This window comes from Thamnophis sirtalis, unplaced genomic scaffold, assembly GCF_051295495.1.
Source record: "Thamnophis sirtalis isolate CommonGarterSnake01/CBP01778 unplaced genomic scaffold, rThaSir2_p1.2 scaffold_4, whole genome shotgun sequence".
NCBI lineage: Eukaryota > Metazoa > Chordata > Lepidosauria > Squamata > Natricidae > Thamnophis > Thamnophis sirtalis.
The window spans coordinates 126,663,764-126,806,917 of record NW_028261384.1 but is presented as its reverse complement, the minus strand read 5'-3'; the positions used below and the strand labels follow the sequence as shown (position 1 = coordinate 126,806,917).

The 143,154-nt window shown below is 40.0% G+C and overlaps 11 protein-coding genes across 13 annotated transcripts; 10 read left to right on the top strand and 1 right to left on the bottom strand.

The window, feature by feature from the left end:
* The first annotated feature begins 7,031 nt into the window (after positions 1 to 7,031).
* LOC106549376 (ubiquitin carboxyl-terminal hydrolase CYLD) lies at positions 7,032 to 47,738 on the top strand. 3 transcript variants are annotated; one of them, XM_087714150.1, is made up of 16 exons: positions 7,032 to 7,244; positions 7,707 to 7,859; positions 9,661 to 10,133; positions 12,416 to 12,745; positions 15,634 to 15,739; positions 16,753 to 17,129; positions 18,181 to 18,349; positions 21,396 to 21,540; positions 22,613 to 22,735; positions 26,087 to 26,178; positions 28,052 to 28,115; positions 29,221 to 29,353; positions 30,362 to 30,470; positions 32,867 to 32,985; positions 34,669 to 34,885; positions 47,592 to 47,738. In XM_087714150.1, the coding sequence occupies exons 3-16, from the start codon at positions 9,705 to 9,707 to the stop codon at positions 47,597 to 47,599; spliced, it is 2,421 nt and encodes an 806-aa protein (XP_087570276.1). In that variant the 5' UTR covers positions 7,032 to 7,244; positions 7,707 to 7,859; positions 9,661 to 9,704; the 3' UTR covers positions 47,600 to 47,738. The 3 variants fall into 3 exon arrangements, with proteins under 3 accessions (XP_087570276.1, XP_087570275.1, XP_013922484.2); XM_087714149.1 differs by lacking the exon at positions 47,592 to 47,738 and adding an exon at positions 36,835 to 39,223; XM_014067009.2 differs by lacking the exons at positions 7,707 to 7,859; positions 47,592 to 47,738 and adding an exon at positions 36,835 to 39,223.
* On the bottom strand, positions 41,356 to 42,304 carry LOC106549263 (olfactory receptor 5AP2-like). Its single transcript, XM_014066864.2, has one exon. It carries the CDS (start codon positions 42,283 to 42,285, stop codon positions 41,356 to 41,358), a length of 930 nt encoding a protein of 309 aa, XP_013922339.2. The 5' UTR covers positions 42,286 to 42,304.
* LOC148046448 (vomeronasal type-2 receptor 26-like) lies at positions 47,713 to 53,747 on the top strand. Its single transcript, XM_087714748.1, has 5 exons — positions 47,713 to 47,883; positions 49,193 to 50,056; positions 51,291 to 51,380; positions 51,968 to 52,094; positions 53,551 to 53,747. Exons 1-5 carry the CDS (start codon positions 47,713 to 47,715, stop codon positions 53,745 to 53,747), a joined length of 1,449 nt encoding a protein of 482 aa, XP_087570874.1.
* A 37-nt stretch (positions 53,748 to 53,784) lies between these two features.
* Positions 53,785 to 54,794, top strand: LOC148046447 (vomeronasal type-2 receptor 26-like). The gene has a single exon (XM_087714151.1). The coding sequence runs from the start codon at positions 53,898 to 53,900 to the stop codon at positions 54,792 to 54,794; it is 897 nt and encodes a 298-aa protein (XP_087570277.1). The 5' UTR covers positions 53,785 to 53,897.
* Positions 54,795 to 64,566: 9,772 nt separating this feature from the next.
* Positions 64,567 to 72,726, top strand: LOC148046446 (vomeronasal type-2 receptor 26-like). The gene is made up of 4 exons (XM_087712034.1): positions 64,567 to 65,025; positions 66,332 to 67,195; positions 69,422 to 69,548; positions 71,561 to 72,726. Exons 1-4 carry the CDS (start codon positions 64,717 to 64,719, stop codon positions 72,457 to 72,459), a joined length of 2,199 nt encoding a protein of 732 aa, XP_087568160.1. The 5' UTR covers positions 64,567 to 64,716; the 3' UTR covers positions 72,460 to 72,726.
* A 9,050-nt stretch (positions 72,727 to 81,776) lies between these two features.
* Positions 81,777 to 92,361, top strand: LOC148046445 (vomeronasal type-2 receptor 26-like). Its single transcript, XM_087714747.1, has 5 exons — positions 81,777 to 81,985; positions 84,789 to 85,080; positions 85,996 to 86,859; positions 90,553 to 90,679; positions 91,451 to 92,361. The coding sequence occupies exons 1-5, from the start codon at positions 81,777 to 81,779 to the stop codon at positions 92,359 to 92,361; spliced, it is 2,403 nt and encodes an 800-aa protein (XP_087570873.1).
* Positions 92,362 to 94,117: 1,756 nt separating this feature from the next.
* LOC148046444 (vomeronasal type-2 receptor 26-like) lies at positions 94,118 to 100,160 on the top strand. Its single transcript, XM_087714746.1, has 4 exons — positions 94,118 to 94,335; positions 95,898 to 96,189; positions 97,974 to 98,060; positions 99,285 to 100,160. Exons 1-4 carry the CDS (start codon positions 94,118 to 94,120, stop codon positions 100,158 to 100,160), a joined length of 1,473 nt encoding a protein of 490 aa, XP_087570872.1.
* Positions 100,161 to 102,705: 2,545 nt separating this feature from the next.
* Positions 102,706 to 103,614, top strand: LOC148046443 (vomeronasal type-2 receptor 26-like). The gene has a single exon (XM_087714745.1). The coding sequence runs from the start codon at positions 102,706 to 102,708 to the stop codon at positions 103,612 to 103,614; it is 909 nt and encodes a 302-aa protein (XP_087570871.1).
* Positions 103,615 to 113,989: 10,375 nt separating this feature from the next.
* LOC106548418 (vomeronasal type-2 receptor 26-like) lies at positions 113,990 to 120,036 on the top strand. The gene is made up of 3 exons (XM_087714744.1): positions 113,990 to 114,162; positions 117,550 to 117,841; positions 119,125 to 120,036. The coding sequence occupies exons 1-3, from the start codon at positions 113,990 to 113,992 to the stop codon at positions 120,034 to 120,036; spliced, it is 1,377 nt and encodes a 458-aa protein (XP_087570870.1).
* Positions 120,037 to 121,841: 1,805 nt separating this feature from the next.
* LOC148046442 (vomeronasal type-2 receptor 26-like) lies at positions 121,842 to 122,768 on the top strand. The gene has a single exon (XM_087714743.1). The coding sequence runs from the start codon at positions 121,860 to 121,862 to the stop codon at positions 122,766 to 122,768; it is 909 nt and encodes a 302-aa protein (XP_087570869.1). The 5' UTR covers positions 121,842 to 121,859.
* Positions 122,769 to 127,523: 4,755 nt separating this feature from the next.
* On the top strand, positions 127,524 to 138,042 carry LOC106548419 (vomeronasal type-2 receptor 26-like). Its single transcript, XM_087714742.1, has 5 exons — positions 127,524 to 127,798; positions 129,825 to 130,116; positions 131,491 to 132,345; positions 135,728 to 135,854; positions 137,132 to 138,042. The coding sequence occupies exons 1-5, from the start codon at positions 127,524 to 127,526 to the stop codon at positions 138,040 to 138,042; spliced, it is 2,460 nt and encodes an 819-aa protein (XP_087570868.1).
* Positions 138,043 to 143,154: the final 5,112 nt, after the last annotated feature.

Below are 143,154 nucleotides of genomic sequence, written 5' to 3'. Positions count from 1 at the left end.
TAATGAAATCCAGGTGCATCAGGTGAACCCATAAAACCCATCACTCATAAAAACAACCTCCACCACTCACTATGGTGTTGGTCAATCAGACCTTCACACAAAGTTGTTCAGATAACTACAGATAGAGAAGGTACTATAGACTGATTACCAGTCTTAATCATTCCATGGTAATCCTACTAGTTGGTTATTTTGGGCACATTTTGGGCCAAAGGCCACAGTTGTAGCCAAATCCTAATTTTGCCCAAGGAATGCCCAGTGTGCACTATTTTATGCAGGCAAGGACTTCTAAAATGAAAACTATCATACATACCAACATTATGTTGTTGGCATTCTACTATTTTTTAGATACCTGCAGAACATTACCAGGATACAACTAAATGTTCCTTGTTCTGATATCCACTTGTTATCATTGGATATTCTTTTACTTCCTTTAATCTATCTTCTTCTAGTCAACCCACCTCCTTGCACCTGGTGGGAAAGTCCTTGGTTCTCAGAGGAAAGAATTTTATTTTGGATACAATCCCCCAGCTATCTCTATCTCCCACCTCCTTTTCCCACAGCTGGACTCACCTCCATTGTGGCAGCCCTGAAGACGCTGAAGGGGGTTGGATGGGGTGGGAATGGCTCCAGGGCTGACCGTCAGTGGGACTAGTCAGCTGCTTGACCATGCTTCATTGAACAAACCACAACTGATTGGGCTTGCACAATCAATTGTGTTTTTTTTCTGGAGGCCACAAAGCCTGGTTTTCAGCACCCAATAACTTAAGTAAGTGACAAATAAACAAATCCTATTTGGGAGGAGTTAGCATTTTGTGTGACAAAATGGATTTGGAGTAGTGTACCAATCTTGTACCCTTCATATGGATGCTTATCAAAATTCAGCCGGTTTACTATTAAAGGAAGTTACCACCCACCCCTTTACTAGAAAAATGAAATATCTTAGGAAATATCAAAAAGGCAGACTATTATATTTCCCTGGATAAGAAACAGAGAAACATGTTAGGCAGGAAACAGACTCGCTTAATACCCCCAAACACACACCTTTATCAATGGGCCATTAAGGCCTGAACCAGTCTTTCTACCTAACCAAGATCTATCCCCTTCAGGCAGAGCCATTTCATTGCCCTTAATTGCATCGCTCATCAAGTTTCAACCAAACCTGGCACACAGACAACCTACAAAGCTAGCTATGACCTCTGGCAGCAACCAATCATGATACTCTTCCTATGCCCCAGGAAGTTCAAAGCCCAGAGAGAGCATAAAACCCAGGGACTCTCAGCATCTCTTTCCTTTTCACCCAGGAACTCCAAGGCATATGATCCTATCCACCATTAAACCACCATCTTTCCAAACAGCCTCCATATTTCCAGTGTCTTTTTCCCCACTCGGAACTGAACCCATCTGGACATTTCTTCCAACTAAGTACTTTCTTGTGCACTATTCTTTTACAATTGAGCTCCTATTGCAACTCACAAAAACAGCCTGCAAATTCCATTCCTAACTCACTGTCATCCATCCATTCATCCATCTATCTACCCGAGTTTCAGCATTCCAAGGGAAAGACGCAGCCTTCCACTAAGCAGCAGTGAGGGATGCCACAACATCATCCTCTTTGCTGGATTTAAGAGATTTGGAAAGTTTTTTAAAAATAATGGCAAGCCCCTGGGGCAACCAAAGAAGAGCTAAATCCAATAAACCGGAGTTTCCAGGAAGAAGAAATTCCCAGTTAACAATTCGAACAGAGGTAATATTTTGTTTCAAAGGATCATACATTCCCTATAGGAATGGGAAAACATTTGGATAAGAACTGTGCTGGTTTTATTTTTTAATAAGGATATATGAAAACCAATTGTTGTAATTTCAGCTGTTTTTTAAAACTCTCATCTTAGATGAGGTATTTTTTTACACATAATAATCCTGTGTTATCAGCTATCAGCCTGGGACTTATTTATAGGTGTGTGTGTGGGGGGGGGGGGGGGAATATCCGGACCAAACATAATTTCTAATGTTGGATTTTCCCCCTTACCAGAGGGAGACCCCTTGTGGAGTACTATGAAGTTATTACCATGGCAACTCCACTGCACTGTACAGTAGAAGCCATTTGAAGGTACAACAGGCTGTATCTTAACAGAACACACCCCAAAGGAGTTTTAGGGATGTCTTACCACCACAGTATTTGTTTCCAGAGAGTAAGTCTTCTGTGTACCAAGTTTGACTAAAATTGCTGGAGTTATGCTGGAACGAATGAACACACACACGCACGCACGCACACACACACACACACACACACACACACACACACACCATTAAAATGTAAGCAAAGAAGGAAAAATAATTTAAAAAGACAAGAAAAAGAAAAAATAGAGAAAAAGGTGAGAAAAATAGAAAAAGAATGGCTTCCAATTATCTTAGGTAGAGATATAAACCAAAAGGAGACATCAAATTCTTACTCTAGAATTATAATCCCTTATCATTCTAATCCTCAAATTCCAAAATTAACGTTTCATTTCTTTCAGCCTTTCACCCCCCAAAAAATTGAAAACTGATTTCCAAGAAGACATAACGGTAATCAAGTCTTTTCTTTAATCAAAGCTGTCAATGTTTCCATCTCTTCTGACTCCATCAGCGTCCTCACCCATTCTCCCATTGAAGGTTTTGGTGAGTCCTTCTATCTTTGTCCCTATAAAAGACTTGATACTGTTATGATACATGAAAACAAACTTGCATAAAATTAAGCCTTATCGTCTGAGCTGAAATATAGTTTGGAAGTAGGAATTAGAAAAAAAAGGGGGGCTTGCTAATTGTAACATATGAGCGCCATCTTGTGGTCAATTGGTTGCATCGTTTTTTGATGTTTGTATCTTTGCTGTCCCTAATTGGTGCATTTCTAGCTTCTATCTTTATCTACTTTGACTTTTGTAAGAATATTTCAAGTTAGGATAAAAACTTCACCGTTTATCTTTCTTTCTTAATAAAGCTTGATTTTGCTGATCATTGTCAGATTGGGCATAGTGGAAGTAGTGACAGATTTTATTTTCCTGGGGTTCCAAGATCACCTCAAATGGGGACTGCAGCCAAGAAATGAAAAGACGCTTGCTCCTGGGGCGGAAAGCTATGAAAAATCTAGACAGCATACTAAAACGCAGAGACATCACCCTGCCAACAAAAGTGTGTATAGTCAAGGCTATGATTTTCCCAGTTGCAATGTATGGCTATGAAAGTTGGACCATAAGGAAGGCTGAGCGCCAAAGAATGGAGGCCTTTGAACTCTGGTGCTGGAGAAGACTCCTGTGAGTCCCTTGGACTGCAAGGTGATCAAACCAGTCAGTCCTAGAGGAGATCAACCCTGACTGCTCTTTGGAAGGCCAGATCCTGAAGATGAAACTTAAATACTTTGGCCCCTAAATGAGAAGGAAGGACTCACTGGAGAAGAGCCTAATGCTGGGAAAGATGGAGGGCAAAAGAAGAATGGGATGACAGAAAATGAGGTGGCTGGATGGAGTCACCAAAGCAGTAGGCATGAACTTAAGTGGACTCCAGGGATGGTGGCGGACAGGAAGGCCTGGAGGAATGTTGTCCCTGGGGTCACGATGGGTCGGACATGATTTTGCAACTAAAAACAACAACTGGTCTTAGTTAACTGCAGCCCAGCAACACATATAAATGACCATCGGGATGAAGCTGGAGAGAGGCTGAATTGTTCCGAATATACTATACTCACGAAATGAACGCTATGGTAAACGACACAGCTCAATTCCAACCCAATGTCACACAAAATAATTAAATCAAAATGAAAATAAATCAAAATCTATGAACATTCAATATAACAATGCAATCGGAAACATTGATATGGAATCGTAAAATATTTAGTATAGCGTGTGTTGCTTTTATGTCCAACAGATGGTGCTGGTTTTCAAAAAAGGATGTTTTTACCTGTCACAGGTGTGACATCTATGTAATATAGGTATATAAAAACACATGTGTATTCAAATGCAATGTTGTGTCAAAATTTCAAAGCAATCTGTGAAGAACTTTCAGAGATTTAAGATTTTGAACAAACGAACGTTTACATTTTTATTTATGTAGATTTGTTTATTTATTTAGCACTAGGTGGATGCTCGTGTTTCGCGATAAAACTGTGATGGACTATGCAGGAAAAATTCAGTGTACAATCCGTTGTCTCAGTGGTGGCCGATGACTGAAACACATTAGGGAATATCGCTTTCGCACAGGGGTAGGTTCCAGTTTCTATTACTGCTGGTTCGTTCAGGGAAGTGTTTTGTGTCTGCTCATGCGCAGTAGTAAAAAAACATGGTGGCTCCTATGGCGCCGCCGATAGAACCAGTTCAGGGACATAGCTGGCCGAGTTACTATCTACTCAGCCGAACCGGTCTTAATCAGTAGGAACCCACCCGCTGCCTTGAATTCAGAAGCAGTTCCATATGTGGAAGGCATAGACATTTTGGTGAGGTAGTGACGTTTAGTACTGTAAGGAGCCTCAGATTGCTCCTGAGTGAAGGAGTAGAACATCTGCCAATTTGATCTGAGGTATAACGGAATGTGAGGCAACTGGCAGTTGGAACAGAGTATTTTTAAGGTGGGGAGGTGGAGTAGAATGTCTAATTTCTTAGCATCAGAGCGTGTTAATATAATACAACTGGCAATTTGAACAGTTCTTTTCAGGTGAGGAAAAGGAGTAGAATTCCTTAGCATCAGAGTGTGTTAATTACCATATAAGGATTACTAATGATCTGATGGTCATTTTGAAAAATCCTTTCTTAGCGAGCACCTAGAAGCCAAGAAGAACATACCAGTAATCCTAGACTTACAAGTGTTCATTTAATGACCAAAGTTACAATGCCACTGAAAAAAACGTATGACCATTTTTCACACTTACGACCTTTGCAGCATCTCCACTTGATCCAAATTGGGATGTTTGGCAACTGGTTCATATTTATAATGGTTGCAATGTCCTGGGGTCCTGTGATCCTCTTTTGCGACTTTCTGACAAACAAAGTCAACGGGGAACCAGATTAATTTAACAACTAGCTTACTAACTTAATAACTGCAGTGATTTTTTTTAATAGCAATAGCAATAGCAGTTAGACTTATATACCGCTTCATAGGGCTTTCAGCCCTTTCTAAGCGGTTTACAGAGTCACATATTGCCCCCGCAGTCTGGGTCCTCATTTTACCCACCTCAGAAGGATGGAAGGCTGAGTCAACCTTGAGACTTATATTTGTGGTTGCTGTAAATCACAAAGGTGCTTTTTCAGGAGGCAACTGGACTTTCTTGTTTTTTTCTTTGAAGATGTTTCACTTTTTGTCCAAGAAGCTTCTTCAGCTCTAACAGGATTGTAGGGGATGGAAGGATTTATATTCCTTGCAGCCAGCTGCTCCTCAGGACACAGATAAACCTCCAAGTGCTTCAACAACTCTCTAAAAGGATGCAAATTACCAGCTGTCTGCAAGGAATATATATTTTTATATTTATATATTTTACATTATAAATATATTTATTTATATTTGCAAAAATATTTACAGACCCTTTGCATCCTGGACATAAACTGTCTCAACTCCTACCCTCAAAATGACGCTATAGAGCACTGCACACCAGAACAACTAGACACAAGAACAGTTTTTCCCCAAATGCCATCACTCTGCTAAACAAATAATTCCTTCAACACTGTCAAACTATCCATTAAGTCTACGCTACTATTAATCTTCTCATTGTTCCTATCACCCATCTCCTCCCACTTATGACTGTAACTTTGTTGCTTGTATCCTTATGGTTTATAGTAATATTTTTTCCTAATATGATCTGATTGCTTATTTGTACCCCGTGACTATCATTAAGTGCTGTACCTTATGATTCTTGACGAATGTATCTTGTGCTTTTATGTACACGGAGAGCTTATGCACCAAAGACAAATTCCTTGTGTGTCCAATCACACTTGGCCAATAAAGAATTATATTCTATTCATTCTAATTCTCTATTCTATTCTGTTCTGTTCAAAACAACAGTCCAGTTGCCTCCTGAAAAAGCATCTTTGGGAAAACTATGACCTGGTTGACTTAGAATCGTTATAAATTGTTCGCTGTAAATGCGCTTCTATCTCTGCCCTCTTTGTGGACGCTATCCATTTGCCTTGCCCCTTTTACCCGGCTATTGGATGGGGGGTTTCCCTGACACTTTCCCCCCTCTCTATGACAAACGGCGGTATCCTCCCTCCCCGCCCCCGAGGTTGCTGCAACTTCCCTTTCATGCACGTGGGGATGGTGCTCCGCTGGCTCCACAACGCCAAAGTCTTTTTTATCCGGACGCTTAAAAATAAGAGAATTAAGGGAAGGAAACACAACGTGCATATTATGGGCAAGGAGGGAGGCTAGACCGTAGCCAAATGCATTTTTTTCCTTGTCTCTTCGGAGATTTGAGCTAAGATCAAGCCTTCGCCTTGCATCCCAGGACAAAGCCGGACACTCCTTATGAGCTCTGGGCGATTCAGCCTGGCCGTGCCCTAAATTGAGAAGGACGGGCAAACGTGTCGTGGGAACCCAACCACACTCAAGTCCTTATGGCTGCAGATCGCTGGGCGGGATCGCAGCGCCGAGACCAGGAAGAAAGTTGGCATCTAAAGTGTTCGGTGGTGCATCTAAGCCGAATTAAAACTAATGTTTAATTATTCTAAATATATATGTTTAATTCCTAATGTTTCTTTTCATTCGTATCCATTTCATGTATCCAAAATCATGTTTATACTTACATGTATTATCTAATATATGCTTGACGAAATAAATACAATAAAAATAAATAATTAAAACTTTTCCATCCCCGTTCTTGCCTCCCCCCCACTTGGCCAGGTCGCTATTTAAGGGCCCCGCATACACCCCCCATAAATTTACCTCTGATTCATCCCCCTCCGCCCCCCCCACAGCATAAATGCGTTTTCCCCCAAAATGATTCAACAAGGGAAAAAAAAGAAAACGCTAAGAAAAGCCGGGGAACTCCTGCTGTTTAGACCTCTTTCCCCCACAAGGCACACCTACGCCCGGTTTCTCTGTGTTTATTGGCTCTCTTTCCCCTTCACCTGCCTTCTCATTGGTTCCCGATTTCCGCCCCTTTAAAAAAAAACTTTCAGCAAACTTCCTCAACTTTATTTCTCTCTCCCTCTTGTCGCGGCGGCTTTGAAGGGGGTAGTTCAAGAAAGAGGGCGAAAAAGTTTCGTCTGCTGGGCTTCTTCCAGGTGAGTTTTCCAGGGTGTCGTATGGCGGAGTTTATCACTTATGCATCTTCGCTTGGTTGCACGCATTCTCACGATCTCTCGCCCGCGGGTCGTGGTCTAGCTGCACAACCAGGGGAAGGATGAGGAGATTTGAGGTTCGATGCTAGCCAAGAAAGGCCTTCTTCGTTCTGCCATGTTTTGAAAATCAAACAGGCATGGGCCGTCAACTTCCAAGGTTCTCCTGTTTTCCTTCTTTTAAAAGCAGTTTGACCCGGAATGAAAAGCGTAACCAGGGGACGCTTTAGGGAGATGGTTTAAATAAGCAGCTCTTAAAAGGCAGAATTACAAGGCCCGGTTTCGAAATTGGCATATTCAAAAAGAAAGGAAGGAGAAACTAAACGATTAGACTTAATTCTTTAGAGATTCTTTTCTTTTTTTTAATAATAATCTGTTCTTCCTTTTTTTAATTGAATAATATAATAGGATAACAGAACAGGATAACAGAGTTGGAAGGGACCTTGGAGGTCTTCTAGTCCAATCCCCTGCTCAGGCAGGGTACCCTACACCATTTCAGACAACCAGTTATCAGTCTCTTCTTAAAAACTTCCAGTGTTGAAGCATTCACAACTTCTGGAGGCAAGTTGTTCCACTGATTAATTGTTCTAACTGTCAGGGAATTTCTCCTTAGTTCTAGATTGCTTATCTCCTTGATTAGTTTCCACCCATTGCTTCTTGTCCTGCCTTCATATGCTTTGGAGAATAGCTTGATTCCCTCTTCTTTATGGCAGCCCCTTCGATGTTGGAAGAGTGCTATCATGTCATCCCCTAGTCCTTCTTTTCATCAAACTATTGATATCCAATTCCAGCAACAATTATTTATATGTTTTAGCCCCACTGGCCCTCTAATCATCCTTGAAAATGATATAATAAAACTAATAGATAAGAGACAAATGTACACACTGTTTTTCTAATCAGATTGAACAAATAGTTTTCAAAATTCGTCATCTGTTTCCTAATAATACAAACTCTGAAACAAAAATTGGCCGCCTTTAGAGTGACATTATTCTTATGATCTATGAGAAGAAGTGAAATCTAAGATTTCATCACTTAGAAGTGGTGTGAAATGTGAGCAACAGGTTTTATCATAAAATTGGCAATGCGGTAGCATATTAATGAGATCAGAGGTGAATCCTACATTAAGCTAGTTGAGATAATTCCCTCAACACTGTCAAACTATTTACTAAGTCTGCAGTATTAATCTTCTCATCGTTCCTATCACCCATCTCCTCCCTCTTATGACTTTTGGACTGTAACTTTGTTGCTTGTATCCTTATGATTTATACTGATAGTTTCCTAAGACAATTCAATTGCTTATTTGTACCTTATGACTATCATTAAGTGTTGTACCTTGTGGTTCTTGACAAATGTATTTTTTCTCTTATGTGCACTGAGAGCATATGCACCAAAGACGAATTCCTTGTGTGTCCAATCACACTTGGCCAATAAAGAATTCTATTCTATTCAATTCTAAAATATGTGTCAATGGCTCCCTAATCAGTAGCCGTTAATCTTCATATGGATTGCGAAGCTCATTGTGGGCACTTGGGGGGAGGGCTTTTGGGATGACAGTGTTTCAGTGTTGCCAAGAAAATAGACTGAGAGAGGGAGCTTTTTAAAGTACAGATGCAAATAAATAAGATCCCTAGATTAAAGGATCCTTGGTGCTTTCTGAGTTTCATTGTTTTTTTGCAGATATTTAATTATGCAATTAAATAACATCATTGGTGTTAGACAGCACGTCTAGTACTGATGATATTACCTAGTTGGGTTGTGAAATGTCTGCAAGAAAACAACCAAGCTCAGAGTGGACCAAGGACCCCACCTCAAACTACAGTTATTCTCATGAATCAAGGCAAATACAGATAGAATAGAATAACAGAGTTGGAAGGGACCTTGGAGGTCTTCTAGTCCAACCGCCAAGTCAGGCAGGAAATATACCTATACCTTTTCAGACAAATAGTTGTCCAATCTCTTCTTAAAAACTTTCCGGAGGCAAGTTGTTCCACTGTTTCACAACATCTGGAGGCAAGTTTTCCACTGTTCTAAACTATCAGGAAATTTCTTCTAAGTTCTAGGTTGCTTTTCTCCTTGATTATAGTTTATTATAGTTTATTATAGTTTATTTAGGGCCATGGTGGTACAGTGACTAGAATGCTGCCGATCGCCAGCAGTTCGAATCTCACCAGGCTGAAGGTTGACTCAAGCCTTCCATCCTTCTGAGTTTGGTAAAAGGAGGACCCAGATTGTTGGGGGCAATAGGCTGATATTGTAAACACTTACAGAGGGCTATAAAAGCACTGTGAAGTCTAAGTACTATTTCTGTTCTTTTCCATCGATACCTAAACTGCTTCATTCCTCCCCCCCCCCCCCTCGGCAGGTGATTGGGGTGAATCTCTTTTGTCAGTATCACTACCCAAGACAATGAAGCCGCGGAAACTCTATATAGCTGTGAAAGATTTCATGGGGGAAGCCAAAACAGGCGGAGAAGTCAAGGTATCCAAGGGTAGCTTACTAAGCCAGGAAGATGCCCGCGGGATCTCTCCTGGTGGAACATTTTGGGCCAGGGTCTTGGATGCAGAAAAGGTGGTCCGGATACCACCCTCGATGGCCAGGGAACTGAGCGGAGCCCAGTCTGGGTTGCTAGAAGCCGTGACCAATGGAGATGAACGCCTGGCACTCTTCAAGCAGGAGCGGTGGATGCAGAAACTCAGCGCCCTGGGGAAGGGTGACCGAGTGAGAGTCCAGATCACCTCTTCTTCTGGGCAGAAAGTCCCAGGAATCATCCGATACCGAGGATCCATAGACAAGAACAAGCAAGATACCAGCATCATCTTTGGGGTCGAGCTAGTGGTGAGTAATAACCACTGGCATATCGCTACGAGGGTTGTGTGAAAGCATCCGAATGGAAATCCCAAGGCATTTTTAATATTTTAATCACATGAGCCATGCAGTGGTCAGAGTGCAGTGCTACAGCCTACTTCTGCTGACTGCCGGCTGCCTGCAATTTAGCAGTTTGAATCTCACCAGGCTCAAAGTTGACACAGCCTCCCATCCTTTCAAGGTTGTTAAAATGTGGACCAAGATTGTTGGAGGCAATATGCTGACTGTGTAAACTGCTTAGGGAGGGCTGTAAAAGCACTGTAAAGCAATATATAAATCTAAGTGCTATTGCTATTCCAAGCTTGGAACCAAAACGCATCGCATTGCTAAGTTTTGTTTCATATACAGGCAGGGGTGAAATCCAGCAGGTTGTGACAGGTTCTAGAGAACCGGTAGTGGAAATTTTGAGTAGTCTGGAGAACCGGTAGCGGAAATTTTGAGTACCATATTTTTCGGAGTATAAAATGCACTGGAGTATAAGACATACCAAGGTTTTGAAGAGGCAAAGTAAAAAAAAAAGTTTTTGCACTCTGCAAATCTCCCAAAAATGGCTTGTTTTTTGTGAAAATGTGCCCTTTTTAAAAAAAAAAAATGGGGCATGAATAGCCCTTGGGAGGCTTGTAGAGTGCTCCTGGGGGTGGGTGGCGCCAAAAACGAACAAAAAACGTCCCTTTTTGCCAAAAAAGGGGGCATGGATAGTCTTTAGGAAGCTTATAGAGTACTCCTGGAGACTGTAGGGGGGGGCAAAATTGAGGGGAAAACAGCCCATTTTTTCACTCATTTCTGCCCTCCCCAGCCCCCAGGAGCTCTCTCAAAGCTTCCTACAAGCTATGCACGGCTATTTTGGTGAAGGGGCAAGGGTTTCAGGAGGCAAAAAATGCTGTATTTAGTATATATTTTCAGCCTCTTTTTTGAGGGAAAAGGGTGTGCCTTATACTCTGAAAATACGATAGTTTGGAGAACTGGCAAATGCCACCTCTGGCTGGCCCCAGAGTGGGGTTAGAATGGAGATTTTGCAGAATCATTCTCCTGCCATGCCCACCAAGCCACACCATGCCCACCAAGCCACGCCCACAGAACCGGTAGTAAAAAAAATTGAATTTCACCACAGCATACAGGTTGTGCTCAACATACAACAGTTCCTTTAGTAACTATTCAAAGTTACAGAACGGCACTGAAAACAGCTGACTTATGATCTCTTTTCATATTTGAGACCATTGTAACATCCCCACAGTCATGTGATCAACATTCAGATGCTTGGCAACTGATTCATATTTATGACGGTCGCAGTGTCCTGGGGTCATGTGGCCCCCTTTTGCAACCTCCTGGCCAGCAACGCCAATGGGGAAGCCAGATTCCCTTAACAACTGTTTTACCGACTTCACAACTGCACTGGTTCATTTAACAACTGTGGCAAGAAAGGTCGTAAAAGGAGGCCAACTCACTTAACAAATGTCTCATTTAGCAAACAGAAATTTGGGGCTCAGTTGTGATAACAAATCAAGGATTACCTGTAATGTAATTTAGAATGGGAAGGCACAACAACTTTCATTTTTTATATCCTGGCTGCAAAAATAGCTGATATACCATATTTTTGGAGTATAAGACGCACCAAGGTTTTGAAGAGGCAATTTTTAAAAAAAAAAAGTATTTGCACTCTGCAAACTTCCCAAAAACGGCCCCCTTTTTTTTAAATTAAAAAATAGTTTGAACTCCTTCTTATCACAAAAATATGGCAACGATTGCATGCATCTTTGGAATTTTATTCAAGAACCAGCGGGAAACTAGAATTTGGGAAAGAAGTCACGAATTGCATGCCCAACATTTGAAAATTATTTGAATATTAAAATCATAAAATACAATAAGATTTCCCCAGCCCCTTCACCAAAATGGCCATGCATAACTTGTAGGAGGCTTTTGAGAGAGCTTCTAGGTGCTGGGGAGGGCAGAAATGAGCAAAAAATGTGCTAGTTTTCGCTCCTTCCCCCCCCCCCCCGGAACACTCTATAAGCCTCCTAAGGGCTATTCATGCCCTTTTTCTTTTTTGGAAAAAAAGGGGGGGCTGTTTTCACAAAAAAATGGGCCGTTTTTGGGAGGTTGCAGAGTGCTTTTTTTTTACATTTTTAAACCTTAGTGCATCTTATACTCCGAAAAATATGGTAAATAAATCTAGGGTTGCTGAGTTTAGAGGGATGGAGAGTGAGATGAGGAATAAATTATCTTTCTGGAAGAGCCATTGTCCTCTTTTGTAGGGCTCGGCAGCCGGCAAGGGTTTTACAGATGGCTCCTTCAAAGGACAGAAGTTCTTCTCCTGCCGTGAGAACTGTGGCGTCTTTGTACCCGTCAGCCGGATTGAACCTGACAAAGCGGCTGAGGGTAGCCCAGCAGCACCTAGAAGAGGAGTGATCCGGGAGTGTACAAGAGTCAAGCTTACCACGGGAGATCCCTTGTCGTCCCCAGGGCTAACGTTTGGAGACCGGGTCTTTTTCAAGATGGAAAACAGCACCCCTACTGGCAGTGTGGTATACTGCAACTATCTTCCAGGGAAATATGAAGCCGGAGTATTTGTGGGAATTTTTCTAGTAAGTATTTGTTCAAAGAAAGCAGGATACCAGTTGAGAGAATCTCCTGAACGTTAATTTGACACCCCCTTTTCAATACTCATTTTTCCATGTCAAGTTTTTTATTTTATTTTTTTATTTTATTTTATACGTATCAAAGAAGGGTCACTGTGGCTCAGTGGGTAAGATGCTGAGCTTGTCGACCAGAAATGTCGGTGGTTCGAATCTCTAGTAATGCATAATGGAGTGAACTCCCATTACTTGCCCCAGCTTCTGCCAACCTAGCAGTTCGAAAATTCGAAAAAATGCAAGTAGAAAAATAGCAACCACCTTTGGTGGGAAAGTTACAGTGCTCTGTGCGCCTTCGGCGTTTAGTCATGCTGGCCACATGACCACATACTGATAAAACCTATTTTATTTAGGTTAAAGGGAATTCCTTTCCAGCAAAATCCCAGCAAACAGTCTTTCATGAGATTTTACAACTGCGTGCAAATCTTTATCAGGCTTTGAGAGTTGCCAGGCCGATATCTTCCAAATGCCGTGCAATTACTTGGCAAGAAGTCAGGAACAGATCTTCACCCTAATGAAGTGAACTAATTGCCTCCTGCAAACTCCCCTCTCTTTTCGCTCCTCTTTATTCCTTATGGGAGGGGCCATTCACTGTTCACCTGTGCCTTTACTCCTGAGTTGGTCCTTTTTCCTTAACTGTTCCCTTTTCCTGTCAGCTCTGTGTGTGTGCACATTGGGAACAGGCTCCAGCTGCTCTTCTGCCTCACTGATATCTGACTCCGAAGGCAGCTATTAACTGGCGGATGGCCCTGGACCCATCTCTGCCTCCGATGCAGAGAACTCATCAGAGCCTTCCCCGGACTCCAGGACTGGCCCATGTTCCTCCCCAATTTCCTCACTGTCTGAGTATGCCACCAGCTCCGCTGGCTGCTGGCAGGCCACAACATTGTGTTGTGAGGGCATGTTTGTATAACTAATTGAAATATATTGTTGATTTGGGCAATTATTGATTTTAGAATAGATATTGGTTACTGTATTTATTGATTAGATTTTTAAGCCGCTCAAGCACTGTTAGTTCTTGGCTCTTTAAATAATAGATCTACTTTAAGCACTTTATATAGCATAGAAAGGAACCCATTTAAAAAAAAATTGTTGTAGATAGAGCTACAATCTGAAACTGAAATGTAATAACATTGGAACCTTTTCTTCCTGTTTAAGAGAAACAAGCAGGAAAAAAAGGTCAGCATTGAGAGGTTATCATTTTTGGATTTCCCTCTACATCAGGGTATCAAACTCAAGGCATACTTACATCTGGCCTGTGGGGCCACCCTGGGAACAACCAGGGACCAGCCTGTGGTGCTTCTGCCAGTGGAAACGGAGCTCAGGAGAGCTGTGTGCAGCCCTCTCGAGCTCCGTTTTTGCTGGCAGAAGGTTGCATGAGGTTGTTGCAGCCGAAAACAAAGCTCGGGAGCCCGTTTTCGCCAACAGAGCACTCCTCCCACTACAGACGCCCCTGACATGAGGGCCATCAAGCGGGCCACGCCCACCCTGGCCTCCCAAGGTGAAACACAACCCCGATGTGGCCCTTAATGAAATCGAGTTTGACACCCCTGCTCTACACCAAAATAAGTTTTTCAGCAAAAAAAAAAAAGTTGAGAAAAAATGGAAAGAGGGAAATGAAATTAGGGATCTGAAACCCAAAAGTTGGTTTAATGTGAGCACACAAGACTTACCTGCCAGCGTCTTAGCTGTGCCTTTTCCTGGACTTGCTTCTTGTGCAGAGGTGGGTTCCTACCAGTTCGGACCGGTTCTCCTGAAACAGTAGTGCTGCCCTCAAACAGAGAACGAACCGGTTCTCTGTTGTTGTTGTTTTTTAAAAAATAGACCAGCCCTCCTGCCCCTGCACTTCATTTACTCTTATTCCAGCTTCTGAAGCCCAGCTGATCCAGAGCAGCAGTTTGAATTGTCACTCCTCCTTTTTTTTTCCTTGTGTTTAATTGCACATATGCAGCTCAGCGCACACTCAGAAAACTGATAGAAAACCAGTTAGGAACCCACCACTGTTCTTGTGGCTCACCAGCAGCCAGAAGTCCTGGCAGCAGATTCGGACAGGGAAGAGCTTTGGGAGGAACATGGGCCAGTCCTGGAGTCTGGGGAAGGCTCTGATGAGGGCTCTGGTCGGAGGTAGAGAGAGCCGTCTGACAGTTATCAGCTGCCTTCAGAGTCAGAGATCAGTGAGGCAGAGGAACAGACGGAGCCTGTTCTCAGTGTGCGCATGCGCAGAGTTGCCAGAGGAAGGGAACAGCTAAAGAACAGGGGTCGACTTGGGAGGAAGGCCACAGGTGGACGGTGAATGGCTCTCCTAGAGGAAATAAAAGAGGAGCAAAAAGGGAGTGGAGTTTGCAGGAGACAACTAGTTCACTTAATTGGTTTGTGACTCTCCGAGGCTCCTTGCCAAGTTTTGCAGATATCGGTCTGCCAGCTCTCCAAGCCAGATAAAGTCTGTGACTTTAAATCCTCCCTTGAAAGATTTTACTGGATGTGAATGAGCAGAATTCACAGCAAATTAATAAAAGGAGTTTTTGTCGGGACCAGGAGTTTGCTTCATGCTCTTGGGAAGCCTTGGTCAGAACATTGCTTGGTGAGGCTTCCTTAACTGAAATGTCTCTTCATTCATAATTCTGGAACTATCATATGAACCCAAGAAAAAATGCCACATCTTTACAAAGGTGCCAACAAGTTTGGTCTGCTCTAAATCATCTGGATTTTACATCCAAAGTCTTTTAAGGGCTGAGGAATTCTGGGAGTTGAAGTCCACATTTTTCAAGTTGTCAAGGTTGAGATAAATAAAGTATTGTTATTCCATCCATCATCTTGACTACTTTTAAATCTTGCTATAGGATCAGCCCGTGGGATCCTGGGATGGTTGCTTCAAAGGCAAACCTCTCTGTCATTTCCCGTCACCCAAATATGGGATCTTGCTCCCCCTTTCCAAGGTCTATAAAGGTAAGATTTATACCAATCAAGGTTTGGGAATATTTTTGCACTTTTCACATTTTGCTAAAAAAAAAACCAATCCTTTGTGTATGTTTGTTTTTTGAATGAACTTTGATTGTGGTAACGTTGCCTGGGCATTTCCTTATCCCAATCTTGCATTAGACAGGAATGGCAATATCAAGTGGCAATATAAGTGCGGAATGTGCTGTCCCACCTCTTCCCATTAATGTCACTGCAATTCCTGAAGAGGTGATGGCAAGAGCAACTTCTCCCTGAGCCTTGATTTCGGCGACAATTAAATTAGTTAAAAATGTTTTCCCTGTGCTCTCAGAAGCATAATTTCTAATGTTGGATTTTCCCACTTACCAGAGGAGGATCCCTTGTGGAGTACTGTAAAGCCATTACCATGGCAACTCCACTGCACTGTACAATAGAAACCATTTTAAGGCAGTAAAATGGCAGTACACTAGAAGCCATTTTAAGGCACAACGGGCTGTAAGTTTTTCCTTATTTCTAGGTTAAATCTCTCCTTGATCAGTTTCCATCCATTATTCCTTGTCCGGCCTTCAGGTGCTTTGGAAAATAGCTTGACCCCTTCTCTGTGGCAGCCCCTCAAATATTGGAACCCTGCTATCACGTCTCCCCTGGTCCTTCTCTTCACTAAACTAGCCATGCCCAGTTCATGCAGCCATTCTTCGTATGTTTTAGTGTCCAGTTCTGTAGTCATCCTGGTTGATCTCATCTGCACTTTTTCTAGTGTCTCAACATCTTTTTACAGTGTGGTAACCAAAACTGGATGCAGTACTCTAGGTGTGGTCTTACTAGGGCTTTATAGAGTGGTGTTAGTGGCTCACTTGATCTTGATTGTATCCCTCTATTAATGCAATTTAGGATTGCATTGGCTTTTTTGCTGTCACTGCACACTGCTGGCTCATATTTCATATCTCGAGGACTACCTGTATGTTGGCATGAGATTATGGTTAAAATATCTAATGTTCTCTCTTCCCCCCCTCTCATTCAAGAACATGTTGATAAAGGTCAAGAGATCCTAAACAGCAACTCCTCCACCCCTACCTCAGATGAATATGAAGATTGTCCATCCCCTTCCTCCATCAAATATCCTCCACCAATGAAGGAGTGTTTATCCCAGAACTCTCCTCCTTTAGCCCCTTCAGCAAATTTGGAGGACATCAAGGAAGAATTAGAACACATTTTTGAGAGGAAGAAGAAAAAAAGTGAGGCAGAAGAATCTGAGGAGGACCAGGATAGCAGACAATATGACTACCATCTCTTAGAGATCAATTCCATGGTGGAGGTTTATAATCCACCCATCTACGGTGTGATACGTTGGATTGGAGACCTACCAGATGCAGATGAGACAGTTGCTGGCTTGGAGCTGGTGAGAGGAAAACATGGGAGAAGAGGCACACTCTAAGGTCCATTCCCTGGCTTTTTTTCCTGAAGACATTTCACTTCTCATCCAAGAAGCTTCTTCAGTTCAGAATTGAAAAAGCTTCTTGGATGAGAAGTGAAATGTTTTCGGGGGGGGGGAGCCAGGAAAGTCCAGGTGTGTTTTGGAAATGCACCTTTGGGACTACCATGACCAGGATGATTGAGAATCTCCATAGATAAGAAGAGGCACATTTGCATATTTTATTCTTACTAGTCTAGGTTGCCATAGATATGCAATGATTCCACATCATCTTCAGAAGGTTATTTCCCAGATAAGTTAGTTGTCTACTAATTCCTTGATTCTAATAAAAATGTATCACTAAATCAAATTCAGTCCTATTATGGCCATTCCACTAGAGAATAGTAATGTAGTGTTTCTCAACACCGTGGGTTGAAAAGTTGAAGTCCATACATCTTCAAACTGACAAGTTTGAGAAACACTGGCACATTTTAACATATTATGGACATAAGGTCATTGGAATCCTCCTTTTCACTTTAGGCCAACAAGATGTCTTCACAAGTAATTCTCCCCTTACGATCACAATTGGGACCAGAATTCCTGTTGCTAAACTTTATAGAATTTCTAGGCTGTTGGTTTGAGCTTGGAGCTTGGTAATTTGGTTGCAAAAATTTCATCACTATTCAAGGAGACATCGTCAGTGTGTTTTGAGTTGTGCTCGTCTGTCAGAACACGGGTCTTTAAACACCTTTTAATGAGATGTGTTCTGACAGATGAGCACAACTCAAAATGCACTGACAATGTCTCCTTGAATAGCGATGAAACATTTGCAACCAAATTGCCAAGCTTAGGAGCTCAAACTAACAGCCTAACTACCAACTCGAGCTACTAATATTAAAACACATTTCAGAACTTCCGTTTACTAACCGTAAAGTATGCTAATAAACAGAATTGAAAGATGTTATGAATTGTATGACAGAGGGAAAAGGTTGAGGGCAATTGGGGAATTACAAGCTCACCTCTTTTTTATTTTTTCTAGGAGGAACCACTGCCAACAGGCTGCACAGATGGACAATACAGAGGGAACCGCTATTTCTACTGCCAACCAAACAAAGCCCTGTTTGTCAAGCTGAGTCATTGCCATCCTGACTCACGTTTTGATACCTTGCAGACTCCTGAAAATCCTGTTTTGCGATGCAACTCCCTGGGTATGGCTTACAGCAGTGTTGCTCAAGCTTGACTACAATAAGATATGAGTTCAACTCCTGGAATTTCCTAATCACTATGCCAGGAGATGGAATTCTAGGAATTGGTTCCAGATTTCCTGGCTACCATATGGTTTAAAACAGCATTTCTCAAACTTGGCAACAGTAAGATATGTAGTTTCAATGCTCAGAATTTCCCAGCCCACATGCTGGGATATGGAATTCTGGGAGTTGAAGTCCATAGATCTTAAAGTTGTCAAGCTTGGCTTAGAGAGACAAGCAAAGCAGTCTGAAGATTGGAAATTGACTAGCTTCTTCTTATCCTCAGTAAGCAACAAAGGGGTCTTGCAAAAGTCTTTCAACTAACGCAGGGGTCTCCATGCTTGGGAACTTTAAAGCTTGGGAACTCTCAACTCCCAGAATTCTGCAACCAGTATGGCTTGAACCACCAGTCTTAAAGTTGCCAAGTTTGATGATCCCTGGATTAAAGCATCCACCCTCAGTAGCTATTGGATAGACTGGCTGGGACTATAGGATGTAGAATTGTAGCAACTTCCAAAGTGCCATCAATTCTCCTCTGGAACTACTGATTAAACTTTGGGTTTAATCAATCATTCTCAAAGTAGGTCATAAAAGGGAATAAGCATAGGTTGGAGAATTAAGTTATTATATTCAGTCTCCTTCAGGGATTGGGGTATAAAACCTTTTGAATCCCCACCTCCTCCCTGTTTCTTTTTTCCTCCATTGAAGAGAATAATCTGGTAAATGGAATTTAGGAAAAACTAAATCACTGAAATGATTACCATATTTTTCAGCCTATAAAACACACCTAGATTTAGAGGAAAAAAACAAGAAATAGTTTTTGGCCTTTGCACGTCCCGTTTTTGCTCTCCCCAGCCCTCAGAAGCACTTTGCAGGCCAAAAACGGGCCCATTTTTGGACCACAGAGTGTTTCTGGGGGCCAGGGAGAGTGAAAATGGGATGGACAGACGGTTTGGGAGGCCAAATATAGGCCCATATCCAGTATAAAATGCACAGACATTTCTACCCACTTTTTTTTGGGGGGGGGAGTTCATTTTATAGTCTGAAAAATATGGTATTTGCTTATATTTTAATACATAACTTTTGGTTGGTTGATATTTTTGATCTATTTTTAAGTGGAAAGTCCCATCTGATTGTTTCCAATACTGAATTTTGCCTTGGAGGAAAACCCAGTCTCTATTATACATCTCTGTGTTGGAGAGAGAAGTTTCTTTTTTTGTTTTTTTATTTTTAATTTAAAACAAACACAATCCTTCTTTACATGCTGTATAAAAGTATATTAGTTGGTTACAGAAAGACTTTTGTGCACCTCTTCCAGTCAACAAACATAATTCAAATTAACTCAAGCATTTTAACTCATATTTAAACATGTCACAATCATCATATCTCCATTTTGATTTGACTATAATTGTTTAAGCATTCTTCATCATAAAATATATCAAAGTTTAATACATAACCACATACTATCCTTTCAATTACTATTTCTAAGATCCTCCACTAACACTAAATCCTTATGTCCTATTCTAGCTAAACATCCATAATATTTAATAACAATATTTTCTAATCCTCCTTTCCAAATCACTGTTTAAAATTTACATCCAGTTTCTATATTATACCCATTTCTATATATACGTTGTTATTTTTATCCCTCCTTTATTTGACTATATCCTGTATTAGAACATTTCCCCCCCCTAATAATCAAAACTTTAACTGTATCTAAGTTGGTTCTCTTTTTTAATTAACTTTTATGTATAATCCAAAGGGATTTCTAATCTTCCTTACATGGGTACCATTCCATATTCATATCCAATTATACTCATCATAACACTGCACATTGTATACATTAGTAACATTATCAGTTATTTATTTAAACTATATCTATTGTCAATAAATTTCACTAAGTTTAACTAGTTTTAAATTATATTTTTCCATCTATCAACCTGTATCTTTCCAATAACAAAACAGTCTCATATCTTCTGCCATTTGTGGTGCCAGTCCTCTAATCATCTCTTGATCAACTTTGTATGGACTCCCTTTAGCAACCCCTTCCTTATAAGATCTCTCATGTAATCTTGATGCTCTTCTGTTTCCTTAATCATCTTATCTTTGATTGTCAGTAGTGTTATCTATGCTATTGCTAATGAAATTTCTCTCTTTAAATCCATAGATTCTTTGTTTTTCTTTCTTCTTCTGTATCTTGCCCTCTAGGATAAATTTCCCCTCCCTTTAATTCCTCTTTCAGTATTCCACTTTATTGATTTTCAGAGATCAGCCAATCACCATAAATATCAGCAAATTTAATCTCTTTATGTTCATTTCCCACTTTGATTTTTTGAGTTTTAACCACCACATTTTGCATTTGATAAACATCTTCAACTTCTTCATCATATTTTGCTGTTATGTGCTCTAAGTCCTCTAACTTTAAACTTCCAAATTTAAATTAATTTTAAGTTTTTTACAGGCAGTCTCTTTTTAAAACAGTAAAAGTTCATCACCAGCTGGAAACACTTTCTCTTTCCGTATCGTTTCATTTTGGAGCTGCCCTGACTTCGTCAGCCTTGGCTGGATTTTTTGTGGCTGGCTTGAAGAACTTCTCTTGCATCGATCAGGGACTTTGTGATGTCCCTGAGGTCATTAAGACATATTCTTCCTGTTCACCATTTCTGCAGGATGGTTTAGGTCCAATTGGACCACCCAGCAGCAAAAGTATTGGCTGCTGTCTCGGAGCATTTGAGACCGCACGTTCATAGTGTTGCGATGTTGGCTCCTCCTCCCCAGAGAGAAGTTTTCTGACGCTCTTGATTATTTCATCCACTAGTCCCAGTGTAAGGCTGTTGATTTTATCATAATGGAGAGATGGGAGATGATTTACAGGATTCCTGTTTCAGCCTATGTTAGCTCCAAAGGGGAATCTTGGGAATCTTGTTTCTAGAAAGGATGAAGGAGCAACTATGCAAGAAGAGTGTTTGCAAGGCTGCTAGTTCCATCCTTTGCTCTTTTCTCCTAGACTTCCGGGTCTATGCCAGTGCCAAGGTAGAAGAAGATACTCCACCACCACCGTTGGGCAATCAAGGTTTGGAACTTCTCTCAGGATGGAAGAAGGGGATCCAAGGTCATTGCAACTCTTGCTACCTCGATGCTACTTTGTTCTGGTAAGGCCGGTGTATTGTTTGAAACTGGCAAGACCCTGCTTTGATTTCCTCTTTGGGCCTGAAATGTCTGTGACCTACAATTAGTTGAATCCAGGAAAGCCTACCAATATTTGGGGAATTGGAGAAAATATTGGCAGATTGCATTCCTTTTCATGCTAAATAGGATTAAGGATGAATGATGTGAAGAGCCATAAACATACGGTGATCAAGGTCTTGGATTTGGATGAGGGAAGCTCAATTTCAACTTTTCATTTGACTATGGAGGGTATCAGAATGGTGTGTATGCTTTCCACTTTCCCTAAAACCAGGGGTCGACAACCTGCGGCTATAGAGCACATGTGGTTCTTTCATCCCTCTTCCTGTCACCAGTCGGCTCCACAATTGATAGAACTTTCGGTTAGGACAGGTAGAGGAAAAAGGATGCCATGCTAGGAAGAGACTCTATGCTGGGAGAATTGGACTTCCAGTCGGTAAAGGAAAAAAGGATGTGTGCTAGGAGGAAACACTATGGTGGGGGAACCGGACTACTGTTCGGCAGAGGAAAAAGGACACCATGCTAGGAGGAGACTCTATGGTTGGGGAACTGGATTTCCCATCAGCTCCAGAATTGAATGGGGGGAGGCTTCTGGTTAGGACCCTTGTGGCTCTTTGAGTGTTTAAGTTGCCGACTCCTGCCTTAAGCTCTCAGAGCGCAAAGATACACATGTTGCATTATGTCAACTTCCATGTTTAGGGCTTTACATGACTTCTCCATAGTGCCTCCTGCTGACCAATGTAACATGTCTGTGGAACTCTCTAGGTAAATAAGTAAGGAATCCAGTCAATCAGTCCAGTATGAACTATTAGGAGTCTTATTTAGACAAGATTTCCCCTACTAATATGTATAACCAGATGAATGCAATATCAATATCATATCTGTTTCTTTCATTGTTCAATGAATTCTGGCTAGTTTATTTGCAAAATACCTCACTGAAAGAGAATGCAGGTAGTCCTCCCCAATACTAGACCTTCCGTTCCTCTTCCAAGCTGGGGGAAAACTTCTGAAGATGCCATTTTTCTCTTCTGCTCACAGTATGTTCTCCTTTACTTCTGTATTGGATTCCTTGCTTCTACGCCCAGCAGACAAGAACGATGGGGAATCTTACACCGAGACCCGAGATCTCTTAAGAACGGAGATTGTCAACCCTTTGCGCAAGTGAGTTTGGGTTTATCCTCAGTAAAAGACCCCAGTCTATGTGGTCTGCCAGCAGCCTGTGGAGCTGGCAGCAGAGTCAGAAAGTGAGGAGGTTGGGGAAGAACATGGGCCAGCCCTGGAGTCTGGGAAAGGCTCGATAAAGGGCTCTGTGTCGGAGGCAGAGATGGGACCGACCAAGGCCATCTGGTAGTTATTTGCTCCTCCGGAGTCTAACATCAGCGAGGCCAAAGAACAACAGGAGCCTGTTCCCAATGTGTGATGCACAGAGCTGCCAGAAGGCAAGAACAATTAAGAAAACAGGATCGACTTGGGAGTAAGGCTTGGAGATGATTGGCCCCTGCCATAAGACATAAAAGAGGAGCAAACAGATGTGAGCCTTTGCAGGAAGCAATTAGTTCATTCTGGTCGGTTCAAACTCTGAGAAGCTCTGTTTGACTCTGTGCTATGTTTGGCCGTGCAAAATTAATTGGCAGTTAGGTCTCTGGCAGCCTTTCCAGGGAGATAAAGGTGGGTGCTTATCAACATTACCCTGAAAGATTTTGGCAACTTGAGCAGACATCTGTTGGACTCTTCACAGCCCCTTTTGTGAATCATTACGGGCTGTGAATGGCCATAATCCAGAGCCGTTTAAATAAAAAGAGTGTGTTTGGGACTAAGAGTGTGATTTATGCTTTCTCAGGAAGCCTAGGTCAGAACATAGTTGCTCTCTTTGATTTATACATATTCAACAAGCCAGAGAACAGCTGGGAACTTCTAAGATTGCCAAACATTGTGATGGGAGAATGTAGTTGTGGGTTAGTGCAGGACGGGGTGGTTTCCCAAATGGGTTGAGTCATCTTGAGTCTGTCACTTTCACTCTCCCCGAAATAGACATGTAAATTTTGGAAGTCCAGCTCATAATGATGCTTAGTACCTATTATTATTGGTAATTGTGGCCTCGTGGGAACTTTTGGAAACATTTGAGCTCACCTCGGGCTTTATCGGTGAAGAAAAGGTTTTGGGAGATCTTTCACAAATTTTGATAATTGGGCAAGCCAGGACACACAGTTGTGTATTTAATAAAAAGCAGGACATGATAGCAGTATTCCAATATCTCTAAGAGGCTGCCCTAAAGAAGAAGAGGGGGTCAACTTATTCTCCAAAGCACCCGAAGGCAGGACAAGAAGCAATGGGTGGAAACTAATCAAGGAGAAAATTTCCTTATAATTGGAACAATTAAGCGGGGGAACAGCTTGCCTCCAGAAGTTGTGGGAGTGGCACTGGAGGTTTTTAAGAAGAAATTGGACAAGGATTTGTATGAAATGGAATAGGGTTCCATACCTGAGCAGGGGGTTGGACTAGAACAGGGATCACCAACCCATTGGAACCCAGAGACCACTAAATTCATAATTTTAAATCCCGCAGACCACTAATAGGATCTGACTAATGACCGTCTGGATGGACATGGCAAGGTGGCATCTGACTTGGGCGTGGGCCACTCACATTGAGGGCCCCCCTCACCAGTCTCTACGCACACTCCTCACCTGCCCACCCAGGCTCTTTAGGGGCCCCAAAGGAAGCAGTTGTTGGAGCTAAGCAGCCACCATGAGAAAGAGTTGGCAAAACATCTGGCTCAATTCAAATGGGATCTGAAGGAGGCTCAGCAGAAGCACCTCACTGAGCACTATGAGCATAAGCTTTCCAAGCAGAGGGAAGACCTGCTGGAATGCACGGTCAGGTACTGGCACCTGGAGGCTCAGCAGGCTGAGATGATCAACCAGTTCCAGGCCATGATGCAGTCCCACTGGAACAAGGCCCTCTGGCATTTCTCTCCAGTCTTTGCCCAAAGCCCCAAACCAGGAGTCTGAAGCAGACCCCAAGTGAGAATTTCTGCCCCCTCTGACCCACACAAAAAGACCCAGAAGGTGGAGACTCTCAGCAGCAACACAAGCGTTTATTGCATGTATCCGTAGTTTGAGGACCTCTGATTTAGTGCAATATAAAAAATGCAAATAATTTTTCTGCGGACCTCCAAAATTTTCTAGTGGACCACCAGTTGGTGACTGCTGGACTTGAAGATCTCCAAGGTCCCTTCCAACTCTGTTGAACAAATTGCTTTGTTTAACGGTATTTTAATCCCTTTGGGATAATAGGAAAAACATCACCACTCCCTGCTCCCTTATTTCATGTGTCTTAAAATGGTGGAGTTGAATCCAGTTAATAGTGAGCTGGATGCCTTTAAGAATTCTCAGGGTTGGTCTGGGAGAATGGGGGAAAGGAGAATGAATGAGGTGATTTTTCCAGGAGGAAGTTTTGGCTCATCGATCCACCAGTCTTTTAATTGGTAAACCACAGGAACATTCAGAAGGCTGGTAGTTTTCAGAAATAAAGGCCTGTCTGAGGAACTGAATCCTCTGGTTGAGGTTATGAAACACTCAGGCTCTTTTCACAGACTGGAATATTGTGCTTCATTATCCCATAATAAGATTTAGATACAAGTACAGATTAACTGAGTTGGAAGGGACCTTATAGGTCATCTAGTCCAACTCCCTGCCCGAACAGCCTACACCATTTTTGACAGATGGCAGTCCAGCCTCTTCTTGAAAGCTTCCAATGATGAAGCCCCCACAACTTCTGAAGGAAACTTCTGTTCCACTGGTTGATTGTTCTCTCTGTCAGAAAATTTATCCCTATTTCCAGGTTGAATCTCTCCTTGTTCAATTTCCATCCATTATTCCTTGTCTGGCTTTTGGGTGTCTTGGAAAATAGCTTGACCCCCTCCTCTCTGTGGCAGCCCCTCAAATATTGAAACGCTGCTATCATGTCTCCCCTAGTCCGTCTCTTCACTACAGTACTTCATCCAGTTTTGGTCACCACACTATAAAAAAGATGTTGAGACTCTAGAAAAAGGGCAGAGAAGAGCAGCCAGGATGATAAGGGGCCTGGAGATTAAAACATATGAAAAAAGGTTGCAGGAACTAGGCATGGCTAGTCTAGTAAAGAGAAGGACCAAGGGAGAGATGATAGCAGCGTGCCAATATTTGAGGGCTTGCCACTGAGATGAGGGAGTCAGACTATTTTCCAAGGCCCGACAAGGAATAATGGATGGAACTGATCAAGGAGAGATTCAACCTGGAAATAAGACATTTTCTAATAGTGAGAACAATCAACCAATGGAAGTTGCCTTCAGAAGTTGTGGGAGCTTCATCCCTAGAAGACTTCAAGAAGGGACGTGACTATCATCTGTCAAAAATGGTGTAAGGTCTCCTGCTTGGGTAGGAGTTGGACTAGAGGACCTACAAGATTCCTTTAAACTTGGTTAATCTGTAATCTGACTTTGTTTGTGTGGTTGTGTTTTTTTTCACCTGATAGGAACGGCTACGTGTGTGCTACCAAAATCATGGCCTTGCGGAAAGTTTTGGAAACAGCTGGGCACTCCTCTGGTTTCACCAGTGAAGAAAAAGGTTTGGGCCTGTGCACGTCTGAGTGTGTGTGTGAGAGAGAGGGGATGGTTGAATAGTAAAGTGAAGGAGCCATCTTGGCAATTGTGAAAGATAGAGAAGGGGAGGGGAAGGGAGGGAAGGGGTGGAGAGCAAAGAGATCTGTATAATGTTAATGTAAAACTAGTTCAGTCTAGCATATTATTAATATTGGACCATAAAGAAACACATTGACACTTTTTTCATTTTGTGGAATATTATGCTCTGCCATAAACTGATAATGAACATATATCTGGGATCCTCTCTTGAACATCAGTAGTGTCTACCTCTTTCCATCTACCTATCTGTTGTGGTCTACAAGAGGCCTGCAGAGCTGGCAGCAGTGTCGGAGAGTAAGGAGGTTGAGGAGGAACATGGGCCAGTTCTGAAGTCTGGGGAAGACTCGGACAAGGGCTCTGCATCGGAGGCAGAGTAGGGGCCAGGGCCATCTGGTAGCTTTGTGCTGCCTCTGGAGTCTGACATCAGCGAGGTAGAGGAACAGAGAGAGCCTGTTCCCAGTGCGTGCATGCGCAGAGCTGCCAGAAGACAAGAACAGTTAAGTCAAAAGGGGTGACTCAAAAGTAAGGCTTGGAGATGATTGGCCCCTTCCATGGGACATAAAGAAGGAGCAAACAGATGTGAGCTTTTGCAGGAAGCAGCTTTGTTCGTTCTGGTCGGTTTAAATTCTGAAGCTCCATTTGACTCTGTGCTCCATTTGGCCTTGCAAAACTAATTGGCAATTAGGTCTCTGGCAGCATTTCAAGGGAGATAAAGGTGGGTACTTATCAGCCTTACCCTGAAAGACTATGGCAGACTTCTGATGGACTCTTCACAAACTGTGAATCATTACTGATTGTGAATGAGTTTAATTCACAGTCGGTTAAATTTTTAAAAAAGGGTTTTGGGGACTAAGCATGTGATTTTTACTGTTTCAGGAAGCCAAGGTCCATACTATAATCATTAAATGATCTTTTTTATAAAGTTTTTTTTATTTTTTTCATTTTCATAACATATAATCACATGTATACTATTATATAACCAACATCACATTGCATTATTAAATGTTTACATCAATTCATCTTATCAACAATTCCCCAAAACAATTATTGGCTCTTCTGCTCTCCATACACCATATTTGTACCTTATCCATCACTTTCTTCTCCCTCTCTCTCCTCCCCCTCCCTACTTCCTTTCTTCCTGCTGTCAACCTTCCCTTCTCTACTGCCCCTTCCTCTCTCCCCTTTCCACTTCTTCTTTCTCTCCTCCTCTTCCCTCCCCTGTCCTCTCTCCTATCCTTCTCTTCTTACCTTATCTCTCTCCTCTACTTCTTACTCTTCATCTCGTTTACTTGGTTTATTTCAGCTTCTGAGCAAGCTCCATTTTATGTTGATGGTATTTATAATTCCTTTTCAATGAACATATTTAATTTTAACCTGTATGCTCCTCCTTTTCTAAAAAAAATAGAACAAAAAATTATACATATATAGTCTTTGTGCTTTTAACCACCCCCAGCTAATTTTGGCTGAGATGTAAATCTGGTTACAATTCCACGCTATTCTCATCATTATCTTTATATAATTATACACCCTTACATGCCCCCAATTTGTGATTCTGTCTTTTAATCTCAATGATCTTCTGAAAGTTGGGGCAATTCAGCAATAGGAAGAGGTCATCTTGCTACCTGAGATGGTCCCCACTGTTGTTGAGATTCAAAGGAAAAATGGGGACACAATTGGGGTGGTGTTACTTTATTTATATTCTTTCTTTGCTCAAGGGAAGGCAGGTTTTTCTGAATTGGGCGTACAAGGTGGGTGGGGGAAAGATTGCCTCTCCATTTTTGCCTTCTTTCTCTTGGCAGACCCAGAAGAGTTCCTCACGCTGCTCTTCCGAGTGCTAAAGATGGAGCCCCTCTTTCAGATCCGGTGAGAAGGATGAGCTGCTTCCTATTTCGTAGTCCCATGCTCTATATTTGTGGTGTGCAGAACACTTCAAATTCAGACCGTCACAGATTTAAGACGTTCCATTGGGGGCCCAAAACATTTAGTCGGAGGCAAAGAGGTCTGTTTTGTATTCAAAATGAGGTGGTTTCAATTACTCGGAATTCACAAAGCACCCATTGCATGAGTTAAACAACTGTTTCAGCTGAGGGAGAGAAGGAGATACAATTGCCCCACAGAATCCTCCCCTATCCTATCACCATGTCTCCCTCAGGCTTGCCACACAGAAGCCTCCCCTGTCCTATCCCCTTCTCTCCCTCAGGCTTGCCCCACAGAATCCTCCCCTATCCTATCCCCTTCTCTACCTCAGGCTTACCCCACAGAAGCATCTTCTACCCTATCCCCTTCTCTCCCTCAGGCTTGCCTTACAGAATCCTCCCCTGTCCTATCCCCTTCTCTACCTCAGCCTTGCCTCACAGAATCCTCCCCTTTCTTATCCTCTTCTCTACCTCAGGCTTGCTTCACAGAATCCTCCCCTATCCTATCCCCTTCTCTACCTCAGGCTTACCCCACAGAAGCATCTTCTACCCTATCCCCTTCTCTCCCTCAGGCTTGCCTTACAGAATCCTCCCCTGTCCTATCCCCTTCTCTACCTCAGCCTTGCCCCACAGAACATCTTCTACCCTATCCCCCTCTCTCCCTCAGACTTACTTCACAGAAGCCTCCTTTATCCTATCCCCCTCTCTCCCTCAGCCTTGCCCCACAGAAACCTCTCCTATATATATTCTCTGATTAGCTGGGATAGGTACAGAATAACAATATTTTTAGTTATAGAGCAGTGAAGTTACTGTGACCACAAAGCACCCCTGAATTTCTATTTGACCTTATTTTGATTGTTCTGTTTTGCTCCTCAGTGTACTCCTTAGAATGGTTTTGCAACCCTGAGGGATAGAAACTTTAATAAAGAAAATAATCCATGGTAGACTCTGTTGCTTACATTTTCCCTACATTTACAAATTTTCTCCCAGTTTATTCCAGACCGACTAGTATCCCCTAATCTAATTCTCTTTTTTCTCCCCTTTGAATCCAGCTCAGCTGGCCAGGACCCTCATGGCTGCATATTCTACCAGATATTTACTGAGGACCACCCTACTCATGTGGTCCCAACGGTTCAAGAGCTTCTGGAGGGATCACTGGTGATTGGGGATCTCAAATTCACAGAGGTGAGATGCAGGACCAGGAAGATAGGTAGATGTGACCTTCCTATCACTTCAGATATTGTTTTCAGCAAGACAACATGTATCACATTTGAAGGACCGTAGGGTACAGAAGGTTGATCTAAGGTAGCAATGTCAAGCTCAATTTCATTAAGGGATTTGTTTGGTGGGGGGGGCAGAGTGGGTGTGGCCAGGGTAAGAGTGGCCAGCTCAACATCACCCATGTCAAGGGCGCCTGTGGTGGCCTGGGCACTCTGCCAGAGAAAACGGGCTCCCGAACTCTGTTTTCAGCTGTGATGGCCTCCTGCATCCCTCTGCCAGTGAAAACAGAGTTCGGGAGGGCTGCCTGTGGCCCTCCTGAGCTCCGTTTTCACTGGCAGAGGCACCATGAGCCAATCTTTCACTGTTTACAGGGTGGCCCCATGGGCCAGATCTAAACACCCCACGGGCCAGCTCTAGCTCCCTAAGTTTGACACACCTCATCAAAGGTCAGAAACATCGACCAGATGGTGGCTGTGCAATCAGAGTGATTTAGTTCCATTATTGTAGCCACCACCTTGACAACAGGTAGTCCTCAACTTACAACAGTTCATTTAGTGACCGTTCAAAGCTACAACATCACTGGAAAAACTAACTTATGACTGTTTTCCACACTTACGACCGTTGCTGCATCATCGTGGTCACATGATCAAAATTTGGATGCTTGGCAGCTGATTGATATTTATGCGGGTTGCAGTATCCCGAGGTCATGTTTTGTGACCTTCTGAACAAGTAAAGTCAATGGGGAAGCCAGATTCATTTAACAACCATGTCCCCAACTTAACAATTCCAGTGATTCACTTAACAACTGTGGCAAGAAAAGTTGGGAAATGGGACAAAATTAACTTAACTACTGTCTGACTTAGGAATAGAAATTTGGGCCCAGTTATGATGTTATGTCGAGGCCCACCTGTATTAGATATTCATCTATTCTTCCCCTCAATCTCATCCGGGTGCTTCCGTTCTTCTTGGCAGGCCCCTTCATGCCTTATCCTTCAGATGCCTCGGAATGGGAAGAACTTCAAAGCTTTCCGAACCATCCAACCCAGCCTGGAACTTGACCTCACGGATCTTCTGGAAGAAAGTAAGGGATGAGAGAGAAAAAGCATATGCCTCTGTCATAGGACTTCTCATCTGACAATCTAGGACTGTGATGGCAGTGGAGCCCTCTCTGTGGGCACATGAGCTGTTCAGCTTCACCGCATATGAGGGCACACCTCCTGCCAGCCAGCTGATTTTCGAATCTGCTGTGTTTGCGGGAGATGCCTGTGCATGTGCAGGGGGAGTGCAGAGGGATGGAGCGCTTCCTCCTCCCCTGTGTTCCATTTTGGGTACCAGGAGACTTCAGGGAGGGCCTCTGGAGCCCAAGGGTGGTCGTTTTCACCCTCCTGGAGGCTCGAAGAAAGCCTCCAGGGCCTGAGGAGGACAAATAATGCCTCCTCTCCACCATGGGGGGATTCACGCATGCATATGCAGGAGGCCATGTGTGCATGTGTGGGGTGGGTCGCGGGTGCATGCACTAGGGGCATATTGCATTGTGGGTGTGAGCACGCACATGTGTACTGTCTCACATACACACATACACACACATGATTTTGGCAAGCAAGGACAAAAAAGTTACCCATCACTGATCTAGGACAGGGTTAAGGGCGAAAAGTGGTTCAGTTTAGCATCTTATTCCTTTATGTCACTCCCACAAGATAGACAACAGCAGGAAATCACAGGAAAGCTAATAAAACTACTTTGCATTGAGATTGGCTATGATAATAATTATAACAGAACCTTGGAAATATGCGTTATATCCTGCTCCTTTTAGTAGTTCAGTAAATTGGGAGGGTGTTTGCCATTTCCATATCTTATCTTCTACTTCTGGACTTCAACTTCTTTTGCCTAGGTAAAAGTTGCTGTATTCCATGTGACGGTTATCTTCCTTAATGGTTTTGTCTACTATGCCAACTGCCGTAGATACTTTGTAGAATCTCTCAAATGGAAGTAACTATCTTCCTCTACTCTTTACACATAGCAGTTGGTTTGTGTTGTGGCCTGCCAGTGGCCAGCAGAGCTGGCAGTAGATTTAGACAGTGAGGAGGTTGGGAAGGAAAATGGCCCAGTCCTGGTGCCTGGGGAAGGCTTGGACGAGGGCTCTGTATTGGAGGCAGAGAGGGGACCAAGGCCATCTGGTAGTTATTTCCTGCCTCCGGAGTCTGACATCAGCAAGGCAGAAGACCAACGGGAGCCTGTTCCTAGTGTGCGCATGCGCAGAGCTGCCAGAAGGCAAGAACAATTAAGAAAACAGGTCAAGTTAGGAGTAAGGTTTGGAGATGACCTCCCATAAAACATAAAATAGGACCTCCCATAAGACATAAAAGAGGAGCGAATGGGATGTGAGCTTTTGCAGGAAGCAATTAGTTCAAGCTTTGAAAAGTTCTGTTTGATCCTTTGCTAAATTTGGCCTTACTCTGCATTTGGCAATTAGATCTCTGGCAGCATTCCCAGGGAGATAAGGTGAGTGTTTATCAACATTCCACTGAAAGATTGTGGCAACTTGAGCAGACATCTGTTGGAATCTTCACAGTCTGTTTCTGAAGCCTTATGGACTGTTAATGACCATAATTTACAGACTTATAAGTAAAAGAGGGTTTTTGGGACTAAGATTGTGATTTATGCTTTCTCAGGAAGTCTAGGTAAGAACAGTTTGAAGTAGTGGTGGTGGTTAAAATGGTGAACAATGGCCAGAGAGGCCCAAGCTAAAATATCCTTTGTTATGAAAATTATTTGGGTCGCTTTGGGTCAATTATGATTTGTTAGTTCAATCTAGTGAGGTGATTGTGGGGAGAAAAGGAAGAATGAATGCTATGCATGCTGCCTTGAGATCCTAGAAGAAAGGTGGATTGTAAGCCTAATGACCAAACAAGTACGGAATGATGGAGAAGTTGCATGTTCCTTTTGACCTTCTTCTCCTTCACTGAGCTTTCGTCTTTCACAATTTGCTAGTTTGCCTTTTTTAATATCTACCTAAACTTATGACTTTCACTACATCTTGGAACAATGGAGATCCCTAAATTAACTGAAAGTTGACGCAGCCTTCCATCCTTCCGAGATTGGTAAAATGAGGACCTAGATTGTTGGGGACAATAGGCTGACTCTGTAAGCTGCTTAGAGAGGGCTGTGAAGCACTGTGAAGCAGTATATAAGTCTAAGTGTTATCGCTATTCCTATTCCTACTGTGCTCCTTTTGTCTGTGGATAAGTTTTAAGTCATCAACTCATCCTTCCCACCGTCCCAGGTTTCTAGGCCTGAGGGAAGAAATATTTGTGCTAAATGCCTCCCCCTTCGTGGCGCAAATGAAATTTGTACCCTGTTTTTATCCCAACTTGGCAGTCAATTACAGAGTACTGGATGTCATTTCTCATAATCCACAGCCAACGGGTTGCTTTTAACTTCTAACTTAGCCCAACATTTCTGATTTCACCACTGCAGCTCCCCGAGAGTGTTCTGTATGCCAAGGACTGGCTGTGATGGAGTGTCTAGATTGCTACCAGGATCCTAGTTTTGGCATGCGACACATCAAACAGTTCTGCAAGATTTGCAATCAGCAGGTATCTTTGCGCCACTTTTCCATCCCAGGATACTCCCTTAAGCTAGGTTTGTCCGACAAAGAACATATAGCCAAAGTTCAGAATTTTTCTGGTTAAGATTCTCCTCTACTAGATGCAGAAAAGTTGGAATGTATTTGACAGATGTAATTTTGTTGACGCTCTTGTGAGGGGGAAACCCTCATTGTTAAACTGCCCTTTCCAGTGTCAGTTGCATCTACTAAAATTAGCAATTCAAGGTTTGAGCCCAACACACCAAAACCATGTTAAATAAGATTCCTGTGCTTGCCTTGCCTTATTTTTTGTATTTATGTCAGCGTTCCAGAAAGGCCCAACTCCAGTGGAAAACTCTTGAGACAGGCATTTTCTCAAAGCTCCCATTTATTAGAATAAGCATACAGGCATCTCTGGCAAATCTGAGATTTCCGGGCTTTCCCTCAATAAGTTAAAAGCCCAAACCTAGCCCCCCAGCACCCATCAATCCATCACATGATCCAATCCCAATCCATCCCATCTCGAGATATCACTTCAACCACTCCTCCTTCAGCTGCAGGAATACCATGACCTTGACAGAAAAGAAGAATGCTATTATGTCTAACTACATCCCCTCTACTAAATCCCCACTCCTAATTTCTCAAGCATGAAAATGTGGCAGTGTGGTTTCCGGTCTTAATATGGCTTCCAAAGTTGATAATGTATTCATTTGATAAATTTATTTTCCATCTATCATGCCAGCGGGCTATTCTATGTGGCTTATTCTGGAGATGTATATTCTTTAAAAAGCTACAATTCTCTTCTTTTAATATCTCACAACTCATTGAATAGAATATCTGTGTTCTGACCCAGCTCCCAAACAGGACAAGCCTTCTATAGTTAAATAAATGTTTCTTTTATTAGGAGCGCCATGAGGCCTGGCAAAAAGTCTCTCTGTTTCTATCTCTCTCTCAACCAGTCTGTCCTACACGGAGAACAATAGTTGTCTGCCACACTTATTCATCTCCTTCCCCTGCTTTTTATACCCAGAACTAGGGTAGGGTTTCACTAGCAGCAGTGGTCCTTCTGTCCCAAGGATCGGCCCATATATTTCCACTGCTCTCCTCTCCTCTGCCTTCTGCACGTCCGCCTGTCAGGCATTGTATCCACCTGTTCCTGTCTCTTCAAGGCAACCTGAGAGCTCTGAGGGGGAAGAGGGAATGGAGCTGGCAGAGAGAGGGCGGGGGGTGGAACCTGGGCCATCCATCAGCCCTCAGGTGGAGAGTCAACAGCCACCAGATCTGGAGAGGGCTGAGAAGGAGGAGGAACAGCTGGGTCCAGTGCCTGACATGCGGATGCGCAGAAGGCAGAGGAGAGCAGTGGAAATCTATGGACCGATCCTTGGGAAGGAAGAGCCATCACTACTAACAAAGCCGCACCCTAGCTCCGAGGATAAAAGGCAGGGGGCAGAGATGAATAGATGTGGCAGAAAACTATTTATCTTCCGGCCAGCCAGACTTGTTAGCTTGTGTTGAAAGAAGAACTTTTTGAGGGCACTGCCGGCAGTGCTAATAAAGGAATCTTTGAGTTCACTTCAGAGGGATGTTTTTCATGTTGGAGGAGCTGGGTCAGAACAAGATGGTTGCTGAACTGGAAAGACTCAAGGCAGATTTATTTCAGATCTCTTGGTGTTCTTTGGCCACTGCTCTACAGGTTCACAAGCACCGGGCCCGACGGTACCACCAACCCCGTCCGCTGCATCTTCCTGAGGAGCTTTCTCACTTTAGCTCTTTGCCAGAGAACATCCCCCGCCAGACAATGCAGCTCTTCGCAGTTCTCTGCATTGAAACAAGTCATTACGTGGGCTTTACCCGCTACGGCCCAGATGTCCACCAGTGGCTTTTCTTTGATAGTATGGCTGACCGTGAGGGTGAGTTGTTGCAAAATGTCTTTTCCAAAGAAAACCAAGGTTTGCTTTTATCAATGCAATGTTCAGTTTGTGGAGTGGTACAGTGACCTAAAGGTGGAGCTTCGCCTCACAACCAGGAGGTTGTGGGTTCGATCCTAAGTAGAGACTGATATTTCTCTCTCTGGGCACAATGAGAATATACCTGCTGCAAAATTCGTCATTGGTGGTATTAGGTAAGCTCTCCGTTGGGAGAGCGAGTACGTTCAAAGAAGCGTTGTGAGAGTTGTGTTGGAGAACACTCAAACCAGCATACAGAGACAATGCAGTTTAAATAGGCTTTTACTTTTGTGGAAATAGAGGTATCAGAGTCCATCAAACAGTCCAAGTCATACACGGATAAGACAGTCAGTCATCAACGTCTTTCAGTTAAAGGATAATCCAAATAACATAGTCCAATATCATATAATCAGTTCAGTAATCAGTTTGTTAGCAGTTGCAAAACTTACAATAGCTCATAGCACTTTCTAACAGCCAGCGTCCAAAACACTCAGATCAGACCAGACCAGACCAACATCTAACAAACAGAGAGCTAACAGTCATTCTGGCTCCCTCTTATGGCCATTGAGGAAAACAGCAACCAATCACATTTTACAGTTATTATTTAAAGAAACAGGCACAGCATTGTTACATGATTTATATATTGCCAACCCAACCGTTAGATTATATTCCTAACAGGTGACATGAAGGGCATCTGGCAAGTAAATACTCAGCTCCATTCAGTTGCCCCGACTCTACCCCACAAGGGAATATGGGGTCATTAAACAATGAAAAAAAATGCTATAGCTTGTAAAATCGGACTAATCTAGTGAATTGGTTGGATTCCAGTAGTGAATTGACTTGGAATTCTCCCTCTGTCTGAATATTGAAACTGAATCCTTAGATTAGTTTGATTTGGATTGTTTGAAGGAATTCATTGGGGGAGGGGGGGAATCCACCCTGCTTTGCATGTGGATTAAAGTATTAAATGTTGTCCAAATTGACAATGTTTGGAATTGGAAAGTACAGGGAGTTCTCAACATACGACCACAATGGAGTCCAAAACCTATGTTGCTATGTGAGAAATGAGCTCTGCCCATTTTACAACTTCTCTCACATTTGTTAAGTGAATCACTGCAGTTCTTAAATTAGTAACATTGTTGTTAAGCTACCCCATTGATTTTGCTTGTCAGAAGGTCGTAAAGGGGGATCGCATGACCCCCCAGGAGACTGCAACCATCATAAATGTGAGTCAGCTGTCAAGCGACCAAATTTAAATCATGTGACCATGGAGATGCTGCAATGGTCTTAAGCGTGAAAAATGATTGTGTCACTTTTTTCAATGCTGTTGTATGGTCATTAAATGAACTGTTGTAAGTAGAGGACTTACCTCTATCCCATTCCACAAATTAATCAATTGTTCAGTTTGCGATTTGGTTGGTTGAATCATTCTCATACCCTCTACATTATTGTTTATAGGCAAGGTTATTTGCACACCTTGACTGTGTGGGAAGCTTTAATTAACCAACTACCATAAATCAGAAGTTGCAAGAGCAGGAGGCAAAAGAGATACATACCCGAATCTAGATCTTTATAAATGGGATTTAAAAAGTAAACAGAAGCCATTTTATCAGTTGCCTGAAGTCTAAACCAGATGTTTAGTTGCTTGAATAAATATCTTATAATGGTCTTATAAGCAAACATGGGGACTCAATGGGAATTTTTGCTTGGCCTTGGGGTAAAAAAATATCTTCCAAATTTCAGAAAAGTTAGTAATGGAAGACATCTTCAAAGATGCTATTGTTATTGTTTCTCAATGCTGAAATCTCACTGATCAAAGGTTGGAATTCCAACAGTAAGTTGATTTACTTTCCCCTCTGTTTCTTTCCATGCATACCCTCCATCCTTATGCCTGTCTTCTTTTTTCCCCCAAGGTGGATTGAATGGCTTTAATATCCCCCATGTCACACCCTGTTCAGAGGTAGCAGATTACTTGGAAATGCCCATTGAAGCTCTGCAAACTTTGGATCCCAAATCTTTGCCCTCTTATGCCCGCCGCTTGCTCTGTGATGCTTACATGTGCTTCTACCACAGCCCTTCCCTCAGCCTCTACAAATAAAGCTTTGGATGAGAGACAGGAGATTGTAGGAGAGAAAGAAGCTATGTGGCTGTACGTATCCCAAGCCAGATGTGGCTGCAAATCTGAGACCTCCAAAGATGCTTTTTTCAAGAGGCAACTAGACTTCCTGGTTTTTCTTTGACGACGTTTCATTTCTCATTCAAGATGGTGCTTCAGAAGAAGCTCTGAAGAGCTGAAGAAACTTCTTGGATGAGAAGCTTCTTCTTCAGCTTTTTCAGTTCTAGTTGCCTCTTGAAAAAAAGCACCTTTGGGACAGCCATGACTTGGATGATTGCAAATCTCCATAGACATTTAAACCAGATCCTTTGGGAGTGACAACCTGAGAGAGCACTGAATAATTCGGAAGCAAAGGCTATATACAATTACCTATAACTTTTTCAGATGGAATCCATATTGGAATCTGCCCTTCCTTTCGGGCTAATCTAGATAAAATGTTTAAAAAATATTATATGAGATTTCCCCTGACCACTCTTCACCATTTTAAACATTTTAGGGATGGTGGACACAATTAAACTAACTCCATCCACTTGGAGCAACTTACCAAAGGATGTTTGATTAAGTAAAGGTAAAGGTTCCCCTCGTACCTGGGTGCTAGTCGATCCCGACTCTAGGGGGCAGTGCTCATCTCTGTTTCAAAGCTGAAGAGTCAGCGCTGTCCAAAGACGTCTTGTGGCTGGCATGACTAAATGCCAAAGGCTCACGGAACACTGTTGCCTTCCCACCAAAGTGGTCCCTGTTTTTCTGCTTACATTTTTACATGCTTTCGGACTGCTAGAACTGGCAGAAGCTGGGATAAGTAATGGGAGCTCACTCCGTTATGCAGCGCTAGGGATTTGAACCACCAAATTGCCAACCTTTCTGATCGACAAACTCAATGTCTGAGCCACCACGTCCCTTCTGATGTTTGACTATTGTATGTGAATACAAAAAAAAAAATGAAGTCTATCATGCCTCTAAGCCCATCCTCTGCTTGGGTACTTCTAAACCAATCCTGAAGAGACTTTTTCTAAATTTTGGGACAGTTCCAGTCACTCATCACACTCTCAGGTTAAAGAAATGGTGGCCCAAAAACAGGGTCTTCTCAGTAGTGATACCTTGTCTCCAGACACACAGACTTGATGGCAGTTCTGAAGTCCTTTGAAAATTACAAGGAGATTAGAATATGAATTGAAGACTTTTTTTCAAGAGAGATTGAAACGATGGTGTGATATGGAAAAATTGGATGGAAAGTAGGCTACTGAATTTGGACCAACCAATAGAGGATGATGAAATTTTTCACATAGTCTGTGTTAGGACACAAAAACTATCCACCTTATGTATCCTAATGGTTATATTTATAGTTACATTATTTGTTAACAACATTGGACCGGCAATATTTTTTAGCTTTGAGACACTTGAGCTACTACAACAACTTGTTAAATCCTTTACGTTAAACAAAAACCTATTCATTTTTAAACTTATTTGTTATCAATAATTCAATATGATATGAAGATCCTAAGAAATTAATGTGATAAATAATTTTAGGTTTTATTATGCCTAGACCAGGGGTGTCAAACTCGATTTCACTGAGGGCCACCTCAGGGTCGTGTTTGATCTCGGAGGACTGGGGGGTGGGCGTGGCTGGGGCGGCATGGCCAGCATCACTCATGTCGGGGGCGCTTGTGGCAGCTCGAGCACTCTGCCAGAGAAAATGGGCTCCCAAGCTCCATTTTTGGCTGAAATGGCCTCCTGCAATCCTCTGCCAGCAAAAATGGAGCTCAGGAAGGTCGGGTTTTTCGCTGGCAGAGGCCCCGCAGGCCTCCTGTTTCCAGGGCAACCCTGCGGGTCAGAGCTAAGCATCCCCCGGGTTGGATCTGACCCTGGCCCTTGAGTTGGACACCCCTGGCCTACACAATGAGAGATTGTTTGAACTTCTGTGGCAAGAATGTCACCTACCTAAAATTATGACTTATAGAAAAAAAAATATTTAGAATATATTGCACTCTGTTGTGTATGTATATAAAAGGATTTTCAAAAACAACATTTTGTTGGAGATATAGTAAGGATATTGGTTCTTTAAAACACATGTTTTTATACTGTCTTGCACTCACCAAGTTTTGGGAAAAAGTACTAGAGTACATAAATATAATTTTGTAAGAAAAAAAACCTAAAATTTTCAGACAATAAAATTCTTTTGAACTACATTCCTTGTATTTGGAATTTGACAACTGGGCAACAGAAATGGATTCTCTGCATCCTTATTATGGCCAAATAACTGACATTATAGCATTGGTAAGATAAATATATGGCTCTCCACTCAATGCAGTCAGCAGACTGCCTATAGATGTAAAATGTATATGGACAAATATAATGAAATATAATGTGGCTCGTTTAAACAAAATATAGTAAGTTAAAATTATAACTATATAAGTCAATTTCATATATGTATATGTACTTGAATAATAATTACATTAGATAATATTGTCTAATAGAATTTTAAATACCGTATTTACTGCTAAAATGATACATTTTTTTTTTCTTTTTCGTTCTCCCCCTCCCCACTTTTTAGAAGAACTTTCTGTGAGAGTGTATTTTCCCCCCCCTTTTGGCAAAGTATATTATCAAAATATTTTTTATCTTTCCCAATGTTGCCTTGTTTTTCCAATAGTTGCCTTTATTTTACAAAAGCTATAAAAAGAGTTTTTTTAAAGAGATTTAACGGTTTTTCTATATTGGGAAAAGCAGGAGTTGCAATGTTGAAACTATGGCTTGGTTACTGCTTGATTTTTATTGCTTTAAAGGCTGCTCAATCTTTTAAAAATAAGGTGTATTTGTAAAATTTAGCTATCTTCAAGCATTGAGTATCACATTGCACAATATTGAATTATGGCATAGACAGTAAAAACTTTTTAAAAAATTTAAAATAATGAAAATCTGGAAAAATTAGCATTTCTCTTAAGGAATCAACCATCTCACCATGTGCTCTCATGTGGGAAAAAAATTATACATGCTGTTGTGTAAGTCCAGTCATGAATAAGCAAGAACCTCTAATATTTTAACCTGTATACAAAGAAAAATAAGCCATCAATAAGTAAAATGGCTTGTTTTTGTGGTATTTTGATTCATAATTCGAGGTTCTGCTTATCTTATTTATATGTAAGTATATATGGGAAATATAAACATTTTAGAAAAGCATCAGCACATATTCTCATGGATAATCCCATCTGTGGATAAACTGAATTTTTGGTGTGATTTTGGCCCCTAGAATTTTGGGCTTATCTGCCAATAGACATGTTAGGTCTGTCTTTGAATTTAACTTAAAACAATATTATACACTACAATGTGTTTAAAATGCAAATTATATTAAGGCTCTGTTTACAGGTCAGTGAAAGGGTAGAGTGTTGTGAGAACATTAAAAAGGGGATATTTAAATCAGTTAGTGAATTTAACTCAGAATACTGAGTCATGCATTGCATTAAAATGGCTTTACTTAATTATGTTGTGAGAATCTTTGAAAGCAGATGTGTGAAAATTTTTACTACCTAGTTGTCTAGAAGAAGAAAAAAGCACCTGGAAAAGCAACTCATTGATTACAAAACTCACAGCTTAGACTTCACAGCGCATGGCACACTTTCTAAACCTGGCTGATGCATTTGCTCACTCACACTTATTGCCTACTCATTAGAGAAGACGCCATGAATTATGCTCATACAAGGGCTAATGGGATTCCAGCTACCAGAAAGCAATAGAAGGTTCTAAATTCCTTAATATCTATTTATCCAGTTCCTATGACTCTGCTTCCAGAAGCACAAGCCACCAGATCCAGCATGATGAGAAACACTATTAAGCCTGTTAATAGGAACAAGGACATTAAATATTGCAAAATACTATACCTAGGTTCTCCTGTTACTTAGAGTCAGAGGTGGTATTCAGCCAGTTTGGACACACACACCCCAGCTCCAAAACTTCCTATGTAGCCTCATTTTCAATGCCCCTTGCGTGAACAAAGTGCATGCATAGAAGGTCGCATGCATACGTACTCACAGTTGCAAATCAGTGGTAAACCTAACTGAATCCCACCACTGTGTAGAGGACTATGATATATTAAGGTAGAAGCCTTTCTTCAGAATGATCCAACCCGAGAAGACCACAGGAAGAGAATATGTATCCTTATGTGAAGGACATGGAGTTATGCCCAGGTTGGGGAAATCTCACCCTTTTTGAGAGTTTCTGGAAGTTGAAGTTTTGAACCATCTGAAAAATACCCAGTTAAACAAAATAATTGAACTGGATCAGTTAAAGGCATTAGGGAATCTCTCCTTGTGTTATTTTGCCTTTAGGGCCTCCGTTTTAGAATTTTGGCCACTGCCTTGTGGATATCCTTGTTCCGCAGGGTGTAAATGATAGGGTTGATTAAGGGAGTCACCACAGTATAAAAGACAGCAATTTGTTTGTTAAGATTGGAAGCCGACTCAGACTTTTGTTTCAGGTACATAGAGATGAGGGTGCCATAGAACAAGGTGACCACTGCCAAATGGGAGGCACAGGTGGAGAAAGCCTTGTGCCAACTAGCTGTTGACCTCATCTGGAACACCATGATCAGGATACGTGCGTAGGAGGTCAAAACAACTATAAGTGGACTAACGATTACCAGGACCGATGTCCAAAACAGAATAATTTCTGTTATATTGGTGTCGCCGCATGCAAGCTTAACTACTAAGGGTAGCTCGCAGAAAAAGTGGTTGATATGGTTGGAGCCACAGAAAGTGTGCTGAAAAGTCACAGCGATGTTGATAGCTGAAGTTAGGAAACAAATTGCCCAGCAAACCGTGGTTAGCATCCATCGATGCCTCTTGTCCATAGTTATAGCATAGGTCAAGGGATGACAGATGGCCAAATAGCGGTCATAGGCCATGACAGCCAGCAGAAAGCATTCCGTGCCACCGAAAGTTGTGCTTATATACCCCTGAATTGCACAACGGATAAAGGAGATGGTTCCGTTACCTGACAGGAGGTGAGCCAACATTTGGGGAATGGTGCTAGTGGTGTAACAGATCTCCAGGAAGGAGAAATGGCTCAGAAAGAAGTACATAGGAGTGTGGAGGTTGGGGTTGAGCTGAACCAACATGATAACTGCCAGATTCCCCAGAAGGGTAAGAGAATAGATGAGGAGAATTGTGGAGAAGAGTATCATCCGGATTTTGTGATGAGCAGAAAGTCCCAACAAGAGAAACTCCCTAATAGAGGTGAGATTCTCAACCTCCATTCTGTTTCCTACCTACACAAAAAAATACAAGAAGAAACAGTGACCACGAGACAAAACTTACCAAAATATCAACCATAGGTACAAGAAAAGCTATTTCGAGGGAGAGAGACAGAGGCAGAGGGGAGAGAGAGAGAGAAGGGGGAGAGAGGGAGGAGAGACACAGAAGGAACTGGAGGGAAAGATACACAGAGGGAGAAGGGGGGAGAGGCAGAGGGGAGAGAGAGAGAGAAGGGAGAGAAAGAGGGAGAAGGGAGAAAGAGAGAAGGGGGAGAGGGAGGAGAGAGAAGGGGGAAAGACACAGAGGGAACTGGAGGGAAAGATACACAGAGGGAGAAGGGGGAGAGACAGAGGCAGAGGGGAGAGAGAGAGAAGGGGAGAGGGAAGGGGGAAAGAGAGGGAGGGAGAAGGGGGAGAGAAACAAGCAGAGGGGAGAGAGAGAGAAGCGGGGAGACGGAGGGAGAGAGAAGGGAGAGACACAGAGACAGGGGGAGAGGGAGAAGGGGGAAGAGAGAGAGAGGGGGAGACGGAGGGAGAGAGAGAAGGGGAGAAAGACGGAGAGGGAGGGAGAGACAGAGACAGAGAAAAAAGAAACCCTGAAGATTTCTAATAGATCAGAAAACTAGATGGTTTGTCCCCCTCCGTTGGATGGTTAAATTAGTGGATTTTGATGGCACTTACGTGGACTGATGACTGACTTGGATCTTCTCGGTTATTTCCCCTTTTGTGGAGAAGCAAGTTTTTTTTCTCGCGCGCGGAGAAGCCGTTGCCGATGGACTCGCCGTCTGCGTCCTCCCGCGTTTATCAAGCCCATAGATCCGGTGCCAACCTCGACTGGCGCCTGGAGGTCGGAGGAGTGAGCCGGGGGATGAGCTCAGGTACCCCTTTCTCTCGCAGGCTGGATGGGACGGAAAAAGCCGCAAGTCAGGCTGACTTTGCTGCCGTGAATTAGTGCGCTCATCGCGCCCATACACCTCTCCGCGAACTGCTACAGGAGCGGACAGGAGGACGGATCGGAAGAGAAGGCGGCGGCTTAGGTTATAATCCTGGGCTACCCGTTTCTGTTTCCCGCTCCGATCACTTCTAGCGCCGTGACGCCAGTTTGTCACTCTTTTCTTACCTATGGGCTGGTAGATGGGCTCTACTTATACCTGGCCGCGCGAAGAGTCGAACTATTTTCCAAAGCAACCAGTTCTAGAGGAGAACCTCTCTGCCTTACAAACCTGATTATGTGGGTTTTCCCACTGAGTAATAATTCTCTCTTCTGGGGGAGAGTTGAACGGGGATTAGTTAAGCTGGGTGTTTGGAAGGGAACCCCCGAAGTGAGGCTGTCCCCCATCCTTTTTAACTTTCCTGAAATCCCCCCAGACTCAGTTATCTCCTCAGGCTTGGGGACCTGAGGAGATAACTAAGAAGTATTGACATGGCTCAAGGGTAATTAACAGCTATCTCGTCAGCCTAATATGTTTTTTCTATCGTTTTTAAACTGTTGTGCCTTTTGTAATGTAAAAGTTTTTAATCATAATCATTGTTTGTCTAATATTTTTAGCCTTAGTTCCACAGCACCGACAGTCCGAGATGAAGAAATATGACAAATGTTTGTATTTATGTTCAGGGATAGGGGGCGTGGTGGCTCAGTGGCTAAGATGCTGAGCTTATCAATCAGAAAGGTTGGCAGTTCAAATCCCTAGGGCCGCATAATGGAGCGAGCTCCCATTACTTGTCCCAGCTTCTGCCAACCTAGCAGTTCGAAAGCACGTAAAAATACAAGTAGAAAAATAGGGACCACCTTTGATGGGAAGGTAACAGCGTTCCATGCACCTTTGGCATTTAGTTATGTCAGCCACATGACCATGGAGATGTATTCAGACAGCACTGGCTCTTTGGTTTTGAAATGGAGATGAGCACCACCCCCTAGAGTTGGGAACGACTAGCACATATGTGCAAAAGGAACCTTTACCTTTATGTTCAGGGATATCTGCCACAATGCAAATTTCGTGCCTTTTCTACCTGCATTGTGATGTTCCACAGACTTAAACAATTCCATCTTGTTTACATACATCTACTCTTTTACACTTTTTTTCTACCTTTTTACAGTTTTCCTGGGAATTGGATGAGTTTGGCTAAAAGTACTGCCCAGAGTCGCTTGGTAGAGAGATGGACATCATACACATTTCATAAACATATAAATAAGTAAACAAGCTCTTGGTCAGGGGTGTGTCATAAACAATGCCTGAACTTTTGGAAAAACAAAGTCTAAAAGTGAATCTAGCCAAATCCAGATATATGCTCATGTTTCTTTAACTTGTTTATTTATTAAATTTATATGCCGCTCACCTCCCCAATAAAGTGATTCTGTTCAATGTTATTGTAGCATTAAGACATGTGAAGAAAACTTACTTCTCCAGCCCTCTCAATTCCTGGCAAATAGATGGGAAGAAAATGGAGATAATAACAGACTTTATTTTCCTGGGCTCCAAGATCACCACAGATGGGGACTGCAGCCAAGAAATTAAAAGACGCTTGCTCTTGGGGAGGAAAGCTATGGCAAATCTAGATAGCATACTAAAAAGCAGAGACATCACTCTGCCAACAAAAGTGTGTATAGTCAAGGCTATGGTTTTCCCAGTTGCAATGCTTGGCTATGAAAATTGGACCATAACAAAGTCTAAGCTCCAAAGAATTGACGGTGCTCAGCTCACCCTCAATTGAACTATGGTGTTGGACAAGACTTCTGCAAGTCCATTGGACTGCAAGGCGATCGAACTGGTCAGTCCTAGGAGAGATCAACCATGACTGCTCTTTAGAAGGCCAGATCCTGTAGAGGAAACTCATATATTTTGGGCACCTAAGGAGAAGGAAGGACTCACTGGAGGAGAGCCTCATGCTGGGAAAGATGGAGGGCAAAAGAAGAAAGAGACGACAGAATGAGGTGGCTGGATGGAGTCACCGAAGCAGTAGGTGTGAGCTTAAATGGACTCCAGAGGATGGTAGAGGACAGGAAGGTCTGGAGGAATGTTGTCCATGGGGTCTTGATGGGTCAGACACAACTTCTCAACTAATAACAACAAATATTAGTTAAGATTTTTTTCTTGCTCTCAGTCATCAGAAACATCTGTATGTTTTACTACTACACTATGAGATGCTAAAAGTAATCTTAGCTAAATTGGCAATGTTTTCTTGTTCAAAGTTTCCCAGAGCTTTGCTTTTGAAATTGGGGACTTTTCTATTGCAATTATGAATCCCTGTGTAATTACTTCAAATTCACCTCTAAATCCTGGGGGATGGCTGAGCTATTAGCTCAAGTAGAATTATATTTAATGAAAGAGAATGATGGAGCGGTGAAATTGGCTTACAGAGGAAATGCTATTGTCGAAGGTGATGATATTTGCAGCTTTGGTTAGTCTGATTTTACCTCCAATGATGTGCAAGATTCGTAGAGCTCAATGCAGCATAAGTGACCCTCTGCCTTTTCTTCACAAGCAGTATCAGTCAGGAAATGTCATTGTTGTGAATTTGCTCTCTCAACTCTACGTCTTCCAGACAATGATAGACTTCAGCAAACAACCCTCTAAGGAGCTCTTTGAGGACACTGTGTAAGATTTTATACAGAGAACACAAATTAAATTGAACTCTGAAGATTTTTTTCATGTTTATGTTAGCCTTACTTGTGATCATTGACGTATTTTTTTTGCTGGATCTTTGTCCTCCTACTCTTCCTCCTTTTCCATCAACATTTCAGTTTCATAAGCTTTATCCATGACCCATTATCCATTATGCGAGGATTAGAAAATTTAGAGTTTGTATTTGTACTTGTTACGCATGCATTGATTGAGGTTCGTTAGAGGAATCACGCTGTATAATATTTTACTAACAGAAAATAAATTAATTACACCTCAAACACCTTTTCATATTTATCGCTTCCAGTGATTGCCAACATATCTTCTTTGGTGGATGTCACTCTAGTCATCTACCCTCTACTCCTCGTCCTTCTTTCCAGAATCACCATATTTCTTTTCATTAACCTCATCCATAACCCATGAACAGAACAGAATAACAGAGTTGAAAGGGATCTTGGAGGTCTTCTAGTCCAACCCCCTGCTTCAAGCAGGAAAACTTATGCCATAGGAAAGTTGTGGGGACGCAGTCGTTAAAATGCAGTATTGCAGGCTAACTTTGCCTTCCCACTGTCAGGAGTTCGATCCTGACCTGCAAAAGGTTGACTCAGCCTTCCATCCTTCCGAGGTGGGTAAAATGAGGACCCAGATTGTTGGGAGGTATTAGGCTGACTCTGTAAACTTCTTAAACAGGTTTGTAAAGCACTGTGAAGCAGTATATAAGCGCTATTGCTATTGCTTTAATTCCTTGCGTGGTTGGTCTTGGGCAACTGAATGGAGCTAGTGTTTACTGCCTGGGTGCCATTCATGTCGCCAATGTGGAGTTTTCTTCAGCAGATATATTCTCAATATGCCCAGAGAGAGAAATATCTGCCTCTACTTAGGATTTAACTCACATCCTCCGTATTGTGATTGATTATATCCTGAGGGGAAAAATATTTCTTTTTTTCCCCTTCATTTTTTTCCATGATTATGTGAAAATCATCAAGCATTTCACAAAAATAGAATTTTGTATTCAGGAAAAGGATATATAACACCAAATATGAGAAAAGGAGGAAGAACAGCTAAGCTCCAGCTCTATGATGGGAAAGCATTCCTAGAGTAGAAGGAACCTCAGATAAAATTCTTTTTGATGGAATGATTGGAATATTTATATACTGCTAAAGCTGAAAGATGTGATTTGCAGTAGTGAGTGGATCCCCCTGCTCAGTGAGTAAATCTCATCTCTTGCAGTGAGTATCCCAAAATGCTTTCCTGGGCAATGGATTGGCTATGTCTTATAGAATAGAACATAATTCTTTATTGGCCAAGTGTGATTGGATACACAAGGAATTTGTCTATGGTGTATATGCTCTCAGTGTACATAAGGAGAATAATACATTCATCAAGAATAAAGATACAACACAGTGATAGTCAAGGTTGCCGATAAGCTATCAAATCACACTAGGAAACAATATAAATAGAAAGATACAAGCAACATGGTTATAGTCATAACTGGTAAGAGATAGATAATAGTAAGGAAGAGAAGAATCATTTTCATAACTGGTATTTTTCAAAGGCAAAACAGTCAGTTATGACACTTCTCATTCATTTCAAAATAATTGCAATACTAATTTAGTAAGTTCAGCTGTATGTTATGTCCTTTCATTTTAATTGAATGCATAGTTAAAAAAATATGTATTTCCTTTTCAGGATCATGACTTCAATCTACCAGCACATCTTGGCCCTAGAATTTGCCATCAAAGAAATCAACAGAAACCCTCATCTTTTACCCAATCACACTCTTGGTTTTCAGATCTATAACACCTACTTCATGACAAGTTGGACGTATCGTGCCTCACTGGAACTTTTCTCTACAAAGGGCCAGTTCATCTCTAACTACAACTGTGATACACAGCACCAACCAATAGCAGTCATTGGAGGACCTACTGCTGATGTGTGTCTACACATGGCTACCATCCTGTCCCTTTACAAGATGCCACAGGTATCAGCTTTGATGGAGCCCAGATCAAATAGATAACCATCCATGTACTGTTCCCTTATTGTAATGGATATGTTTATGCTATATTTTTGATATAAAGAGAATCATTTTCACAAAAATTGATGACTTCTATATACTGCAAGAGAATTCTGCTGTGGCATACTAAAGACTTTAAGGTTATGACCTTAAGCCTTTAGATCTTGTATTGTTCGAAAGATCTAAAAATCAACAAGTATGCTGTGCCTTCCCAAGGATTAATTAACTATTAATGTTTGATTGAAGAAAAACAATTACAAAAAATATACAGATAAATACAGAATAAATACAAAATACTGAATAACAGAGTTGGAAAGACCTTGTAGGTCATCTACTCCAACCCACTGTTCAAGCAGAAGACCCTACACAATTTCTGTCAAATCACAGCCCAGTCTCTTCTTGAAAGCTTTCAGTGATGAAGCTACCACAACTTTTGAAGGCAAGCTGTAACATTGCTTGATTGTTCTCACGGTCAGAAAAATTATCATTATTTCTAGGTTGACCAGCCATTTCTAGGCTTAACCAGTTTCAATCCATTATTCCTTGCCTGACCTTCAAGTGACTTAGAAAATAACTTGATCCCCTCCTCTCTGTGGCAGCCCCTCAAATATTGGAAAACTGCCATCATGTCTCCCCTGGTCCTTCTCTTCACTAGTCTAGCCATGTCCAGTTCCTGCAACCGTTCATCATATGTTTTAGCCATCAGTCCCCTAATCATCCTGGTTGCTCTTCTCTGCACTTTTTCTAGAGTCTCAACATCTTTTAATACTGTGGTGACTAAAACTGGATGCATTATTCTAGGTGTGGTCTTACTAAGGCTTTATAGAGTGGTATTAGTACTGTATGTGACCTTGATTGAATCCTTCTGTTAATGCAAGTTAGGATTGCATCTAGAACATTCTAAGAACAGTAAAAATATAAAAAGTATTTTATGGGACTATCTATCAGTTCCTTTTAATATTATTGAAGGAAGAGAAAGAAATGTGGGGTGAATTTAGGAAATATGCTGTATGCTGTAGAAAATGACAGCAATTGAGACAACAGAATTGAAGAAACTGGATGGATTCTAACAGGAATTTTACATTCAGAGCATCTAATGTACTATAAGATAATTTTTTCTATTGTCTGTTGCACTATAAAATTTGAAAATCAAACAGGAATGTGTATTAATATCTATCATCATTTAAATGGCTGAATAATATCTTTTTTTTTTAAAAAAAAAGAGAGAGAATAAGTGTCCTGTTGCCTATTTCCTGTTTTGTTTTGTTTTTTGAAGTTAATGTATGGTTCCTCCACTGAAAGTAGTACAGAAAAAGAAGCTATTCTGTATCAACAAATGTTCCCGATTATGGACCATCAATATAAAGGAATCTTTCAATTACTGTTGCATTTTCAATGGACGTGGATTGGCATATTGACTGGGGATAGTGATAATGGTGAGAAGTTCATACAAGATCTGGTTCCTAGGTTATCCCAGAAGGGGATCTGTCTAGACTTCATTGAAAGATTTCCCATTGTTGATTATTCGAATAACATTGCTGAGGTGGTGGACATGGGACTTGTAATGTACATGGTGGTTATGAAAAGCACTGTTAATGTACTACTGGTCCATGGTGAAATTTCTGGAATTTTAATTTTGAGGCTTCTTTCCACTAATTTGAAAGAGGAAGATGCACCATTATGGAGACAGGGTAAAATCTGGGTTATGACAGCTGAGATGGACTTCACTTCGCTTTCCTTTCTGAGGAATAGTGACCTAGTCTTCCTCCATGGTTCTCTGTCTTTTGCAATTCATTCAGAGAAGGTGTCAGGATTCCAAGAATTTGTTCAGATGAAGAACCCCATCTTAGAAAAAGAAAATAGCTTTATCAAGATCTTCTGGGAAAGTGCCTTTGAATGTTCCTTCTCCATCTCTGTTATGAATGAAGATAAAAATGAGGTTCCCTGCACTGGGAAGGAGAAACTGGAAACTCTTCCTACATCTGTGTTTGAAATGGACATGACTAGCCATAGCTACTGCATCTACAATGCCATCCATGTGGTGGCACATGCTTTGCATGACTTCCATTCATTGATGGTGGAATACAGAGCTAGAGGACATGAAGCCAAACTGGACCATCTGGATCAAAAGCTCTGGAAAGTAAATACTCAAGCCAGGTCAATTACTGGATGCTCATCATGTTTGCCATCCTAATCATCATCTTCTTTTACCGGCCCCATAATCTATTGTGTCTGGTGAACTGAATGGAGCAAATAGAGTGTTTTAATGGCTGGATGTCATTCACGTCGCCAATGTGGAGTTTTCTTCAGCAGATATATTCTCAGTATGCCCAGAGAGAGAAATATCTGCCTCTACCTAGGATTGAACTCACAGCCTCCTGATTGTGAGGCAAGAGCTCTACCTGTTGGCCATCACACCACATATTTATTATCCTTATTCCAAACCTAAATTAATCCATTCTTCCATGTTCTTAGCAAAACATGTAGTTTTGCTAAATGTCACCTTCTGGCTAACTATAATCCAAATAATGTATAAAAAGATATCTGCATATACAATATTATAATACCTGCACATTCATTAAGACAAGTGTTTAAAATGTCTTATGCCATTTACTTTATTTGGTTTTGCAATATATACTTTATATTGTAAAACATGAATATACATGTTCCAAAGGTTATCAAAAACATTTATTATTATTGCATTGCCTACTCATCTCTCTTAAACATTGAAAAAATATTGGTACCTTTGAAATGTGATATGAATCTTATCATCTTGAATTACCTTATGTCAACCCTGAAGCTGATCTGGCCGAAGCCATTTTGGAGTTTCAGTGTTGCCACACTGGAGCTGAGGGAGGGGAGGGATTAGAGATTAGCAAGGCTTGTATAGTCAAAATAAGATACTTTCCCCAGGGAACCAAGGACATTCTCGCACCTGGCTGAAGGAAGGAGGAGTGATGTCACCAGACCTGCGGATGCTGCCATGATTGGGCCATGTGAATTTTTGTGTGATTGAGAGAAAAAAACTTTTAATTGTGTGAAAAACAAGTGGTCCCTCAGAGTTGGTTTTCACCAGATATGTGCCAATATGATATTTCCAATAAAGTTATTCTTTGAGGAATTCATCTGCGTCCGAGTTTTTGCTTGCAACGGATCTATTACTTGAAACCTTGACACCCCATCTCTGTCTGTCTGTCTGTCTGTCTGTCTGTCTGTCTGTCTCTCTCTCTTTTCCCATTTAGCTTAACCAATTAATGAGACGAGTCTCATTTAATAACACTGTTGGACAAAAGATTGCTTTCAATCAAAATGGAAAATTGGATACTGGATTTGATATTATGAATTGGATCATATTCCCAAATCTCTCTTTTCAGAGAGTCAGAGTTGGAAGGATGGAACCCATGGATTCCCAATGGTTCACTATTAATGAGGATGATATTATATGGCCAAAGAGGTTTAATCAGGTATGTCCAGTTCAATTTTGACTTGTAGACAAATATCTTTTTTTTTAATCCCTTAGGGTCTGCTAATACCAAATCCTACAAAGAAATTCAGGTGGAGAATATTTCAAATTCTCCAAGAGTCCTAAATGTTCTCCACACAAATCTGGAAGCTACCTGCTGAGCCCTTTCGTGTCTTCTAAATTGGATGTGTGAATGGAGTTATGGGGGCATTTAAGAACTGGTGTTTCTTGTCATATTGAAAGAGTCTGTTTTCCCATTCAGCAAGAGTCATACAGATGTTAAAAAATATGGATATTGCAAAATTTTTGGATGTTGTAGAAAAATCAAATGCAATAATGGTCTATCTAGCTTTCAAACATACCTAACTACCTTAACCTAATTAAGCTACTTAACTTATTTAATGCTCTGTAGTGCTGGATGGTTGTATGGCTGAACACTTTCTCCAACTGAATTAATTCTTTCCTAAAACAGAAGTTTAACCACAAATGGGAAAGAGAATGACTGTTCAAGGACCATCCTTAGCATTGTATTACAATTTACTAGAAATTTGACAGAGAAAACCATTCTCTCCTTTCCTTTGTGAACAGGTCCAACCTCTGTCTTTATGCAATAAGAAGTGCCATTCAGGTTATACTAGGAGCAAGATAGAAGGGAAGCCATTTTGTTGTTATGATTGTCTGAAATGTCCACATGGGAAGATTTCAAACCACGTAGGTGAGTTCTTACCTTATGGTATCCTGGAAATATACCTAATTAAACTGTGAGTCAAAACAGCAAAAAAAGGTTTAATTCAGCACTGTAGATTAATGTTGACAAATGGATGATATAAAATGTAGGAAATATATATGCACATATAGCTATACCTACAGGATATGTGTGTGTGTGTTTGTAGATGGATGGATGGATGGATAGATAGGTAGGTAGATATAGAGATATAGAGATAGATAGATGATAGATAGATACTGGAGAGAGACAGAGAGAGAGATACTGTATAGAGATAGATAGATAGATAGATAGATAGATAGATAGATAGATAGATAGATAGATAGATAGATAGATAGATAGATAGACTGTAAGATAGACTGTAAGATAGACTGTAAGATAGATAGATAGATAGATAGATAGATAGATAGATAGATAGATAGATAGATAGATAGATAGATAGATAGATAGATAGATAGATAGATAGATACCATATTTTTTGTAGTATAAGATGTACTTCTCCCCCCCCCCCAAAAGGTTAATAGTTTGGGTGCAATTTATATGCCAAATATAGTTTTTTTGAAGCTTTTTTTCAGCCCTAATGAGGCGCTAGTGAGTGAAGTGATCTTTTGGGTTTCCCCTGCTTTTCTCATTACTCAGATGATCAGCTGTACTTTAGAAGCTGTTTTTATACCCAACCAGGGGATAAAAAGCGTGCATATGCATGCACACTCAAAATCAGCAAATTTATATGCTGAATCTGACCAGATTAAGGATGGTAGCAGTGATGGGTTATGACCGGTACGCCCCAGTACGGGCGTACCTGTGCCTGCTGGGAGCACTAGGTACAGTTCTGGTATGGTGCTCCAGAGGGCCCACCCACCCACCCACGCTCATTACCAGTATTGGAGGTTTTCAGGGCTTCTGCACACATGCACGGAGCATACAGTGCCTTTGCAATGCTCAGCTGGAGCGTCATGGGTGGTAAGTACGTATGTACATGCTGTGCATGTGAGTGTGTGTATACTGCGTGCATTCATGTGGTGGATGCCTGGCCCTGTTGCACTGTACCGGTTGCAACGGGATGCAGAACCCACCTCTGGACAATAGCCAGATGAATACTTGGTAGGCAGAATCCTCTCTTTCTTTCACTTCCCCTGGCGGCACCCTGGCAGTAGCAGTTGAGCAAGGGGAGGAGAGGGGCTGGAGTAAGAAAGGAGGCATGCGATAAAGCAGACCCTGCCACAAATGGTGGAGGGGAGCGCCCCTCTGGGTGTCATCGTGTCTCTGCTTAAACCTCCACTGTCATTTCTTCAGCTCTTGTGACCAGGCAATGCAGGAGAAGAGTAGGAGAAAAGAGCAGGAGGTGGGTGAAGAGAGAGAGAGGGAGGGAGGGAGGGAGGGAGGGATGGAGGGAGAGGGAGAAAGAGAAGAAAAACTCTCCCGCCCACATATTGTCTTCACCTAGGTAGATGGCACTGGCATGGCTACGACATGTGTCTTGTTGTGCCTGCTCCAATGAGTGAAGGAGATACCGGCCACAAACTGCCCATCTGCATCCAAACTGCCCAGCAAGGTCGATCTGGAGCTCTGTTATCACCTACAGTAGCCTCCAGGAAATCCTTGCTAGCCTTGCTGTATGAAGAAGTTCCTGAAGGCCTCTGATAGTGAAAAAATGGCTGGTGGTTATATGCGAAAGTGAGATGAGCCAGTGGACAACATCCCCGCCTTTTTCGGTGGCAGAAAATTATAAAAAACACACTGTTTAGTTTGGATTTCCATGCAATTTGTAAGTTGCTGATTTATTTTCTAGATATGGACGATTGCTTTCAGTGTCCAGAAGATCAATATGCAAATGCTAACCAGGATTTGTGTCTTCCAAAGATTGCAACGTTTTTGATGTATGAAGAACCTCTGGGGATCATTTTGGTCAGTTCTGCTCTTTTCTTTTCTTTGGTCACAGTTGGAGTCCTTTGGATCTTTATTAAACATCAGGACACTCCCATAGTCAAAGCCAACAACCGGAATCTCACCTATGCTCTCCTTATTGCTCTCTTCTTGTCTTTTCTTTGTTCATTGTTATTCCTTGGAAAACCAGGCACGGTGACGTGCCTCCTTCGCCAAACTGCCTTCGGGGTCATCTTCTCTGTGGCCATTTCTTGTGTCTTGGCCAAAACCATCATTGTTGTTCTGGCTTTCATGGCCACCAAGCCTGGGTCTAAGATGACCAAATGGGTGGGGAGAAGATTGGCCATGTCCATTGTGTTAAGCTGCAGCTTAATTCAAGGAATTATTTGCACTATATGGGTGACGACTTCTCCCCCATTCCAAGATGCTGACACAAATTCAGGGGCAAAAGAAATCTTTCTGCAGTGTAATGAAGGTTCAGTCTTCATGTTCTACTGTGTTTTGGGTTATATGGGCTTCCTTGCCTTTATCAGTTTCACAGTGGCTTTTCTAGCTAGAAAATTGCCTGATGCTTTCAATGAAGCCAAGTTTATCACCTTCAGCATGTTGGTCTTCTGCAGTGTCTGGCTGTCCTTTGTTCCATCATATCTGAGCACCAAAGGAAAATACATGGTTGCAGTAGAGGTCTTCTCCATTATAGCGTCTAGTGTTGGGTTATTGATTTGCATTTTTTTCTCTAAATGCTACATCATTCTCTTGAAGCCTGCACTAAACAATAGAGAACAGTTAAGAAGGAAAACATAAAATTATTTGTACTATTATTTCTTTTTTTATTAGGAAACGTGTAAAATACACAAAACTTAGAAGTACACCACATTTACACAATACAATACGAACAGGAGCTTCCTGTTCTTTCTAATAGCAATTATCAATCGATACCGCTCACCTTATATTATTTCCCCTTCTATTGTATTTCATTTGGATTTCACCATTCTTAACCCTCTTATTTTACTCATAACTATTATTTTTTGAGTTTTGTTACATTCCTTCATTGATTCTTGTTTCTTTCCTCCATCCACCTATACCATTTATTCCATATCTGGTAGAATTCTGATTCTTCTTTTCCCTGGATTTCTTTAGTTAGTTTGTCCATTTCAGCCCAATCCATAATCTTTCTTATTATTTTATCTTCGCTTGGAGTTAGTTTTTTTTCCCATTTCTGGGCAAAGGCAATCCTTGCCGCCGTAATTATATGTAGTATTAAATACTGGATTTCTTTTTTGTATTTCGCAGACATTATTCCTAATTAAAAAAAACTTCAGGTTTCCATTCTATTTTAACCCCTGTTATTGCCTCCAGCCAATTTTTAATCCTGTACTATTATTTCTAATTATCTGTAGTAAAATTGAATCATTTAATATTCCAATCCAATATTACTATCCTAGAATTATACCCTTTCAAATTATCAGGTTTAGTTCAGAATTTATAAGAAAAATAAACTATTATCATATACAATGTCTATTTGTCTATTTCATTTCTCTTGTTCAATCTTTTTTTTTTAAAAAAATATTGCAATCTATGGTACGATTCCTTTATTTATTGCTTGCTAACATAGTTATGTTTCAAGAAAAGAGGCATGTATTCTAAGTGTGACATTTTTCAGAGACCATACTTGGATGTCCAAAACAGGCAACTTGGGTATTGATCTAGGTTAGATATGGCAGGACATGTACTACTAGTCTGAATTAATCTCATTTTCCAAGACTCCAAAGAATAGTTTAGTTTAGTTTAGTTTATTAACATTTATAGGCCGCCCTTTTCCCTGAGGGGACTCAGGGCGGCTCACATAAAATCAGGAAGGGGAATACAAACAATAACGTAGACACACATAAGTAAAAATAATAGGCAACATTCATTCATCATTCGGGAGGGGCGGCTATCTTTGTCCCCAGGCCTGACGGGCTAGCCAGGTCTTAAGGGCTATGCGGAAGGCCTGGACGGTGGTGAGAGTACGAATCTCCACGGGGAGCTCGTTCCAAAGGGTCGGAGCTACTACTGAAAAGGCCCTCCTCCTTGTAGTTGCCAGCCGGCACTGGCTGGCAGATGGAATTCGGAGGAGGCCTAATCTATGAGATCTAATTGGTCGCAGGGAGGTAATTGGCAGGAGGCGGTCTCTCAAGTATGCAGATCCACTACCATGAAGGGCTTTATGGGTGACTAATAGCACCTTGAAGCGCACCCGGAGATCGACAGGTAGCCAGCGCAGCTCGCGGAGGATAGGTGTTATGTGGGTGAACCGAGGTGCACCCACAATCACTCGCGCGGCCGTGTTCTGGACTAGCTGAAGTCGCCGGATGCTCTTCAAGGGCAGCCCCATGTAGAGCACATTGCAGTATTCCAGCCTAGAGGTCACAAGGGCCCGAGTGACTGTTGTGAGAGCCTCCCGATTCAGGTAGGGAATCTCAAGTCATGGTGCAAGACATCACCTGAATCATCTCACGTGCCATTTTGCCCAGTGTGAAATTCATTTTTTTTACTACTAGTTCTGTGGGCTAATTCCATTCCCATTCCACTAGTTCCATTCCCATCCCACTCCAGGGGAAAGGATACTGCAAAATCTCCATTCCCACACACTCTGGAGCCAGCCAGAGGTTGTGTTTGTGACTTCTCTGAAATACTAAAAATTTACCCTACCAGAACCTGCTAAATTTCACCCTTGATTTTGCTCCATTGACATCTGGAATGGAAAGACAAGATTGGAAAGGAATTTATTCAAAGTGTGAACTGTGACTTTTTCTCTGAAAGTCTGGGTGATACTCAAGGAGACCACTGATACCAGAATGGTGGCCGATTCTGGAAGCGAGGAAATAATAGATTAAAATAAGAACCTGGTTGCAAGAAATAACAGGCCTTCAAATTCAATTTAAACCGGACATGTTTTTGTTCTGGATGATTAGAGGGACGTTTGCAAAGGTAATCAATTTTATTATAATACATATACGGACAGCAGCAATAATAATATAGGTCTTGGAGATTGAATGAAAACTTATTTAGATATGAAAAGTATATTAATGATTGTAAAAAATTGTTATCTGAATACTTTGTTTTTAATATGAATAAGGGTACACCTATGGAATTCGTATGGGATGCAAGCAAAGCGTATATGAGAGGAGTGCTGATGAATATAAATAAAACACATAGATATAAACAAGGGTTAAAACGAACAGAATTGGAAGAGGAAATTAAGAGGAAAGAGCTGGAGTTAACAATGAATCCAGGCGATACAAAGGTTAAGGAAGCAATCACCATATTAAAATCTCAATTTGACATGTTGATCTCTGACCAGGTAGCCACTAGTTTGTTATATGCGAAACACAATACTTTTTGTAACGCAAACAAACCTGGCAGATGGTTAGCTTATCAGATTAGGAAAAAAAGGAAAACTCGAAATATATCTAAACTGACTTACAGAGGGAAGGAGGTGTTTCAACAGGATGAGATTCAAAAGGTATTTCGGGAATTTTTTACAGAGTTGTATAAAGAGGATAAAATTAACGGTTTAGATATAGACAGATATTTAGATAAAGAGAAAATACCCTCAGTTAAAGAAGAGCACAGGGAAAAATTGAACCAACCAATAACCTCGGGGGAAATTTTGCAGGTAATTAAGCAACTAAAGTTAGGGAAAGCACCAGGTACAGATGGTTTGACAGTGGTTTACTATAAAAATTTACAGTTAGAAATGATAGAACCTCTTAGAGAATTATTTAATAAGATTCAAACGGAAGGCAAGGTGCCTCCATCTTGGAAGACAGCGTTTATATCTTTGATACCCAAAGAAGATCAAGATACTACCCAACCAAAAAATTATAGACCTATCTCATTACTTAATGTAGATTATAAATTTTTTACTAAAATACTTGCAAATAGGTTAATGCTGGTTATTCAACAATTGATACACACCGACCAAACAGGTTTTATACAGGGGAGACAGATGAAAAGTAATGTTAGATTAATTATCAATGCATTAGAATATTTGGGAAAGAACAACCAAATTCCTGCTGCGCTCATATTTTTGGATGCTGAGAAGGCCTTTGATTGAGTTAACTGGCAATTTTTGTTGAAGATATTGCAAAAAATGCAGATAGGAGATAGGTTTTTACAGTCAATTAAAGCAATATACCAACAGCAAACGGCACAAATCATAGTCAATGGAAGTTTAACAGACTCTTTTCAAATTGGAAAAGGTACAAGACAGGGCTGTCCTTTGTCCCCACTATTGTTTATTATAACTCTGGAAGTATTGTTGAATAAAATATGGGGCTTGGATGGTCTAAAAGGGATCAAGATTAGGCAGCAAGAATACAGAGTGCGCGCTTTTGCGGATGATTTGGTCATAATATTGGAACAACCGCAGGAATCCAGTATGGTTTTAATGAATACGATTAATCAATATGATCAAGTGTCTGGTTTTAAAATAAATTTAGGGAAAACAAAAATATTAGCTATAAATATGAATACTAAACAAAAGGAAGAACTAGGAGGGATGTTAGGATGTGAGGTAGTCAAAAAAGTCAAATATCTTGGAGTTAATATTTTAACCTCAAACGGGAAATTATATAAGCATAATTATGAACCACTTTGGCATAGTATACAGATAGAGATGAAAAAATGGGAGAAATTGCACTTATCTTTGCTGGGTAGGATAGCGGCAGTGAAAATGAACATCTTACCAAAATTTTTATTTCTCTTCCAAATGTTACCTATACCTATATGGTATATGGTTGGCATGCTTACCTGTTATTTAACAAAAAATTGGATAACAATTTTAAAAGTCATATTTTAAGAAATGCTTTACTGCGGGTCTGGAAAAAAATACCAATATAAATTAAATGACAAGATACTCATGTGGGCAATTCCTAGACATGCAATTGAAAATATGAATATAGCACAAAAACAGGATAGAACTACCTACAGACAGCTTCTCATTTTGGAAAGGGGGGTACTACAACTAAAATCTTTAGAGGTATTAAAAGAGGAGAAGATAGTCCAAACATGGTTCAGTATGGGCAATTACAAGCCAGGTGGAAAATAGATCAAAAAATTGGTTTTATCCAAGTTGAGGATAATTTGTTTAAACAAATAAGAGATCAAAGTTTAATGCATATAAAGAGGATGTATAATGTATTAATACAGATGGATTCGGAAACAGAATTAGTTAAAGATTGTATGATAAAGTGGGCTCAAAATATTGAAGAACCAATAATGTTGGATACATGGGAAAGAATATGGGTAAGAAATGTGAAATTTACACAAGCTCAAAACCTGAGAGAAAATTTTTATAAGATGTTCTATAGATGGCATTTAGATCCTAAAAAGTTGGCTTCTATGCAATGTTCCCTCTAATTTTTTTTCAGTGTGAGAGGAAAAGTATAGTGTTTGAGCTGCACAGTTTCATGCCTGAGCACCTAAGAGAGCAACTGTCCTATGGTGGTTCTCCTCTTACCTCTCGGACAGGTCGCAGTCGGTGTTGGTCGGAGGGCAAAGATCAACCCCTAGGCCCCTGAATTATGGGGTGCCGCAGGGTTCGGTCCTGTCCCCCCTCCTGTTTAATATCTACATGAAGCCGCTGGGTGAGATCATTCGACGGCACGGGATAAAATACCATCAGTATGCGGACGATACGCAGCTGTATCTGTCCGCCCCGTGCCAACTCAGTGAAGCGGTTGACGTGATGTGTCAGTGCCTCGAGGCTGTTAGGGACTGGATGGGGCTTAACAAGCTTGTACTCAATCCAGATAAGACCGAGTGGCTGGTGTGTTTCCCTCCTACTAATTGGCCAAGTATTCCATCTCTCAGGCTGGGGGGTCAAACAGTACGCCCCTCAGACAGGGTTCGTAATTTGGGAGTCCTCCTGGACCCACAGCTGACTTTTGAACACCACTTGTCGACTGTGACCAGGGGGGCATTTGCCCAGGTTCGCCTGGTGCACCAGTTGCGTCCCTACCTGAACCGGGAGGCCCTCACAGCAGTCACTCGCGCCCTTGTGACCTCTAGACTGGACTACTGCAATGTGCTCTACATGGGGCAGCCCTTGAAGAGTATTCGGAGACTTCAGCTTGTCCAGAATGCAGCCGCGCGAGCAATCGTGGGTGTATCTCGGTTCACCCACATAACACCTATCCTCTGCGAGCTGCACTGGCTGCCTATTGGTCTCCGGATACACTTCAAGGCGCTAGTTGTCACTTATAAAGCCCTTCATGGTATTGGACCTTGGTACTTGAGAGACCGCCTGCTGCCAATTACCTCCACTAGACCGATTAGATCCCACAGATTAGGCCTCCTTCGAATTCCATCCGCCGGCCAGTGCCAACTGGCGACTACCTGGAGGAGAGCCTCCTCTATGGCTCCTCCGACCCTTTGGAGTGAACTCCCCGTGGAGATTCGAACCCTCACCACCCTCCAGGCCTTCCGCACAGCCCTTAAAACCTGGCTGTTCCGACAGGCCTGGGGCTAAAGAGCTGTTGCCCTGTCTCGAATGGTATGACTGTTGTGTGTTTTAAATTATGCATTGTTATGCTTTGTTTTTTTAAAAAACTTGTTGTCTGTATCCCCCTTCCCTGGTTTGAGTTGTGAGCCGCCCTGAGTCCCCTTCAGGGGAAAGGGGCAGCATATAAATACAATAAACTGAACTGAACTGAACTGCCACGTCTGCTGGACATTTGTGCAACATTCCAAGCGTCAAGTGCCGATTGCGAGCGAGGTTTCAGCCTAATGAATGCCAGGCATGAAAAGTGCCACTCAAACACTATACTTTTCCGCTCACCCTGAAAAAAAAAGGCTCTTTGCTCAGCTTTTACATTGTTAGACTGGCTAGAGAGAGACATGGCACCAACAGCCTGGCTCCTGGCATTTTGCAGGCAACCTGTCCTCTCACATTCCTTTGGAATGCAACCCATCACATTTGAATTAGATTTTGCCAATTATCCTATTAAAAGATAATGCTATTATTCTAAAATATGACTAACTCAATATTAAAAACTGTAAATATTTAATGCTGATAAATAATAGCAGTAATTGTTATTTAGTATGATTAAAATCAGTATTGATATATCAATATAATATCTATCAAAATTGACAATAAACACTAAAATAACAATACAAATATATAATGTGGAATATAAAAATAATAAATATAATATATAAATGCAACATAAATGTAATAAAATAATTTATCATGAAACTCTCCCCCTTTAAAGTAGTAAGATCAATTAAATAGTCTAGCAAGTTTGGACAATATGCTATATGTTATGTTACTTAAGAATATATATACCTCAGAATCAGATACAACATCCACATCATTTCCAACTGAGTCAATAAAATCATATGCCATGCCAAAACTATTTTAAATAAAGATATGAAATTAATCAAGTATTGCATTTATTTTTCAAAATGAATGTACAATTTTTTTATTATTTTAGTTTTGTACCCTATCTTTTCTAACTAACATTAACTTTAAAAAGATGTTACATCAGACTACAATACAAGTAATTAAATGAAGACTAAAATAAGAGTTTTGGCATATTGAGCTTTTTATATTTCTTTCTTATATTTCTTCCTTAGTTGAGAACTTGCTCCTCAGCTTACTTACGCATTAACTGTTTGTTGCTTTTATGGTTTATTCATTCACTGCTCCATCTTCAGTTTTTTTCACAGGGGGCAGGGCTTCCTTCCTTCCTTCCTTCCTTCCTTCCTTCCTTCCTTCCTTCCTTCCCTCCACTCCTTTGGCCACCAATTTTGATCCAATTCTCTCTCTCTCTCTCTCTCTCTCACACACACACACACACACACACGTTCTTTGGGGGGTGTTGAATTACTCCGCCTCACTGCGCAAAGTTGGCGCAGCATGTGTTCAGATCACCACAGATGGGGACTGCAGCCAAGAAATTAAAAGACGCTTGCTCTTGGGGAGGAAAGCTATGGCAAATCTAGATAGCATACTAAAAAGCAGTGACATCACTCTGCCAACAAAAGTGTGTATAGTCAAGGCTATGGTTTTCCCAGTTGCAATGCTTGGCTATGAAAATTGGACCATAACAAAGTCTAAGCTCCAAAGAATTGACGGTGCTCAGCTCACCCTCAATTGAACTATGGTGTTGGACAAGACTTCTGCAAGTCCATTGGACTGCAAGGCGATCGAACTGGTCAGTCCTAGGAGAGATCAACCATGACTGCTCTTTAGAAGGCCAGATCCTGTAGAGGAAACTCATATATTTTGGGCACCTAAGGAGAAGGAAGGACTCACTGGAGGAGAGCCTCATGCTGGGAAAGATGGAGGGCAAAAGAAGAAAGAGACGACAGAATGAGGTGGCTGAATAGAGTCACCGAAGCAGTAGGTGTGAGCTTAAATGGACTCCAGAGGATGGTAGAGGACAGGAAGGTCTGGAGGAATGTTGTCCATGAGGTCTTGATGGGTCAGACACAACTTCTCAACTAATAACAACAAATATTAGTTAAGATTCTTTTCTTGCTCTCAGTCATCAGAAACATCTGTATGTTTTACTACTACACTATGAGATGCTAAAAGTAATCTTAGCTAAATTGGCAATGTTTTCTTGTTCAAAGTTTCCCAGAGCTTTGCTTCTGAAATTGGGGACTTTTCTATTGCAATTATGAATCCCTGTGTAATTACTTCAAATTCACCTCTAAATCCTGGGGGATGGCTGAGCTATAAGCTCAAGTAGAATTATATTTAATGAAAGAGAATGATGGAGCGGTGAAATTGGCTTACAGAGGAAATGCTATTGTCGAAGGTGATGATATTTGCAGCTTTGGTTAGTCTGATTTTACCTCCAATGATGTGCAAGATTCGTAGAGCTCAATGCAGCATAAGTGACCCTCTGCCTTTTCTTCACAAGCAGTATCAGTCAGGAAATGTCATCGTTGTGAATTTGCTCTCTCAGCTCTACGTCTTCCAGACAATGATAGACTTCAGCAAACAACCCTCTAAGGAGCTCTTTGAGGACACTGTGTAAGATTTTATACAGAGAACACAAATTAAATTGAACTCTGAAGATTTTTTTCATGTTTATGTTAGCCTTACTTGTGATCATTGACATATTTTCTTTGCTGGATCTTCGTCCTCCTACTCTTCCTCCTTTTCCATCAACATTTCAGTTTCATAAGCTTTATCCATGACCCATTATCCATTATGAGAGGATTAGAAAATTTAGAGTTTGTATTTGTACTTGTTACGCATGCATTGATTGAGGTTCGTTAGAGGAATCACGCTGTATAATATTTTACTAACAGAAAATAAATTAATTACACCTCAAACACCTTTTCATATTTATCGCTTCCAGTGATTGCCAACATATCTTCTTTGGTGGATGTCACTCTAGTCATCTACCTTCTACTCCTCGTCCTTCTTTCCAGAATCACCATATTTCTTTTCATTAACCTCATCCATAACCCATGAACAGAACAGAATAACAGAGTTGAAAGGGATCTTGGAGGTCTTCTAGTCCAACCCCCTGCTTCAAGCAGGAAAACTTATGCCATAAGAAAGTTGTGGGGACGCAGTCGTTAAAATGCAGTATTGCAGGCTAACTTTGCCTTCCCACTGTCAGGAGTTCGATCCTGACCTGCAAAAAGTTGACTCAGCCTTCCATCCTTCCGAGGTGGGTAAAATGAGGACCCAGATTGTTGGGAGGTAATAGGCTGACTCTGTAAACTTCTTAAACAGGTCTGTAAAGCACTGTGAAGCAGTATATAAGCGCTATTGCTATTGCTTTAATTCCTTGCGTGGTTGGTCTTGGGCAACTGAATGGAGCTAGTGTTTACTGCCTGGGTGCCATTCATGTCGCCAATGTGGAGTTTTCTTCAGCAGATATATTCTCAATATGCCCAGAGAGAGAAATATCTGCCTCTACTTAGGATTGAACTCACATCCTCCGTATTGTGATTGATTATATCCTGAGGAAAAAATATTTCTTTTTCCCCCCTTCATTTTTTTCCATGATTATGTGAAAATCATCAAGCATTTCACAAAAATAGAATTTTGTATTCAGGAAAAGGATATATAACACCAAATATGAGAAAAGAAGGAAGAACAGCTAAGCTCCAGCTCTATGATGGGAAAGCATTCCTAGAGTAGAAGGAAGCTCAGATAAAATTCTTTTTGATGGAATGATTGGAATATTTATATACTGCTAAAGCTGAAAGATGTGATTTGCAGTAGTGAGTGGATCTCCGTGCTCAGTGAGTAAATCTCATCTCTTACAGTGAGTATCCCAAAATGCTTTCCTGGGCAATGGATTGGCTATGTCTTATAGAATAGAACATAATTCTTTATTGGCCAAGTGTGATTGGATACACAAGGAATTTGTCTATGGTGTATATGCTCTCAGTGTACATAAGGAGAATAATACATTCATCAAGAATAAAGATACAACACAGTGATAGTCAAGGTTGCCGATAAGCTATCAAATCACACTAGGAAACAATATAAATAGAAAGATACAAGCAACATGGTTATAGTCATAACTGGTAAGAGATAGATAATAGTAAGGAAGAGAAGAATCATTTTCATAACTGGTATTTTTCAAAGGCAAAACAGTCAGTTATGACACTTCTCATTCATTTCAAAATAATTGCAATACTAATTTAGTAAGTTCAGCTGTATGTTATGTCCTTTCATTTTAATTGAATGCATAGTTAAAAAAATATGTATTTCCTTTTCAGGATCATGACTTCAATCTACCAGCACATCTTGGCCCTAGAATTTGCCATCAAAGAAATCAACAGAAACCCTCATCTTTTACCCAATCACACTCTTGGTTTTCAGATCTATAACACCTACTTCATGACAAGTTGGACGTATCGTGCCTCACTGGAACTTTTCTCTACAAAGGGCCAGTTCATCTCTAACTACAACTGTGATACACAGCACCGACCAATAGCAGTCATTGGAGGACCTACTGCTGATGTGTGTCTACACATGGCTACCATCCTGTCCCTTTACAAGATGCCACAGGTATCAGCTTTGATGGAGCCCAGATCAAATAGATAACCATCCATGTACTGTTCCCTTATTGTAATGGATATGTTTATGCTATATTTTTTATATAAAGAGAATCATTTTCACAAAAAATGATGACTTCTATATACTGCAAGAGAATTCTGCTGTGGCATATTAAAGACTTTAAGGTTATGACCTTAAGCCTTTAGATCTTGTATTGTTCGAAAGACCTAAAAATCAACAAGTATGCTGTGCCTTTCCAAGGATTAATTAATGTTTGATTGAAGAAAAACAATTACGAAAAATATACAGATAAATACAGAATAAATACAAAATACCGAATAACAGAGTTGGAAAGACCTTGTAGGTCATCTACTCCATCCCACTGTTCAAGCAGAAGACCCTACACAATTTCTGTCAAATCACAGCCCAGTCTCTTCTTGAAAGCTTTCAGTGATGAAGCTACCACAACTTTTGAAGGCAAGCTGTAACATTGCTTGATTGTCCTCACGGTCAGAAAAATTCTCATTATTTCTAGGTTGACCAGCCATTTCTAGGCTTAACCAGTTTCAATCCATTATTCCTTGCCTGACCTTCAAGTGACTTAGAAAATAACTTGATCCCCTCCTCTCTGTGGCAGCCCCTCAAATATTGGAAAACTGCCATCATGTCTCCCCTGGTCCTTCTCTTCACTAGTCTAGCCATGTCCAGTTCCTGCAACCGTTCATCATATGTTTTAGCCATCAGTTCCCTAATCATCCTGGTTGCTCTTCTCTGCACTTTTTCTAGAGTCTCAACATCTTTTAATACTGTGGTGACTAAAACTGGATGCATTATTCTAGGTGTGGTCTTACTAAGGCTTTATAGAGGGGTATTAGTACTGTGTGTGACCTTGATTGAATCTTTCTGTTAATGCAAGTTAGGATTGCATCTAGAACATTCTAAGAACAGTAAAAAGATAAAAAGTATTTTATGGGATTATCTATCAGTTCCTTTTAATATTATTGAAGGAAGAGAAAGAAATGTGGGGTGAATTTAGGAAATATGCTGTATGTTGTAGAAAATGACAGCAATTGAGACAACAGAATTGAAGAAACTGGATGGATTCTAACAGGAATTTTACATTCAGAGCATCTAATGTATTATAAGACAAATTTTTCTATTGTCTGTTGCATTATAAAATTGGAAAATCAAATATGAATGTGTATTAATATCTCTATCATCATTTAAATGGCTGAATAATATCTTTTTTTTTTAAAAAAGAGAGAGAATAAGTGTCCTGTTGCCTATTTCCTCTTTTGTTTTGTTTTGTTTTTTGAAGTTAATGTATGGTTCCTCCACTGAAAGTAGTACAGAAAAAGAAGCTATTCTGTATCAACAAATGTTCCCGATTATGGACCATCAATATAAAGGAATCTCTCAATTACTGTTGCATTTCCAATGGACGTGGATTGGCATATTGACTGGGGATAGTGATAGTGGTGAGAAGTTCATACAAGATCTGGTTCCCATGTTATCCCAGAAGGGGATCTGTCTAGACTTCATTGAAAGATTTCCCATTGTTGATTATTCAAATAACATTGCTGAGGTGGTGGACGTGGGACTTGTAATGTACATGGTGGTTATGAAAAGCACTGTTAATGTACTACTGGTCCATGGTGAAATTTATGGAATTTTAATTCTGAGACTTCTTTCCACTAATTTGAAAGAGGAAGATGCTCCATTGTGGAGACAGGGTAAAATCTGGGTTATGACAGCTGAGATGGACTTCACTTCGCCTTCCTTTCTGCGGAATAGTGACCTAGTCTTCCTCCATGGTGCTCTGTCTTTTGCAATTCATTCAGAGAAGGTGTCAGGATTCCAAGAATTTGTTCAGATGAAGAACCCCATCTTAGAAAAAGAAAATAGCTTTATCAAGCTCTTCTGGGAAAATGCCTTTGAATGTTCCTTCTCCATCTCTGTTATGAATGAAGATAAAAATGAGGTTCCCTGCACTGGGAAGGAAAAACTGGAAACTCTTCCTACATCTGTGTTTGAAATGGACATGACTAGCCATAGCTACTGCATCTACAATGCCATCCATGTGGTGGCACATGCTTTGCATGACTTCCATTCATTGATGGTGGAATACAGAGCTAGAGGACATGAAGCCAAACTGGAACATCTGGATCAAAAGCTCTGGAAAGTAAATACTCAAGCCAGGTTAATTACTGGCTGTTCATCATATTTATCATCCTAATCATTATCTTCTTTTACCGGCCCCATAATCTATTGTGTCTGGTGAATTGAATGGAGCAAGTCGAGTGTTTTAATGGCCGGATGCCATTCATGTCGCCAATGTGGAGTTTTCTTCAGCAGATATATTCTCAGTATGCCCAGAGAGAGAAATATCTGCCTCTACCTAGGATTGAACTTACAGCCTCCTGATTGTGAGGCAAGAGCTCTACCTCTTGTCCACCGCACCACATATTTATTATCCTTGTTCCAAACCTAAATTAATCCATTCTTCCAATAGGTTGTATCAAAACATGTAGTTTTGCTAAACGTCACATTCTGGCTAACTATAATCCAAATAATGTATAAAAAGATATCTGCATATACAATATTATAATACCTGCACATTCATTAAGACAAGGATTTAAAATGTCTTATGCCATTTACTTTATTTGGTTTTGCAATATATATTTTATATTGTAAAACATGAATACATGTGTTCCAAAGGTTACCAAAATCATTTATTATTATTGCGTTGCCTACTCATCTCTCTTAAACATTGATAAAATATTGGTACCTTAACCAAACGACATGCTGCATGTGATGATGGGGTTTTTTGGGGGCTTTTTTGGCTTTTTTGGCTTTCCCCTCCTTCCCCCCCCTTTTTTTTAAACCCTAGCTTATTGTGGTGTTTATTAAATATACAACAGAGAGATATGGGATGTATAAACTTAGTAGGGATGCACCTGTGATCAAATGACATATTGTATGTGATGATGGAGGGTTTCCCCCCCCTTTTTTTTTCTTCTCCTTTTCCCATTGTTTTTTTTTTCTATTGTCATGTGACGTTGTCTATGTAATAAAAAAATAAAATTAAAAGTTTCCGAAAAAATATTGGTACCTTTGAAATGTGATATGAATCTTATCACCTTGAATTACCTTATGTCAACCCTGAAGCTGATCTGGCTGAAGCCATTTTGGAGTTTCAGTGTTGCCACACTGAGGGAGGGGAGGGATTAGAGATTAGCTAGGGTTGTATAGTCAGAATAAGATACTTTCCCCAGGGAACCAAGGACATTCTCGCACCTGGCTGAAGGAAGGAGTGATGTTACCACTTGTGGATGCTGCCATGATTGGGTCATGTGAATTTTTGTGTGATTGAGAGAAAAAAACTTTTAATTGTGTGAAAAACAAGTGGCCCTTCAGAGTTGGTTTTTACCAGATATGTGCAATATGATATTTCCAATAAAACTATTCTTTGAGGAATTCATCTGCGCCCGAGTTTTTGCTTGCAATGGATCTATTACTTGGAACCTTGACACCTCATCTCTGTCTGCCTGTCTGTCTCTATCTGTCTCTCTCTCTCTCTTTCCCTCTCTTCCCATTTAGCTTAACCAATTAATGAGACGAGTCTCATTCAATAACACCGTTGGACAAAAAATTGCTTTCAACCAAAATGGAAAATTGGATACTGGATTTGATATTATGAATTGGATCACATTCCCAAATCTCTCTTTTCAGAGAGTCAGAGTTGGAAGGATGGAACCCATGGATTCCCAATGGTTCACTATTAATGAGGATGATATTATATGGCCAAAGAGGTTTAATCAGGTATGTCCAGTTCAATTTTGACTTGTAGACAAATATCTTTTTTTTAATCCCTTAGGGTCTGCTAATACCAAATTCTACAAAGAAATTCAGGTGGAGAATATTTCAAATTCTCCAAGAGTCCTAAATGTTCTCCACACAAATCTGGAAGCTACCTGGTGAGCCCTTTCGTGTCTTCTAAATTGGATGTGTGAATGGAGTTATGGGGGCATTTAAGAACTGGTGTTTCTTGTCATATTGAAAGAGTCTGTTTTCCCATTCAGCAAGAGTCATACAGATGTTAAAAAATATGGATATTGCAAAATTTTTGGATGTTGTAGAAAAATCAAATGCAATAATGGTCTATCTAGCTTTCAAACATACCTAACTACCTTAACCTAATTAAGCTACTTAACTTATTTAATGCTCTGTAGTGCTGGATGGTTGTATAGCTGAGCACTTTCTCCAACTGAATTAATTCTTTCCTAAAACAGAAGTTTAACCACAAATGGGAAAGAGAATGACTGTTCAAGGACCGTCCTTAGCACTGTATTACAATTTACTAGAAATTTGACAGAGAAAACCATTCTCTCCTTTCCTTTGTGAACAGGTCCAACCTCTGTCTTTATGCAATAAGAAGTGCCATTCAGGTTATACGAGGAGCAAGATAGAAGGGAAGCCATTTTGTTGTTATGATTGTCTGAAATGTCCACATGGGAAGATTTCAAACCACGTAGGTAAGTTCTTACTTTTGGTGTCCTGGAAATATACCTAATTAAACTGTGAGTCAAAACAGCAAAAAAGGTTTAATTCAGCACTGTAGATTAATGTTGACAAATGGATGATATAAAATGTAGGAAATGTATATGCACATATAGCTATACCTACAGGATATGTGTGTGTGTGTTTGTAGATGGATGGATGGATGGATAGATAGGTAGGTAGATATAGAGATATAGAGATAGATAGATGATAGATAGATACTGGAGAGAGACAGAGAGAGAGATACTGTATAGAGATAGATAGATAGATAGATAGATAGATAGATAGATAGATAGATAGATAGATAGATGATAGATAGATAGATAGATAGATAGATAGATAGATAGATAGATAGATAGATAGATACTGTAGATAGATAGATAGATAGATAGATAGATAGATAGATAGATAGATAGATAGATAGATAGATGGATGATAGATAGATATACTATTAGATAGATAGATAGATAGATAGATAGATAGATAGATAGACTGTAAGATAGATAGATAGATAGATAGATAGATAGATAGATAGATAGATAGATAGATAGATAGATAGATAGACTGTAAGATAGATAGATAGATAGATGATAGATAGATAGATAGATAGATAGATAGATAGATAGATAGATAGATAGATAGATGATAGATAGATACCGTATTTTTTGTAGTATAAGATGTACTTCTCCCCCCCCCCCAAAAGGTTAATAGTTTGGGTGCAATTTATATGCCAAATATAGTTTTTTTGAAGCTTTTTTTCAGCCCTAATGAGGCGCTAGTGAGTGAAGTGATCTTTTGGGTTTCCCCTGCTTTTCTCATTACTCAGATGATCAGCTGTACTTTAGAAGCTGTTTTTTATACCCAACCAGGGGATAAAAAGCGTGCATATGCACGCACACTCAAAATCAGCAAATTTATATGCTGAATCTGACCAGATTAAGGACGGTAGCAGTGATGGGTTATGACCGGTACGCCCCAGTACGGGAGTACCTGTGCCTGCTGGGAGCACTAGGTACAGTTCCGGTATGGTGCTCCAGAGGGCCCACCCACCTGCCCACGCTCATTACCAGTATTGGAGGTTTTCAGGGCTTCTGCACACATGCACAGAGCATACAGTGCCTTTGCAATGCTCCGCTGAGCAGCTGGAGCGTCATGGGTGGTAAGTACGTATGTACATGCTGTGCATGTGTGTGTGTGTATACTGCGTGCATTCATGTGGTGGATGCCTGGCCCTGTTGCACTGTACCGGTTGCAACGGGATGCAGAACCCACCTCTGGACAATAGCCAGATGAATACTTGGTAGGCAGAATCCTCTCTTTCTTTCACTTCCCCTGGCAGCAACCTGGCAGTAGCAGTTGAGCAAGGGGAGGAGAGGGGCTGGAGTAAGAAAGGAGGCATGCGATAAAGCAGACCCTGCCACCAATGGTGGAGGGGAGCGCCCCTCTGGGTGTCATCGTGTCTCTGCTTAAACCTCCACTGTCATTTCTTCAGCTCTTGTGACCAGGCAACGCAGGAGAAGAGTGGGAGAAAAGAGCAGGAGGTGGGTGGGTGAAGAGAGAGAGAGGGGGGAGGGAGGGAGGGAGGGAGGGAGAGGGAGAGAGAGAAGAAAAACTCTCCCACCCACATATTGTCTTCACCTAGGTAGATGGCACGGGCATGGCTATGACATGTGTCTTGCTGTGCCTGCTCCAATGAGTGAAGGAGATACCGGCCACAAACTGACCATCTGCATCCAAACTGCCCAGCAAGGTCGATCTGGAGCTCTGTTATCACCTACAGAAGCCTCCAGGAAAGCCTTGCTAGCCTTGCTGTATGAAGACGTTCCTGAAGGCCTCTGATAGTGAAAAAATGGCTGGTGGTTATATGCGGAAGTGAGATGAGCCAGTGGACAACATCCCCGCCTTTTTCGGTGGCAGAAAATTATAAAACACACACTGTTTAGTTTGGATTTCAATGCAATTTGTAAGTTGCTGATTTATTTTCTAGATATGGACGATTGCTTTCAGTGTCCAGAAGATCAATATGCAAATGCTAACCAGGATTTGTGTCTTCCAAAGATTGCAACGTTTTTGATGTATGAAGAACCTCTGGGGATCATTTTGGTCAGTTCTGCTCTTTTCTTTTCTTTGGTCACAGTTGGAGTCCTTTGGATCTTTATTAAACATCAGGACACTCCCATAGTCAAAGCCAACAACCGGAATCTCACCTATGCTCTCCTTATTGCTCTCTTCTTGTCTTTTCTTTGTTCATTGTTATTTCTTGGAAAACCAGGCACAGTGACATGCCTCCTTCGCCAAACTGCCTTCGGGGTCATCTTCTCTGTGGCCATTTCTTGTGTCTTGGCCAAAACCATCATTGTTGTTCTGGCTTTCATGGCCACCAAGCCTGGGTCTAAGATGACCAAATGGGTGGGGAGAAGATTGGCCATGTCCATTGTGTTGGGCTGCAGCTTAATTCAAGGAATTATTTGCACTATATGGGTGACGGCTTCTCCCCCATTCCCAGATGCTGACACAAATTCAGGGGCAAAAGAAATCTTTCTGCAGTGTAATGAAGGTTCAGTCTTCATGTTCTACTGTGTTTTGGGTTATATGGGCTTCCTTGCCTTTATCAGTTTCACAGTGGCTTTTCTAGCTAGAAAATTGCCTGATGCTTTCAATGAAGCCAAATTTATCACCTTCAGTATGTTGGTCTTCTGCAGTGTCTGGCTATCCTTTGTTCCATCATATCTGAGCACCAAAGGAAAATACATGGTTGCAGTAGAGGTCTTCTCCATTATAGCGTCTAGTGTTGGGTTATTGATTTGCATTTTTTTCTCTAAATGCTACATCATTCTCTTGAAGCCTGCACTAAACAATAGAGAACAGTTAAGAAGGAAAACATAAAATTATTTGTACTATTATTTCTTTTCTTTTTTTATTAGGAAACGTGTAAAATACACAAAACTTAGAAGTACACCACATTTACACAATACAATACAAAGAGGAGCTTCCTGTTCTTTCTAATAGCAATTATCAATCGATACCACTCACCTTATATTATTTCCCCTTCTATTGTATTTCATTTGGATTTCACCATTCTTAACCCTCTTATTTTACTCATAACTATTATTTTTTGAGTTTTGTTACATTCCTTCATTGATTCTTGTTTCTTTCCTCCATCCACCTATACCATTTATTCCATATCTGGTAGAATTCTGATTCTTTTCCCTGGATTTCTTTAGTTAGTTTGTCCATTTCAGCACAATCCATAATCTTTCTTATTATTTTATCTTCGCTTGGAGTTAGTTTTTTTTCCCATTTCTGGGCAAAGGCAATCCTTGCCGCCGTAATTATATGTAGTATTAAATACTGGATTTCTTTTTTGTATTTCGCAGACATTATTCCTAATTAAAAAAAACTTCAGGTTTCCATTCTATTTTAACCCCTGTTATTGCCTCCAGCCAATTTTTAATCCTGTACTATTATTTCTAATTATCTGTAGTAAAATTGAATCATTTAATATTCTAATCCAATATTACTATCCTAGAATTATACCCTTTCAAATTATCAGGTTTAGTTCAGAATTTATAAGAAAAATAAACTATTATCATATACAATGTCTATTTGTCTATTTCATTTCTCTTGTTCAATCTTTTTTTTAAAAAAATATTGCAATCTATGGTACGATTCCTTTATTTATTGCTTGCTAACATAGTTATGTTTCAAGAAAAGAGGCATGTATTCTAAGTGTGACATTTTTCAGAGACCATACTTGGATGTCCAAAACAGGCAACTTGGGTATTGATCTAGGTTAGATATGGCAGGACATGTACTACTAGTCTGAATTAATCTCATTTTCCAAGACTCCAAAGAATCTCAAGTCATGGTGCAAGACATCACCTGAATCATCTCACGTGCCATTTTGCCCAGTGTGAAATTCATTTTTTTTACTACTAGTTCTGTGGGCTAATTCCATTCCCATTCCACTAGTTCCATTCCCATCCCACTCCAGGGGAAAGGATACTGCAAAATCTCCATTCCCACACACTCTGGAGCCAGCCAGAGGTTGTATTTGTGACTTCTCTGAAATACTAAAAATTTACCCTACCAGAACCTGCTAAATTTCACCCTTGATTTTGCTCCATTGACATCTGGAATGGAAAGACAAGATTGGAAAGGAATTTATTCAAAGTGTTAACTGTGACTTTTTCTCTGAAAGTCTGGGTGATACTCAAGGAGACCACTGATACCAGAATGGTGGCCCATTCTGGAAGCGAGGAAATAATAGATTAAAATAAGAACCTGGTTGCAAGAAATAACAGGCCTTCAAATTCAATTTAAACCGGACATGTTTTTGTTCTGGATGATTAGAGGGACGTTTGCAAAGGTAATCAATTTTGTTATAATACATATACGGACAGCAGCAAGAATAATATAGGTCTTGGAGATTGAATGAAAACTTATTTAGATATGAAAAGTATATTAATGATTGTAAAAAATTGTTATCTGAACACTTTGTTTTTAATATGAATAAGGGTACACCAATGGAATTCGTATGGGATGCAAGCAAAGCGTATATGAGAGGAGTGCTGATGAATATAAATAAAACACATAGATATAAACAAGGGTTAAAACGAACATAATTGGAAGAGGAAATTAAGAGGAAAGAGCTGGAGTTAACAATGAATCCAGGCGATACAAAGGTTAAGGAAGCAATCACCATATTAAAATCTCAATTTGACATGTTGATCTCTGACCAGGTAGCCACTAGTTTGTTATATGCGAAACACAATACTTTTTGTAATGCAAACAAACCTGGCAGATGGTTAGCTTATCAGATTAGGAAAAAAAGGAAAACTCAAAATATATCTAAACTGACTTACAGAGGGAAGGAGGTGTTTCAACAGGATGAGATTCAAAAGGTATTTCGGGAATTTTTTACAGAGTTGTATAAAGAGGATAAAATTAACGGTTTAGATATAGACAGATATTTAGATAAAGAGAAAATACCCTCAGTTAAAGAAGAGCACAGGGAAAAATTGAACCAACCAATAACCTCGGGGGAAATTTTGCAGGTAATTAAGCAACTAAAGTTAGGGAAAGCACCAGGTACAGATGGTTTGACAGTGGTTTACTATAAAAATTTACAGTTAGAAATGATAGAACCTCTTAGAGAATTATTTAATAAGATTCAAACGGAAGGCAAGGTGCCTCCATCTTGGAAGACAGCGTTTATATCTTTGATACCCAAAGAAGATCAAGATACTACCCAACCAAAAAATTATAGACCTATCTCATTACTTAATGTAGATTATAAATTTTTTACTAAAATACTTGCAAATAGGTTAATGCTGGTTATTCAACAATTGATACACACTGACCAAACAGGTTTTATACAGGGGAGACAGATGAAAAGTAATGTTAGATTAATTATCAATGCATTAGAATATTTGGGAAAGAACAACCAAATTCCTGCTGCGTTCATATTTTTGGATGCTGAGAAGGCCTTTGATTGAGTTAACTGGCAATTTCTGTTGAAGATATTGCAAAAAATGCAGATAGGAGATAGGTTTTTACAGTCAATTAAAGCAATATACCAACAGCAAACGGCACAAATCATAGTCAATGGAAGTTTAACAGACTCTTTTCAAATTGGAAAAGGTACAAGACAGGGCTGTCCTTTGTCCCCACTATTGTTTATTATAACTCTGGAAGTATTGTTGAATAAAATATGGGGCTTGGATGGTCTAAAAGGGATCAAGATTAGGCAGCAAGAATACAGAGTGCACGCTTTTGCGGATGATTTGGTCATAATATTGGAACAACCGCAGGAATCCAGTATGGTTTTAATGAATACGATTAATCAATATGATCAAGTGTCTGGTTTTAAAATAAATTTAGGGAAAACAAAAATATTAGCTATAAATATGAATACTAAACAAAAGGAAGAACTAGGAGGGATGTTAGGATGTGAGGTAGTCAAAAAAGTCAAATACCTTGGAGTTAATATTTTAAGCTCAAACGGGAAATTATATAAGCATAATTATGAACCACTTTGGCATAGTATACAGATAGAGATGAAAAAATGGGAGAAATTGCACTTATCTTTGCTGGGTAGGATAGCGGCAGTGAAAATGAACATCTTACCAAAATTTTTATTTCTCTTCCAAATGTTACCTATACTTAAAAAAGATGTGAATCTTTTAGAATGGCAGAAGGGTATCAACAAATTTGTATGGGCAGGAAAGAAGCCAAGGGTAAAGATGAAAATAATGCAAGATGTACGCGAGAGAGGAGGCTTGAAATTACCTAACCTAAAACTATATTATGATGCAGTGGCGCTATCTGTAATTAGTGATTGGACTCATTTAACTAATGATAGAATACTGAATATCGAGGGACACAATCTGGTATATGGTTGGCATGCTTACCTGTTATTTAACAAAAAATTGGATAACAATTTTAAAAGTCATATTTTAAGAAATGCTTTACTGCGGGTCTGGAAAAAATACCAATATAAATTAAATGACAAGATACCCATGTGGGCAATTCCTAGACATGCAATTGAAAATATGAATATAGCACAAAAACAGGATAGAACTACCTACAGACAGCTTCTCATTTTGGAAAGGGGGGTACTACAACTAAAATCTTTAGAGGTATTAAAAGAGGAGAAGATAGTCCAAACATGGTTCAGTATGGGCAATTACAAGCCAGGTGGAAAATAGATCAAAAAATTGGTTTTATCCAAGTTGAGGATAATTTGTTTAAACAAATAAGAGATCAAAGTTTAATGCATATAAAGAGGATGTATAATGTATTAATACAGATGGATTCGGAAACAGAATTAGTTAAAGATTGTATGATAAAGTGGGCTCAAAATATTGAAGAACCAATAATGTTGGATACATGGGAAAGAATATGGGTAAGAAATGTGAAATTTACACAAGCTCAAAACCTGAGAGAAAAATTTTATAAGATGTTCTATAGATGGCATTTAGATCCTAAAAAGTTGGCTTCTATGCAATGTTCCCTCTAATTTTTTTTCAGTGTGAGAGGAAAAGTATAGTGTTTGAGCTGCACAGTTTCATGCCTGAGCACCTAAGAGAGCAACTGTCCTATGGTGGTTCTCCTCTTACCTCTCGGACAGGTCACAGTCGGTGTTGGTCGGAGGGCAAAGATCAACCCCTAGGCCCCTGAATTATGGGGTGCCGCAGGGTTCGGTCCTGTCCCCCCTCCTGTTTAATATCTACATGAAGCCGCTGGGTGAGATCATTTGACGGCACGGGATAAAATACCATCAGTATGCGGACGATACGCAGCTGTATCTGTCCGCCCCATGCCAACTCAGTGAAACGGTTGACGTGATGTGTCAGTGCCTCGAGGCTGTTAGGGACTGGATGGGGCTTAACAAGCTTGTACTCAATCCAGATAAGACCGAGTGGCTGGTGTGTTTCCCTCCTACTAATTGGCCAAGTATTCCATCTCTCAGGCTGGGGGGTCAAACAGTACGCCCCTCAGACAGGGTTCGTAATTTGGGAGTCCTCCTGGACCCACAGCTGACTTTTGAACACTACTTGTCGACTGTGACCAGGGGGGCATTTGCCCAGGTTCGCCTGGTGCACCAGTTGCGTCCCTACCTGAACCGGGAGGCCCTCACAACAGTCACTCGCGCCCTTGTGACCTCTAGACTGGACTACTGCAATGTGCTCTACATGGGGCAGCCCTTGAAGAGTATTTGGAGACTTCAGCTTGTCCAGAATGCAGCCGCGCGAGCGATCGTGGGTGTATCTCGGTTCACCCACATAACACCTATCCTCTGCGAGCTGCACTGGCTGCCTATTGGTCTCCGGATACACTTCAAGGCGCTAGTCGTCACTTATAAAGCCCTTCATGGTATTGGACCTGGGTACTTGAGAGACCGCCTGCTGCCAATTACCTCCACTAGACCGATTAGATCCCACAGATTAGGCCTCCTCCGAATTCCATCCGCTGGCCAGTGCCGACTGGCGACTACCTGGAGGAGAGCCTCCTCTGTGGCTGCTCCGAACCTCTGGAATGAACTCCCCGTGGAGATTCGAACCCTCACCACCCTCCAGGCCTTCCGCACAGCCCTTAAAACCTGGCTGTTCCGACAGGCCTGGGGCTAAAGAGCTGTTGCCCTGTCTCGAATGGTATGACTGTTGTGTGTTTTAAATTATGCATTGTTATGCTTTGTTTTTTTAAAAAACTTGTTGTCTGTATCCCCCTTCCCTGGTTTGAGTTGTGAGCCGCCCTGAGTCCCCTTCAGGGGAAAGGGGCAGCATATAAATACAATAAACTGAACTGAACTGAACTGCCACGTCTGCTGGACATTTGTGCAACATTCCAAGCGTCAAGTGCCGATTGCGAGCGAGGTTTCAGCCTAATGAATGCCAGGCATGAAAAGTGCCACTCAAACACTATACTTTTCCGCTCACCCTGAAAAAAAAAGGCTCTTTGCTCAGCTTTTACATTGTTAGACTGGCTAGAGAGAGACATGGCACCAACAGCCTGGCTCCTGGCATTTTGCAGGCAACCTGTCCTCTCACATTCCTTTGGAATGCAACCCATCACATTTGAATTAGATTTTGCCAATTATCCTATTAAAAGATAATGCTATTATTCTAAAATATGACTAACTCAATATTAAAAACTGTAAATATTTAATGCTGATAAATAATAGCAGTAATTGTTATTTAGTATGATTAAAATCAGTATTGATATATCAATATAATATCTATCAAAATTGACAATAAACACTAAAATAACAATACAAATATATAATGTGGAATATAAAAGTAATAAATATAATATATAAATGCAACATAAATGTAATAAAATAATTTATCATGAAACTCTCCCCCTTTAAAGTAGTAAGATCAATTAAATAGTCTAGCAAGTTTGGACAATATGCTATATGTTATGTTACTTAAGAATATATATACCTCAGAATCAGATACAACATCCACATAATTTCCAACTGAGTCAATAAAATCATATGCCATGCCAAAACTATTTTAAATAAAGATATGAAATTAATCAAGTCTTGCATTTATTTTTCAAAATGAATGTACAATTTTTTTATTATTTTAGTTTTGTACCCTATCTTTTCTAACTAACATTAACTTTTAAAAGATGTTACATCAGACTACAATACAAGTAATTAAATGAAGACTAAAATAAGAGTTTTGGCATATTGAGCTTTTTATATTTCTTTCTTATATTGCTTCCTTAGTTGAGAACTTGCTCCTCAGCTTACTTACGCATTAACTGTTTGTTGCTTTTATGGTTTATTCATTCACTGCTCCATCTTCAGTTTTTTTCACAGGGGGCAGGGCTTCCTTCCTCCCTCCCTTCCTTCCTTCCTTCCTTCCTTCCCTCCACTCCTTTGGCCACCAATTTTGATCCAATTCTCTCTCTCTCTCTCTCTCTCTCTCTCTCTCTCTCTCTCTCTCTCTCTCTCTCTCTCTCTCTCTCTCTCTCTCTCTCTCTCTCTCTCTCTCTCTCTCTCTCTCACACACACACACACACACACACACACACACACACACATTCTTTGGGGGGGTGTTGAATTACTCCGCCTCACTGCGCAAAGTTGGCGCAGCATGTGTTCAGCCCCCGCTTATGACGAATCAAATCCGCGGCCGGTGGGACCAGGGGGTTGCATTGCAAAGCCGCCAGTCCTCTTGCTTCTTCTTCTTTCCCGGTGAAGCCGGCAAAGCTCCCACTGGAGCCCCCGCCCATGGCGGTGGTGCCTCCCCCTCCGCTCGGAGTACCTCAGCTGGGCTCTGGGTTACCCCTGCCACCACCTCCACCTCTGCCGCTTTCCTACTAGCTCCCACGGCCTCATGGCTCCTCAAGCAGGGCAGAGGAAGGGGGAGGGATAACGCGGGGGTCAGCTCAGGTGCTCCGCGTGGAGGGAGAGGCACCACTGCCACGGGCAGCTCATCAAAACAAGTCTGGGGAGGTCCTTTGCGGGCGGCCAGTTCTAGCCAGTTCCTGCAAAGGACTTTCCCATGTTTGCTTTGGTAGAAATCTCTGTGCGGCAGTTAGAAACTGCTGCGCGGGGGTTTCTTGCCACGTGCGCAGCCACACAGCTGCGCACCTTAGAGGGAACAGTGCTTCTATGTATCCGAATGTACAGCCTAAATGTTGGAGATGTGGTTCTCTCGATGCTACATATTTTCATATATGGTGGACCTGCCAAAAGGTTAAGGCATTTTGGATAAAAATATGGTGGATTATGCAAAATATCTTTAAAAGAAGGATAAAGTTTACTCCTCAGTTATTTTTACTAGGTATATGTACTGACTTTACAGTGGTAGAGAGTAACTTGATTCTGCACCTAATAATGGCGGCAAGACTGTTGGTGGTGCAATACTGGAAGAAGGAAGACTTGCCTACAACTCAAGAATGGACATTGAAAGTTACAAATTTAGCTGAGATGGCTAAAATATCGGCATATCTTAAAGATCATTCAAATGAGAGATATAAACGAGACTGGAAAAAATGGGTTGACTATATACAAAACAAATACGGGACTAAGAAATTCCAGATAGTCTATGCTTAAGATTAGGAATCATTTAAACTGTTCAAAGTTAGTGTAGCAGGAAGAAGCTAAGATCAATGTAGAGATGTTATTAACCTGTTTTTTTATTTCTTTTTTTCTCAATATATTTTAGACTGTGTTTGTTAAAAATCTATACCATGTACGGGCTCTGGGAAGTCGGGGGGGAGGGAAGTGGGGTGTTGGGGGGAGGGGGATATATACTATGTGTTAGATTTCAATGTAATGCGACTTCACATGTATACTGTTACTCTTTAATTTCTCTGTAAAAATAGGACAAGTTGAGTACATTGACATATAGTAGAAATACACCAAGGGGAGGAGGAGTGGGATAGAAGAAAGATGGGTAGAGAGAGCGGGAGAGAGGATGGGAGGGAGGGTGAGAAGGAAGGGAGGGAGTGGATCGGGAGAGAGGAGTGGTAGAGGGGGAGGGGAAGTAGGGTAGAGGGGAATGATGGAGGGAAGATAGAAAGTTGGAGGGGGGCGGAAGAAAGAGGTGTATGGAGAGTGGAAGAGGTATATTGAGTTTCTATTTTGGGGGGTATTGTTGACAAGAGGAATTGCTGTGATTATTGTTTAATGGTGTATGGCCCCGGCTATGCACAATATATATGTGAGTGTATAAAAATGAAAAATGGAAAATAAAAATATTTTAATAAGAAAAAAGAATAATATATTCTCAAAATTGGAAATTAGACAGCATACCTTCCGAAAACATGATAATTAAAAAAATAATGGACTGCGCGGAAATGATCAAATTAACTTTTAAAGTGCAAGAAAAAGAAGTTAAAGAATACCATTCAGTATAGGATAAATGGTATGATTAGTTAGAGAACAGGAATAATGAATGAAAGTAGTGTGTGTGTGTGTGTGTGTGTGTGTGTGTGTGTGTGTGTGTGTATCTGTGTGTGTATGTGTATACTATTAGGTTATAGAAATTATAAATATAAAGAGGAAATAGCAAATGGACAATGAATGGAAAGTATGTATGATGATAAACAAAATGGGATATACTGATGTCTTGGAATGGGAAGAATGGATGTAGAAAGTGGTTTTTATGTTTTGCTTTGTAAAAAGCCTAATAAAAATTATAAAATAAATAAAATAAACATTTAGGAGAGGTCTGTCAAACTCCTGGCCCACAGGTTGGATGTGTTATGTTCTCGCCACACCGACACCCGGTTTAGCGAAGGGGAAAAAAGTCATGTGTTGCTGCCATGATGACATAAATTTGACATTCCTGATTTAGGATGCCTAAACACTCTTCTTATGCTTCTACAAATGAAGGGAAAGTTTAGGAAGTTATCATTAGAATCAGGATCTCTAATGCTCTCATTCATTACAAACATCTGTATTGCTTGCCACCACACTGCAGAATTCTAAAAGAGATCTCTACTGACATAGTAAAAACATGTTTTCTTGTTCAAGGTTCCCCAGGATTTTGTTTCCAAAATTGGGAATTATTCTCCTGCAATTAACAGTCCCTATGTAATTATTTCAACTTCAGCTCTAAATCCATGGGGGGCTGGGGGGTGGGAGGAAGGTGAGTTATTAACTCAAGCAGAATTATACTTCATGAAAGAGATTGTTGATTCACAAAAATTGACCTAAAGAAAACATGCTGTTGTCAAAGATGGTGATATTTGCAGTATTGGTTATTGTGCCTTTACCGCAAGTAGTATGCAGGGCTAAATGCAGTGTCAGTGACCCTCTGCCATTTCTTCACAAGCAATACCAGTCAGGAGACCTCATTGTTGTGAACATGCTCTCTCAGATCTATGTCTTTCACAAAATGATGGACTTCAGCAAACGTCCCTCTGAGGAGCTATTTGAGGACACTGTGTAAGATTTTACTCACATAGAATGTTAGGAACATAGTCTAACAGTTGGGTTAGCAATATATAAGCCATGATAGTAGTACTGTATCTTTAAGTACTGCTATAAATGTGATTGGTTGCTGTTACCTCAAGCGGCCATAAGATGGAGCCAGAATGACTGTTAGCTCTCTGATTGTTAGATGCTGATCATTGAATACTGCTTGTAGATGCGTCGTGTATTGCTCAGCATGAATTACTGTGAGTTTTGCTACTGTTAGCGACTTTGTGTGCTGAACTGATTATGTGATACTGGAGTGTGTTTGATGGACCACCCCTTAACTGAGAACGTTGATGATTGACTGTCTTAACCATGTATGAATTGGACTCTGCATACCTCTATTTTCCACAGAAGTAAAACACTATCTGTTTTTACAATTCAGTGTCTCCGTATGCTGGTTTATGCGTTCTTCTGGACCACTCTCACTACGGTTCTCTGCACGCACTCGTTCTCCTAACGAGGGAGCTGACCTAACAGAGAACGTTAATTTGAACTTGGAAGTCTGTTCATATTAGCCTCCCTTCCAATGATTGACTTGACCTTTTCTTTGTTGGTTAGCCCTATCTCCATCGTCCTACTCTTCCTCCTTTTTCCATTATCCTCTTACTCTCCATTTCCTTTTCATAAGCCTCATCCATGCTATGTGATGATTGCATCCTACAATCCTAAAAAATTTCTCCTTTATTTCTCAGATTTTCCCACCATTATATGAAAACAATGAAATGTATTATATTATTATTTTTTAATTATCTTGTGGATCCTCATTACTAGCTATCCAGGCTCACATGTTGCCTGTAGGCTGCAGGTTGGAAATCTGTGCTTTCGAGCTTCTCTAACAGTTTCTAGGCTTAGTTTTTAGGCATGAGTCAGTGAGGTTCTTTAGAGAAATTTCCTGGTAATAATAGTAATAATGTAACAGAATTGGCTAAATTTGGCTAAATTTATCTTTATATTAGCTTATTTATAATTCTGTTTATTATATTGGCAGATTTATAATTATAAACCATCTTTATATTTAATTCATACATAGCAATAATCTTTCTTCATCTGATTTCTACCTCTTATCTCTAACCACTTGTAAAATCTATTCCATGTCAAGTAATATTCTGTGTCTTCTTTGTCTTTTATTTTTAAAGTCAATCTGTCCATCTCTGCACAGTCTTAACATTTTCCAAATTACTTTGTCATCTGATGGAGTGTTCTCATTTTTCCAATATTGTGCAAATACAATCCCTGCTTCTGTCAGTACATACAAAACTAAATATATAGTCCCTTTATCATAATCCTCTGGCATTATACCCAACAAAAATATTTCTGGTTTCAGATCTATATGTTGCTTAATCATCTTTTTCCAATCAAGTATGTATTTTCTTCCAATATTTTCTTCCTTTCATACAAGTCCATCACATATAATAATAAGTACCTGGAGTAAATGTGCTCATATTTCTTTTTGTTCTCTCTTTGTTTTTCTTTTGTAAATGATGTACCCTGACAATACACTATATGCAAAATGTTTATGAAATAAGAAAAAGAACTAGAAAAAATAATGAAATATCGTGACCTGGTCATCAAAACTACATGGCTATGGATGAAGCATTTAACAGTGATACCCATTGTCATCAGGGCACTTGGCACCATGTCCAAGAATTTCACAAGATACATCAACAAATTGCAGCTTCCTGCAATAACACCAGCGGAACTGCAAAAAATTGTGCTACTCGGAACATCTTATATTTTAAGAAGGTACTTGGTTGATACATAGGACGCTGGCAGCAAACTGTATTAACCATTAGCACCAGTCACTGGTATTTGTAATGCATTTTTGAATGTTCAGTTGGCTGGATTTCATGTTTAATGAATAAAGTATATATAATAATAATAATAATCAGCAAGAAAAAAATCACAAAGTACCAGGACTTGGAAATTGAAGTTGAGCAACTGTGGAAAAAGAAATTGGGTGTTGTCAAGATTGTAATTTGAGCCCTTGGAGCAATACCTAAAGGACTACCTCACTATTTGGAAATTCTAAATTTATCGGACTTGAAAATTCTGACTCTACGAAAAACCACCCTACTTAGAACAGCTTATATCCTCCAATGTTACCTTAAGAGTTCCTAAGTCCTTGGTTAGGACTTGAGCTGTTGAGCTACCAACCAGCTCTAAAGGCTGTGAATCTCACCAAAGATTAACCACATAACAACAACAACAACAACAACAACAATAATAATAATAAACAACCAATTGTCATTGGGGCACTGGGTACCATATCCAAAAATTTTACAAAACACATCAAGAAATTGCAGCTTCCTGCAATAACACCAGGGGAACTGCAAAAAAAAAACCCTGCACTACTCAGAACATTGTATATTTTAAGAAGATCCTTGGATGCTGGCAGCAATTCATATCAACCATTAGCACCAGTCAATAGTATTTGTGATGCATTTTTGAATGTTCAGTTGACTGAGTTTCCTGTTTAATGAATAAAAGAGATAATAATAAATAGAGACCAATAGTACCTCAGAAATTACTGTCAATGATGGAATGGAGGTTTTGGAAATTTTAAAGAAAATGGAGTGATTCTACTCCTCCAAAAAGCATCAAGACTCTTTTGAAAAATCAACCAGTGACAGCATTTTCTGAAAGTATTACTCAAAAGAATGATTATTGGAAGATTGTCACCAAAATCAAAACAATTGCAATGCTGTTTTATCACAATCAAAGTATGTTATATGCTTTCATTTCAATTAAAAATATGTCTTTCCCTTTCTAGAGTCATGACTCCAATCTACCAGCATATCTTGGCCTTAGAATTTGCCATCAAAGAAATTAACAGAAATCCTCATATTTTACCCAATCATACTCTTGGATTTCAGATCTATAATACCTACTTCATGACAAGTTGGACATACCGTGCCTCATTGGAACTTTTTTCTAAAAAGGGCCAGTTCATCCCTAACTATAACTGTGATACACAGCAAAGACCAATAGCAGTTCTTGGAGGACCTACCACTGAGGTGTGTCTGCACATGGCTACCATCCTGTCCCTCTACAAGATGCCACAGGTATGAGCTTTGATGGACTCCAGACCAAATAGATAGCCATCAATGCCCTTCTAGCCTTCTTTTTATGTAAATTGTTTATGGCAGTAGTTCCCAAACTTTTCTTTACCATTTAAGTACATTTTGTGGCCATGGAACATGGATTCTTCCCAAAATAACAAGATTATTCTTAAAACTGATGGCTTCTGATGACTACAAGGGAATTGTGCTGTAGCTTATTAATGTCCGCAGTTGTGGCCATAACTCTTCTGACATTTTGTGGTTTAAAGATTTAATTATCAATGTTTGTGCTATGCTTTCACAAAGATTAATTTTCCACTAAAGCAATTTTTAAGAGAAACAGTGACTAAAACTACAGATTTTCAGAAGCATTCTCAGAAATACCTTAAATAAAGATATATATATTGAAGAGAAAATATAACTAAGCATATAGAGTATTCAAATGTAACAAACATAATGTTAAAGAGTTATGATATGTAGTTACTTACCAAGTAACTTACCAAGCACATCTAAATTATATTAAAGTAACCACAATATCTTTACAATCCCCAAGATATATCACAACTTTTGAGCACCCCTAATATTTGGAAATTGAAACTTGAAAAGTTTGACACACCATAAACTATTCTCAGCGAGGGATTTTAAGGGATAATCTACCATCTTACAAATACAAACAATTAGGAAATTTTGGTACAACAGGTTTGATCAATTTCTCTGATAGAGATCAGCCTTTCAACTGATGACATAAAAATCTCCATGTAGGATTCTCTAAATATGTATGTGAAATATCACTTTAGTCAAAATATGAATATATTTTGACCATTGATGTCTATATTGTAGCTTAAGAGGGTAAATAAATGTTTTAAAGAAAAACAAATGTCCTGTTGTCTATTTCCCAGTATTTTTGTTTTTCTGAAGATAATGTATGGTTCCACTTCCGAAAGTAACTTGAAAAAAGAGATGGTTTTATATCAACAAATGTTTCCAAGAATGGACCATCAGTATAAGGGAATTTTTCTATTATTGCTGCATTTCAGTTGGACATGGATTGGGATCTTGTCTGTGAAAAATGACAGTGGTGAGAAGTTTATACAAGATCTGGTTCCCATGTTAGCCCAGAAGGGGATCTGTTCAGACTTCATTGAAACATTTCCAATCATTGATGACTCAAGCAGCATTGTTGAGTTGGTGGAAATGGGACTTGAAATGTACATGGTGGTTATGAAAAGCACAGCTAATGTAGTATTAGTTCATGGTGAAATTTACGGAATCATAGTTCTGAGACTTCTTTCCACCAATTTGAAAATTGAAGATGCACCATTATGGAGACAAGGTAAAATCTGGGTTATGACAGCTGAGATGGATTTCACTTCCCTTCCCTTTCTGAGGAATAGTGACCTAGTCTTCCTCCATGGTGCTCTGTCTTTTGCAATTCACACAGAGAAAGTGTTAGGATTCCAGCACTTTGTTCAGACGAAGAAACCAAACTTAGAGGGAAAAGTTAGCTTTGTCAAGCTCTTCTGGGAAAGCGCCTTTCAATGTTCCTTCTCCATCTCTGTTATGAATGAAGATGAAAGTGAGGTTCCTTGCACTGGAAAAGAGAAACTGGAAACTCTTCCTACATCTGTGTTTGAAATGGACATGACTGCCCATAGCTACAGCATCTACAATGCCATCTATGTTATGGCATATGCTTTCCATGACTTCCATTCATCAGTGCTGGAATACAGAGCGAGAGGGCACGAAGTCCAACTGGAACATCTGGATCAAAAACTGTGGAAGGTAAAAACCGTAAGCAAACCAAGGTACTCACTGTATCTGCCACCCTGATCCTAAACAGAGGTACTATTCACTTACTTTCCTTACAGGTTCACAAATGTGAGCACCCGTCCACACATGCGCTCAACCCTCCATGCTTTGATCACACATGCGGCTTGCACACATGCGCAGCTTGAAAATGTGCTTAAAGAGGACGGCATAGAGCCAGGGTGGATAAGAAAGCCACCCACGATTTTCACTTCCCGTTCCAGCAAACCGGTCCAAACCGGTCTGAATACCACCTCTGATTCCTAAACCTATATGAAATCCATTCTTCCAAGGAGAATGTACTGTATCTCAGGATGTAGTTTTACTCAATGTCATCATCTCTCTAGCTCTATTCCAAATAATGTCATTATAAATTATTATATCTGCACGTGTATAAGGAATGGGAGCATGCAGTTTTTCATTTTATGTTAACAGTGCTTCTTTATTTGGCCTTACAATATCTAGATTTTTCATGCCTTCCTGAATTTCCCCATTTCAAGGACTTTCTTGGATTACAGTATTTTCCGAAACAATTTGTTTCAAAGGAAGTCCATGAAGACTATTTCTGTAACTGGTGTCTTTAGACTTCTTATAATATTTTGCTCTTTCCTTTTTAATAGTTTTATTAATTTTTGTATCAAACACATAAAACAAATAGTATATAAAAAGTAACAGTAAGAAATTGAATCTTAATTAACAATTGAACATTGCGATAATTAAAATAATTAAATATTTCCAGATATGGTAATCCTTCATTTATGAAACAAAAGCACTAATATAGATATTATAAACTAAACCCCCAATATTAAAATTCCAAAGCAAAACCTATCAAAATAATCATTAAAGATTACTACAGACAGGAAGCTACTATAATAATAATAATTTATTTACCAAAAATAATAATATAAATATTACAGACTAAACCATTACCTCCAACCAGAGATGAGTTTCACATAATTTTACCACCTGTTTGCCGCACACCGGCAACTAACTCACAAAATGTAAGTGTGCACTATCCTATCTTATCTTATCTTATCTTATCTTATCTTATCTTATCGTATCGTATCGTATCGTATCGTATCGTATCGTATCGTATCTTATCTTATCTTATCTTATCTTATCTTATCTTATCTTATCTTATCTTACCCTACCCTACCCTTGTCTGTCTGTCTGTCTGTCTGTCTGTCTGTCTGTCTGTCTGTCTGTCTGTCTGTCTGTCTGTCTGTCTATCTATCTATCTATCTATCTATCTATCTATCTATCTATCTATCTATCTATCTATCTATCTATCTATCTATCTAATCTATCATCTACCTATCTACCTATCTCATCTATCTATCTATCTATCTATCTATCTATCTATCTATCTATCTATCTATCTATCTATCTATCTAATCTATCATCTATCTCACCTATCGCACCTATCGCACCTATCTATCTATCTATCTATCTATCTATCTATCTATCTATCTATCTATCTATCTCTATCTATCTATCTATCTATCTATCTATCTATCTATCTATCTATCTATCTATCTATCTATCATCTACCTATCTCATCTATCATCTGTCTGTCTGTCTGTCTATCATCTATCTATCTATCATCTATCTATCCATCCATCCATCCATCCATCAACTATCTATCAATCAATCAATCAATCTATCTATCTATCTATCATCTATCATCTATCTATCTATCTATCTATCTATCTATCTATCTATCTATCTATCTATCTATCTATCTATCTATCTATCTAATCTAATCTAATCTATCAGCTATCACCTACCTATATCATCTATCTCAGCTATCATCTATCATGTACCTATCTCATCTATTATCTATCTATCTATCTATCTATCTATCTATCTATCTATCTATCTATCTATCATCTGTCTGTCATTCGTTCTTTCTTTCTTTCTTTCTTTCTTTCTTTCTATCATCTATCTATCTATCCATCCATCCTCTATCATCTATCTATCTCATCTATCTCATCTATCTCATCTATCATCTACCTATCACATCTATCATCTATCTATCTATCTATCTATCTATCTATCTATCTATATATCTATCTATCTATCTATCTATCTATCTATCTATCTATCTATCTAATCTAATCTAATCTATCAGCTATCACCTACCTATATCATCTATCTCAGCTATCATCTATCATGTACCTATCTCATCTATTATCTATCTATCTATCTATCTATCTATCTATCTATCTATCTATCTATCTATCTATCATCTGTCTGTCATTCGTTCTTTCTTTCTTTCTTTCTTTCTTTCTTTCTATCATCTATCTATCTATCCATCCATCCTCTATCATCTATCTATCTCATCTATCTCATCTATCTCATCTATCATCTACCTATCACATCTATCATCTATCTATCTATCTATCTATCTATCTATCTATCTATCTATCTATCTATCTATCTATCTATCATCTGTCTGTCATTCTTTCTATCTATTTATCTAATCTATCATCTATCATCTATCTATCCAATCTATGCATTTATCTATCCAATCTATGCATCTATCCATCCATCCATCCATCCATCCATCCATCCATCTATCTATCCCTCCATCCCTCCATCCTCCCTCCCTCCCTCCATCTAACCTTGTCTTGTCTTTTTTTTCAAATGTAGCTCAACCAATTTATGAGAAGGGTCTCATTCAATAATAGTGCTGAACAAAAGGTTTCTTTCAACCAAAATGGAGAATTGGAAACTGGATTTGATATTATGAATTGGATCACATTTCCCAATCTATCTTTTATGAGAATCATGGTTGGAAGGATGGACCCCAAGGACCCCCAAAGGGCATTGTTCACCATTGCTGAGGATGATATTGTATGGCCAGAGAGGTTTAACCAGGTATGGTGAGTTTCATCTTACCTTTAAGACCAATGTCTTTCTGTTGCTCCTTAAATTGTCATAGATTCAAAATCCTAGATGGAAAGTAAATTAAGCTACAGAATATTTCAAGTAGTCCAAGATTCCTAAATGTTCCCCCCCAGACAAATCTCTGAACTAGCTAGTGAGCCCTTGGTTGCAGTGGTGGGTTTCCAATTTTTTTTATTATCAATTTGCTCATCAAGCAGAAGTATCTGGGCAGGTGGTGGAGCCTCCTGCCACCGTCACTACCAGTTCACCTGATCCGGGCCCCCTGCCTCCACCACTACCTCTTTGCCCGATCCAGGCAAAACCAGCAGAAACCCACCTCTGCTTGGTTGTCTTCTAAATTACAGTATGTGGCTACAGGAACTAGGATATTAAAGAGCTGATGTTTCTTATCATATTGACATTAAAGTATATGTTTTCCCATTGATACCAAGAGCTGCAAAAGAAAGAATGTGCTAAAAATGTAGCACACATTTTGGATTTTGTAGAACACAGAAGTAAATGTAGTTTATCAAACATGCATACCTAGATACCTAGATACCTACATACTCGCCTGAAAACCTTCATGAGTGCTGAAGTGCTGAATGGTTATAGGACCGAACATTTTCTCCTACAGAAACAAGCCTCTTGTGCAAATAAAGTAAAAGAGAAGCTAACTATCTATTAAGGCACAAAAGAAAAGCATTATGACACTCCAGTACTGGATTACGATTTTAAAAAAATGGTCAAAGCAAATCATTTTCTTCTTTCCTTCTTAAACAGGTCCAACCTCTATCTTGGTGTAATAGTAAATGCCATTCAGGTTCTAGTAGAAACAAGATAGAAGGGAAACCATTTTGTTGCTATGATTGTCTACGGTGTCCCCATGGAAAGATTTCCACCCAAGTAGGTGAGTGGTTGCATTTGGTATCCTAAAAAATATAAAGTACCTAAATAAAATGGTGGGTCAAAAGAGCAATGAAAAGTTTAGACTAATGTTATTGTTCTCCCTGACAAATGGATGGAGTAAAACATGAAAACTAACCAGCATTCAGTTTATGGAATGGATTTCTACAGTGATACCCAGTAATGTTTTGGACCAAAGATGTTTTCAAATGTAACTTTACTAGCTGGATACCCATGCTTCGCTACTAAATTGTAAGGAGCCCCAGACTGCTTCCGAGTAAAGGAGTGGAATGTCTGCCAGTTTGAACTGAGGTAACAGAATGTGAGGCAACTGGCAATTGGAACAGAGATTTTTTCAGATGAGGAGGGGGAGTAGAATGTCTAAACTCCCAACCTGCAGGCCAAATGAGTCACGCACTGGCCACGCTCATGCCCGGTTTAGCAAAGGAGGAGCATCAGAGAATGTTACCATAAGGGATTTGCAGTTTTACAAAATGCTGATGATATGATAGTCATTTCAAAAAATCCTTTCTTAGTGAGCACCTAGAAGCCAAGAGGAACATATGTGTTGAATTTCAGGTTTTCAGGCTTTGCGATTCTGGAGATTTCATGATAAGTGAGTGGTATTTGGCTTTTATATAGAGAGAGATAAAATGTCTACCAGTATAATTGCTTTTCAAACATTAACAAAAACTTATCTTTTTTGTTAAGAAGTATCCTTTTTTGATTTTTGATTCTTCCCATGCAATTCCTAAGTTGTTAATTTATTTTCTAGATATGGATGATTGCTTTCAGTGTCCAGAAGATCAGTACGCAAATGTGAACCAGGATTTGTGTCTTCCAAAGATTGCAACATTTTTGATGTATGAAGAAACTTTGGGGATCACTTTGGCCAGTTCTGCTCTTTTCTTTTGTCTGATGACAATTGGAATCTTTTGGATTTTTATTAAGCATCAGGACACTCCCATAGTCAAAGCCAACAACCGGAATCTCACCTATGTTCTCCTTATTGCTCTCTTCTTGTCTTTTCTCTGTTGTTTCTTATTCCTTGGGAAACCTGATAAGGTCACGTGTCTCCTTCGTCAAACTACTTTTGGGGTCATCTTCTCTGTGGCCATTTCTTGTGTCTTGGCCAAAACCATCATTGTGATTTTGGCATTCATGGCCACCAAGCCTGGGTCTAAGATGACTAGATGGGTGGGAAATAGATTAGCAGTATCCATCCTATTGTGCTGCACCTCGCTTCAAGGATTTATTTGCATTATATGGCTGGCAACCTCTCCCCCATTCCCAGATGCTGACATGAGTTCAGGGGCAGAAGAAATCTTTCTGGAGTGTAATGAAGGATCAGTCTTCATGTTCTACTGTGTCTTGAGCTACATGGGTTTCCTTGCCATTATTAGCTTTACAGTGGCATTCCTAGCAAGAAAACTGCCTGATGTTTTCAATGAAGCTAAGTTTATTACCTTCAGCATGTTGGTCTTCTGCAGTGTCTGGTTGTCCTTTGTTCCAACATACCTGAGCACCAAGGGGAAATACATGGTTGCAGTGGAGATTTTCTCCATTATAGCTTCTAGTGTTGGGTTACTAGTTTGCATTTTTTTCCCTAAGTGCTACATCATTGTCCTAAGGCCTTCCCTCAATAGCAAGGAACAGCTAAGAAGACAAACCCACAGAAAAATGTAAATTATATGTCTCGTTATTTTAGATTGTTTGTAAGAAAACCGAATCATTTGATGTTCTGATCCAATTCCACTTAATTTGAATAAAGGTTTCAAATCTTCAGGTTTAATTCTCACTTGATAGAAAAAATAAAATATTACCATTTACATACTATCTATTTCATCTGTTATTGTCACTGGTTATTTTTTTAAAATTATGCTACTGTTGTATTCCATTATTTATTGCTTGCTAACATAGGGAGGTGGTGGCTCAGTGGCTAAGATGCTGAGCTTGTTGATCAGAAAGGTCGGCAGTTCAGCAGTTCAAATTTCTGGCACATGTAATGTCTGAGCTCCCATTACTTGTCCCAGAAAATTCCATCAGAAAATGACTGATGGAAATGACTGATAATCTCCTTATATGGAGTGGATGGAAACTAATGAAGGATAGAAGCAACCTAGAACTAAGGAGACATTTCTTGACATTTGAATCAATTAATCCATGGAACATCTTGCCTCCAGAATTTCTGAATGCTCCAACACTGGAGGTTTTTAAGAAGAGATTGGACAATCACTTATCTGAAATGATATAGGGTTTCCTGCCTGAGCAAGGGGTTGGATTAGGAGACCTGCAAGGTCCCTTCCAACTTTGTTGTTCTGTTCTGTTATTCATCCAAGAAGTTTCTTCAGCTCTGAAAAAAAAAAGCTTCCTGGAATAAGAAATGAAACATTTTCAAAGAAAAACAAGAAAGCCTATATGCCTCTTGAAAAAAGCACCATTGGGACAACCATGACGTGAATGACTGAGAATCTCCATAGACATCTCTCCATATTGTTCTCATATGTATTTGAAATGCCTTTACACATTGTGAGTTATTTTGGAGACATCATATAATCAAAGTTATTTTTCAGACATCATATGATTGAAGTTATTTTTCAGACATCATATGCCAATGATGCAAGTGTGTTTAGGTGGAGGGCAAACTTGCTTTTAAGTCTGTTTAACAATTCTTTAGGTCTTTTGTCAAATATGTAATTGCAGGCATTCAAAGAGCATTATTTCAAAAGGGGCCAAAGGGCTTCCAAAATGGGTTTTGAGAGACAAGAAGCCATTTAGCATTTGGCCCATGATATAACTCTTCTGTGAATTAATATTAAGCTCCTTTTCTGTTAATATTAAACTCTCTTCCTGTCCTTCTACAAATGCAAGAAAAGTTACCTTTTGAGTTAGGATTATTTTCTTGCTCTCGGTAACTGAAAACATCTATATCTCTTGCCACCACACTGCAGAATTCCAAAACAAATCTCTGCTAAGATGACAAAAACATGATTTCCTTTTCAAAATTTCCCAGAGTTTTGCTTCTGACACTTTTGGTTTTTTTACTGCAATTATCAAATAGCACTTAGACTTATGTATCACTTTACATTGCTTTATATCCCTTTCTAAGCGGTTTTACAGAGTCAGCCTATTGCTCCCAACAATTTGGCTCCTCATTTTACCAAACTCAGAAGAATGGAAGGTGAGTCAAGTTTGAGCTGGTGAGATTCAAACTGCCAAATTTCAGGCAGCCAGCAGTCAGCAGAAGTAGCCTAAAGTACTGCACTCTAACCACTATGCCACCGAGGCTCAATTCCTATATAATTATTTCAAATTCAGCTCTAAGTCCTGAAGGACAGGGGCGGGGTAACTGAGCCATTAGCTGAAGTAAAATTATACTTAATGAAGGAGAGTGTTGGTTCATAGACATTAGCTTACCGAAGAAGAAATGCTACTGTCAAAGATGGTGTTATTTGCAATGTTGGTTATTCTGCCTTTACCTCAAGTGGTATGCAAGAATCACAGAGCTGAATGTAAGACCAGTGATCCTCTGCCTTTTCTTCACAAGCAATATCAATCAGGAGACCTCATAGTTGTGAACATGTTCTCTCAGCTCTATGTCTTCCAGACAGTGATGGACTTCAGCAAACGTCCCTCCAAGGAGCTCTTTGAGGACACTGTGTAAGATTGTAGTCACAGAAAAGATTAATTTGAACTAGGAGGTCTGTTCACATTAATATTAGTCTCAGTTCACAATGATTAGCATGATATTTCCTTTGCTGGATGTCCCTATCTCCATTCTTGGACTCTTCCTCCTTTTCCATCATCATCCTATCCTCCTGCTCCTTTTCATAAATATCTTCATAATCCATAATCAGGATGTGATTATGATATCCTGCAGGGGGAAAAGATTTAACCTTCCCATTGTTTCCCCCCTCCCAATAAGGTAAAAAGAATAAATCATTCCACAGAAATAAAAATTAAGGGAAAGAAATATATAATACCAAATATGGAAAATGGAAGAGAAGAAGCTAAGATAAGCTGTATGATAGCTAGATATTCCTAGGGTAATAGGAACCTGAAGTAGGATTCCTTCCCAAGGAAAAGTTGGAATATACCCAAATTTCTGAAGTTGGAAGAGGTGTTCTTCCCACTGAGTGGAGCTTAGTGGGGGATCTAAAGTCTTGCAATGGGTAGCTAAATATTCTTTCCTTGGAAATTTAATTTAATTTAATTTAATCTTTATTTTTATTTATTTCATCAAGCATGTATTAGATAACATATATAAGTATAAACATGATTATGAATACATGAAATAGATATGAATAAATGGGGTTGTTAGGACAGGGATGGTAGGCACATTGGTGCACTTAGGCACATCCCTTACAAACCTCTTAGGAATGGGGTGAGGTCAACAGTAGACAGTCTAAGGTTAAAGTTTTGGGGGTTTGGGAAAGAAACCACAGAACCAGGTAGCACATTCAAGGCATTGACCACTCTGTTGCAGAAGTCATATTTTCTGCAGTCGAGTTTGGAGTTGTTTACCTTGAGTTTGAATCTATTGTTTGCCTGTGTATTATTGTGGTTGAAGCTGAAGTAGTCATTGACAGGTAGGACATTGAGCAGATAATTTTATGTACGACGCTTATGTCAGACTGAAGGTGGCCTCTGTCTAAGCCCCAAATTCCAAGCCTGGTGGTATAAGGTATTCTGTTGCGAGCAGCGGAGTGGAGGACTCTTCTTGTGAAATATCTCTGGACTTGCTTAATTTTATTAATGTCCGATATGAAGTGTAGGTTCCAGACAGATGAGCTGTATTCGAGAATTGGTCTAGCAAATGTTTTGTATGCTCTGGTTAGCAGTACAATATTATCAGAGAAGAAGCTATAGAAGATTAAGTTGGATGGATAGATCACAATCTATATGTTCTTGCTAAGGTATGAATCATTTTCTTTAAGGGGATATTTTACCAAACTACACATTCAGTTATCTTATGTTGTCCAGTAAGACCTAAAGCATTTCCAATAGTTTGTGTTTTAAATTTATACATGCACTGATTCAGGTTCTTTATAGGAATCTTCCTAAGAGTTCTCATCTTAAAACTGCCAAACTGCCAACCTTTCTAATTGACAAGCTCAGTGTCTTAGCCACAGAGCCACTGCATCCCTTGCTAATTTTTAGAGTATAATAAAATAAGAAATATTATCAATGCATGGTGACGAGTTATGTGTTTCCATTACCAGGATCATGACTCCAATCTATCAGCACATCTTGGCCTTAGAATTTGCCATCACAGAGATCAACAGAAATCCCCTTATTTTACGCAATCACACCCTTGGTTTTCAGATCTTTAACACCTACTTCATGACAAGTTGGACATATCGGGCCTCTCTGGAACTTTTCTCTACAAAGGGCCAGTTTCTTCCTAACTACAATTGTGATACACAACACAGACCAATAGCAGTCCTTGGAGGACCTACATCTGATGTGTGTGTACACATGGCTATCATCCTGTCCCTCTACAAGATGCCACAGGTATGAGGTTTGGTAGAACTCAGACCAAGCATCGTAGATAATCATCGATACCCTGTTCTTTGTTTTAAATGGGAGAATTTAGGATATAGGAAGGAAAGGGTTGTTCTTGAAATAAAAAGATTATTCTTAACAAAGCTTCCTGGGTAGTACAAAGGAATTCAGGTATGATGGACTAATTCCCCAGACTTGTGGCTATAAATCTTCTAATATTTTCTTTTGAGAGATCTAAGAATATTAAGGTGTGTGCTCTGCCTCTCTAAGGTTTGATTCTCTATTAAAGTCATATTTAAGAAAAAAATAGCATCTACTATCAGAACTAGGGACAGAGAAACAGTGTTTTTCATGATAATTTATCAGTCTATCAATTCCAGTTCCCTTTAATGGTATTGACTGAAAATAAAAGAATGTAAAAGCAAGAAGTTGAGACTGGAGTGTGTTTATCTTGTATACTGTGTTAGGAAGAGTTGGAAGTCACTGCTCCCTTTTATTTCTTTTTCTCTTCACCTTTGTATTTCACACACACCCTCCCTTTTCCCTTCCCCATTTCCCACTCTTAATTTCCCATTTTCTTTATTTTTTGCATTTTATATTTTATATAATAAAATAAAAAATGATATTTAATGAAAACAGAAGAATGCAGGATTAATTGGGGAAAAGTTAGTTACAGGATATGACACAGTGGTGGGATTCAAATAATTTAACAACCAGTTCTTTGCCTTAATGACCAGTTGAGTATGTGGGGCACAGTGGTCATGTGACTGGGTGGGCGTGGTCAACTCAATGTCACTCATGTTGATGGGCGCTTCGCCTAACCTGTTACAAAGGGTTAAACGGAGAGGCAGTTTCTGTAAGCAGGGCAAACACGATTAAGCTAGAAACAGCACCAGAATGTTTCCTTCCTGCCTTTCTTACAGGATTAGCCCTGTAAAGTGGGGGAAAAAAACAAAATGAGATTTCTTCCAAAACAACCAGTTCTCTGAACTGGTTAGAAAGTTAACAACTGGTTCTCCCGAATAGGTGCGAACTGGCTGAATCCCACCACTGATATGACAGGAATTGGGGCAATAGTGATGGAGAAATTAGATTAGTTGCAATTGAATATTACATCAGTAGTGTCTGATGTACTGTGGAGAAAATCTTGTATTCTTTGTTGCAATATAAAAGTGGAAAGCCAAGCAGGAGGATGTTAAAAGCATTGTTTCAGTAATACAGTATAAAATTCAATGCTTCATTTCCAATAAAATGCAAACTATTAGGACATTTTTAAACATATATTAAGTCACATTTGCTGATACGACTCTTTGGAATGATGACTTAAAAATTCCACATGGGATGTTCTGAATATATACGTGAAGTAGAGGTAGAATCAAAATATGAAATATGTGTTGAACCTTAATAGCTATGTTGTAGGTTAAATAGGTAAGCTGCCCCACTCTACATCAGGGGGGCTGTGTGGAAAGGGGCTCCTCTTTCAAATTCCTCAGTGAAGATCTCACCTGGAAAAATAATATGATCTAGGTCAATGGTAGTCAACCTGGTCCCTACCGCCCACTAATGGGCATTCCAGCTTTCATGGTGGGTGCTAGGGGTTTGCTATAACTCTGCTTTATAAATTTTATAAAATAAAGTTACTTCCCTACTTTATAAATCACCATTAATTTGGAACCGGTGGGCCGTTAGAAAATTTTACTACTAACAGAGAAAAGTGGGGTGGTAGGTCTAAAAAGGTTGACTACCCCTGATCTAGGTGGTCAGGATGGCCCAACAAAGACTCCTTTCCTCAGGATCTTGTGGACAAACAAGGTGGAACAATGACTGATGACCTGCTTCTACCAGTCGATGAGCGTCTTCACATATTGCATTACGATATGGTATGCTGGCTTGACAGCCATGGATAGAAAGACACTACAAAGCACAGCGCAAAATATAATGGGCTGTCCCCTGACTTCACTAGGTGAAATTGCTAGGACTTGCTTCCTTAGAAGAATGAGGAAAATCCTCAGAGATTATTCACACCCTGGTCAGCACTTCTTTACTCTTCCACCATCTGCCAGAAGATACAGAAGCCTAGCCAGTCAACCAAACAGGCTGACAAATAGCTTCTATCGGTGGGCTGTCAGACTTCTGAATGCAACATAACACCATAACTATTTAGTATGATAGACTTGCAGGGCTGGCATAACGTGCTACATGTTCACATTGGTGCAACAAAATATAATGTCACATTATGCACATATATGTACTTATATAGGATCGTCTGTCTGTTAGGATGATTTACAGGTCAGGGATTTTCTTTCTTCACTGTTTTTATTTAGTTTGTCAAACACGCGCAAGATAACAGGTATAAGTATAAACATGGGCATGAACAAAGGAAATGAGTACAAATAAATGGGGACAGTAGGACAGGGAAGGTAGATACACTGGTGCGCTTATGCATGCCCTCTTTATGGACCTCTTAGGAATTGTGTGAGGTCCACAGTAGATAATTTAAGGTTGATGGTTAGAGGTTGTAACAATGGAGCCAGGTAGAGCATCCCAGGTGTTGACCACTCTGTTGCTGAAGTCGTATTTTCTGCAATTGAGTTTGGAGTGTTTAACCTTGATTTTTTATCTATTGTTTGCCCATGTATTATTGAGGTTGAAGCTAAAGTAGTCATTTACAGGTGGGACATTGTAACAGACAATTTTGTGTACTATGCTTAGGTCAGACCATAGGCGATGTAGTTCCAGGTTGTCCAAGCCCAAAATTTCAAGCCTGGTGGCGTAAGGGATTCTATTGTGAGCAGAGGAGTGGAACACTCTTCTCATGAAATACCTCTGGACCCGCTCAATTGTATTTAATGTCTGATATACAGTGTGGATTCCAGGCAGACAAGCTGTACTCAAGAATTGGTCTGGCAAAGGTTATTGTGATGTATTTTATGTTGGGGGGGAGGGTGCACTAAGGGAGTTTCATCCAATCTCATTGTACACAGGTTGTGCATTGACAATAAAGGTTAGAATTGAATTGAGGTAAATACTATTACTGCACATGCTACCTTAAAAGAAGATAATATGTACCCTGTTGCCTATCCGCCTGTATTTTTCTTTTTAAGTTAATCTATGGTTCCTCTATTGAAAATAATAACAGAAGAGAGGCTGTTTCATATCTACAAATTTCTCCAAATATAGACCATCAATATAAGGGTATTTTCCTATTATTGCTGTACTTTGGATGGACGTGGATTGGCATATTGACTACAAAATATGACAGCGGAGAGAGATTTGTACAAAACGTGGTTCCCATGCTAGCCCAGAAGGGGATCTGCTCAGCCTTCATTGAAATATTTCCAATCATTGATTATTCAAACAGGATTGCTGAGTTGGTAGAATTGGGACTTGGAATGTACATGGTGGTTATGAAAAGCACAGTGAACGTAGTACTCGTTCATGGGCAAATTCATGCAATTATAATTCTGAGGTTTCTTTCCACCAACTTGAAATCAGAAGATGCACCATTATGGAAGAAAGATAAAGTCTGGATTATGACAGCCCAGGTGGGCTTCACCTCATTTCCCTTTCTAAGAAATGGTGACCTAGTCTTCCTCCACGGTGCTCTGTCTTTTGCAATTCACTCAGAGAAGGTGTCAGGATTCCAAGAATTTGTCCAGATGAAGGACCCGGTCTTAGAAAAAGAAAATACTTTTCTCAAGCTATTCTGGGAAAGTGCTTTTCAATGTTCCTTCTCCATCTCTGCAATGGAGGAGGAAAATGTGGTTCCCTGCACTGGGAAGGAGAAACTCGAAGCTCTTCCCACATCTGTGTTTGAAATGGACATGACTAGCCACAGCTACAGCATCTACATTGCCATCTATGTGGTGGCCCATGCTTTGCATGACTTCCATTCATCAATAGCAGCATACAGAGCTAGGAAGCATGAAGCCAAACTGGAACCTCTGGATGAAAAACTATGGAAGGTAAACTTTGAATAAATCAGTTTCTGGCTTCTCACAATATCTGCAACCCCAATCCTAAACCTAAATTTAATGAATTCTTCCAAGGGCAATGTATCTAGGCATGTTCGTTTTCTTACATGTCATCTTCTCTCCAGTTGTAGTCCAAATAATATCATTATTTGTTGCCTTGCAGTGAGATGGGCAGCGAACAAAAGTAGTACATACATAAAATGCTGTATTTTTCAGAGTATAAGACACACTTTTTCCCTTCTAAAAGAGGCTGAAAATTTTGGTGCGTCTTATACGCCGAATGTAGCTTTTTTGAAGCTTTTTTCAACCCTAATGAGGCGCTAATGAGTGAAGCGATCTTCCATGATTTGCCTGCTTTTCTCTTTGATGCTCCCTCCAATGATCAGCTGTGCTTTAAAGCTATTTTTCAGCCCTAATGAAATGCTAATGAGTGAAGTGATCTTCCATTCTTTGCCTGCTTTTCTCATTGCTGCTCCCCCCAATGATCAGCTGTGCTTTAGAAGCAGTTTTTTATCCCCAACCAAGGAATAAAAAGTGTGTGTGCACTCAAATCCAGCAAACCTATGTGCTGACCAGACTAAGGACGCTAGCCAGGTGAATACCTGGTAGGCAGAAAGGATTTATGAATCTTATCATTTTGTGGCAATCTGATCACTCTCTCTCTCTTTCCCTCTCTCTTTTTCTCCCTCATTCTTTTCCAATGTAGCTTAGCCAATTCATGAGAAGGATCTCATTTAACAATAGTGCTGGACAAAAAATTTATTTCAACCATAATGGAGAATTGGAGACTGGTTTTGATATTATGAATTGGATCACATTCCCCAATCTATCTTTTCTGAGAGTCAGAGTTGGAAGGATGGATCCCATGGATTCCCAGAAAGCATTGTTCACCATTGATGAGGCTGATATTGTATGGCCCATGAGATTTAACCAGGCATGGCCAGTTTTGTTTTGGTTTTTTAGAGAAATAGCTTTTCTGTCATCCCTCAAGTTGACTTAGATTCAAAATCCTACAGTCAACCCTGAAGTGAGCCTGGCTGAAGCCATCTTGGAGACTCCAGGGTTGCCAGACAATGGTGGGAGGGGGGAAATAGTTAAATGGAGTTTTGTAGCCAAAAAAATAAAGTTTTCCCGTGAGAACCAAGGTCATTTGCACAGAGGCTGGCCAGAGGAGGAGCCAGTAACCAAGCAACTGGCCAGTACTTGGATTAGACAACATGGCCAGTGGCTTGGGGAGAAAGGATAAACTTTTACTTTTAATCAGGTGAAAGTCGTGGAAAATTTCAGAATCAGATTTCACCAGTTGTGCCAATATGATGTATCCAATAAATATTTCTTTGAGGAGTTTGCCTGCCTCAGAGTCTTACTTCCTATGGGTGCATTACTTGGAATGCTCACACCCATAGAGAAATTAGATTCAGGTGCAAAATATTACAAATACTTCAAGATTCCTAACAATTCTCCAGACAAATCTGGGGACTAGTTCAATGTTTCTCTATCTGAAGTCTTGAATGCTTTCCATGTTAGGTTTATGAATTGAGAAATGGGAGTATTTAAGAAGTAGAATTGATGTTTCTTCTCATATTGAAATGCAAGTGTGTTTTCCTATTCAGCAATATTGAAAGTGTGTTTTCCTATTCAGCAAGACCCATCCAGATGTGGAAAAGAAAGATTGTGCCAAGGACATTGAAAATATTTTGGATTTTGATGAAAAATCAAAGGAAATAATTGCAACATGCCACCCTACTTTTTAATCATAATTTAAGGCTATGTGTGCTGAATGTTGTGTGGCTGAGCACTGTCTCCAATTGAAGTAAATCTTCACTCTTGTAAATAAGCTAAAACTGAAGATTAATATAATAAAGGAAAAGGCTAATGACACTCCTTAGTACTGTATTACAATTAAGAAAAAATTGTCAAAGATAAAGCCTTTTCTTTTTCCTTCTTGAACAGGTCCAACCTCTGTCTTTGTGTAATAGCAAGTGCCGTTCAGGTCATGCCAGGTGCAAGATAGAGGGAAAGCCATTTTGTTGTTATGATTGCCTACGATGTCCACATGGGAAGATTTCCAACCAAATTGGTGAGTTCTTGCATTTGTATCCTAGAAAATATACCTAAATAAACTTATGAGTCAGGACAAAAATGAAAAGTTTAGACTGATGCTGTAGATCAGGGATGTCCAACTTGTGCCAATATGAGACATATCATGAATGTTATCCCATTCGCTAAAACAGGGGGAGATGGCCAGTGTGTGATGTATCCGCCCTATGGGCCGTGAGTTTGACACCCCTGCTCTAGATTAAATGTTCCCTTTGACAAATGGATGGACTAAAATGTAATATATTGATCAGCATACAGTTTATGGAATGGATGTCAGCAGTGATGTTGAGGATGTCTTTGTTCCAGGTAATGAGTCTTGGAACAAAAGGATTTCAAGTGGGATATTTACCAGTGTGTTTGATTTCCATATGTTATAAAATCAGTTCTTTTATAGTGCTCAGGTTTGATACTTTAAATGCAATTTGTAAGTTGCTAATTTGTTTTTCTAGATATGGATGATTGTTTTCAGTGTCCAAGTGATCAATACGCAAATGCGAACCAGGATTTGTGTCTTCCAAAGATTGCAACATTTTTGATGTATGAAGAAACTTTGGGGATCGTTTTGGTCAGTTCTGCTCTTTTCTTTTCTTTGATCACAACTGGAATCCTTTGGATCTTTATTAAGCATCAGGACACTCCCATAGTCAAAGCCAATAACCGGAATCACACCTATGCTCTCCTTATTGCTCTCTTCTTGTCTTTTCTTTGTTCTTTTTTATTCCTTGGAAAACCAGGTAAGGTGACGTGCCTCCTTCGCCAAACTACCTTTGGGATCATCTTCTCTGTGGCTATTTCTTGTGTCTTGGCCAAAACCATCATTGTAGTTCTGGCTTTCATGGCCACCAAGCCTGGGTCTAAGATGACCAAATGGGTGGGGAGAAGATTGGCCATGTCTATTGTGTTAAGCTGCAGTTTAATTCAAGGAATTATTTGTACTATATGGGTGACAACTTCTCCCCCATTTCCAGATGCTGACACCAATTCAGGGTCAGAAGAAATCTTTCTGCAGTGTAATGAAGGTTCAGTCTTCATGTTCTACTGTGTCTTGAGCTACATGGGTTTCCTTGCCATTATCAGCTTCATGATGGCTTTTCTAGCAAGGAAATTGCCTGATGCTTTCAATGAAGCCAAGTTTATTACCTTTAGTATGTTGGTCTTCTGCAGTGTCTGGTTGTCCTTTATTCCAACATATCTGAGCATCAAAGGAAAATACATGGTTGCTGTGGAGATCTTCTCTATTATTGCTTCTAGTGTTGGGTTACTGGTTTGTATTTTTTCCCCTAAATGCTACATCATTGTCTTGAGACCTGATCTGAACAACAGAGAACAGCTAAGAAGACAAACCTACAGAAAAACATAAAATTCTGCCTCTCATTTTTTCATATCCAGATTGATCTATTTTTCAGAATAGATCAGATTTTCAGATCTGGAAACAAATCATTGAAAATTCTAATCCAATATCACTTAGTTTGATTTACACTTTTTCAAATCTTTGAGTTTAATTTTCAGTTTATAAGCAAAATATACTATTGCATAGTATATTTATGTACTAATTATTTCATTTGTGTTGACCAGTAATTATTTAAAAATCTTTGATTTAAATTTCTTTTACTACAAGTACTCTTCAACTTATGACTGATCACTTAGTAGCCATTTGAAATTATAACAGATCTTCCCAGACATACCTACAAAACCAGTTTCAAATTTCTGATGGCCACCCATCCTCAAAATCAGGGTATCACATTTTTTTGTGCTTGGCATTGCCCACATTTACAGTTGTTTTCTAAATCCTGCAGTCACATGACCACAATTTATAATTCCCCCCCTGGAAATCTGAATTTACTTCTATTTTCTGGGGAGGGGGATGGTGATTCATGCAATGGGTCGCTTAATGACTGTTGCATCTACTATTGCCATGTTTGCTTAAAGACGAGTAATTGCAAAACAAAAATTGCACAGTTTTTTTTTTAATTAACCATAGTCATTTAATGACTAGAATAGTATATACCATGGTGGCTGAGTGGTTAAGACGCTGAGCTTGTTGATCAGAAAGGTCAGCAGTTCAGCGGTTCGAATCCCCAGTGCCGCGTAACAGAGTGAGCTCCCATTACTTGTCCTACCTTCTGCCAACCTAGCAGTTCAAAAGCATGTAAAAATGCAAGTAGAAAAATAGGGACCATATGCCTTCAGTGTTTACTCATGCCAGCCACATGACCACGAAGGCATCCCCGGACAATGGCTTTGACGGTGTCCTTGGATAGTAGCTCCTCAGTCTTTGGCTTTGAAACGGAAATGAGATCATGCCCTAGAGTCGGGAATGACTAGCACAAATGTGCAAGAGGAATCCTTACCTTTACCTATAGTATATGACCATATGTCCAAGCCAAATTAGTGTAATAATCCAAGGAGCATCTATATTTTATTATTTATTGCTGGTTAACATAATGTGATTTCAAGAGAAGGCATGTATTCCAGCTGTAATATTGTCCGGAGCCACAATTAATACCACAAATAGGCAACTGTGAATATGGACCTATACTAGAAATGGAAGAACTGATACTACTGAGCATATTGAATATATCCTAAATTCAGAATCTGCAAAGAACCCAAATTCATAGTGCAAGACATCTTCTGATTCACCTTATATGTCTCCTTGTCTGATTGGCCTCTAGAACGAAAGAATGAACTTTCCCCAAAAGTCTAATGAAACTTCTGGAAACCACTGAGCAGAAACTAAAGACACAGTGTGACAAATACAAAGATCACAACTCATAAGTTGATACACCTGAAGCTATGCTGGTACATGTCTTCAAAATCGCAATGCATCTTTCTACTGCCTTCATGCCTTTTAATCTTTAAAATCCTCTCTATCAATGTATGTATTTGAACCCATTTTTAAACCCTTTTTACATTTACAATTTAAATTGCTTCATGTATCTCATATGCATTTGAAGTGCCTTTATACATTCTAGATAATATTTTGGTACTTATATACCAACAGTATATTGTTTTATAAAAATATCTTTATGATTATAATGCAATGTAAATTTCAACCCTTTTAACTACACATTTTCCTAATAATCCATCTGTATATTATAATTCTTAGCAAACCTTATCATTCATTTTTTAACACATTCTTCCTTTGTTTCAAATTTCAATAAAACTTTGTGTATTTTAGCTATTAAATGCATGTCATCAGTACACAACACTATTTCAAATTTTGTCTTATTTGTTCCATGCTAAAAGTCTTTTTGTCCACTTTGAATCTTTCTGACAACTGTAAATATGAATACTATTGATAATTATAATTGTCTTCTCTCATTTTGATTTGAAGTTCCATTGTAAGTTATTTGCCAATAATCCCCAATAATATGCTAAGTATTTTTCTGTGTCTGCTGTTTCTCTTCTATGATATTCTCCTTGAGCTGAAATGCATAGATATGTTTTTAGGCACAATCTGGATTTCTATCTATTCTGTATATTCAATATGGCATGTTTAATTTAATGATTTTTTTTGAAATTCATTTGTTTCTTAGCAGTTCCTATTCTTTTTTCAGAGGAAAAAAAGCAGAAAAATGCCTAATATAAATTCTCCCATCTCCATATCTACCTACCTACCTACCTACCTACCTACCTACCTACCTACCTACCTACCTACCTATCTATCTATCTACCTATCTATCTATCTATCTATGGTAAAGGTTCCCCCTGCACATATGGGTTAGTCATTCCTGACTCTAGGGGGCGGTTCTTATCTCCGATTCAAAGCCGAAAAGCCAACTCTGTCTGAAGACGTCTCCGTGGTCATGATTAAATGCTGAAGGCGCATGGAATGCTGTTACTTTCCCACCAAATGTGGTTCCTATTTTTCTACTTGCATTTTTATGTGCTTTCGAACTGCTAGGTTGGCAGAAGCTGGGACAAGTAACTGGATCTCACTCCGTTATGCGGCACTAGAGATTTGAACTGCACACTGAATACACACACACACACACACACACAATTTCCCCTTGTCATATACATTTAGATATGTTTTTTGTAATTTTGTCAATGGTAAATCAGTTGTCAAAACAGGAACAGGACTGGGACAAAAATATCATTTGTGACAAACCATTTATTTTTTATTATAGAGATTCTCCCCAACCATGATAATTTTAATTTTTTCATCCTTAATATTTAATTTCATTCTTGTTCTTAATCTAATTATTTTGAAATAGCCTACAATTCATAAAAATACATTATTTCACTTTTTTCTCAACCTTAAAATCATTTTGGCATCAGTTCTATTTGACTTCTTTCATACTTTTTGTTAATATCTTCATCTTCTGGTTATTAAACTTAAAAGCTCATAACATGCCAAAGTTCTTTATTTTTTCCCAGAGAATATTCTAAATTTGTTGTTATTATTATGGTGTGTTGATTAGTCAGCCAGATGTTTAGACAGGAATTGGCATTTTTGTCCACCTATTGGACAAGAGCCATGATGGCACAGTGGTTAGAGTGCAGTACTGCAGGCTACTTCAGCTGATTGCTAGCTACAGTTCAGCAGTTCAAATCTCACTGGCTCAAGGTTGACTTAACCTTCCATCCTTCTGAGGTGGGTATACTGAGAACCCAGATTGTTGGGGGCAATATTGTGGCTCTGTAAACCGCTTAGAGAGGGCTGTAAAGCACTATGAAGTGGTATATAAGTCTAAGTGCTTTTACTATTGCTATTGAGTTTTTCCCAAGGACCTGAAATACAGAAGCAGATGGTATTGTTTGGGGATTAGGGTTAGGGTTAGGGTTAGCTTTAATGTTGGCATTAAAGGTATCATCACAGAATGTTTTCAGTAAAACTGCCTTTTGAAATTGAGTGGTGGAGTTTTCCCAAGCCAGACATCTTTGCATTTTTCTATTGGGATTTGCCATCAGTACTGTAGAAGTGTTGTCTTTGGCGAATAAAACTAAAACTATTACAGGATAGCAGAAGCAAGAGAGGCCATGGGAGGTATATTACCAAGCAGCAGCCGTGTCATGGATAAAAGACTGGATAAACTTAAAAAACAAAAGGGTATTGACAATAGAAAGCCATGATGTGCAATCAGGCTGGCATGCCTTCATCTGGGAAGGGAAAAATAAATCACACACATATTTTCAGAGACACCACATGCAAGATGCTCTTCTATATGTTTGGGGGTAAATTTAGAGAAACCATTACATCAAAATGCCTACTTGGCTATCAACCATGGAGGCAATTATATACCCAAATGCACTACATTTAAATAAGATAGTAAGATATAAAGACCTATTAGATGATCAAGGAAAATTAAAATCAAATCAAGAGCTAAAATGTCAAAGAATAGAGATAGATTGGTGGCCGAACTTATAAATTCAGACAACATATAAAAAAAATCTAGAAAAATATGGCTCCGATAAAGAACAACAAGAGCTTAATAAAATAATATAGGGGAGGGAGGAAAAAAACGATAACAGAAGTATACAATTATTTCTTGAGATTTAAAATTAATTTGGGTAAAAAAAAACTTTGGCTATAACATTGAATTAGAATATTGGGAAAAATGTGGGGGAAGAAATTACAAATGAACAAGAAGTGTTGTCTTTGGGTGCAGAGGCACTACCTGTGGAAAGAAAGTTGACAATTTAGGGATTATCCTGAATTCATGGCATCTGTTTCTGAACAGCAGGTAGAAACCATGACTAAAAAGGTTCGGCTTCAGTAGGTACTGACTTGCAGTTTTTCCTAATGCAAGGGGATCCAACCACAGAAACTTAAAAGTAAATCTTCATTATTACCTAGAAAAGCTCCTGCTATGTTTTTTATATAGGGCTGTATTTAAAGGCAGCACAAAATTAGAGCTTATCCAGAATTCAGCAGTCTTCCTTTTAATGGATGTTATAGAATGGCTATGTATACCTGGCTTGAATTATGCTAATTTGCTTTTGAGAGCATGAGCCAAACTGTATTTTTTTTCATCATTCAAAAGATAAATATTGAAGACAGATTCCCCCTCTTCCCCCAGTCATTTAGATACCACTTTTGCAGGGGTGAAATTCAACAGTTTCTGACATGAATTTTGAGTACTTTGGAGAACCTGCAAATATCACCTCTGGTTGGCCCCAGAGTGGGGAGGGAATGAAGATTTTGCAGTATCTTTCCCTTACCACACCCACTAAGCCATGCCCACAAACCAGTAGTAAAACAATTTGAATTTCATCCCTGCTCCTTTGATTCTTTTCTGTAGGGAAGTTGGAAAGTCAAACAAGCTTCAAGATGATATTAAGACCTATTTGCATAGGAACAATGCCCCAAGAAAAAGAGAAGAGCAACAAAGATGATTTGGGGAATGAAAGCCAAAACATATAAAGAATGGTTGCAGGAAATAATGCATATAGGAACAATGCCCCCCCCCCAAAAAAAAGAGAAGAGCAACAAAGATGATTAGGAGAATGAAAGCCAAAACCTATGAAGAATGGTTGCAGGAATTAATGCAACTAGTTTAGTTTAATGAAAAGAAGGATTAGGGGTAACATCATAGCAGTATTCTAATATCTAAGGGACTGTCACAAAGAAGAGGGAGTCCAGCTATTCTCCAAAGCACCTGAACGCAAGACAAGAAGAGATGGATAGAAACTAATCAAAGAAAAAACCAATCTAGAGATAGGGAGAAATTTATTTAGAACAATTAATCAATGGAGTAACATGCCTCCAGAACCTGGAGATTTTAAAGAAGAGATTGGATAACCATTTGTCTGAAATGTTATTGGGTCTCCTGCTTGAGCAGAGGTTTGGACTAGAAGACATCCAAGTCTCTTCCAACCAAAGCGTATATTTAAGGGGAAAGGTAGAACTTAAAATAACTTTATTGTCCCTTTGAATGTACACTAATCAGCATACATTAAAATGAAATTTCATTACATACAGTTCTCAAAGAGTCACCACATCCAATATAGATTTTAGATTTTAGATTTTATTGTCATTTATAGGCCGCCCTTTTCCCTGAGGGGACTCAGGGCAGCTTACAATTCGTGGGAAGGGAGTGCAAGACAGAACATTAAATAATATGTGAATAAAAATAAAACAATAAAACACAACATTCATTCAGCATTCGGGTGGGGCGGATGAAAATCTTATCCCCAGGCCTGCCGGGATAGCCAGATCTTAAGGGCTGTGCGGAAGGTCTGGACGGTGGTGAGGGTGCGAATCTCTACGGGGAGATCGTTCCAAAGGGTCGGAGCTGCTACTGAGAAGGCTCTCCTCTGCGTAGTCACCAGTCGGCACTGACTGGCGGATGGAACTCGGAGGAGGCCCACTCTGTGCGATCTGATGGGGCGAAGGGAGGTAATCGGCAGAAGGTGGTCTCTCAAGTACTCAGATCCACTACCATGGAGGGCTTTATGGATGGTAAGTAGCACCTTGAAGCGCACCCGGAGATCAACAGGTAGCCAGCGCAGCTCGCGGAGGATAGGTGTTATGTGGGCGAACCGAGGTGCGCCCACTATCACTCGTGCGGCCGCATTCTGGACTAGCTGAAGTCGCCGGATGCTCTTCAAGGGCAGCCCCATGTAGAGCACATTGCAGTATTCCAGCCTAGAGATCACAAGGGCTCGAGTGACTGTTGTGAGGGCCTCCCGGTTCAGGTAGGGTCGCAACTGGCATACCAGGCGAACCTGGGCAAATGCCCCTCTGGTCACGGCCGACAAATGATGGTCAAAAGTCAGCTGTGGGTCCAGGAGGACTCCCAAGTTGCGAACCCTATCTGAGGGGTGTAAAATTTGACCCCCCAGCCTGAGCGATGGAACACTGGCCAAATTATTGGGAGGGAAACACAACAGCCACTCGGTCTTGTCCGGGTTGAGTACCAGTTTGTTAGCTGTCATCCAGTTCTTAACGGCCTCAAGACCCTGGTTCATCACGTCCACCGCTTCATTGAGTTGGCACGGGGCGGACAGATACAACTGCGTATCGTCCGCGTATTGATGGTATTTTATCCCGTGCCTCCGAATGATCTCGCCCAGCGGTTTCATGTATATGTTAAATAGTAGGGGGGATAAGACAGAGCCCTGCGGCACCCCATAAGTTAGGGGCCTCAGGGACGATCTCTGCCCCCCCACCAACACCGACTGCGACCTGTCCGAGAGGTAGGAGGAGAACTACTGTAAAACAGTGCCTCCCACTCCCACCTCCCGCAGTCGTCGCAGAAGGATACCATGGTCGATGGTATCGAAAGCCGCCGAGAGGTCAAGGAGAACCAGGATGGACACATGGCCTCCATCCCTGGCTCTCCAGAGATCATCGGTCAATGCGACCAAAGCGGTTTCTGTGCTGTAACCAGGTCTGAAGCCGGACTGGAAGGGGTCAAGGTAACTAGCTTCCTCCAAGGTCCGTTGAAGCTGGAAGGCCACCACCTTCTCAACAACCTTCCCGAGAAAGGGGAGGTTGGAGACTGGATGGTAATTGTTAAGAACGGCTGGATCCAAGGATGGTTTCTTCAGAAGGGGTCTCACCACCGCCGCTTTAAGTGCGGTGGGGAAGTGCCCCTCCCGAAGGGAGGCGGTAACAACTGCCTGGATCCAGCCTCGTGTCACCTCACTGCTGTTGGCAACCAGCCAGGAGGGACACGGGTCCAGTATACAGGTGGAGGCGCTCACAGCTCGTATGGCCTTGTCCACATCCCCAGAGGCAACCTCCTGAAACTCAACCCAGAGATGGTCTGCCAAGCTATCCCCCTGTGTCTCGGCTGGATCTGCAGAGATGGAGTCCAAGTCCGACCGAAACCGAGCAACTTTGTCCGCCAAGAACTGGACATATTCCTCAGCCTTACACTGCAGGGGTTCGCCCGCATCCCTCCTATTTAGGAGGGAGCGGGTTATCCTAAACAGGGCGGCTGGGCGGGACTCGGCGGACGCAACCAAGGTGGCAATATGTGTTCTTTTAGCTGTCCTCAATGCCCTGATATATTCCTTGGTGCATGTTGTCAGGAGTGCTCGGTTCGATTCGGACTTATCGGACCTCCATAGGTGCTCTAGGCGTCTCCTCTGGCGCTTCTTCTCCCGGAGCTCCTCGGTGAACCAAGGAGGTCTCCGGGCTCCACCGACCCGGAGGGGCCGTAGTGGCGCAATTCAGTCGAGGGACTCCGATGCCGCCGAGTGCCAGGCAGCAGCCAGAGTCTCCACCGAACTGTGGGTGAGAGTATCAGGAATAACCCCAAGCTCTGTCTGGAACCTTAAGGGGTCCATAAGACGCCTGGGGCGGAACCACCTGGTCAGTTCCTCCTCCCTACAGTGGGGGTTTGGCCTCTGGAAGTCTAGCCTCAGTAGGCAGTGGTCTGACCACGACAGGGGTATGATCTCACTATCCCTCAGACCAAGATCACAAGTCCACTGCTCCGAGAGGAATACGAGGTCGAGCATGTGACCCGCTGCATGGGTTGGGCCCCGAATTACCTGGGTCAAGCCCATGGCTGTCATGGAAGCCATGAACTCCTGCGCTCCATCAGAGTGTTCACCGAGCGAAGGCAGATTGAAGTCCCCCAGAACCATAAGCCTGGGGAACTCAATTGCTAGCTCGGCTACTGACTCGAGGAGCGAGGGGAGGGCTGCTGCAACGCTGTTGGGAGGCAGGTACGTTAGCAGCAGGCCCACTTGACCCTTGAGGTCCAGCTTCACCAGCAGGGACTCACACCCGACAAGCTCCGGAGCAGGGATCCTACGAGGTGCTAAAGACTCCCGGATAACAATAGCCACACCGCCACCCCTTCCCTGGGCTCTCGGCTGATGAAGCACCTGAAATCCGTCTGGGCACATCTCTACGAGGGGGACTCCTCCCTCCGTGCCCAGCCATGTCACAGTAATACATGCCAGGTCTGCCCTCTCATCTAAAATTAAGTCCCGGACGAGGGGAGCCTTGTGAACAACAGACCTGGCATTTAGCGACAACAGCCTGAGACCAGGGTCCTGATTACTCGCGCCATCTGACCTCAGAGTGGGACTCATAGGGCCGGAAGGAGGGATCTCTGTGATGTAGCGAGCCCTCCTTCCCCGGTAATGGCCAGCCCTAAAGTCCCCGCCGTATCTGCCCCTCCCTACACTACATAAACATGGCGAAATAAATAAATACAAAATTATGCATATACTCACATATATTATATGGCATAGAGAAACAACACGGTCTAGTTTGGATGTGTACATATACATGGCGATAAAAATGAATATTTTTTTATTTTACCAGATGGGTGGCATAGGGAACAAAGCAACCATAGGTTCCTACCGGTTTGGAGTAGTTCGGCCAAGTAGGTAGTAACTCAGCCTGCCATGCCCCTGAACCAGTTCTTCATCTTGTTTTTTACTTCTGCGTGTGTGCAGAAGCAATTTTTTTAGTACTGCACATGCGCACATCAAGTGCGTATGCACACAAGGCATGCATGCACAGCGTGTCCCTGAGTGAACCAGCAGTAGCATCAGCCAAACCCCACCCCTGGAATGAAGCAGTTACAAAATCTGATAGTCCTGCTAGAAATTCTTTGACACCTCCTCCCAGAGGGGAGCAACAGAAACAGACCATAACATGGGTGTGTGGGGTCTCTAACAATGCTTTGAGCGCTAAGCACATAGAGCTTATAAGCAGTAGTCTCAATAACAAGAAGCGAAATTCCTATAATCTTCTCAGCTGCCCTTACCACTCTCTGTATGGACTTTCTATTTGAGCCACTGCTGCCACCAAACCAAACAGTGCTACAGTTTGTTAAAATGCTCTCAATTGTGCCTCTGTAAAAAGTTTTATCAACATTTAGAACCAGTTTATTGCACCAGTCCACCAGAACCTTCACCTCTTCCATATAAGCATCTTCATTGTTGTTCTGGATAAAACCTACTGCTGCTGTGTCATCCGCATACTTCACAATAGGATTTCTGGCAGATTTGGCACACCAGTTGTGTTTCATTGAAGTGAACAGTAGCACACTCAAGACACAGCCCTATGGAGAAGCCGCACTGAAGGAGAAGCAGTTGGAAACTTTTCTTCCAATTCGCACAAACTGGGGCCTATCAATAAGGAAATAAAATATCCAATTAAATGAAGGAGAATTAACACCTAGTAGGCCCATTTATTTACGAAATGCTGAGGAATTTTTTGTATTTCTGTAATAGACTCTGTTCAACAATTATCTGGGTTTTATTTCATACTTTTCATAAGATTCCACATATTAATAGATTTTATTTCTCAGTAGAGGCTCCCAAAATGGATTTTGGAGTACAAGACACCTTTAACTTCATTTTTATTTTTGTTATAAGTCTTCTGAGAATTAGTATTAAACTATTTTTGTTTTAACATTTGGGAGTCATGAATACTTCCTATTCTTGTACAAATTGAGGAAAAGGTTCTGAAGCACTCTTTACAATTCAAATTCTTCTCTTACTCTCAGTCACCACAAACATTTGTTTCTCTTGACACCATGATACTACACAACACTAAAGACAATGTTTAATAAGCTGGCAAAAACATGTTTTCTTGTTCACGTATTCCTAGGTCTTTGTTGGTGTTTCTACTGCAATTATCCATCCCTATATAATTATTTCAACTTCATTTCTGCATCCTGGGACATAATTTAGCCATTAGCTCAAGTAGAATACCATGAAAAGTATTCTGAGACAGTCGAATTTGGGTTACAGAAGAAATGCTATTGATGAAGATGGTGATATTTGTAGTGTTGGTTATTCTGCCTTTCTCACAAATGATGTGCAGGATTCACAAGGTTAAATGCATCACCAGTGACCCTCTGCCATTTCTTCACAAGCAATATCAGTCAGGAGACCTCATTGTTGGGAATTTGCTCTCTCAGATCTACATCTTCCAGACAATGATGGACTTCAGCAAACGTCCTTCTGAGGAGATCTTTGAGGACACTGTGTAAGAATTTATAAACAGAAAGCAAGTTATTTTGAACCAGGAGGTCTTTTCATATTAATATTACTCTTGGTTATAATGATTAATATCACCTTAACATTTGCTGGAAAGCACTATCTTCAGCCACCTATTGTTCCTCCTTTTCCTTCAGCATCATCTCTCTCTGTTCCTCTTCATATGCCTCATCTATAATCATGATGTGATGGTTATATGTTGCGAGAAAAAAATGTTTTGTATGGATGGATGGACAGACGGACGGATGGACGGATGAACAGACATACAGACAGGTAGATACTTATAGAGATAGATAGATTGATATAGTATAGAGATAGATAGATAGATAGATAGATAGATAGATAGATAGATAGATAGATAGATAGATAGACAGACAGACAGACAGACAGACAGACAGACAGACAGACAGACACTGTGTAGAAATATAGATGGATGGATGGATGGATGGATGGATGGATGGATGGACGGACGGATGGACGGACACACACACACACACACACACACACACACACACACAGAGAGAGAGAGAGAGAGAGAGAGAGAGAGAGAGAGAGAGAGAGAGATACTGTATAGAGATAGATAGATAGATGATAGATGATAGATAGATAGATAGATAGATAGATAGATAGATAGATAGATAGATAGATAGATAGATAGATAGATAGATTTTTGTCCCCCTTTTCTCATATTTGATATCTGTCTATCTGTCTGTCTGTCTGTCTGTCTGTCTGTCTAAGGTGTATGTTGGAAAGATTTTCCCAGGGTAAAAGAAATCTCAGGTAGAATTCCTTCCCATGGAAAAGTTGGAATAGTCCTATACACCTTTTCCAATGGCAAAGATCTAATCTTTCCCATTGAGTGGAGCTTCATCTTTAGAGGGTGAATCTGAAGTTTTTCAGCAGGTCACCCAAAATGCTTTCCTGGGTAAGAGATGGCTGATGATCTATTAGCTCTTGCTCAGGTGTGAATTGGATTTTGTTAACTGCACTTTGGGTCATCCTGTGTTGTTCAAGGAGATGTAGAGCATCTTCAGCAGTTTGCGTTTCCACTTTTATATGTGCACTGACTGAGGTTCTTGATAGGAATCTTTCTGGGAGTCCTTATCTTACAATAATTCACACTGAGAAGAGGACAGTTCATGTTCTTCTCTGGATTCTTTATCGAACAACCAAGTTCCTGTATAATAAATTATTAAAGTCTGAAATATTTACCTTTCTTTAAAAAAAATAGATTTCTTTTTCAAAGGTTGAAAAAATGTTTTATTTCACTTTCATTCAAGCATTTAAAAGCTAGTATTGGAAAAAGGTCCATTCTTATTATAGTATATGGCATCAGGGTAATAACCAATTTTTAAGCAGAATCTTAAATATTGCCTTCTTTAATTATCAGATTAAATGAAATGTCCTCTTTAACATCATGGAAGAAATTATGCTTCTTTTCTCGGACATCAGCTAATAGGTACTAATATGTTAGATCCAATTGCCACTCCATATTTTAAAACACACAGGTTATTTCATGGTGAATTCATATTGCTAAAACTGTGCATTTACCACATTCTATGAGATTATTCATGTCTTATTCATATCCATATTCTGTTTACCTGTTTGCTACAGAGCCATCACAACTAATCATCAAACATCCAAATATCAACATTTTGGACTTTGGACTCCAAAATTACAATCAAGAGTGAATGATGTTTGAAGCCTTTTAAAAAAATATTTTATTTATTTAGCTTGTCAAACATGTACAAGATAACAGGTATAAATATAAACATGGACATGAACACAGGAAATGGGTGTGAATAAATGGGGACTGTAGGAGAGGGATGGTAGGCATGCTGGTGCGCTTATGCACGCCCCCTTTATGGACCTCTTAGGAAAGGGTAAGGTCCAAGCTAGACAGTTTAAAGTTATGGGGTTTGAGGATGTAACAACAGAGTCAGTTAGAGCATTCCAGGCATTGACCACTCTATTGCTGAAGTCATATTTTCTGCAATCGAGTTTGGAGCAGTTTATCTTGTGTTTGTATCTATTGTTTCCCCGTATATTATTGAGATTGAAGCTGAAGTAGTCATTGACAGGTAGGGTGTTGTAGCAGATAATACACTTAGATCATACCTTAGTCAGTTTAATTCTAGGTTGTCCAAGGCTAAAATTTCAAGCCTGGTGGCATAAGGTATTCTATTGTGAGCAGACGAGTGAGGACTCTTCTCGTGAAATATCTCTGGACTCACTCAAATGTATTAATGTCCAATATACAGTGTGGATTCTAGGCAGGTGAACTATATTTGAAAATTGGTCTGGCAAAAGTTTTGCATGCTTTAGTTTGCAGTACAATATTAACGGAGAAGAAGCTTCTCAAGATTAGATTAACAACTCTTAATACCTTTTTGGCAATGCCGTTACAGTGAGCTTTAGCACTTAGATCGCTTGAGATGAGTACTCCAAGGTCCTTGGCAGAGTGAGGGTCATCTACGAGGTCATATCCACCAAGCTTGTATTTAGTGTTCTGATTTTTGTTGCCAATGTGTAAGGCAGAGCATTTGTTGGTTGAGATTTGGAGTTGCCAATTGTTTGATCATTCAGACACATAGTCTAGGTCAGTGTTTCTCAACCTTGACGAGCTATGCTGGATGGGGGATTCTGGGAGTTGAAGTCCACAGGACTTAAAGTCGCCAAGGTTGAGAAACACTGGTCTAGGTCATTTTGAAGGGCAACGGCATTGTCGGTGGTGTTGAATAGAAGACACAGCTCCTTTTGAAATGATTGCAAAGGTCATTTATGTAAAGTATAAAGAGCATAGGTCCTAAGAGGCTGCCTTGATGAACACCGCTGTTAACTGGTGCAAGGTTTGATAGGGCTCTCCCTATTTTGACTATTTGTTGCCTGTTTGATATTGTTTAAAGGCTATGAAAACTTCACTTATGAAGTTTCATTAAAAACAAAATGCTTATGGTGCTATTTTATCACTCTCACCTGCAAAAGAGCCGAGGTGGCGCAGTGGTTAGGGTGTAGTACTTCAGGCCACTTTAGCTGACTGTGATCTGCAGTTCAGTGGTTCAAATCTCACCAGCTCAAAGTCGACTCAGCCTTCCATCCTTCCGAGGTGGGTGAAATGAGGACCCGGACGGTGGGGGCAATTTGCTGACTCAATTTGCTAAAAATCTGTAAACCGCTTAGAGAGGGCTGAAAGCCCTATGAAGCGGTATATAAGTCTAATAAATAAATAAATAAATAAATAAATAAATAAATAAATAAATAAATAAATAAATAAATAAATAAATAAATAAATAAATAAATAAATAGATAAATAAAATAAAATAAAATAAAAGTGTGTTATGACTGTATCTTGAAAAATATATATTTCCCTTTCCAGGATCATGACTCCAATCTATCAGCAAACTTTGGCCTTAGAATTTGCCATCACAGAGATCAACAGAAACCCTCATATTTTACCCAATCACACTCTTGGTTTTCAGATCTATAACACCTACTTCATGACAAGTTGGACATATCGGGCTTCACTGGAACTTTTCTCTAGAAAGGGGCAGTTTTTTCCTAACTACAACTGTGATACACAGCACAGACCAATAGCAGTCCTTGGAGGACCTACTTCTGATGTGTGTGTACACATGGCTACCATCCTGTCCCTGTACAAGATGCCACAGGTATGAGGTTTGGTAGAACTCAGACCAAGTAGATAATCATCAATGTCCTGTTCCTTGCTTTAAATGGGAACATTTAGGATATAGGAAGAAAAGGGTTCTTCTTGAAATAAGAGATTATTCTTAACAAAACTAAGAATTTCTGGGTGCTACAAAGGAATTCAGCTATGATGACCTAATGTCCCCATAACTCTTCTGATGTTTTATTGCTTGAAAAATCTAAAGGATTAAGCAGGGTTGTATGCCTTCCCTAGAATTAACTCTCCATTAAAACCATATTTAAGAGAAACAATATCTAAAATATACATTATTCTCAGAACGATAAAACTGAAAAGTACTTTATGGGGTACCTATCAATTTACAATTTCTGTTTCCTTTAATGGTATTGAAGGAAAAGAAGAACAGGATTAATTGGGGAAAATGAGTTATAGAATAGGCAGAAATTGGGGCAATAGAGTTGGAAAAAAATAGATTAATTGTAATGGAATTTTACATCAATCTATTGCAATCAATCCATCAATAAAAGCAATCAATCCATCAATCTAATGTAATTTAGGAGGAGAAATTCTTGTAAATTTTGTTATTGCTGCAATGAAAAAGTGGAAAGCCAAGCAGGTAAATGTTACAAACATTGTTTTAGTAATATAATACTCTTATATTATTTTATTTCCATGAAATACAACCTTTATGAGAAAGGCAATGTGTTTTTCATCAAATTTACTAATGGGAACGTGAGAATAATGACTTTTTAATCTCCTCCTAGGACAGGGGTCAGAAACCCGCGGCTCTGGAACCGCATGTGGCTCTTTCATCATCTTGCTGTGGCTTCCTGTTGCCAGTTGGTGCCACAATTTTGAGAGGAGTTTCCAGTTGGGAAGGGGGAAAGCACAGTGTACCAGGAGGAGACTCTATCGCAAGGAGCAGGTTTTATGGTCAGCTCCACAATTGATAGGACTTTCGGTTAGGATGGGTAGAGGAAAAAGGATGCTGAGCTAGGAGGAGACTCTATGGTGGGGGAACTGGACTTCTGGTTGGCTCCAGAATTGAATGGGGGGCTTCCAGTTAGGACCTTTGTGGCTATTTGAGTGTTTAAGGTTTCAACCCCTGTCCCAGGAGACTCTGAATGTGCATGTAAAATATACCTTTAGTCAAAATATGAAACATCTGTTGAACATTAATATGTATGTTATAGTAGTTTAAATGGGTGAATAATACCATTTCAATCTAAGGAAGAAGAGGATAAGTGTCCTGTTGAATCTTGCCATGTTGTCTTTTTCTTTTTTAAGTTAATCTATGGTTCTACTACTGAAGGTAATACAAAAAAGGAGACTGCCATACGGCAACAAATGTTCCCAAACATAGATGGTCAATATAAGGGAATTCTTTTATTACTTCTGCATTTTGGATGGACATGGATTGGGATCTTGTCCGCAAAAGATGACAGCGGTGAGAACTTTGTACAAAATGTGGTTCCCATGATAGCCCAGAAGGGGATCTGCTCAGCCTTCCTTGAAATATTTCCCGTCATTGATTATTCAAACAGCATTCCTGAGCTGGTGGAAGTGGGACTTCAAATGTACATGGTGATTATGAAAAGCACAGCTAATGTAGTATTAGTTCATGGTGAAATTTATGGAATCATAGTTCTGAGGCTTCTTTCCACTAATTTGAAAATTGAAGATGCACCATTATGGAGACAGGGTAAAATCTGGGTTATGACGGCTGAGATGGATTTCACCTCCCTTCCCTTTCTGAGGAATAGTGACCTAGTCTTCCTCCATGGTGCTCTGTCTTTTGCAATTCACACAGAGAAGATGTTAGGGTTCCAGCAATTTCTTGAGATGAGGAACCCTACCTTGGAAAAAGAAGATACTTTTATCAAGCTCTTCTGGGAAAGTGCTTTTGAATGTTCTTTCCCCACCTCTGTAATGGAGGAGGAAAGTGCGATTCTCTGCACTGGGAAGGAGAAACTGGCAGCTCTTCCCACATCTGTGTTTGAAATGGACATGACTGGGCATAGCTACAGCATCTACAATGCCATCCATGTAGTGGCACATGCTTTGCATGACTTCCATTCATCCATGATGGAATACAGAGCTAGGGGGCATGAAGTCAAACAGAAACATCTGGATCAAAAGTCATGGAAGGTAATCCTTAAGAGAATCAATTACTGGTGGCTCACAAAATCTACAACCTGAATCCTAAATCTCAATTAAATTCATTCTTCCAAGGGAAATGTAAGAGCTACCTTTCTTTTATTTTCTATTTTATTCTTTTGAGTGTTTGCATCCATGTTTGCATCCCAGCAATGTTTTAGTTGCTTTATTTTGCGTTTGTTTGGTTTGGTTTATTAGATTTATATGCCGCCCTTCTCCCAAGGACTCAGGGTGGCATACAACATTAAAAGAAACACATAATACAAAAGTTAAAAAAATGTGTTTGTGTTCTAAGGGATGCATTATTTTAATGCTGATTTACCAGTGTGTATACTGTTAACAGTGTTCCATGTGCCTTTGTCATTTAGTCATGCTGGCCACATGGCCATGAAGATGTCTTCGGACAGTGCTGGCTCTTCGGCTTTGAAATGGAGATGAGCACTGCCTCCTAGTGTTGGGAACAACTAGCATATATGTGCAAAGGGAACCTTTACCTTTTTATACCATTATTGTATTACATTGCCTACTATTTTCCCTTAAACTTTGAAGAATATATTATTGAATGAGGGAATGAATGTTTTCACCTGGGAACCTGATTTCTTTCTTTCTTCTTTTCCATTGTAGCTAAACCAATTTATGAGAGAGGTCTCATTCAACAATAGTGCTGGACAAAAAATTTCTTTCAACCAAAATGGAGAATTGGAGACTGGATTTGATATTATGAATTGGGTCACGTTCCCCAATCTATCTTTTCTGAGAGTTAGAGTTGGAAGGATGGATTACATGGACTCCCACGAAGCATTGTTCACCATTGATGAGGCTGATATTGTATGGCCCATGAGATTTAACCAGGTGTGGTTAGTTCCATTTTAGCTGGTAGACAAGTAGCTTTCTGTCATTCCTCAAGTTATCTGAGCTTCAAGGTCCAACACAGGAATTAGATTCAGACGCAAAATATTTCAAACACTCCAAGATTACTAAATATTCTCCAGACCCATCTGGGAATGTTATACTCTGTCTCCGCTCTTGGATGGATTTTTATTCTGGGGACACATTGTTTGGAAACATGACAATAAAGATAACAGTGGTCTATCTAGCTTTTGAAAATAACCTACCTGTCTTTTAGTTGCTATTTAATGCTGTTTAGTACTGAAGGTTGTATGGTTGAGCACTTTCTTCAAATGAATTTGAATGTGCCAATTTTTAAAAACAAAAACATATTCTCCTTTTCTTCTTGACCAGGTCCGACCTCTATCTTTGTGTAATAGTAAGTGCCATTCAGGTTATACTAGAAGCAAGATAGAAGACAAACCATTTTGCTGCTATAATTGTCGACAATGTCCACATGGGAAGATTTCCAACCGAGATGGTGCGTTCTTACATATGATATATATGTAATACATACACACACACATACACCTCAATAAAACTGTGTCATAACAGCAATTAAAAGTCTAGATTAAAAGTTCCTGTTAACAGATGGAAAGAGTAGAAGGTAGCAAATTGTTCAGCATTCATGTCATTGAATGGATTTCAACCAGAGGTGATATTCAGCTGGTTCAGATTGGTTTGCCTGAACCAATAGTATATATTGCCCACCCACCCAGTCTCTATGCTGTACTATTTAGTCATGTTTTTGAGACCTGGCACATGCATGTGTAGGCACGGGGTAAACCAGTGATAACAAAATGTGAAACCCACCACTGATTTCCACAATGATACCAAATAATGTACCTTGGAGAAAAGGGTTTCCAAATAGGAAGTCTACTGCTTTTCATGTGTGATAAAACAGGTTTTTGTTCTTAACACATGGTGCTCAGTTTTTATTCTTTCAGTGCAATTTGTACATTATTGATTTTCTAGATATGGACGATTGCTTTCAGTGTCCAGAAGATCAATATGCAAATGTGAACCATGATTTGTGTCTTCCAAAGATTGCAACATTTTTGATGTATGAAGAAACATTGGGGATCACTTTGGCCAGTTCTGCTCTTTTCTTTTGTCTGGTGACAATTGGAATCCTTTGGATTTTTATTAAGCATCAGGACACTCCCATAGTCAAAGCCAACAACCGGAATCTCACCTATGTTCTCCTTATTGCTCTCTTCTTGTCTTTTCTCTGTTGTTTCTTATTCCTTGGGAAACCTGATAAGGTGACGTGTCTTCTTCGTCAAACTACTTTTGGGGTCATCTTCTCTGTGGCCATTTCTTGTGTCTTGGCCAAAACCATCATTGTGATTTTGGCATTCATGGCCACCAAGCCTGGGTCTAAGATGACTAGATGGGTGGGAAATAGATTGGCAGTGTCCATCCTATTGTGCTGCACCTTGCTTCAAGGATTTATTTGCATTATATGGCTGGCAACCTCTCCCCCATTCCCAGATGCTGACATGAGTTCAGGGGCAGAAGAAATCTTTCTGGAGTGTAATGAAGGATCAGTCTTCATGTTCTACTGTGTCTTGAGCTACATGGGTTTTCTTGCCATTATTAGCTTTACAGTGGCATTCCTAGCAAGAAAACTGCCTGATGTTTTCAATGAAGCCAAGTTTATTACCTTCAGCATGTTGGTCTTCTGCAGTGTCTGGTTGTCCTTTGTTCCAACATACCTGAGCACCAAGGGGAAATACATGGTTGCAGTGGAGATTTTCTCCATTATAGCTTCTAGTGTTGGGTTACTAGTTTGCATTTTTTTCCCCAAGTGCTACATCATTGTCCTAAGGCCTTCCCTCAATAACAAGGAACAGCTAAGAAGACAAACCCACAGAAAAATGTAAATTATGTGTCTTGTTATTTTAGATTGTTTGTAAGAAAACCGAATCATTTGATGTTCTGATCCAATTCCACTTAATTTGAGTAAAGGTTTCAAATCTTCAGGTTTAATTCTCACTTGATAGGAAAAATAAAATATTACCATTTACATACTATCTATTTCATCTGTTGTTGTCACTGTTTTTAAAAAAAAATTATGCTACTGTGGTATTTCATTATTTATTTCTTGCTAACATAGGGAGGTGGTGGCTCAGTGGCTAAGATGCTGAGCTTGTTGATCAGAAAGGTCGGCAGTTCGGTGGTTCAAATTCCTGGCACCATGTAATGACTGAGCTCCCATTACTTGTCCCAGCTTCTACCAATCTAGTAGTTCGAAAGCATGTAAAAATGCAAGTAGAAAAATAGGGACCACCTTTGGTAGGAAGGTAACAGAGTTCTGTGTGCTTTTGGCATTTAGTCATGGCAGCCATGTGACCACCGATACCTCTTCGGACAGCATTGGCTCTTTGGATTTGAAACAGAGATGAGCACACCCCCTAGAGTCAGGAATGACAAGCACATATGTGCCAGAGGAACCTTTACCTTTACCTTTTATTGAGTATGACTATCCAACCTTTTGGATGCCTAGGGCATATTAAGTGAAGAGCAATTGTCTTGGGATGCATATAGTATATATATTATGGTTACTGTTTATAAATAATGAGCTTCCTTTATTTTTTATATTTTTATTATATCTGTGGGGCTGCATGCAGCCATGGGCAATGGGTTAAATATGCCTGCTATAGAGGATATACTCTACAGGATAGACACAGGAAAGAAATATCCCAATACATTATAAGAGAACAGGCAGAAATGCATTCAGAGATTCTCAAATCAGTCTGAAAATATGGAAGACAGACTTCCATATAGATCATTCCTTGAAAAGTGAGACAAATGCATATGTATTTGAATCCATTTTAAATATTTTTTTTAATAAAAATTTCCACCAAGGATAAAAGGTCCATCAACTGACATTAACTGGGAGACAAACTGTGCACCAAGTGAAAGAGCAAACAGATCCCTGACAAACTTAGCAGACAACTTTGTCTCCCAAAAAGCGACACGGACGGTGCAGGCGTTACTGGAAGTTACTCACTTCCAGATCCACTGACCAACCAGTTCGCGCGGACCGGAGCGGACTGGTAGAAACCTACCACTGATCTTGACAGACTAGAATATTGGGCACTATCAAACAAAATGAAATTCAATGGTGAAAAAAGTAAGGTTCTACACTTAAGCAAGAAAAGTATAGTATAGGTGGTACCTGGTTCAATAATAGTAACTGTAAGTGGGATCTTGAACTCCTAGTGGACAATCTCTTTAAAAAGCCAGCACACTTCTTGGCTGAAATAACAGAATCAAGATCATGTGAAGTGATAATACCACTTTATAACGCCTTGGTAAGACCACACATGGAATGTTGCCTCCAGTTTTGGTCACCACAATGTACCTTTGGGACACCCATGACCTGGTTGTCTCCATAGACTTCATTTGGGGTATGAATTCCCAATATCAAAGTCTTAATACATGTGGATTGATTTTCATCCCAACATATCTGCAATATACTTAAGGTTTAATAGAATTGATATGTTATGCATTCAATTGTCTGGGCAGCTGCATCTGGTGGCCTGAGATGTCAAGCCCTTTCTGCTCTATGGTCCACATTGTGGTGCCTCTTAAGCAAGCCAGCCTTGCATTATTAAATTTGGGTTTTTATATTGGAGTTTGCCATCAATATTAGTATTTTCTCTATCTTTAAAAAAGAAAGTTGCCAATTAGGCGGTGTGTGTGTGTGTGTGATCTTTCTGGACTGAACAGACTGACTTCTGAACAACAGACATAAATCATGATGAAAAGGACCCAAATTCAGCTGGTGCCCAACAGCAGCTTCATCTTGTAGAAATGGTCTTGGCCACTTATAAGTAAATCACCTAGAAACGTTACAGCTATGTTTGCTATATAAGGATGCATTTAAAGACTATGATACAGCTTATTCAGAATGCATCAAGGTTGGTCTTAATGGATGCTGTGTCAAACTCAAGGCTGGCCTGTGGGCTGGCCTGGAAATATAAAAGGGCCAGCCCATGTGGTCTTTGCCAGCCAAAACGGGCAGCAGGGGGGCTGCATCCATCCCCAATGGGGACAATTTCTCCTCCTCCTGCAGCACTCTGCCAGGCAAAAAAGGGCTACATGGAGGTTTCACATGGCCTCTGTGTGGCCCATTTTCAGCCAGGAGAGTGCTGCAGGAGGCCATGGAGGCCCAAAATGAGCTGCACAGGAGGTTTGGGAGGGCCTTCACATTGCCCATTTTTTGGCTGGCAGAGTGCTGCTGGAAACCAGGGAGGCTAAAAATGGGCTTTCCGGGGCATTTGCAGGGCCTGTTGCAGGAGGCCATGGAGGTCGAAACAAGGCAGTGGGCCATCTAGGCTGAAAACAGGGTGTCTGTGTGGGGGGCTGTGTGTAGGCCAGTTGCACCCGGTTTGGCCAGCAAAATATTACAGGAGGCATCCGTCCTGTCACCCCCCTGCTCCCTGCTCCCCCGGCCTGCAGAGGAGAACTACAATGCTGATGCTGCCCCCAAAGAAATCCAGTTTGACACCCCTGCTGTAGAAACATCTATCCGTAGCTGGCTTCTCAATTTGCATATTGATTTGTTTTTGAGAACTTGAAACAAATCATGTTGTTTACATGATTGAAAAGATTAATACTAGAGAGAGCTTTCCCCCTCCTTATCATTTAGCTGTTCAATTTTGATTCCTTTTTTTAGGGAAGGTGGGCAGTTAGAAAAGCTTCAAGATGAGATTATGAAATAGAAAAGAAACCAAAAACAAACAGGCGGATGCTTATTTTATTTGGAAAAAGTCTGAAAGAGGAAATATAAAAATGAACTACTGACTTTTGTGCAACCAATAACAATGGGATGGGATACTGGTGGCGAACCTATGACATGTGGCTTGCAGAGGCCTCTCTGCCGGCACATGAAACATCACCCCAGCTCAGCTCCAATGGACATGTGCGCATGCCTCCCACCAGCCAACTGATTTTCGGGTCTCTGTCATGCATGTGGGCAGATGAGTGTGGATGCGTGAGGGGGGCAGGAGTCACATGTGCATGTGTGAAGGTCATGCGGGAAGGTGCGGTGTGGGCCCCCACATGACCCAGGGAGGCCTGCTAGGCCCAAAACGGGGTGCGGGGAGGTTGTACACACATGTGTTGGGGGAGGCATGTGCAGGGGGAGGGTCACATGCGCATTGCATTATGGTTGTGGGTCGCACATGCTTTTGGCATGCAAGGACAAAAAGGTTAGCCATCACTGGGCTACTGTATTTGTGTCGTGATTTAGCAAAAATGTTTTTGAAACAAATTTATCACCTGCTTAAAATGTTTCACAAATATTTTTGCTAATTTCCTTGCGGACGGCAACTCTGAACAAGCGATGAAGTGCGCCTGCTTGGAAACCAAGTCCATAACTGTCCAAAATTCTAAAAGGAATATAATTGCAGGCCTGACAATTTGAGTCCTACAGCAGTTTCACATCTTTTTAGGGATAATCTAACCTAAATCAGTCTCAAGATTTGGGGTGTAAACTTTGATGGGACTTTTGCTCATAAATAGACTTGTATTTAGGGGGAGCGGCATTTCTGTTTTTAACAGTTCTCCGGGTTTTTTTTTTCTTCACACATTATTGTCAGAAGGGGGGAAAATGTTTTCGGAATGGGTTTTTGAAGTAAAATGAACCCTAAACTTTGGCTTCGTTCTAACTCTTCTGTGAATTAATATCATAAACTTATTAAATAAAATTAAAAAAATAAGCTGTTTTTTGTTTTAGCATTTGGGATATAACTCCCTTTTTGTCCTTTTTTGTCCAAAATGTTTATGAATTTTTCATTAGTTAGTGTTCTTCGCTTGCTCTCAATTATTGCAAGCATTTTCATCCTGTGACAGTGGTGGGATTCAAATAATTTAACAACTGGTTCTCTGCCCTAATGACCAGTTGTGTAGGCGGTGGTCAGTGGTCATGTGACTGGGTGGGTGTGACCAACACAATATCACTTACTCTTCACCTTAGCTGTTACAATGTAATCAGGGTTAACCGGAGAGGCAGTTTCTGTAATCAGGGCAATAAAGATTAGGCTAGAAACAACACCAGAATGTTTCCTTCCTGCCTTCCTTACAGGATTAGTCCTGTAAAGTGGAAAAAAACCAAAAGGAGATTTCTTGCAACAACCGGTTCTCCAAACTGCTTAGAAAGTTAACAACCGGTTCTCCCAAATAGGTGAGAACAGGCTGAATCCCTCCACTGTCCTGTGACCAGGGGTGGTATTTACTTGCCTTCCCTACTGGTTCATAAATGTGAGCATGTATGCTTGTTTGGCTCATACACGCTATATCTGCGCATGCGCTTTGCCTAAAAAAAAGCAGGCCTAAATGGGATGCCATAGAGCCAGTATTCATTTCCACTACCGGTTTGGGCAAAGGGGTCAGAACCGGTAGAATGCCACCTCTGCTTGGGACCCCACACTACAGAATGCTGAAGGTGATCTCTACTAACATAGCAAAAACATGTTTTCTTGCTGAAGACTTCCCCATGACTTTGATTCAGAAATTGTTGCCTCATCTATTGCAATTATCCCTCACTATATTATTATTATTTCAACATTAACTTTAGGTCCCGAGGGAGTAGCTGAGCTATTATTTCAAGTGGAATTATACTGTACTTCATGAAAAAGAATGTTGAGGTGGACCAATTGGCTTACAAACAAATGCCGTTGTTAAAGGTGATGACATTTGCAGTATTGGTTATTGTGCTTTTACCTCAAATGATATGCAGGATTCGCCGGAGTAAATGCAGCAGCAGTGACCCTCTGCCTTTTCTTCACAAAAAATATCAGTCCGGAAACCTCATTGTTGTGAATATGCTCTCTCAGCTCTATGTCTTCCATACAATGATGGACTTCAGCATGCGTCCCTCTAAGGAGTTCTTTGAGGACACTGTGTAAGAATTTATATATGGAAGTTAATTTAAACTGGAATGTCTTTTCATACCCATATTAGCTTCGGTTCCAATGATTGGCAGCATCTTTGTTGGATAGCATTATCTTCAATCTCCCATTCCTCCTTTTCCATCATTGTCTTCTCCTTCTTGTTCTTTTTATAAGTAGCATTAATAATCTTTGATTGTTACATGATAATTAGAAGAATTAGGCTTTCCCCAAATGTTTGTTTCCATTTGTCATGCATGCTCTGATGGAGGTTCTTTATAGAAAACTTTCTGAAATCCATAATCATTATATGATGATTATATCCTGCAAAGGGGAAGAGATATTCCATTTTTTCCAAATTTTCCAACAATATTATAAAAAGATGAAATGTTAGTACACAAATAAAATTTGCATTACAAAAAGAAATATATAGTACCAAATATTGTGGGAAATGGAGGAGAAAAAGCTAAGCCAAGCTGTATGTTGGGAAGTCATCCCTGGGATTGAAAGAATCTCAATTTTTCAAGGAGAGTTTGATATGTTCATATACTTCTGAAGCTGGAAAGACTGACCTTCCCCACTGAGTGGAACTCTATTCTAAGTAGAAGAATGTGATGTCATGGAGTGGGTAACTTAAACATTTTTCCTGGAAAATGGATGGGTTATGATCTAGTAGTTCTTGTTCAGGCATCCATTGGATTTTGTTTATTGAAGGTTTGTCAACTTTTATTAACACCCTGATCTTTAAAAAATTTTTGGGGAGTCTTCATTTTAAAATAATTTACACAGAGAAGAAAAAGGTTCATGTCCTCCTCTAAATTTATTATTAAACAGCCAAGTTTCCAGATAGCAAATTACTGAAAACTGAAGTATTTACCTTTTATTTTAATTGAGGATTTCTTTTTCAAATGTTGTCATGACAATTATTCACTTCACCTTTTTTCTAGCATTAAAACAATGTCTAGTTGTTACAGTATGTGACATCAGTGTTATAAAAAATTACTTAGTAAAACCTTAAAGATTTTTTAAAATTATTAATTACACAGTTTAATGTAATTTGATTAAATTATAAGCACTCGCTGACATCACAGAAAAAGCTATACTCTTTTTTTGGACAAAGTTCTGTATTTCTACTTTCCATTTCCAAGTTATGTATAGGAAATACTGGGATTAAACTATAATTTTTATCCTCAGGGCATAATAAAAGTTTGGTTTGGGGGAATGCTTATTTGAAATAATTTTTATTTGGTGTACCAATTATCTTAGACTCCCAAATTACTATCAACATTAGAATGCGTTTTGGGGTTTTTAAAGAAAATGGAGTGACTCTTCTCTTCCAGAAGGTATCCGTACTCTTTCACAATAAGTGACTTCAGTTTCTGAAAGTTGAATACTGAAAGATTATTGGGATTAAAATCATTTTCATCACCCATTTGCTAAATGCTATCAAAACTTCCCTTCTGAAACTGGCTATTAAAATCAAAATGATTGCAATGCTATTTTATCATGCTCACCTGTAAAGAAGTACCATATTTTTCGGAGTATAAGATGCACTTTTCTCCCTCAAAAAGAGGGTGAAAATCTGGGTGCATTTTATATACTGAAAACAGCATTTTTGGACTCCAGAAACCCTGCCCCCTTTGCAAAAATGCCCCTGCATAGCCTTTAACCAATTTCATTGTATTTATTTTGTACAATGACAATAAAGACTATACTATACTATAACCTTTAGGAGGCTTCCAGAGTGCTGCTGGGGGCTGGGGAGGGCAAAAATGAGTGAAAAATATTTTTTGCTCATTTTTGCCCCCCCCCCTGCCACCAGCAGCACTCTATAAGTCTCCTAAAGGCTATGCATGCCCTTTTTTTTTTGACAAAACTGGGCCTGTTTTTGGAATGCAAAAACTTTTTTAAAAAAATTGTCTCTTCAAAATCTTGGTACGTCTTATACTCCAGTGCATCTTATACTCCGAAAAATATGGTATTTGTGTGCTTTCTGTTCAATTGATTGCATGGTGACAAAGCATCAATTTCCCTTTCCAGAGTCATGACTCCAATCTATCAGCACATCTTGGCCTTAGAATTTGCCATCACAGAGATCAACAGAAATCCCCATATTTTGCCCAATCTCACCCTTGGTTTCCAGATCTATAATACCTATTTCATGCCCAGTTGGACATATCGAGCTTCTCTGGAACTTTTCTCTACCAAGGGCCAGTTCATTCCTAACTACACTTGTGATATGCAGCACAGACCAATAGCAGTCATTGGGGGACCTACCACTGAAGTTTGTCTACAAATGGCTACCATTCTGTCCATCTACAAGATGCCACAGGTATCAGCTTTGATAGAGCCCATGCCATGTAGATAATCATCAATGCACTATCCCTTTCTTTTTATGGGAACATTTATGGCATAAGAAGGAAGGGGTTCTGCTTGAAATAGAGATTATTGACTTCTGATGACTACAAGGGAATTCTGTGGCTTACTTCTGTCTCCAGTCTTGCAGCCATCACTCTTCTGACCTTTTATATTTGAAAGACCTAAATAATCAATTGGTGTGTGCTATCACCTTGCCAAGGAGTAATTTTCCATTAAAACAATGTTTAAGAGAAACGTTGACTAAAACTATAGAGAATTCTCAGAAGTATTAAAATAGAAAATGTATTTTAAGGCCAATCATGATTTTCAGTTCCTCTTAATAGTACTGAAGCGGGGGAAAGGAAATGTGGGGTGATTGGGGAAAACTAAGTTATAGAAAATAATGACAATAGGGGAAATTGATGAAGAAATTAAATTATTCTTATTGGGAATTTTGCATTAATAGCATCTAATGTACTATAGTAAAAAATACTTCAAATGTCTGTTAAAATATAAAAGTGGAAAGCCAAGTTGTAAAAAGCTGTAGGCATTGTTTGACTACTATAATACTCATACAATTTGTTATGCCTGTCTTTTTATGTTCATTGAGCTCTTTATTGTGTCTTACAGTATCTAAGTTTTAAATGTGTTCCCTGAACTTAGACATTTTAAGACCTTTCTTATCCTGTGGTTTTTATTTCAGATCCATCATTTTGTTTCAAAGTAAGTCCATGATGACTATTTTGATTCATACATTTAGTCTTTCTCTCTCTTTTTTTCTTTTTCCCTCCCTCCCTCCCTCTCCCTCTCTCTGAAGACTAAATATAAAAGACTCTGTCATCATTAGCATTAGACTTAGACTTCAATAAAGCATTTGATAAAGTTGATCACATATTACTTCTTGGTAAGACAGAACAATGTGGGATACCACTACTATGAATTTGCAGTTGATTGATGAACTGTCCTCAATGGAACTACAGCTACATGGATGGAAGCATGCTGTGGGGTATCCCAAGCTTCTATCCTGAGCTCATTGCTCTCCAACATCTTCATAAGTGACCAAGATGAAGGGTTTAAAGAGGTGGATTTTTTGTGCAACAGTGTTTCTTTGATCAAATTTGTTAATGCCACTCCCTCAGTCTTGGGAGTGATAACAATTTCCAAATGTCACATTCTGAACATATTTGTGAAGTACAGGTTCACAACTATGAAATATGTGTTGAAATTCAATATGCTATAGCTGAAATGGGTAAATAATATCATTCCACTCTACCTTTTTTTAAAAAAAAGAAAATGAAAGAAGTATCCTGTTGACTCTGCCTATATTTTCCTTTTTTTGTTTTTTAAGCTAGTCTATGGTTCCACCACCAAAAGTAGTACAAAAACAATGTCTACATTGCATCAACAAATGTTCCCAATTATGGACCATCAATATAAAGGAATTTTTCAGTTATTGTTATATTTCAGATGGACATGGATTGGGATCTTGTCTGTGAATAATGATAATGGGGACAAGTTTTTACAAAGCGTAGTTCCCATGTTGGCCCAGAGCGGGATCTGCTCAGACTTTATTGAAACTTTCCCAATAATCGATTCAAGTAGCATTGTTGAGTTGGTGGAAATAGGACTTGAAATGTACCTGGTGGTTATGAAAAGCACAGTTAATGTAGTATTAGTTCATGGTGAAATTTATGGAATTATAGTTCTGAGACTTCTTTCCACCAATTTGAAAATTGAAGATGCACCATTATGGAGACAAGGTAAAATCTGGATTATGACAGCTGAGATGGATTTCATGTCACTTCCCTTTCTGAGGAATAGTGATTTAGTGTTCCTCCATGGTGCTCTGTCTTTTGCAATTCACTCAAAGAAGGTGTTAGGATTCCACCAATTTGTTCAGACAAGGAATCCTACCTTGGAAAAAGAAGATACTTTTATCAAGCTCTTCTGGGAAAGTGCCTTTGAATGTTCCTTCTCCATCTCTGTTATGAATGAAGATGAAAATGTGGTTCCCTGCACTGGGAAGGAGAAACTGGGAGCTCTTCCTACATCTGTGTTTGAAATGGACATGACTGGCCATAGCTATAGTATCTACAATGCCATCCATGTGGTGGCACATGCTTTCCATGACCTCCATTCATCCATGATGGAATATAGAACCAGAGGACACGATGCCAAACATGTAGTTCAAAAGCTGTGGAAGGTAAATTCTTAAGCCAAGACAATTACTGGCTGCTCACCATATTTGTAACCCAGATCGAAAATATAAATTAGCAGATGATCTGACAGTCCATTCTTCCAAAGGGAATGTGTTTAAGCAATAGCAATAGCACTTAGGCTTATATACAACTTCACGTTGCTTTACAGCCCTCTCTAAGCAGTTTACAGAGTCAGCTTATTGCCCCCAACAATCTGGGTCCTCATTTTACCCACCTTGGAGGGATGGAAGCAATGATGGGTTCTGGATTCCCTTCCAACCAGTATGGTTGGAACGGCCCCGGCATCACCCACGTGGACGCACGCAGCGCACGGGCACACATGCATGGACCGCACATGCATCGTACTTGCCTGCAACACTTCTGCAAGCCTCCACAATGCTCTAGCTGCTTGGTGGAGCATCGTGCAGGTGCTGTGCATACATGAAAGCCCCAAAAGCTTAAAGTACAGGTAAGGAGTGGGGGTGGGCAGGTGGGCCCTCCAGAGCACTGTACCGGAACCGTGCACGGTGCTCTGGACAGGATCCCGTACCTGGGCATACCGCCTGCAACCCACCACTGGATGAAAGGCTGAGTTAACTTTGAGCCTGGTGAGATTCAAACTGCCAAATTGTAGGCAGCCAGCAGGCAGCTGAAGTAGCCTGCAGTACTGCATTCTAGCCACTGTACCATAAGGCCTCTTAAGCATACACTTTGGTTAAATGTCATCTCTTTAGCTTTAGTCCAATTAATGTCTTTAAAAATTAGGACATCTAAGTATTCATTAGAACAAAGTTGTACAATTTGTTATACCTGTCTTTTTATGTTGAGTGAGGTCTTTATGGTGCCTTTCTATGTGTTCCCTGAACTTACACATTTTAAGACCTTTCTCACTCTGTAGTATTTATTTCTGATGCATTTTGTTTCAAAGGGTGACTATTTTGATTTCTGTAATTCATATCTTTAGTTTCTCTCTTCTCCCCCCCCCAACACTTCTCTCTATCTCTGTGTAGACTAAATATAAAAAACTGGCATTATTAAACTTAGACTTTAATAAGGCATTTGATAAAGTCGAACACATCTTACTTCTTGGTAAGACAGAACAATGTGAGATACCACTACAATTTGCAGTTGATTGATGAACTGTCCTCAATGGAACTACATCTACATGGAAGGAAGGGTTCCACCACAAATCCGCGAAGCCCTTATAAGCGCGAAGACTAATTCGCGCCGTTCTAAGCGCTAAGAAAAAATGCGACCCTACCTCGATGACATATTCGCGGAGGGCAAATTCGCGCATTCCCAAGCACTCAGTACCCTAAACCTAACGCTAAACCTAACGCTAAACCTAACGCTAAACCTAACGCTAAACCTAAACCTAACGCTAAACCTGACGCTAAACCTGACCCTAAACCTAACCCTAAACCTAACCCTAAACCTAACCCTAAACCTAACCCTAAACCTAACCCTAAACCTAACCCTAAACCTAACCCTAAACCTAACCCTAAACTTAACCCTAAACCTAACCCTAAACCTAACCCTAAACCTAAACCTAAACCTAACCCTAAACCTAAACCTAACCCTAAAACAAACCCCTAAACCTAATCCTAACCCTTACCTTAATTGAAGTCGGCTTTCTGCCGTGGTGCCGTTTTAAAGCACCCTTCTGTTTCCGTGCTGTTGTCGCGGCAGTGATGACACGCGGTGATGACGTCATGGCTTTAGCGCCGTGATTTTATCACCGCGATTTTGACTAGCGCGGTTTTGTCGTGCCACGGGAAGGAAGCACACAGTGGGGCATCCCAAGGTTCTGTTCTGAGCCCAGTCCTCTCTGACATCTTCATAAGTGACCAAGAGGAAGGGTTTAAAGGGGTGCTCATCAAATTTTCAGATGACACTAATTTGGGTGGGAATTTAAACTCTTTGAAAGATAAACTCAAAATTCAAAATGATCTTGACAGATTTGAGCATTGGGATCAGTAAGATACAGTTCAGTGGTGAAAAAAAAAAGTCCAAATCTACAAAAATGATTTTTATTTATTTTCTGTTTTATTATTCCTGGTATTTACATCTTTTGTGCTGTTTATTTTTCTATTATAATGATGGTTTACAAGATGGACTATTTACTACTGCAGTTATTGCGTTGACTACCATCCTCTCATAAACTTTGAATTTTTTTATTTTTGAAAGGTGAAATAAATCCTATCATCTTGGGATTATCTTCTCTTCATTTCTATTCTATTCTATTCGCTATCATTTAGTTCTCTAGTTATCTAATTTATTTATCATCTATGTATCTGTCATGTGTCTAACCTTTTCTTGGGTTGTTTTCTACTGTAGCTCAATCAATTTATGAGAGAAGTCTCATTCAATAATAGTGCTGGACAAAAAATTTCTTTCAACCAAAATGGAGAATTGGAGACTGGATTTGATATTATGAATTGGATCACATTCCCAAATCTATCTTTTCTCAAAGTTAGGGTTGGAGGGATAGACTCCATGGATTCCCAAGAAACATTGTTCACCATTGATGAGGAAGATATTATATGGCCGAGGAGGTTTAACCAAGTGAGCCAAGTTTTGACTTATAGTGAAATATCTTTCGTCCATTCTTGGAGTTCTCTTAAATCCAAAATATCACACAGCAATTAGATTCAAGCAACCTTTACAAGTCTATTCACCTGGTGGTACCTTGGGTATCTTCTAAGTCTAAGATAACATGTCAATGGAGGGATGGGTATATTTTAATGTAACCTGGCATATTAGCTTAAAGAAGTATATTTTCTCATTTAGCAAGAACTACTAGACAATTTATAATGCCACTTTATAATGCCTTGGTAAGGGCCACACTTGGAATACTGCATTCAGTTTTGGTCACCACGATGTAGAAAAGATGTGGAGACTCTGGAAAGAGTGCAGAGAAGAGAAACAAAGATGATTAGGGGACTGGAGACTAAAACATATGAAGAACGGTTGCAGGAACTGAGTATGTCTAGTTTAATGAAAAGAAGGACTAGGGGAGACATGATAGCAGAGTTCCAATATCTCAGGGTTTGCCACAAAGAAGAGGGAGTCTTCAAGGCACCTGGGTGTAGAACAAACTAATCAAGGAGAGAAGCAACTTAGAACTGAGAGTTAGAACTCAGTGAACAGCTTGCCTCCAGAAGTTCTGAATACCCCAACACTGGAAGTCTTTAAGAAGATGTTGGAGAGCCATTTGTCTGAAACGGTATAAGGTTTCCTGCCTAGGCAGGGGGTTGGACTAGAAGACCTCCAAGATCCCTTCCAACTCTGCTATTATATTAATTCATACGTGACAGTAGAAAAGCCACACCAGATAATACTGAGTACTAATTTGTCAAATCGTTTTCTTCTTTCTCTCATGAGAAGGTCCAACCACAATCTCTGTGTAATAGCAAGTGCCAATCAGGTTATGCTAGAAGCAAGATAGAAGGGAAGCCATTTTGCTGCTATGATTGTCTGAAATGTCCATATGGGAAGATTTCCAACCAAGAAAGTAAGTTCTTGCTTTTGTTTCATTGCTTTTGTTTTGTTTTATATCTAAATAAAAATTCAGCTCATGTTGAATTACTATGTCTGAACTCTGTGTGCTCTGAACCCTACCATATTTTTCAGAGTATAAGATGCTTTGGAGTATAAGGCACACCTTAGTTTTTGGGGAGGAAAATAATAATAAGAAAAATCTGCCTCTGCCTACCAGCATCCATGGTATTCAGCTGACACATGGTTAAAAAGGTCAGGCAATGAATAGGCATAGCAGCTAAATCAGCCAATTAGGGCTATTTGGACTTTGAGATTTACTGTGTGAGCAACAAGGGGACAAGAAAGTGACTGGCTTACCTGAAAACTGAAAGTGAAACTGCTTGTGTTTTGCTTGCATTTACTGCTACCTTGGAAAACCTACTTTTGGCAATGTATTGTAAATTATTATTATTATTTTAACTCCTGCTGAACCAGTTACTGCTGCAAACTCTGATCAGCCAGGTGAGCTTCAGCCTGATTCAACACAGCTGATTGGCGGGTGGATCGGACTGCTGGAATACCCTCCAATCAGCTGTTCCAGGATGCAGGGATTGCCAGACCATTGCTGCCTCTATGCCCTGTGTTTTTGGCCTTTGGTAGGTGGAGCTACATTCGGTGTATAAGATGCAGGGAAGGGAAAAGGTGTGTCTTACACTTCGAAAAAGATATTCTTGCAGCTAAGCAAGTGTATATAAATAAATACTTGGCTTCTCGTAATAGAGAAGAGAGAGGCAGGGTAATAGTGTTCAGTATCAAACTTGTCCCCTTTCATATAGGTGGGGAGGATGATAGAGTTAAGGCCCTCTTTCTCCTAAAACTGCCATAGCAGAGGGCTTTGTTATTTGTCAATTAAGAAATTAGATTTGAACTTCTATATATGAAAAATATAAGGAAGTGCACCGAGCAATGCATGAAACAAATGGCAAAACTGTCCATCTCTGGAATCAACAGAGATTAAAATATTGTTAGCCAAACTGTATCTTGTTGAAGATCACAAATGAAGTTTGCCTGCTCACATTTAATGGCACACAAAAAGTTGACCCAATGAGATATGCATTCAATTCATTGACTGAATTCCAATATGATGCCAAGTAATGTATTTGGGGACAAAGGGTTTCCCAAATATAACAATTGGAAGTATATCAGTGTTTTTGATATTCACATGTTAAACAACAGCTCTCTTTTCTTAATGCTGTCATGTTCAGTTTTGATACTTTCAGTAAATCTGTAAGTTGCTATTTTATTTTCTAGACATGAATGAATGCTTTCAATGTCCAGAAGACCAGTATCCTAATAAGAAGCAGGATTTCTGTCTCCCGAAAGTTATAACATTTTTGAAGTATGAAGAATCTTTGGGAACTATATTGGCCAGTTCTGCTCTTTTCTTTGCTTTGGTCACAGCTGCAATCCTCTGGATTTTTATTAAGCATCAGGACACTCCCATTGTCAAAGCGAACAACCGGAATCTCACCTACACTCTCCTTGTTGGTCTTATGTTGTCTTTTCTTTGTTCTTTGTTATTCCTAGGAAGACCTGGTAAGGTGACATGTCTCCTTCGTCAAACAGCCTTTGGGATGATCTTTTCCATGGCTATTTCTTGTGTATTGGCCAAAACCATCATCGTGGTTCTGGCTTTCATGGCCACTAAGCCTGGGTCCATGATGAGCAGATGGGTTGGGAAAAGACTTGTCATTTTCATAATTTTGGGGTGTTGTTGTATTCAAGGTATTATTTCCATTACATGGGTGACAACCTCTCCTCCATTCCCAGATGCTGATATGAATTCAGTGGTAGAAGAAATCATTCTAGAGTGCAACGAAGGATCTGCCTTCATGTTCTACTGTATCTTGGGCTATATGGGTCTCCTTGCTATTATCAGCTTTACCATGGCTTTCCTAGCCAGGAATTTGCCTGATGTTTTCAATGAAGCCAAGTTTATCACCTTTAGCATGTTGGTCTTTTGTAGTGTGTGGTTGTCCTTTGTTCCAACATACCTGAGCACCAAGGGGAAATATATGGTTGCTGTGGAGATCTTCTCCATTATATCTTCCAGTGTTGGGTTACTGGTTTGTATCTTTTTTCCGAAATGTTTCATCATTGTGCTGAGACCTGCTCTAAACAACAAAAAACAGCTAAGAAGACAAACCCACAGAAAACCATAAAATGTATGGCTGTTTAATATTTCAGATATCTATGGGAAAACAGAATCATCTAATATTATGATTCACTTACACTTATCTAGACATAAGTTCATTTGCATCCTTTTTGTTTAGGTGTCAGTTTATGAATAAAATATTAGTTGTGAAAAGTTTTCCTATTCTGGTTTCTGCATTTTCCTCCCCAAATGCTGTGTCATGTTGCTAAAAATGTTTCAGGCAACACTTGATGAAATAATTGAAGTTTAACTAAATTAGATGAGAAATCTGGGCCTCATTTCAAATTAGAAGCCGAAAAGTGCTCTGGAGCATCTTCAAAGCACCATATTATCAGCAGATAAACTCTTAGTGGCTTCTCAAATATCTTAGAACTGGCAATCCCAGAATGCTCTCCTGAAGCAGCAAAGATCTCTTTTTTCAATAATATTCAAACAACGTATCCATATATGTTTGTTTGTGTGTGTTGTGTTATGTATACACACACACACACACACACACACACACACACATATAGTTATCTAAACCAGGAAGTGCATTTATTTTATTTATTATTTATTTTATTTATTGAATTTATAATGCCACCTATTTGCATATGGCAACTTAGAATATAAAACTTCATTTAAAACAATAAAAATAATAAAAAGAATCAAATAAATTAATAAAATAAAATCACCCCCACCCCGGCAACAATAGATGACATGAGCCATTTAATGGGCTCCATCCCACTCTGGGATCCCCAGGCCCACTGGCAGAACCAAGTTATCAGCCCCTCCAAGAAAAGAGTTAGCGTAGGGGGCATTCTAATCTCTGGGAGAATGATATTCCAGAGAGCGAGCCTCCATAGAGAAGGTCCTTCTTCTGGGTCCCACCAGGTATATCTCCACAGGAGATGGGACCAGTGGTGAAATTCAAATTTGTTTACTATTGGTTCTATGGGCATGGCTCAGAGGGCATGGCAGGGGAAGGATACTGCAAAATGTCCATTCCCACCCCACTCTGGGGCCAGCCAGAGGTGGCATTTGCCAGTTCTCCGAACTACTCAAAATTTCCACTACCAGTTCTCTAGAACCTATCACAACCTGCTGGATTTCACCCCTGGATGGGACCATCAACAAATGTGAAGATTTGAAAATCTTAAAAGGTTTAAAATAAGTAAGTCAGCCACACTATAATATCAGATGTCAACTCAAAAGTCTTATGTTATAAGCTGCCAGAATCATTGGATACAAGATGGGCAGGAAGGCAGGAAGGAAAGTAGGACAGACGGAAGGAAGGAAGGAAGGAAGGAAGGAAGGAAGGAAAAAGAAAAAAGGAAGGAAAGAAAGAAGAAAAGAAAAAATAAAGAAAAATAAAGAGAGGTTTACAGTCCTGTCACTTTTGTATTTATTAGTTTATTAAACATGTACAAGATAGCAGGTATAAATATAAACATGTATGTGAATGAAAGAAATGAATAGAAGCCACAGAGTTCGACTCCTTATCAGCCAAGCCAGGGTGAAAGGTATCTATTTAGAGTTACAACCCCCGGTATGCCCAAAGGAGCACTAAGGAGTCAAACTCTGTGGCTTGGTGGTTAACAGATCTGCCTAAGATGCAATAAAGCACAGGTTCGATTCCCAATAAGGGTATGGCTAGCTGATGAGAGCTAAATAGCTTGAAATAGATCTATACTAGTCTCCCTTTATTTATTTATCAGCACAAATACAACAAAATGTAACAAAAAGGCAACAGTAAAAATATTGGGTTTCTGTCTAGATGGTCTCTTGTGACGAGCCGAAGGACAGAGAATGGAAGTAGTGATCTTCCTCCCATATTTGGGCATACCAGGGGTTGTAACTCTCTCTCTCTCTCTCTCTCTCTCTCTATATATATATATATATATATATATATATATATATATATATGTGTGTGTGTGTGTGTGTGTGTGTGTGTGTGTGTGTGTGTGTGTGTGTGTGTGTGTGTGTGTGTTTTATTTGTGCTGATAAATAAATAAAGGAAGACTAGTATAGATCTATTTCAAGCTATTTAGCTCTCATCAGCTAGCCATACCCTTACTGGGATTTGAACCTGGGCTATATTACATACTAGGCAGACTTCTTAGCCATTAGGCCACAGGCTCTTATCCGTTATCAGAGAAGCCAGGGTGAAAGGTATCTATTAGATTTTTATATATATAGTCACAACCCCTGGTAAGCCCCAATTATGGGAGGAAGCTAGCTGCTTCCATCATCTGTCAATCGGCTCGTCACAAGAGTCCATCATGACAGAAACCTAATATTTTTACTGTTGCCTTTGTTACATTTGTGTTTTTTTATTTGTGCTGATAAATAAATAAAGGGAGACTAGTATAGATCTATTTCAAGCTATTTAGCTCTCATCAGCTAGCCATACCCTTACTGTGCTGTATTGCATCTTAGGCGAACGTCTTAGCCATTAAGCCACAGGTCTCCTCCTTATCAGCTGAAGCCAGGGAAGAAGGTATATATATATAGTGTCACAACCCCTGGTATGCCCCAATTATGGGAGGAAGCTAACTGCTTCCATCATCTGTCAATCGGCTCATCACAAGAGTCCATCACGACAGAAACCCAATATTTTTACTGTTCCCTTTGTTACATTTGTTGTACTTGTGCTGTTGTTGTACTTGTGCTGTTGTTGTACTTGCCCTTTATTTATTTATCAGCATAAGTACAACATATATATATACACATTTACCAGGACTATCTGAGTGTTGTTTATGTGTGTAAAAATAAGCAAAATGGTGTGTGTGTGTGTGTGTGTGTGTGTGTGTGTGTGTGTGTGTGTGTGTGTGGTGGGGGCTCACTATTTGGAACTCTGCCTGTTTTTGTAGCATGGCAAGATTACATGCCATTTTCATTTTTATTTGCTATGTTTTCCTTTTTCTATATTCTTTTTGTTATTTGTGAATAACAATTTGTATTAACCTTGTATAATCTGATTTTCTTAATATGGTTTTTGTTATGGTCTGCCGGTGGCCTGCAGAGCTGGCAGCAGAGTCAGACAATGAGGAGGTTGGGGAGGAACATGGGCCAAACCTGGAGACTGGGGAAGGCTTGGACAAGGGCCCTGTATTTGAGGCAGAGGGGGTCAAGGCCATCTGGTAGTTATTTGCTGCCTCTAGAATCTGACATCAGTGAGGCAGAAGAACAGCGGGAGCCTGTTCCCAGTGAGCATATGTCAGAGCTGTCAGAAGGTGAAAACAATTAAGAAAACAGGATTGACTCAGGAGTAAGGCTTGGAGATGATTGGCAGGTTTCTGCAAAACTTCCCAAATTTTCCCAGCGTGGCATCTGTTTTGATTTTATTGAACCATTGCCAACCTTATATTTTAAAACTGGCATCCATGAAATGATAGAATCCTGGGTCAAAATATACAAATTTATAATTAATAGCCCAGCCACAGTTGTGTTCTTACATGGTGAAATTCACACCATGATCTTTCTGAGGATGTTTCCCAGAATTTCAGAAATCAAAGACATACCAATGAAGAGAAGCAAAATCTGGATGATGACTGCACAGGTGGAGTTCACTTCCGTTCCCTTTCAACGATCTTGGGATCTAGATATTGTTCATGGTACCCTAGCCTTTGCAATTTACTCCCAGGAGCTGGTGGATTTCCAAAATTTTCTTCAGATGAGAAACCCTAATGTGGAAACCAGAGATGGTTTTATTTTTTAAAAAATTAATGTTTATTAGTTATACAATTTTTTAAAAGAGTAAAACATACAAATACAAATACAATTTTAAACATGAAACCCCCCCTCCCCGCCCCGCGGTGACAGTCATTCACAGCCCAACTTTTTTCCTTCCTCATTGTTTAGTCTCTAAGCCGCATCTTCTCATTACAAAATTCAGGGATCTATTACAATACCCATGTTCACTTTTAGTTCCCATTGTTAACAACTGCTATTTGACTTTCCCTGTTTTAAGTCCCTGCTGTTCTCCTTGTCGCCCACATATACCATAGGTTCCAGCTAAGATAATGTTCTGTTTCTCCGTTGTCCCTCAGCCAACCCGTCATTCTGTACATTTCTGCACATTCATAGATCTTTTTAATTATGGCATCTTCCGACGGTATGGTAGTAGATTTCCAAAATTGTGCATGTTATTCTTGTGGCCACAATTATATGTAGGCTCAAACGCGATATTGATTTACTCATGTTTTTTGGTTTTATGCTTAATAAAAAATTCTCGGGTTTCCATTCCGTGCTTGCCCCAGTAACCTCTTTAAGCCATTTTTGAATCCTTCTCCAGTATTTCGTGGCCTCAGTACAAGACCACCAAATATGGTAGAATGTGCCATCCCTTCTTCCACATTTCCAACACAGTGGAGGCTAACCTCGTTGGGGGGAAGTGCCATCTATAAACCATCTTGTATATGTTTTCTTTAAATGCTGTAGATATTGTAAATTTAATAGTCTTACTCCATAGATCCCACCATTTGCCCATTTCAGTCTCATAGCCAAAGTTTCTCTCCCATGCTATTAGAAGGCTTTTATCCATCTCTTCTTTAACATCTTGACAGGTCAAAAATTGATAAATCTTCGATAACATTTTCTTATCTCCGCCAAACAAAATCTTATCTAGCCCCTGAGGGTTTGGGTAGATCCCAAACCATACCCTATCGCTTTTAAACCTGTTTCTAACCTGTAAATATTCCCACCATTCCAGATTCCTGCCCTGCTGCTCTAATTCCATCTTAGTTTTCATGTTGCCATCTTCTGTCATAATGTCTTTATATGTTATGTTTCTTGTCCAATTAAATACACTGGGATGTGTTAAGGCCTCTAACGGTGCCAACCAGCATGGAACCCTGGATACCTGCTGTAGCAATTTCATATAGTTATCTACCTTGATAGAGGAACATCTCTCCGTGAGCCAAATTCCCAAGTATTGTACTTTGTGCGCCATGTTGATCCCTAACAGGCTTTGTACTTCCCTTTTCTGGTTCAGAGTCATATTCTTAATTAATAGTTTTGTCTTCTCTTTGTTTATATGTAGCCCCGCTATCCTACCATACTCCTCCATTTTACGTAAAAGTTGTATCCCAGAAGCCATAGGATCCTCCAGGATAAAAACAAGGTCATCGGCGAAAGC

Coding starts and splice junctions, on each gene's coding strand:
- LOC106549376 (XM_014067009.2), top strand. CDS start 9,705: ATGAAGCCGCGGAAACTCTATATAGCTGTGAAAGATTTCATGGGGGAA. Junction 28,116..29,220: donor GAGCCCCTCTTTCAGATCCG/GTGAGAAGGATG, acceptor CTTTGAATCCAG/CTCAGCTGGCCAGGACCCTC. Junction 32,986..34,668: donor GCAAGATTTGCAATCAGCAG/GTATCTTTGCGC, acceptor ACTGCTCTACAG/GTTCACAAGCACCGGGCCCG.
- LOC106549263 (XM_014066864.2), bottom strand. CDS start 42,285: ATGGAGGTTGAGAATCTCACCTCTATTAGGGAGTTTCTCTTGTTGGGA.
- LOC148046448 (XM_087714748.1), top strand. CDS start 47,713: ATGACAAGTTGGACGTATCGTGCCTCACTGGAACTTTTCTCTACAAAG. Junction 47,884..49,192: donor CCCTTTACAAGATGCCACAG/GTATCAGCTTTG, acceptor TGTTTTTTGAAG/TTAATGTATGGTTCCTCCAC. Junction 50,057..51,290: donor TGGATCAAAAGCTCTGGAAA/GTAAATACTCAA, acceptor CTCTCTTTTCAG/AGAGTCAGAGTTGGAAGGAT.
- LOC148046447 (XM_087714151.1), top strand. CDS start 53,898: ATGGACGATTGCTTTCAGTGTCCAGAAGATCAATATGCAAATGCTAAC.
- LOC148046446 (XM_087712034.1), top strand. CDS start 64,717: ATGTATTTCCTTTTCAGGATCATGACTTCAATCTACCAGCACATCTTG. Junction 67,196..69,421: donor TGGATCAAAAGCTCTGGAAA/GTAAATACTCAA, acceptor CTTTGTGAACAG/GTCCAACCTCTGTCTTTATG. Junction 69,549..71,560: donor GAAGATTTCAAACCACGTAG/GTAAGTTCTTAC, acceptor TTTATTTTCTAG/ATATGGACGATTGCTTTCAG.
- LOC148046445 (XM_087714747.1), top strand. CDS start 81,777: ATGGTGATATTTGCAGTATTGGTTATTGTGCCTTTACCGCAAGTAGTA. Junction 81,986..84,788: donor GAGCTATTTGAGGACACTGT/GTAAGATTTTAC, acceptor TTCCCTTTCTAG/AGTCATGACTCCAATCTACC. Junction 86,860..90,552: donor TGGATCAAAAACTGTGGAAG/GTAAAAACCGTA, acceptor CTTCTTAAACAG/GTCCAACCTCTATCTTGGTG.
- LOC148046444 (XM_087714746.1), top strand. CDS start 94,118: ATGGTGTTATTTGCAATGTTGGTTATTCTGCCTTTACCTCAAGTGGTA. Junction 94,336..95,897: donor GAGCTCTTTGAGGACACTGT/GTAAGATTGTAG, acceptor TTCCATTACCAG/GATCATGACTCCAATCTATC. Junction 96,190..97,973: donor CCCTCTACAAGATGCCACAG/GTATGAGGTTTG, acceptor TCCTTTCCTCAG/GATCTTGTGGACAAACAAGG.
- LOC148046443 (XM_087714745.1), top strand. CDS start 102,706: ATGGATGATTGTTTTCAGTGTCCAAGTGATCAATACGCAAATGCGAAC.
- LOC106548418 (XM_087714744.1), top strand. CDS start 113,990: ATGTGCAGGATTCACAAGGTTAAATGCATCACCAGTGACCCTCTGCCA. Junction 114,163..117,549: donor GAGATCTTTGAGGACACTGT/GTAAGAATTTAT, acceptor TTCCCTTTCCAG/GATCATGACTCCAATCTATC. Junction 117,842..119,124: donor CCCTGTACAAGATGCCACAG/GTATGAGGTTTG, acceptor TTCTTTTTTAAG/TTAATCTATGGTTCTACTAC.
- LOC148046442 (XM_087714743.1), top strand. CDS start 121,860: ATGGACGATTGCTTTCAGTGTCCAGAAGATCAATATGCAAATGTGAAC.
- LOC106548419 (XM_087714742.1), top strand. CDS start 127,524: ATGAAAAAGAATGTTGAGGTGGACCAATTGGCTTACAAACAAATGCCG. Junction 127,799..129,824: donor GAGTTCTTTGAGGACACTGT/GTAAGAATTTAT, acceptor TTCCCTTTCCAG/AGTCATGACTCCAATCTATC. Junction 130,117..131,490: donor CCATCTACAAGATGCCACAG/GTATCAGCTTTG, acceptor TTGTTTTTTAAG/CTAGTCTATGGTTCCACCAC.